Source organism: Epinephelus fuscoguttatus, linkage group LG9, assembly GCF_011397635.1.
Source record: "Epinephelus fuscoguttatus linkage group LG9, E.fuscoguttatus.final_Chr_v1".
Taxonomy (NCBI): domain Eukaryota; kingdom Metazoa; phylum Chordata; class Actinopteri; order Perciformes; family Serranidae; genus Epinephelus; species Epinephelus fuscoguttatus.
In genome coordinates this window covers 18,244,467-18,366,362 of record NC_064760.1, presented here as the reverse complement: position 1 = coordinate 18,366,362, position 121,896 = coordinate 18,244,467, and the positions used below count along the sequence as shown (strand labels likewise).

The window sequence follows — 121,896 nt, the reverse complement described above, 5'->3', positions numbered from 1 at the left end:
TCCCAAAAAATGTTCCCACCGCTTTACCTCAGCTGAGCAGCTTGTCGAGAGGGAAACCAAACTACCACAGATGGAAGCTGGAAATTAGTTGTCAGTCTATGAGAAATCCACTGCTTATTGAGCTATATGGATCAGTAAGATAAGTATGTTCTGATTGCTTTGCTCTGCTACCATCTGGCCTCTCAGAATCTGAATTGGTCTTTATTTATATGTGTAATTCTGAAGTTGTGTTCACAAGCAAATACATGCTTTTTCAGGGTTGCAGTTTGAGTCTAGTGAAGAAGAAGAGGAGTAACATACTCCTGGCAGAAGGACCATGGACTGTTTGCCAACGGAGGCTTGTTTCTGTGCTGCTCTGCTTATGGTAGGTCTGACCTTAAAGCAGTTTCCTTTTACAGATTGCTAAAACTTTGACTTGACTCTCTAATCCTATCATTTCATTTCCATTCCACTAAATGTGTTTTTGCCACTGACAGGCTCTGATTGTTATTCTAGTGTCTAACCACTAATGGAAAACTTCCCTACAGAGACCTTTTTTGTTATGGAGTAAGATCCTTTTAGTTCAAGCAGAAACAGCCCTGAAATCAGCATCAGTAAACCCACCAAACTACATTTAAATAAACAGTACATTTTAAATCAATTGTGTATGGATCCAGAGTATTTTCACATCTAACCAAACCAGAGCTGGAGATTGTTGCAACAGTGGAAAGACGAGCCAAGGGGGTTTTGTGAACTTTATTTTGTTTCTGTTGACTGTGATTATTGTTTATTCAAATGGAGTCTGGTGGCTTTGACAATGCAGATTTCTAGGTTGTTTCTTGTTAAACTAAAAAGATCCTCCCCTGTAACAAAAAGGTCTATCTCTGTAGGGATCCTTCCCATAATGTTGTCAGACACTCTGTTTCAGTGTAACTCAGGTGTGAACACAGCAATCGCACTTGGGTGCACACCAAAACAACCAGACCAAGACCTTCTTGAAGAGGTGGTCTCGGTCTGGTTACAAACAAACTCTGGTGCGGTTTGTAACCAGTTTGTGATGAGAACATGTTCCAACCTCGATCTGAACCAACTGCAGTCACATGACACATTGTTTGGGTTAAACATGAGTATGTTACAGTCCTGGAGGATTATTAATGTGCACCTCCTCCTGTACTGCCTTAATATGCACATTCAACACATCCAATGCATCAAAACATTGTTTTCTAGTTGGAGCCGCGCCTCGTTTTCAAACTGTATGGTTTGACTAAAATGAACAATGACAGCAATATAGTCCACGATGACCAGCGCTAAAATCAACCTGCGTAGTTGTCCCTCCATTGTGACATTAGAAAGTGTCACATTTATCTTGCAAGTGTACTCTTCTTCAACGTTTTGTTTTTTCCCACATGGAAATTCTGGCCAATCAAGAGCAGCTTTCTCACGCAAGACATTTGATCTGGTCGACTTGTAAATGCTGCCGTAAACTGACAATGTAAACATGCCCAGAGGATTACATTGCAGCCTGTTTCACAGCTGCCAGCTGCAGCGGTCTCACTCAATACTGGACCATTCACAAAAGCTGTTGTTCCCATCAGTCACATAGACACAAAAACATAGGAAAATGGGGTCAAGGTTGAAAAATACCTACCTACTTGCCCTTTAAGTACAATATTGAGGTACTTTTATTTTACTCGTATTTCCAGTTTATTTTACATGATATCATGTACTGGTCAGTACACAAAATCTGCATAGTAAGTAACTCCTAAAAGTCTTATTTTCTCACAAATAAAAGGTAATTAGTGTCGATGCATATGGCAAACTTATGAACTTGCTTCAAGTATTTTCTATAACGTAATTTTTCATTGTTCTAGTTCAGCAATGTGCTTTATTTTTTTCTTCTTTCAAGCTTTTTTCTTCAAACAAGTTGATTTAAATCAACCTTAACAAAACAATAACCCTTCAATTAAACTACTGCAATGACTTGTAGGAAAACAAGGTTTTCAGGACCCCATTTTATATTATATATATAATAAAAATACAACCAAAGAAGCCATTTTTCTGCATAAAAAGTGCTTTTACTTTGATACTTTAACTACATTTTGCTGATGATGTTTCTGTATTTTTACATAAGTAGGACTTTGAATGCAGGACTTTTACCTTAACAGTGTAGCAACACTACTTTTACTTGGTAAAAGCACTGAATATCTCTCTCCCCCACTGATTATTTTACCTGTGTTTCATCAGGTTTGGTGTGTGCTGGTGCAATCGGAGCCCAGCTGTGATCAGACAGAGTTCTTACACACTAATGGCTCTTGTGTTGCCTGCACTGTGTGTGGGCCAGGAGAGCAGCTCTCAGAGGTAACACACACACCACAGAACAGTGGCAGCACCATGTTTTTCTCTTTTACTCTCCTTCCTTTGTCAGTCTCGCTGCTCAGCTCAAAGTCTTGATTGTATTTCACTCTCAGGACTGCGGTTTTGGAGATGGTGGTGAAGGCGTCTGTATTCTGTGTGAAGAGGGAAAGTTCAGTGCAGATACAGGTGTGGCGCCCTGCATGCGATGCACCCAGTGCAATCTGCTGAACCGCCTGGAGAGGACAGCGTGCTCGCCCACCAGTGATGCCCAGTGTGGTCACTGCCTCCCAGGGTGAGCCACACTTTACAGCACCAGCCGAAACACCAGTCACCTGATGAGTTCAAGCATTTGTTTTTGTGTTAAGTGTGTGAGTGTTGTTGTGTGTGCAGGTATTATGAACTCAGGAGCATGACTGGGGAAGTGGAGCTGCCATGTGTGCCGTGTTCCAGTCATGACACAGTCCATAAAGAGTGTTTGCTTTTGACAGCTCGTGGCTCTAAAGGAGGTAAGAACCAGAGATAAACTGTACAGACTGAATGACAATATTAATAAGCTTGAATAGATAGTTTTATTGATTGGTGAGTTTCTAGAGAGGTTGTCAGGGAAAAGTTATAACTCTTGTTCTCTTACAGAGAGTGCTGTCACTGCGTCATGGGGAGATTTCAAAGAACCCAAAGAGAAGAGTGAGTAACCCTGATGATTTTGACAAATGAATTCTTCCTTTTGACTCGGCTAATTTTGCGTTTAAATGAAGGAGTAAAAGAAGAAACATTTCCAATGGTCCTGATTGGTTCAGCAACAGCTTCCTCGATCTTCCTCATTGCTCTGCTGCTGTGGGCCGTCCTCCTGACTGCTGAGAGATTCAGTGAGTGTTTGACATCTCAGCTATTTCTCCCCATCTGTCTTTTGTTCATCTGACTAAATTTGTCCCACAAACACTTGTTGCAATATTCAGAGCACATTCCTGAGTATTGTCCCAGGCCTGAGGGACTGTTTCCTGCAGATGACCTTCAGTACACACCCACGTCCAGCCCCGTAGAGAGAGCAGCCGAACAATCAGAGGCTCCTTCACAGACACTTGTTCCAGCTCAAGATCCCCAGAGGTGCTTTGCAAACACAATACTGTTTGATTACTCATTCAATTAAACCCCGACCAGTCTCTCTGTAATTATTTACATTAATTCCATCTCTACCCAGAGGCCTGAACTCACTGAGCCATGACAGTGAGGTGCATCCTACTTCTATTGTGATTAACGTCACCACCAACATTAAACCCTCCAGGCAGAAAGAGGAGAACGTCACACAGGAGGAGAAGCAAAGACTCTGCTGTTCCATGGAGGAGGTAAAGTGGTGGCCCGCAGGCCTTTTGTGTATTTTCTAAGTTTTCTTACACCCCTTAAAATCGCAAAGGCCTCACAACCCCTCCATGAAGCTTTGGTGTCCCCTAGTGGGGGTCAGGACCCTCAGGTTGCGCTAAATAAAATATTTTGATGTTTCAAAAAACTCACTCCATGAGATAGCTGGCTTATTCATATTGTTTGAAATCCATGTGGTCAGTTTGTCACCACACAAACTAACGAGAACTGTGTTTACCCAAAATCACACACGCAAAAAAAGAAAAGAATAAATTACCCACTGTGGTATCTCACTGTGGAGACAGTTTTGGTTTTGTTTGTTGAGGTTTTGAGACTTTCACCAGTCAGATTTCTGCCATAACCTCAGTACAAGTGGGATGAATGGAATTTAGTTTGTGGTGAACAAAGGATAGAAGAATAGCATTTGAGAACCTTCCTTTACAGAAGCAATGTCCCAAATAATTTACAGACGTCACTGTCAGTCGTTTTTATGAAGACAATTCCTATATTGCCAAAAAAGTTGCAGATATTTATATATTATTACTGTATGTAAGCAGACCTGAAATCTTGAACATCATAACCACAAATCTGTGAGAGGGTTTATATGATGTATTCAAGAGTCAGACATGTAAACCAAACACAACATAATGACAGGCTGACTTTAAGATAATCAAAACACTGTACACACTCGAGTTTTAACTAACAACAGTTAACTATTTATTCTCAGTTGTATGTTTTGAGATTCTCTAATTTTCTCTGAATCTAGAAAATAGAAATAGTGACAGATGCCATAACAAGTAACAACAGACCTCAGTTATAGTAGATATCCAAACTAAATTATAGCTTTGTTTCAACATTTGGGGGAGACACAAATGAAACGGAGGGTTTGGGGCTCTGCCTCCAAAATAATGTGAGCATCAAACACCTAATTTCCTGCACTCTGGTGAATTTTTATGCACCAATTTGAGCCTTTTCTGCAGCAATTTCTTTAAACCTGCCAAAATAAAAGTCTGCTGCTACATTTACGTTTTTATTGTGGACATTCATGCACAAAAAGAGGGGTGCTCAAAGTGCAAAAAATAAAAAATAAAGAACAGCAGCAAAGATTTCAGGCCTTGACTATCATCAGTGTGGAGAAGTCATTATTTGTCAAGGGCTGAAACATTTGCTGCTGTTTTTACTTTATTCACTTTTTATTTTGTGCACTTTGAGCACCCCTCTTTCTGTGCACGGATGTTCTTAAATTTTTATTTTATTTTATTTATTTATTTATTTATTTTTTGCATTGATTTCCCTGTGTACCTTTTTGTGGCTGTCCAGACCAGTTGAATCAGAATAGAATCAGAATCAAATTACAAGTTGTCCAATGAAATTAGAAGCAATGCCTTGAAGTGCGCATAAAAACCCAGATAAGAAACAGAGAAAACAAACAGAACAAAACCAGACATGCTGCATTCAGTCTTTCCACACATAAAATTGCACAGTTGAATAAACCAGAGTAATCAGTGTAATAATAAATAAATAATATAATATATAATAATATAATAAATTAGCAGATTACAGCAGCAAAGGCTTAGTTCAACAAGGTTATGGCTCTGGGGAAGAAGCTGTTTTTGACTTATTTGTCCTTGATTTGCTGCATCTGTATCATCATTGCATTGGTGTGCGGGCATCTACTGGTTGTCCATTGTACTGGCGCACCCAAAATAAACTGTTGCCCTAAGTAAGCACATTTTAATAGCAGCCCTAAGACTTTTTATTTTGGGGGACAAATGCACATATTGTAAATACTGAAGGGGACGTGTCCCCTGGGTCCCCTACTGAAATCTACACTTAGGCCTATGTCAAGGACAGAAAACCAAGCATACATTATTTTCACATCACAACCTCGAACTAGGAATTACTTTTATGTATGTATATATATATATATATATATATATACATTTAATTTGATCCTGGAAGAATGACCCTGTCTTCTTTTCTTTGTTTATATCAGATGGAGCAAAAACTTCAGACGATCTGGGAGGTGGCTCAGGGTATGTATGTGCTACCTTTTTTTTGAAGATATATATAAATAGTAAATGTTTGTCCTGTGACCTCCTCATGTGTTAATCAGTCTACGGATGAGTTCAGGTGTTGGTGCTCATCTCTAAAGTCCATGTTTATGACTTTGTCCTGACTCTGTCCAGGTCAGAGTATCGACACCCTCGACTATGACTCAGTCCAGGACTTGTCCCTGATACTCGACTCTGCCGACAGCAAGGACACATTGGGGAGACTTGGGCGGTCTTTGGGTGTCCCACCTCAGGTCAACACCCATCTTCAAGGCTTCCAGGACCTCTTTCAGTACCTGCGCACCTCCACCTACACACTGCTGCCCCAGCTGGCCCAGGCTGCTGCACTCCTGCCTAATCCTGAAGTTGTTGCTAGGATACACAGAGCTGTTGTGACCACTTAGACCCTCAGGATGTGTTACAGTGACTTCAGCTGTTATACAGTGTTTCTGGGTCACTTTGGATGATGGCACTGTTACCAGATGCATCACCCAATAAGCTTTACACCTACTGTTGGGACACAAAGGCTTTCCTCTTACTGGGATTAATTGATTTTGAGTGGAAATACTGGGAATTAAACACCTTTGACAACTGATTGGACACTTTTCAGACACCTAATTATCCATTGTTGTACTTTATTTGTGTTGGTATCTGCTTCTGTGTAAATAAATGACTTATTTCTAATTGATGTCACATCATTAATGAAGCCAAATCGTGAGAAGAGGTCATTATTTGAGCTTTGAGTGTTAAATAACACAATATCCAGGTTGCTGCAACTGAACCCTACATGCGGTGTTACTTCCTGTTTACCATGTAAAATAGATGAGAGGCCCTCTGGCTAAAGCATGTGAGACAGACCAGGACAGAGGATACAGTGTTCATGGCGAGAGGAAGAACATAGAGCCCTGAGAAAATGTGTTATTCTCTCACTGGGAGAAGGTCGCCAACTGATCAGAATTTCCTTGATCTCCAGCGTTACAGATTCCTCAACACACTCAATCTGGTAAGGTTTTTAATTATATTAACATGACTATTTCTCTCTAAAGCAAATGATGAACCAGTTGTCAGTGAAGTTTACTGTCTTGTTAAAGACCAACAATGTTTTCTTTCTATTCTCTGAATCTTAGAAGTCTTATGAACAAACTTTACATCATGGAAGCACTTTATTGGTTTAATTGAACACTGTGGCCAAATGAAATTATCACAACTGTTTTATTATTTGGGTCTGAAACTTCATTTCTGCTGTTGTTAATATTTCTAATGGATGAACTTTCAGTTTAAGGCATGAAACATCCGCCATATTAACGCTAGAGGGCGCTTTTGGGTCTCACAGCAAATGTAGCTATGGTATTTTATCAGCACCCTGAGATCGTCTATTGATAAGATGAACCACCGCTAGTCACAGATAATGGCACACCTTGAAATTTTGCATAGTTTATGATCAAAATCAATGTATTAAATGTCTATGTAAGTGTAAATTGTGAACAAATAGGCTGCAAGTAGCGCAAAGAAATTACAGAAATTTACGGTGTATTTTAAGATATATGATTTATAATTGTAAGTTGGGGAGAACGGGGTTGGTTGTCACTTTCATTAGATCTCTCTCCTTAGATGGCACTGTTAAAAATGTTGGTACTTATTTTTTTTTTTTTTTAATTGGGGTCAGAGGTGTTTTGAATACATTTTTAAGATAGTTTGCATTTTTCATTTTTCCTCATTAACTTAACACAAGGACAACCAACCCTGTTGTGTGTGACAACCAACCTCATGATGAGGATGGTTGTCACAAGTGCACAAGACACATTTGACCGTTCAAATCTTTTGAATAGGATCCAATGAAAGTAAAAAAAAAAATAAAAGAAAGAAAAAAGTGTGACGATCAACCCAGTTTTCCCCCAGTGGGTGTTTTAGTTTCTTTTATGACTGATGTTAAGTGTTTACCACAGTGATGGCCTGTGGAAAGAAACTGTTAATGTGTGATTAAAAGCAAACAGAAAGGATTTGGAAAATGCTGCAACATCTCATCTAATGTAATTTTCTTGGAATTGGATGTGGAAGAGTTCACATCTTGGATGAACACTACTATGATGGTTTTAGATAAATAGAAAAGAAAAACATTAAGTTAATTTCTTTTCGATAGTAATAGGTGGCAAAATGATTTCATATTTAAATACTGTTTATTCTGTTTAAATGTGGAATTTCTTTCACAAATAATATACATATTTTTCTTTAAAAATAAGTTTTTAATGTAAGACATCTGCAGGTGACCACATCTGAAAACCAGTGTTGGAGCAGCTGCTTTGACGGCAAAGCTTTGCAAGTTACTTTATGCTGCAAGAAGCTGAACTACAGCAAAGCTACCCTCAGTAGAAATATAGTTTGGGTAACTGAAGCTACTTAGAAAAAGTAGTTCAACTACTTTGTAAAAAAGAAAAAAAAAAGATCAGTTTGATAATGTACATGTGATATGAAATTAGAAATGCACTCAGCTGGGTTTATGCAAAAAGTGCCAACTTGTTCACAGGTCCTAAAACAAAAAAACATAAGTACCGCACCAATGGTGTAAGGTAGTTACAATGGGCCCCAGTGAACACTATTATGCACTTATCGTCTTGTCACATGATCAGAGACTTGACATTGGATAACATCAGCATACATATTACCCAGCAATCATCACTGCATATCTGTATATAACAAAAATGCCAAAGAAATTCAGAAAACACTAATTTAATTTAACAATTTTGATTGCTGATTTATAGTTATGGAATAAGCATATAATTTTGTTATAGATGCTATTGACTATTGAACAAAAATAAACATGACAGAGATGGGTTTGGCTTTTTCAAGGACATACTGTATATAGCAAATGGTACTGTTTTTAATTTAATGGGAGTTCCTCTTGGAACACAGGCATATTTTCAAGGTGGCAATCACTCATAAGGGCCCATTCTCCACCCAACACATTGCTGGGGGGCCTGTTCTCTCTGTAGGCCCCCCATCTCACTGCCGAGTGCAACTGCACTGCCTGCCTGTCTATATATTTACACCCCTGTACCACACTATTCATGGCAATGTGTAAGGAATGTCAACTCCGGTTTTGTGTGCAGTGTCCATCAGTCAGACACCTTACTTCAGACACTAGAGTCCAGCTGGAGCTATTAGCCTCCACTGAGGAGGATGACTCAGTTAGACATGTCACTTCTAAAATAGCACGCAACAGCTTCTCTGAATGTTTGGTAATAAATAACAATAATCAAAACTTCTGAATGATTTTGGTCAAATTGGGTTCAATGAGAGTAGAGAAGCAGTGATGTAATAATAATAATAATAATAATACACAATTTAAATAATTCCTTTCCCTTTATGACCCTTTTTTGTAGTTTGAGTAGTTAACTACATAAAAAATGGCCAAAAAAGGGATTTAACTACTTTAAACACTACACAAATATGAATGTAGTAGAACTACCAGCAAGCTACTGCAACATCTAGTACATGTAGTTCATTACTCTCCAACACTGGTGAAACTTTGCATCCACACAGCAGCATTTTGAAGGCCATGTTCCTCCTCGCTTTCCCGTTGCTGGTTTCCGGGTCAGAGTGAGACCTCCTCCCCTCTCACCCTATCTTTGATGTCCACGTCCCCGCGGTGTCCGAGTCCTGCCGGCTGTGTTACGCGCCCCTGCTGTAGAAAAAAAAACACAGAAGGAAAACTTCATAGAAATGGCGGAGGGTGCTTCGACTCTCAAAGGCTTGCGAGCCCAAATGGGTAAGAAAAACCGTGGCAGTCGTGGTTATATCGCGACCTAGCTGTGTGTGACAGTGTAGTAACAACTTTCTAACGTTTGCTGCCAACTGCCGCCGCTAACCGGCTCATTTGAACGAGCCGAAACACGCAGAGCTTTTTGCGCTAGTAACGTTAGCTCGCTGTCCGGTTTATCTGCTCACAATGGATGCGGAAAATCTGCAACTTCTTCCCGCATTAAACGTTAAAAGTTAGATTGAATGTACCCACCGTAGCTGGTAGCCATGTTATTCAAATATAATACAAGTTAAACGACGTAAAGTACTTGTAGCTGATGTTAGCTAAAGTTGTAACGTCGTATTTTGTAGCATTGGAGCCGGTTTATCACGACTTAACTTATCTGGCGCCTAGCTTACCTAGCTTTGCTTTAGCTTCACTTTACCGCACTTTAATCACGTTTCATACCAAAGTGCTGCTGTGTGCTTGTTTGAGACTTGATAGACAAACTCTAAATGCGGTGTAATTGAAGCTAGCTGCACTGTAGCTGACATTTAGTAGCTTAGACTGCATCGCTCATCACTTGGGGATTATTGTCAAAAGTGATCATCTGCTATCTATCAGGAAGAGTTCAGGAAGCGCTTTGCTGTCCGTGTCTTTTGTGTTGGAGCTGACAGTGATCTGAGTCGATGTCTACAGTAGAAACAACTTGTTTTCTCCCAGCCAGCTTCACAGATCATCAGCAGTTTTGCAGCTTCCTGCTTTAACTCCTCTTATCATGTGTCAAAGTGGTCTTTTCTCTTCTGCATCCATTAGACAGTTAATGCTTATTTGTTGACATATGGCATAACCCCCTCCACTCTCCAGGGAGGGCAACTATAACAATGTCTGACCTGAATTTCAGATAAAGCTACAGTGTCAGACACCGAGCTCTGATAAGAGAGGCTGCAGCATACTTGCTTTTTGTTAATGTCTTGATGGGGCGATAAAGGAGTTTTGGTTGGAGCAGACAGTCCTCTGAAGCCAAAGGCACATTTTTTATAAGTATGTAGGCCAACTGCTGCAGCACAGTCTCTATCAATGCTTTGCATCCATGCCTCAGCTGGCCCCTTTGCAGACGCAGACATGGATGTTTACTGTGTCTGCATCTGCCGGCATGAATGCACAGTTTGTTATGACTTGAGCTTCAGTTGGGCTGACAGCTTTTTTAGTGTTTTAGGGTAAGAGGGAGTTTTCTGCATACCCAGTGTGGGTGTAGGCATGTTCTACTCCTGGCAACAACCGTATTTAGCCCATATTCTTCCTGTTTCCCTGGACTTTTCCACTCAGTATTCTCAATCTGGAATTTACATCCACCCCATTCTGTGGTTTTATGAAAATATCCACAACGTTTAGCATGATGTGAAATGTAGGAATCCAGGACTAAAAGGATGTCAGTGTGCTCGGCCTTCAGTCAGAGCAGAGGACTGACAATAATGAAAAATAACGCTAGGAATCTAGCATCCTGTCCATGGTCATTTCCACAAGAATGTGTGCAAGGATAAAATGTACCCTGCTATTATGAAGGGAGATCACACTACTGCGAGTCACACTGCAAGGTTAACCTGATCCTGGCTCAGCGACTGCTGCTGCAGAATTAAAAGCATGAGAAGTATTTAGGAACTAGTTGGATTTAACCAAAGGAGGAAATGGACCGGCCTCAATTTCAGCGTGTAGTTTCTTGAATCTGTCCACTCTGTTAGCACAAATGCTCCACCTCTGTTTAATTGCGACCTTTTCAATTGCCTGTGGGATGTGTTACAGTATGCGTGTGCACACACCAAAGATTTGAATAGCAAAACCTGTGAATTTGTATAGGCTGTAACTAAGGTCAGTCTCTCGTCTGAATAGTTGTGTTCATAAGGCATCAGCTGCAACGTTTATACTCATAATTATTTCTGGTTTCTTTTTGGATTGTTTTTCTTTCATTTCACATTAGAAAAGACTTGCGTGATGCAGCACAGCTACATGTACATACTCACCTTCCCTGCAAATGTTGGAGTACTGAGAATAGAATCTCATTCAGAGCCAGTTCCAGATTGTCCATTTATTGAAAGGTGATATCGCATGTTGATGCTGGTACATTGTAAACAACTATGTTACACTGGAACGCACATTAGCTATGAGACAGGGTGTCATAGTTTGATGTCGTACTTGAGGTAAAGACAACAAAAAGATGAGCTGCGTGGATTGGGGCGTAACAGGAAACAGTATTTGCCTTACATGGTTGGATGTTCGGCACTTTTTGTCCTAACTTGTTTCGGTTTGTTAAGGCCTGTAAACCAGATAATCATAGGTGTTATAGTCAAATAAATTCTAATTAGTCTCCTTTTTGGTATGTAACTAGTAATTCCAGAATACTTGTAATTAATTGACATCTTTTGTAGCATTTAAATGTTTGGGATATGTCTGTAGTGTCTGCCATTTGTAGAAAGACTTGACCAAATGTTTACTCAACATAGATTGCTTAGAAACCTAACTTAACCTGCACTGTAAGTACTCTGTTTTAGGATAATAAAGTCAAGCAAGAGCTCTATTGATAATGCATACTGATATGATCAGATCCCTCTAATGTCAGTCACCACAAGAGAATATGGTCCACCTGGAAGAACTCCCTAGGAAACTGGGATGTGTCATCATTATCCTGCCAGTACTGCAAATAGCCAAGGCTTACCTTTGCATGACCAAGTCTCGAGTAATCCCATAGAAGATCTAGTGTGTTTGTATGTGCATGCGTGGGTGTGTGCATGTGTGTGAGCGTGCATCAGCGGTGTTATCTGAGGACCTGGAATCTTGAGCCAGCGATGGGAAGCTCTGTGTGGCCAAGAAGGTTGATGTTTTTGTTGAAGGAGAGTGCCACACAAGGTGGTTTAACTTGTTGTGGACAAAAGTAACCAAATAAGAGGAACTAATTGCTGGTTTAGGTTGTGAATTAAGCTGTTACAGTGTTTGGTTGGGGGTAAAAATCCCGACATGCTTTGAGTACTCAGTGGCAAATGGCTGCTCAGCCTGCATTATACAACACAGACACTTCCTGTGCAGCAAGCTTCTTAATTGTACCATGCAACAGGGCTCATTAAAGGCTGCAGTTTGAAGGAGGGAAAAAACAGAGCACTAACCCACTCTTTACTTCCCTGCTTTACCAACATTGTCTTGGTAACAGTAATGCCTATAGATCCTGCTTGTTAATTAGAGAACCAGCATTTGATCAGCGTTAGCATTTGGCTAGAATTGTTATGATGTAAGGCAGGCTGGCCTGTTTCCTGTTAGCGTTTTTTTCTGGCCTGCAGCGTCGGGTCATCTCCAGCCCCCCGGGTGGTCTTTACTGCTGTCATAATAAGTCATCAGCCTGGAGGTTGGACCACATCAGATCAATATGTATGCTGCACTCAGAATATTTTTCCAGTTTTTTTGAGCAGCATCGACTACCTACAACTTCAAGATGATGTATTAATCTGTATATAATCAATCTATATGTAACCAGCTGGATTAATCCCAGACTAGAATACATCACTCAACTACATGCTGACTATTTTTGATGAACACATGATGATAAAGTGGAAGTAGCTCAGTCTGTCCACCGCAGACTAGATCTTCTCTAAACTGTTGCCCCACAGTACTGCCTATATTTACCTAAACAATTGATTATGTAGCTTCGATAATGCCATCGATCAATCTGGTGTTTAATTATAAGCCAGGTTAATTACTAGTGGTTTTGTCTCGCTGACCTATTGAAGTGTTTGGCCGAGTCGGTCGATGCAGCAGCAGCGGTGATGAATGTTAATGTGTGCAAATCTCCATAGTGATGGAGTGATGAGAGACAGCTCGTCTGATTGGCTCTTCTCATTTCCATGAGCACATCTGGCTCTCTTGAGGCTTGTTGGGAAAACAGCATCTCTTTGGCTGTCTCATTGAAGCACATTAATCACCACAGACGTGTGTGTGTGTCTCAGTAGAGAGTGAATTCATTTTATTCCAAGATGCTGTTTCTGACTTGGGCTTATTTTGCACTTATTTTAAACAGTTAGTTCAGTGTGTAGGTAAATCCACTGTGGTTGTGACAGAAAGGCTTATTAAGTTACATAATACAACTTTACAATAAATAGTCGTGCTCCTAAAGAAACAGTCTGCATGATTTTAGTTTAACAGTTGTTACCTACTCAGCCGCTTTGCTTTTCTGTCTGCTTTTACTTCCCTCTTAAGACCAGAGAATGCAGAATGAAGTCTAAAGCTTGTCATCTTGTGAGAGACGGTCATAGTATTGAAACTGAATATCTGTGTTCTCAACTAAATTGTTTACAGGAGTTTTTGCAAGTTAATGCTGTGTAGATTTCATCCTAAATTTACTAATTGTTCGAGTTGTGCCGATACCAGTATCGGAAATGCCTCAGATTGAAATGCTGAAATTGGGTATTGGCGAGTAAGCAAGTCTATGCATCGATCAAATACCATATGATTTGTTAATAAACTTCAAAGTAATTTAACATCCTTTTAAAATGGCAGTATTTCTTTAAATCAGTTCTCCCTCTCAGCTCTGTAGCCTACACAGTAAGTTGCACTGTGCAGTCACCAGCAACTACTGTTGTAGAGCGGTGAAGAAGAATTGATTTCCGCTAAATAGTGTAACGTTAGGTGTTAGCAAAATGTCAGAAATATGGCAATATTTTACACTGAAAGTCCCAACTGCACAGTATGCAAGGCTTTAGTTTGGAGGGGTTAAACAAGTTTTGCAAATTCTAACACAGGCCAAAAAATAAATAAAAAATTAACAGCTGTTAGGGATTGGACGATGTGGCCATAAAATAATATCACAATATTTCATGGTGTTTTTGTGATAACGATATTCTTGATGATATGACAAAGTAATACAAAAAATATTATTGATTTAAGAGCATATCATTACAACAGAATAAGTGATATAGTTTTACATGTCAACCCAATAGTTAGGCGATATTTTTCTTTTTTTAGCAAAATCCTAAATGATTGAATCGGGGTTTTTTTCACCTGGACCTTTATGCTTTGCCATTTCTCCTCTAATCATCACACCGTAACCCTTTGACAGGCTGTTATGATACCACAACTATCGCACGTTCACATATATGTAGTTTTTGTCAAGCCAAAGTTTACATTACCAAAGATTCAGGTCAAAATCACTTGACGACACTGAGAGGTAGAGAGGCTGTGCTGCTGCCAGAGGAGCCACTGAATGAGTTCCCTATGAGCGGTAACTCGTTAAAAGAGTCTGAGAAGTCCGGGGCTGTTCATAAAACATTCAGCACGCCACAGTTTATTCTACACTATTGAAGCTGCTCCTCTTTTTGGAACCACTTCAGAGTTGGTAATAACTTTGCTTTGAGCCATGCTAGTTGTTGCCGTGCCTAACAATATGACGCCAATATGTCAACAAGTCTATCAACAACAAGTAAATAGCCGTCAACATTTCTTTTTAAATACAATGGTATGGGATCAGTACTTGGTATTGGCCGATTCGCAAGTTTCAATGTTGGCATTGGTATCAGGAAAGAAAAAAAGGTATCAGAACATCTCTATATGATGTCGTTCCCAATATATCATTGTTGACATACTGTATGATGTTCCACCAAAATGTAAAGTATTTGTTGCTTATAATTTGACATATAGTCTGATAAAGACACCTTAAAAGCTTTGCTGGTCTGCTGTTGTTATTTAGCTATGAGTCATCTCATTTCAGAGTCCATGTCTACCCTGATACAGACCTAAGCATGGTTGAGGAGCTCCTCCATCATGAGCGGCTGCATGTATCACTTAGCAACAGAGTGCTTAGCATTAATTCATTGCATCTTTTTTGCCTTTTAAGGTGGAGAGAAACAGGAAAAGACTGAGATTTGATGTGGAACAAAGAGTCTGTGTTATATTTAACATTTCAGTTACATGATCTGCACAATCGATTGCTCAGCCATCAAATTTCAATTGCTTAGCATCTTTTTTCTGGAGAGATCAATATGTTTTGACTTTGGATTTGTGATACAGTCATGCCCTAGAACTAGATTGCCTTTTCCCTGAATATAGATCAGCTTCTTCCTCCCACAGTGCCCGTCTGTTTTTCCTGTCTGTTCTCTTGAGAAAAGAAGAATGTTTGTGTTGTCAGAGAGGTAATAGCAGTTCCATCAGTGTCCCAAAAGTCCATATGTTACCTAACCTTAAAATACAGTGATACTCTGCTTACCTGCTAAATGAAGTATCTGCTTTGAGGTCAGTGTATTCTTTGTGGGATTGTATGATTCATACATACATACATATACAATTTTATGGCACAGAATTGCTGAGTCACTGTACTCTTTTATTGACAAGGCTGTTAAATGTGCAGTCAGATCACATGTATTTTTTAATCAACGCACCATTTAGCCGACTCACCAGCGGGGTTGAAGACTGGAGTGATGTGACCAGTACACTTCCACTGGGCATTAGCTGCAGACTTTGACCCTTATAAGCTTCTTTGAATGGAGAGCATCGATGCTGCTGCAGAATACAGATAATGAGTGCATGACTACTTACCCTGTCAGCTCTCTTTGCTCTGTCCAGCTCCTGGTAACCCTGATATCTGGTTTGTTACAGCTACTTCAGATTGGTCAGAATCTCTGTGAGAGTTAGTAATCAGTCTCATATGGTCTGTCTAGATGCCCTTTTGTTTCTTATATTTTCTTGGCTGCACTAATAAATCTTCCTGTGGTTCAAGGGCACAAATTGGTATATTCATATTAGTGAACTAATGTTATCTCTCAATTTGTTTGTGTCATCTGCTCTGCTTTCCAGAGAGTTAGGCAGCAGACTGTAGAGTCAATTTCCATACAAATAGGACAAACAGCAATTGGTGCCTGTGGTCTGCACAGCATAAATGTTTTCCATACAACTCTGAAAGATGTTTGACTTTGATGACGTCCAGTAAGCTCCTTCCTGTAACCATTTTAACTCACTGCGGCTGCTTCTTTTGAAAACAAATGTCTATAAGGCTTCACTTTCTATAGCTGTTTCATAAAGCAGCCTTCCAGTGATTTGCTGGTTGAAAGTATTTATTGTGAAGAAGCAGAAAATCTGTGGTTGCATTAGCCTTATCTGTAAAGACTTTTCCAGATTTGGGTGGGAGAGGTGGCAGTATTACAGAGAATTTGAAAAAACTGTGGGGCTACTTTGTGGGAATAAAGAGCAGGAATTTAGGAGAGAAGAACAAAACTACAGTAGTCGTTGACAGTGCAGTCATCTACTGCTTGGAGGTTGCACATGATGGTGACTTGGCATATCATGCCACAGGCAATGAGGCATTTCTTATCTTGTCTCCCCTCAGAAAGATTAGGGAAGTAGCATTTTAGTGCTATAAGTTCATTTGATCAACACTGGATTTGCTTTTCTGTGACACATCATCTGGCAAATCAGTGAGAGGTTTCATTTTGACAGGCAAATCTAATCTGTAGAGTTCTTTTCCACCTTGTTGTGTCATACATGACCTATGATTTGATGTCCATTCATCCAGTTGATTCAGTAACGTGATCACAATAACAGTAATTTTGCTAGAAAGTTTAATTAACTATGTGCAAATGTCAGTGATGGAGACAGTGAGAGACTTTCAGAATCAGAGCACAGTTGGGAGTGTTCATTGGTAATGTGAATATCACATGACTGACCATCGTCCTGCCACTTTGTCAGCAGTTCTGTAATGCTGAATACACACCGACACAGAAGGAGAAAGGGCTGATAGCAGGGCGCATAAAGCTTGATCACGTCCTTGCTGTTTCCTTCCTTCCTGCTCCTGTATCTCCTAAGCATAGTTCTTTGGCTCAAGAAAGTGCTAATGATCCTGTGGTATACCTGGTGGGATAGTTGATGTATTTGCTCCCTTAAAAGCATGTGTGCAACCCCAGCCGACCCCTGACCCCTGACTCATGGTATGACAACAAAATGCATTGCATCATGCAGTCTGACATTTTCTCTCTGTGGTGCTATAAATCATATCCTCAAAGAAAATAGTCCAGAAAAAAAAACGCTTACTGCAAGCACAGGATGACCTGAAATCTGTCCTATATTGATTTTATTTAATAATTGGAATGGTGTTGAAGCAGTGTGCACCTCTGGGCGTATCAGCTGTATACCAGGAAGCTCACGAGGGTTTGATTTCTGACATGTTTCTCACAGCAGCCCATGCCCTCAGAGCTTGCCACAGAAAGCAGTGTATGGCTGGCTACAGGGTTGACCATGAGCGGGGGGTTATGTCAGATGGCTGAATAGCTGGATTGTTCTGTAGCGTCAAATCCGTTGGATCTCTCTAGAACTGGCATTCCTATGGAAAACAAAGCACAGAGAAAAACGGCTGATTTGAACTTGATTGGTTCAGAGTACCCCAAGCAAACGGTTTCCTAGATATTATTTGATATGCTTGCTCTGACATGATGTGACTATCATTCTCTGTGTGTAAACTGTGGGTGTCTGTGTGTTTTCAGCTGCAGCTGCACAGGCACAAGCCGAGGAGCGGCGCAGCCTGTCAGGGAACAGCCCTACAGGACCTACAACCAACACATCAGCTAAACCTCAGGGGAGTAGGCCAGGTAAATGACACCACACCTTGACACAGAAACAGATTGGTTCCCACAGATACTGCCCTGTCACCGTTCTATTGTCTTCCATAATCTGAACCATTAGATGCAACATAATCCACTCCCACCACCCTGTCAGTGTAGCTTCACTGCAGGTAAACCTGAGTCATCATCTTATTACTGTAACAGTTGACAAAGCTCATTACTAACACTCGCATGCATATATCTTGCCTGCCTGATGCAAAGCTTTTGTACCACTATGCTGCATTGTAATCCTCCTCCTGTGTTCTCCGAATATGTATTGCTGCATATGTTTTACCTTTTAACCACATAAACACATGTACATGTATGCAGTCATCGACGGTGCCGCGCTTAGAATAGACGACCGACTGCGAGTGGCAAAAGAGAGGCGAGAGGAGGCAGAGAGACAACAGGGTGAGAGGGCGATCCTAGTTTCTGTGTGAAATTATTTCAGCCTAAGACAACACACTAATGAGTGACTTTTTTCTCCTGCGTGCTTGCACATGCTGTATGTGCGGGCAGCTTTGCGAGACTCTCAAATCATGGAGCGGGAGCGCAAGGCCAAGATGCAGGTGGAGCGTCAGATGGAGGAGCGTCAGAAAAAGGTTGAAGAGCAGCGAAAGAAGGAGGAGCAGAAACGATTGGCTGTGGAGGAGAAGAGGAAGCAGAAACAGGAAGAGGAAAAGGTAGCTGCAGCATGGGTGTAATCCTGAGAGCATCAGAGCATTGCTTGCTAATGCTCAGTTGATTTCACTCTTGTAATTAAAATAATTAAAATTCAAGTTTTAGTGTTTCCTTAATGCATTTTTTTTAAAAGGAAAGTAAGATCATTTTGAATAAGGGCAGTGTTCAGGGGATAACACTACAGTTATTCATTCATTGTAGAATGGTTATGACATCATCAAGTCTTGTCCTCTCTGCTTTTGGTTTAGGGATGAATGTTGCTTTGTTTTAAATGACTTGCATATTTCTTTTCCTCTGCTCCTGTAATTCTGCAGGAGCACTATGAGGCGGTGATGCGTCGAACACTGGAGCGTAGTCAGCGACTGGAGCAGAGGCAGAAAAGATGGTCCTGGGGAGGACTGTCCACAGACTCAGATGGACGGACAGGTAGAGGCCCTTCTCTCACCCTTTCCTTCCTGCTTCTCTGTTCAATTTGACTTTCATCATCCACTGGTGCAGCGAAGAGCCTGATGAGATACAATTCTTTAAAACAAGACATGAATGTGGTCAAGTTCACAATGTGATCATATTTCACCACAGTTGGCGTGAAATCAAGCCACCACGTACATGAAAGCATTTTAAAGTTATATTTTTTTGCCAGCAACTGATGATAATGCCAGTGACACTCTTCGCTGTTTTGTGGTAGATGTGCTCTCAAGCTGGTATTGATACACATGACAGTCAGATGTGGTTATTCAGAGGTAGTTGCAGTCCTCTCTGTTTTTGTGGTTAAAAATGCTAAAATCAAGTTGCAAAAGACTGAAGCGATTCGCACGAGATTAACTTCTGCTGCCATATACACACATTTTTGTTGAACTGCATCTCTGTCATTTTAGGGGCAGCTTTAATAACTCAGCCTTGTTATCAGTCGTGCATTAATGCATAACAGAATTTTGCTTGTTAAGCTTGTCAACTTAACAATTTCCAGTCTGAACCTACCAGCAATGTTGAGGTTTGCTTCCAGACTGTTAAAGTGGAGAGCTTTCAACAACCAAATTTAGTTTAAGTTGAAAATAATATCAGGTATTGCTAACAGTATTGTTAGCTGTCAGCAATAATGCAAACCCTGTTCTGTTAGCAGGAAAGCAAACTCATAAAATCCAATTTATTTACTGAGGTCTGATGAACTGTAATCTGTCACGCTCTCACTCTCACAACACCACATGCATGTGATATTACTTGACTTCTTAACAACTAACACTTAAGTAATAAACCACAATGATCTGCAGATATCTGCAGAACATAAGAAACTTTCAAATACACGTGTCATTTAAATTACATTGTGTTTAATTTGTAAGGCTACCAACTGATGACTCTTTGGTGCCACAATAGTAAATACTTAGGCCAGAGTATTTATTGCTTTAGGCCCTAGGTGTAAACCAAAGGCTGATGGCTAACAGCCAAGTTTCGCCTCTTCTTTCTCTCCCAAAATGAAAGATGTCCCTCAATATCTTGTATTTTATTGCTCTTCTCTGAGAGCTGTCTTTTCCCTCAGGAGACTCTGATGCCAGCGCCTCATCTCCAGTAACTATAGTTATCTCCCCTGCCTCACCAGAAAAGCCACCAAGGAGTCGACAAGGTTTTGTTTGTTGATAATTTGCTCACCGATGTAGCAACACTGCATGGACTGGCACTGTCACCTGAGATAGCTTGGTTACCCTCTATGCTTCCCATCAACCCCACCTGCAGTCTAACTGGCAGCTTTTCACTAACAGTTATGTGTATGGGCCCTGTGTTCTGAATGCGCCTTGTGCTGGGAGAATAGCTGGAAGTGTAGCTCTAGGTTTTTCACTCACTCACACTGTCGAGCACTTCCAGGTCACATGGGCGACTTTGCATGGAAGCCCAAGGCACTAATATCACAACTGGATTCTCTGGCGTGGGTCATATAAAGCTGATGATGCCCTCCTCTTCAGAGTGGTCAAATAGAAACATCTGTTATTTACCACCATGCCCAGCTCTGAAACCACAACAACTGTTATGGTTTGTTTAAAATGTACATTATTTACCATGATATTTACCAGCAAATTCATGCTGTATATCATGTTTGCATCACTAAATGTGCACTGCGTCAGTAGCACGTTAGATCAATGGGTTAATGGGATAATATGTCAGCATATATAGATCTTATGTAGTTTGGTTTTAGGTATATCAGTGAAGCAGCACACCACATTTAGCATACTAGGGGTGTTAGGATCTTGCAGAACCTTGTACTCCCTCGTGTGCACCCAAATGCCCTCTTTCGTCAGCCAACCTGTAGTGTAAACCCCGCCTCCCATGTCTGTCTCTCCTCCTCCCTCCTAGTGGACAAGCGCTCCACATCCACCATGAACCTGAAACAGCCGTCCGAGGCTGGCATCAGCAAACGCCTATCCTCCTCCTCTGCCACCCTTATCAAATCTCCCGACAAAAGTAAGTCTCCTCTCTTCCCTCCTTCCACCCCCCCCCCACCCCCCCAATTGGCTCCTTCTCCCCCGTCCCTCCCTCCCTCCCTCCCTGCCTCCTGGCATCCCGTCCTTGCATTCCTGTGCTGTGTCTCAATCAACATAATATGTCTCAAACAGTGTTATAACCCAGGTAAATGTAATTCTGTGATAATTCATGTGTTGAAATCTACCAGTTGACAAACTGTAGATAATCTGGCACAAACCCACCTTCTCTTCCAACTCTTAAACCTGACGTGAACTCTGACCCCTGTGCTCTCCATATCCAGGGTTTTACACACAGGTTCGCTGGAGCACTGACAGACTGGTAACAATTGCTTTAGCTCTCTGCCTCTGGTTCCAGCTAATGATAACGTAGCATGGCTTCTCAGTCCATTCATTATGCAGCTCCTATGAAGCACTGAATCAAACTGTCAGAATCAGAAGGGGTCACATTAGCCTGTCACAATATTCGTAAGCATATTTTGATTCACAAGTATATTTGATTTCTTCTGAAAAAATAATCAACACAATCAATTGATTTGCATTTCTCCACAGTTTCTATGGGTTGCCAGTGCCATTTCATCATTCAGATCAATTTCTCTATACCTCTCAGTGTGTTTAATATGTATTCTTTTCCTTTTCCTAGGCCTGTGAATATATTCTAAGAAAGTCTGAGAGAGACTTTGTGCCATTCACAAGAGAGCGCTGTGTAAATTTACCATTGGGTGTTTCATCACTGTCTCTCAGGTGCTAAGCCGAGGAGTTCCTCTTGTAACCGGTTGCCTAACAATGGCAACGCTGCTCAGGCCAGTAAGGAAGACGGCAAAAAGCTTCAGGTGGAACAGACAGGTGCAAAAGATCCCCTCTCCATCCTACACTATACTTTTATAACAAAGATGGTGTATAGTGCACAGTTCAGAGCTATGACAGCCACACAGCAAGCTGATGGTTTAAACACTCACAGCTATTAATACTACAACAGAGGATCTGGATTATGTCCTAAATTATCATCAGATGGGGCAGTTACTACTCTCCTCTGTGTACTACGCATTATCTATTAAACTTGGACATCAGCTGCTGTCTGCCCGAGCCTGGTGACTCACATAAGGCCAAATGAAGTGCACATGACTTGCAGTGTGTCTTTGGGGATTCCTTGTTGACGCCTTCCCAGTGCTGCTTGGCTATAACTCCACTCTCATGTCCGTAGGCCGTTCCATCAAGAAGAGAAGTTCCTCCCTTACTCGAGTAAGTGTGGGCAGAGCACAGACCCCTGCCAAGCCTGATAAGGGGACAACGGACGATCAAGGTGGCAAGCATGAACAATCGGCAATCTTTTTTTTTTTTTCTCATGCCCCTATCTGCATCACTCAGGCCTCCCTTTTTTGAATAACAAGCATGTTGCTATGATGTTAACAGCTTGCTAATTCTGAATTTGCTCGGTTTTTAAAGCCTTATCGATTCTGTCGGTTTGGGGGATAACACTCTCACTTGGCTTATTTCAGTGTCAGCAGCTATATGGGTCTTTAATATGGCCAGTTCTTCGTTATATGTGCTCCCTCCTTCTGGCTCTGTTCTCTTCTATTAAGTCTTTCTCGCAGACTGCCGAATTACCCCCAGGCAGCTGCTAAGCCTCTCTAAACTGTTGTGTCTCTGATTTACTGGGAACACTGTGCTTGTTCCATGTGTGCCATAACCCTTCTGCCGTCTTAACCCTACCAGATCCTGTCCTGTGCCATGTTTCTGACTGACAGCTTGACTTGTTTAACCTTTATGTGTTGTTTTCTATCCAAGTGACAACCCAGGAATGGCTTTGTTGTGTGCTGCGTCTGCGCTAACACAGTGCATTGTTTTGTTGTCACAAAGTGTTTATTGTTTTCTCCCTCCAAGATGACGTCATAGCTGGATTTAAATCGTTGGGCTCGTGCTTCAGTGTGGTGTGTGTCAGTGCCATCCCACCGTAGCACCCCCAGAGTACACAAATGACCACAACAGCTCACTGCAGTCTGTGTTTTGTCATTAACCACCAATGCTTTTGTTTGTCCTATAGCCATGTCAGTATTTGTGCAGATGATCTGATGTGAAATGTTCCTGTTTTTGTATTTAAATGTTTGTTCTGTGTGGTCAGCCTAAACAGATAATACAACACAACTACCATCAGTCATACTGACTCAGTACCTCTGCCAAAACAAAGCTCACACATGCACCATTTCTTCATAACAAAACCATATCTCAGTCTAATAACCCAGATTCTTAATACCTGGGTGCTGAGCAGCGAGCCGTGTTGCTGCCGTGCTCCAGGGGCTAGCACTCAACAGCTAACAAACAAGTCTGTCTGCAACAGATGTCTTCTCAGTCAGGGGCTCCAAAGGGAAGTGTGTGACTCTGTGCTCTCCTTTTGAAGAGCTAGAATTGAGGGACATGTGGCTAAATCAGCCGGTAAACACTTAAACTCTTCCTCTGGTATGATTTCTGCTCTGTAGCTGAGGTAGCAACAATGGTGTAAATGGGGATTGTTAAATCTTTCATTCCATGGAAGCAAGAGCTCTTTGTTTCTGCTGTGAAATTAGTGTCCCTCGTACATAGTGCTCTCATAATAAGTTACTTGTTCAGCACTAACCACTGTAGCAGCCTCCTTATTTTAATTCAATTTGGCACCTTCTTTATTAACCATAGAAAATTGTGCACAGCAGAAGCTAAAGAACTGTTGCCTGGTCACAGTCACTTGCCCTATCACAAAGGGTGCTCCGATCTGAATGGATTTTTTGAGCCAGACACCGACTGCTGGAAGCAGTATCCATTGATCACAGGGTCTATTTGAAGCCGCCTATTTATTGTGTCGCATTATTTATTTATTTGACCATTCTTAACATTGTTTATTTAGTATTAAAATTAAGAAGAGAAAATATGAATTGGCAGCCGTTCTTTATTAGCAGGCAACATGCACAACATATTTCACTCTTTCTCTGTTAAGGCCCAGACACATGACACTTGAATCAAAGAGCTAGTGGAGACAAAGGCTGATTATTGCGTCAACTGACATTACCTGTGCCTGGGCAATGTCTGCCAATGTCCAACTAGCACGTATGTTCAGAGTGATTTCACTCACTGACAGACTCCGCCATCTCCGACACTGATACAACATGCTAGCCAATATAATTTATATTGTCATTTTAGTGAAACTTATTTCACATACATTTTTATTGTACCATTATATGATGAAACACACTTTATTGTTATTGTTTCATAGCATATAACTGATGCAATGATGGCGGGCACTCACGCACAAACATACACCAGTGCGTATAAGGGACATCTGTGTTTTGCAACACGTGCTCTGTCTCTTGTCTCTAATCCATTTAGAATGAATATCGGCTGATAGCGATTGGTAGCCAATCAGTCGGGGCACCCTTACCTGTCACTTTTAGGTTTTGTTTCACTTCTCATCTTCCTACCCAGTAGTGTTCCTCTGCTGATTTTGAAGTTCACTAATGGATTATTTTTTCCCATCAGCACACCTCCCTCCACCTCAAGGGACCATTGATTTGACCTCATTGTCTACTACTGTTTTAACTGATTTTCAGTTACCAGACAATCAGTCTTTGGTCTGTCTCAGCACTCTTCCATGGCATGCTCTCCTTACTGTCTCTCATTGATGATGCTCCTTTTGTTGAATATCACTGAAAGTTAACGGAACAAAGACAGCTGATGTGGAGCCATGTAAGACTATTGAGACATAACCTTTGGTTGTTTATGTTGATTCTCTCTTGTTGGTTAAATCACATGGTGACCTTTCTAAATTTCATTGACCCTCCCCCTCTTCCCCCCTTTTGCCTTCACCCCCCATTCTCATCCACTCTTTCCTTCTTGGCTTCTTTTTTCTCCCACTCTGTTTTTCGGGTGATTTTTCGGCCATGTAGCTCGCAGGCCACCGGTCGGCACTGTGGACGGAGGGGTCCTTAGTCGCCTGCTCACCCCCACCCAGGCCTCACTAGCTAGGAGCAAGAGCGCCGCCGCCCTGTCCGCTGAAGGAACAAATGCTCCAGGTAAACCAGGAGACCCAAACAAAGAGGAAGGATGGCTAGAAGCAAACCCCAGTCGTCCCTACTCATCCTCATTTTATCAGTAGAAAGTCAACACACTCACTTGCAGTATCACCTCACTAGATCTGAGCTCTTATCCCAGTGCCCTGCTGCAGACCCTCATGCTTTTGGAACAATCCTCACAATGAAATAGGTTGCCTCATGGCAGTGATGGTGGATTTACAGAAGTCGCTGCACAGCTTCCCGAGTCTAAAAGCCACTATTGTAATGATCAGCTGTTTATGCTATTTATGTACAGTAATCATTTGCAGCAAAGTACACTCATGTGAGAGAGCATAGTTACTCTGTAAATATTGACACACATGGGTACAGCTCACATGCACTCTCAGATCTGACACAATTGGCTGTTGTGTGCTGAGCTGAGCTGAGCAGGGCCAGCTTGGCTGGGAGTATTTCTCTGCATCTGAGGAGCCTCAGGGTCCATGCTGGGAGATTTGCTCTAAGCTGCTTACCTGTTGGTTCTTGTTACGTCAGAATGAAGCTGTTGGGCTGTTGCATGTGTTCTCATAGTAAGGATAGAGTGCCGGGGACTACAGTACACATTGCTGAAAGAGAAATCACTGGCACTTCCATAAATTATATGGGCTTGAAGTAATACCAATCAATTTAAGTATGTCTCCACTCTGGCACTAAATTTTGGGCTGGCATTTTGGAGTAAAATATGCTCTGAAGCCATCTGGCTTGTTTTTTGTGTCTCACCGGATGAATTGCATGCCTTAAATTTCAAGTGAACTGCTTCTGTGTTACACTGTGATGGGATTGATCTACAGTACACAAGGTAGCAGTTGAGGTTATACATACAAGTAGGCACAGACAGCCTGTTTCAAATCTTATGATGAACACTGCATTTTTTTTTAAAGATGGAAAGAACCATACTGTAAAGCCCTGACTCTCTCCAAATCTGCAACTGTATTCCCCGTGTGGGTTTTAGGTTGTGTTGTTTATTGATCGGCCATTACAAACCCATTAACAGCTATAGATCTTTGCTAAGTATGGCCCCAGTAGAAACATGACACATGTGCATTAGCAGCAGCAGCAGCAGTAGCGGTAGCTCGTGGCAGGGTAAATTTCACAGTCATAGCTGCTCAGTGAGCAGTCGGAATGAATTACAGAACACATTTGTGTGCAGGCCGTGGCAGCGAGAGTTTTCCAGGTCTCGAGATTATCATGACTAATCCCTCAGTCTGACACAGCAAACTCACAGTGGACAACAGTCTTTACGCTCCGTGCCCAGGTGACACTTTAACTCTCTGGTGAAGACAGTTTTAGTTATTGAGCACCGTATTATCAGCACTTAAGGTCAGTTGGTCCCATTTATATACAGATGAGATTTATTTGTGTGTTAAATTCTTGGGAAACTGTAAGGCAATGCTTGTGCTAGAGATGGCTTTGTCATGGATAGGCCTGTCAAGATAACTATTTTTGTTGGATATTTTGTCCCAGAAATGACTGTGATAAATGATATTATTGTCATTTTTAGATCATTTTTTGCCAGTGATAATATAATAACACAATAATGCAAGTACACCCTTACAAGGAGCAATGAACTTTTAACTCTTAAAAATATTGAGACACCGGAATGGGTGTGTGAAACTGATACAAAGAGCAGATGAGAGTAGAGAAGCATTGGGCTTGAAATGACAGCAAAAGGTAGTGTCTTAGCCTAGTTTTTAGGTGTTCGTTCAGCTTAGGTGCTGTGAAAAAAATGCTTAGGTGCTGCATCCAAGTCTTAAAACAGTTGGGAAAACCCTGCTGTTTAGTCTGGCATCATGTTGGCCAAAATGTTATATTCTTATGTGAACAAACACAAATATAAATACAAGGACATTAATATATGGACATGGCCTAGATCACTTTTGCTGACCTCAATAACATGATAATGTAATTATTGTGACTGGGCCTGTCACAATCCTGGAGCCACAGCATATGTTGTATTCAGTGTCTGGAGAGTTCAAGTATGATCGCAGGAAGAATTAAAAGATCGCTCATTACTCTCATTTTTTAGTTAACCAAACGCAACAAATGACACTATCAACATTCACTGTGTGTTTAGTGTGCTAATAAATCTGTGTGGTATGTGTTTGCAGTGTCAGTGTTCATTGTACTGTGTTGGTGGTAGGTTTTGTGTACTTTGTGCTGTGTTGTACTGTGCTGTGGTGCTTGGTGTTCAGGTTTGTTCCTTATCTGTCCAGAGGGTTTGGCACCTGTTGAGTTTTTTGGGTGTTCTGTGAGATTGTTGCTCTCTGCTCCTCATGTTTCCTATAATCTCCAGCCCAATCAAAGCTTCAGAAATCAAGCTAATTGCCTGCCTAAAATGCTACATCTAACAAATCGCTTTTGTTTTGTGCTCTTGTCCCCTCACAAAAACACTGTCCTGCATTTCTCTTACCCATCATCTGCCCTCCCTTCCCCGTTCTCTCTTTCTCTCCCACATTCCCCCTCTCTCTTCCCCATCCACCCTCTCTTTTCATTCATTTGGCTTTTTGCTGCTTTGCTGCCCAACTCGGCCGCTTGTCACGCCTCCTATTGGTTGTGCTCCTCTGGCCCTGCGATGACTGTTTCCTTTACCAGAGTGTCACCTGTGTCCTCGCTCAGCCTCTGCCAGTCCCCTGCACCCACCGCGGGGACCCGTGCGCAGCCGCAGCATTGACCGACAGAAGAGCGGAATGACCACGTCTGTGTCAGCTGATGGAGCCCTCGACCCTTCACTGGTGAGAACACCTCTTCATGTTAATGTTGCTAGAACTGCTGGCTCACAGCGCAGGGTGTTTGCAGAACCAAAATGAGTCAAGCTCTTCTGTGTGAAAGCCACCATTTGTGATGTTACAAGTCTTTAAACCTACGACTGAACTTATTACTTTTTACTTTATGCTTTCACTTACTTGTTGGCAAAAAGTAGATTGACCTTACTTACTGTAATAACCATATTCCTATAGAAAACTACTTCTTCAAGGGAAAGAAATGATATCTCCAAAAGTCTACTTTGCAAATTGTCTTCGATTTCGTTCAAAATTGTCTTGAAAATCATTCGTCCCAAAAATCATTTGTCCAGTCTTTGTCGGAGTGTCTACAGGTATTAGACACTTGAATTTAATGTGACATTTACAAAAAGAAATGCTGTAATGATCTGAAGTGAAAGTTTTCTTAGCAGAGAATTTTTCTTGAATGTCATCCTTGTCCTCTCCTAAAACTGTTTTTTTATATTGCTATGCCAGTGCAGACACTTAGCATACATGTGTGATGAATGGCAAAGCATGCACTAGCTGACCGACCGATATTGTTATCAGGTGGTCTGTTTGGTTGTATTGTAGTGGCAGGGAAAGTTGCCAATGATTTGATAACGTTTCATTCAGTAGGTCCAGTCATTTTGGATGCGAGGGTATAGAAAACCCTTTTATAACATGACATATTTCATGACATATTGATTGTAACTGTCAACAGTGATATCTCAATTCGAGAATTTTATTCATTCATTTACGATACAACTGTGTGGTCAAAAGGATAGTGTTAAATTATTTTACAGCCCTGTGTCTGTCTGTCAGTCAGTCAGTCAGTCAGTTTGCATTTATTGAGAGTAACCTTGTTGTGTAGCTTCAGATGGTATCTGTAATATTATCCATAGTCAAAATACAGAGTGATAATAGACGCGTTCAAGTCAGTATATGATGTATGGACCATGGTTATAGAAATAAGTTATATTGTCAAAACAAAAGAGAGAATATCATGCAGAATATTGAAGTTACTGGGGAATAGTGCTGTGTTTGTAAAACCGTGTTACGCTTTTCGAATACCAGCAGTAGTGTGGTTTTATTTCCATGGGAAAGTCATCTAATTTGACTTGGAAAATATGGATAGACCATAAAGACGTTTTAGTGATGGGCACAATTTAATTACTGGTATCACTGGAAGAGATGGACACCTTTTCCAGGCATACAGATGCCTTGCGTAGTGACTACAAGTGCATTCTTTCCTACATCGAAGTGACATTGCTCAGCAGGCACCAAAGACTCTGATTTATATGCACATATCCGGCTACATTTGCCTGTCAAAGTACTTCTGCAGGATGCTAACCATAGGGAAATGTTGTTCCTCCAGCTGTGCTCTGGCTTTTTGTGGTCACTCATAATATAAACTTGTTCATACATGGCCAAAATGCTACCCTAGTTACTGCTACTCTTAAGTGATGCCTCAGATGTTCTCACTTGGTGGCCCCTAATGCCTGGCTTTCTCTCTTTCTTACTCATAACCTGCCTGTCGTCCTCAGCCTCTGTGGATGTGAAGGGCCTCATTGTCATAGCATGAGACAAAGGGATCCACAGTGGCCTCATTATGGACAAATCAGACCATGCAAAGCAGACCCCACCCTGACACTGGGGCCTAATGTGTAAAGCCTTTTGACTTTCCTCACCATTTCATTGTCTTCTCTCCTCCGCATGCACAGATTGGTGTGGAGATAATTGAATTGCACAGCCTGTCACTCAGGCATTGTGAGACACTGTGGTTAAATTGTGTCTGCCACGTCAGCTGAGTTAGGCTTCCTGTGTACAGTGGAGGCTTTCCTTTTAACAAATGTTTAAAAGGTATACATGGGTGGCACACAACAGGGGATTGTCTGTGTCAGAAGCGTTCTCACCCACTGGAAATACACCTATGGTTTAGTTGAGGGGTGGCATTTGTCTGACTATTTTCAGCATAGAGTCATACCATCAGATTCCCAAATCTTGCCATCTCTCCAGTTAGACACTGTCATTTCCATTTTTGTGTAAGTGGCTGTTTTCTTCATCCTCTGATGTCTGTTTTCATCCGGTTTCGCACAGTCTTCATGATAGACCCCTCATCAACACGCCTACTTGCTGTAAATTCTACGGATAATAACCTGCTCCATTCACACATGGACTCAGTCGGACATTACACAGACTTTGCACTAGGGAGCTGGCAGGATAAAGTCTGTTTGACACCTGTTGTCCGAGCCGACTGATTAAGACATTTGTGTTCTCACATACAGCTCTCTTGGGTAATGTCTCGAAAATATCAGGTTTGCAGTACATGTGTGAAAGGGGCTTATGTAGGTTCCTTCCTTTGCTTACGAAGGGGTATGAGGACAGGTTTAAGGTCCTTATGCTAAAGTTACAGCTGTGTGTGTCTTTGAGATTACTTCTAGACCTCTTACAGCGACACTGTGTCTGTGTGCTGTTTTTGCTTCAGTGCTATATTGACATTAATAGGAAATGAATGCCTTGTTGTCCCTGTTATGAAACTGTACACCAATCGCTTGTTTACTGTCCTGCTTTTCCCTCCCGTCCTCCCCTGAGAATAATGGTCAAGCTGTGTGACCAAAGTTAATGCACTTTATTGTAAGAGCAATTTCTTACTTGAATACATAAAATGCATTGTATCTAAATTTGAACTGCAAACTACTAAAGGCCTGATGAAAGGGCAATACTGTATATTTCTGTCTGTCTGAGTGTCACATGGTTGACCCTGCTGTGCCCTTTGTCATCATGTTTTGCAGCTCCAAACTTAGCACATGAGCATTAAAAATAGATGAATTAAAACTTGATCCATGGCTCCTTTACACCAGCACTCTGTCATTGTTTGAACTGATATTGAAACCAAAAAAGGCAGATTTAAAAAAAAGTGAAACTGTCCTTTGTTACTATAGTTACTTTATTATAATCGAGATTTTTGTTTTTTGTGTATTTTCATTTCTTTAGGCGAACTCGTGATTCTGTCCAAATGTAAAGATAATTTGGTTGAATAGACCAGTGGTTGCCAACCTCAGGAGGCAGACCCTTTTATGCTGTCCCAAGATCAACATCAGGAATTACAAGATGGTTAATGGAGTTAATTTAGTAAGAACATATGCAGTGTTTCTGCTACACAAAATAGTCTTCCATAATACTGGATACATACACCCCTCAGGGGCCTCTAAAATATTTAATATGACACAATCTGAGAAAAAACAGGTCACTGTTTGGTTTAAGTGCTCCATATTTATGTCCACATCAAGGCTGTGAGCTGTGATGAGGAATTACAAGTATTTTACTATTTAATTTTAAGAAGTCACAAACCTGTTGGGAATAACTGGCACAGACCAACAGGTCATAGTGAGTAAAGGTCTGTCCACACCAAGAATGATAACTATAACGATGTAAGCATCCACACCGATTAAAGATAGCCCATCAGTCAAGAAAGCTCACTCTGCCGCAAAATCTGGGGACCAAAACGTCACCAGATGTATACTGCATAGCAGACCAACTGGCAAAAGGGGGAAAAAAAGGCGACCGCCGGCCTTGAAGAAATCTCAGTCGACGGAGGGGTCTCTGACTAACGATTAGAATCTCTGACTTTCAAGGGGCAGCCCTAGATGATTTACAAGTTTTGTTGATACGCAATGATACTTGAATTAACAATGACAATAGGAAGAGGTGTTTGTAAGGATAACTTCTGAGTTTTTAACCATGATCCTTGTTCAGTGATTTTTATGAATGACCTTCTTTCCCATCTCTGTGGAACTACAGAAGGACAAGCAGTTTACATCGCCTGGAAGGCAACGTCCCCCCTCCCCATCTTCTACCCTGGGACGCAACCGTTCACCATCCCCAGCACCCAACCCCGCCCCGAAGAGGACCCCATCCCCAACAGCATCCAAGTAAGACGACAGCCATTTTCCAACAGCTCATGTGATTTAGTGATATTTCTCTCAATTTTTTTATTTGACAGTTTGTATGTAGCCTTTTATTTTGATTTCATTATAAAACACAAATGGAGACAATCGTTCTTTGTTTCTGCAGGCAAAGTCCGAAGACACGCCCACCCTCACCGGGTGCAATGAAACAACGTCCCCCATCCCCTCAGCCTATGTCGGCTAAACCTCCACCTATCCAGAAACCAGCTCTCACTCCAACAGGACCTCCCATCTTGCGGAAGAGGGACTCCAAGCCCAAGGATCTGTGTCCTGTCCAGGCTGTGTCTCCACAGTCCTCTGAGTCCAGCAAGACCAAAGACAAAGATGGTGAGCAAATTCTCAGTGATAAGAATGCGGTCCACAATATAAATGTTTTATTGTGCTTCATAAAGTTATATCTAACACTGCAGAAGGTCTTTCACAATAGTATACAACAATAAAAACAGGTGCATATAAAGGCAGACCTCACAGCGTGGTCAGCTGACTGATTTTTAAATAGTCAGTTTCAATATTTGCAGAGGCTGATTGTTATTCTGGCAACCAGGATGTTTGCACTGGTGCATCAAGACATGCTGTCATATTCAGGGCAGGAAGTAAATGACACAGCTAGATAAGCTGAAACCTGCTGTTGCAAGTAAAGTTTGTTCCGACAGGAAGGCTTCCTGCTGGTCATCCTCCATTTAATCATTTTCTAAAGTAGAAATGTCAATCTTCATCTATTATCACATTTAAGTTGTATTCCGTATTATTTTAAAGATTCAAATTATATTTAATTTTTCATTTGCTCATATCTGGCAAACTGTTATTGCTGATCCACTTAATTACTAGGAGAGTAAAGTTTTGTTGCAATATTATTATTATTGATTAAATTGTCAGACATTGTTAAATTGTTCAGAGACAAAATATTGTTTTTTGCACGTCACTGTTGTTAGCTTCAGCCTGTGGCACTTGATTTAAAGGTCCAGAAACACCAAACTGACTTCAGAGAACTAGCAGCAATGAAAGCCCCTGCTGCATCACCTGACATTGCCATGTTTCAGCCAAAAGAGTTGCACTTGTAAAAGCAATTAAAAGGAGGAAATAAAACAGCAAGAGCTTGTAGATTCAAAAGAAATTGCAGAGGTGGGGGCTGTGCATTAATAAATTGTTGAATTTGCAGAAAACAAAAAATAGCTTTGATTAAAAAATATAAAAAAATATTAAAGCTGCAGAAAAGACATGAGAATATTAACAATAGGGATGAGCGAGTTCACCATTATCTGTATCTGTGTCTGTATCTTTTCAACCAACTAAATTATCTGTATCTGTACTCGAAATGGCCGGGTTTATGTCTGTTGTGGATGGAGTTAAACCTAAAGTGGGTTGGGCCTAATCGGAAGTTGCTATTTTAAGTCTGAAATTTATATGGATTGATCAGATATTGCAATATTTATTACTTATGAGAAAAGTATTTACAGAACAGCCTCAGAATTGAGCTTCAGATCATTTTTTTATCACAACTGTAACACATTAAATTTAACCATGCATTTAACCATCCTTCATCACGAGTACAGGTAATGACACATTTTACTTGTATGATAATCATACTCGTAACAAGTACATTATCTGTACCAGATACTCGTTTTATCCGAGTAATCGGCTCAACCCTAATTAACAATATTATGATATTTATTGCACGGGAAACAGAATGAGTAAAAGGTCTTTGTTCCCTATGTTATCAGTGATGCTTACAGTAGCATCATGATTTTGAGCAGGAGATCATGTGATCACAGTTTAATACTGCCTCATAGAGCAGTCGGTTTAGTATTATCATCTGATTTAATAGACAGATCATGTACAGTACCAAAGTGTGTGTGTGTGTGTGTGTGTGTGTGTGTGTGTGTGTGTGTGTGTGTGTGTGTGTGTGTGTGTGTGTGTTGCAAACTGACGTGGCAGCAGCTCAGTTTCCAATAAATCTCAGTGGAACAGGAGACCTATTAGATTCCAGCTGGAGTCACATCCTGTTACAGATCTGAGGTTGTTGCTGCTGCCACCTCTTGGAGACAAATATGCTCTGCAAGACAAAAGAGCTTAGGAATGGTTTATTACTCTGTTCAGCTGGGCAGAGACCATTTTCCAGTGTATCCATTTTAAAGATGTAACAACAAAATTGTGGTTGGTGGCACGGTTTTGGTACGCTCATTTATATTTAGCAGTGTATGTTTCTTGTGCTTCTAGAATGCCACCATGCTATCTAAAATCACACACTGGAGTGGCATTATGCCAACATTGTTTGGATCTGTGTAAAAAAGCAAGGCCAGCGTAATAAATAGTCTTTGTTGCTGAAATATTACAGATCGCTGTGTAGAAAGGGCTCATGTCACAACCAACCTCCTCCACCACCATCCTGGTTTGCTCTCTTCTCATCATTCATCCTCGAGTCACTGCATCCTGTGAAGGGCCAGATGCTGTGGCCTCGGGTCAGCACTACTCTGAGAAATGGGTGACAGGGTGACAAGAAGTGCTTAATGCTTTCTCTATATTTGTCTTCCCACCTGCCAGACTCTAAAGCCTCGACGGGCACCAACTCAGCCGCTGAAGCAGCCAAGATCCTGGCAGAGAACCGCAGGCTGATGCGAGAGCAGAAGGAAAGAGAGGAGCAGCTCAGGATACAGAGAGAGGAAGAGGAGAAGTAAGACTTTTGGAATTTTTCAGTGAATCTCTTAAATTGTGTGTGACAGTGAAGTACCATCAACAAAGCAGAAGACAAATGAGAAAGGTCACTAGTTTGAACAACAGCATTTTTTTTTTACCTAAGACTAAAAGTATTCATACTGTTGAAAGTGATGTCCTACATGTCCACTTTTAGCTATGAACTGCATTCATTTGTGAGTACGCTTTCAAGCCATTTGCTGCTGTTTCTTTACTCTCCCAGGGTGAGAAAGGAAGAGGAGATGCGTTTAGCAGAGGAGGCTCGACTGAAACGCCTGGAGGAGGAGAAGATACTTGCAGAGGAGAGGAAAATTAGAGAGGAGGAAGAGGCTCGTCTAGCAGAGGAGGAGCGGGTGAGAATGGCGGAAGAGGAGGCATTGAAACAGGCTGAGCTCCAGAAGGAACGGGAGGAGGCTGAGGCCAGAGCCCTGGAGGAGGCAGAGAGAGTCCGTCAGGAGAGAGACCGCATCATGCAGCAGAACCAGCAGGAACGAATGGAGAGGAAGAAGGTATGCATAGACTGATGAAGAAGAGAATGTTTTGATAGACCAGAGTCTCCTCTGAGAGCCCTGACCACAATGGCAACATAGTATTTTAAGTAATTTAAAACAAATGCTTTATTTTTCCATTGCAGAGGATTGAAGAGATAATGAAGAGAACCAGAAGAGGGGACCAAAATGACTTGAAGGTGAGCTCACATTCATTCAGCCTGCGGAGAACATGATGTGCACCGAGGTGTATGTTAACATAGTCTCGCCACCAGACAATCAGAGATCTCCGCCTTCTGATAGTCTGGGGACACTCCTTTCTAAAGTGAGTTTACCACACCGGCGAAAATGGCCGGCAACAAAGCAACGCCTCTTGCATTTTTGAAAAGAACACGCCTCCTCGGAAATGTGCGTTCCCCCTTTTCTCATCCGCAAGGAAACAAACACACAGAGAGTTTGAAAATGGATGCCAAGAGATTAAACTCCATTTTATCAAACGTGTACTCATCCGTGAAGAAAATTTTTTTCCCAGCGGATGTCTTAGTTGCAACATGATTGAGCTAACTGGAGTAGTTTCATGTCATATCCGACAACAGGAGGCTTTTAACAGGTGACGTCCTGATGTTAGCTTTGCTGCTAAACAAACAACAAGGTGATTCCCTCTATAGTCCGGCTGGATGGATGAGTCATGGCCTTGTAAAAGATTATGTTTGTTTCTTTTAGTTGGCGAGAATGTGTCGCCGCAAATGCGACAAACATCCACTAACTAAAACGCCGTTTTCTGCGAGCGCGGCTGAGCCATTTTGTACTGCTACACGTGTTTCTAGTGGGACTATGTTTACAAGCACAAGAGTTCAGTGAGCCACCAAGGACCGCCCTGCAGATTTACTATTGGTTCTGCAACATAGGGAGTTTTTTTAAACTCTGAAATTGTATCCGCCCATCTAAACACAAAATCAGGGAGAGCTTTAGTTAAGCAAAGTGTCTAAAGACTGACTTGTGAGTCTAATGTCAACATGTTGTTTGTACCTCCTGCGTAGAGAGAAGCAGGAGATGACGATAAACAGGAGGATGGAGAGGAAGGAGAGGACGGAGAGGACCAGATAAACTATGAAACCCAGAGTAAGTGTTCTCATCCTCTCATGGCAGGTTCATGTTGTCAGAATGCATGAAGATTCATGCATCATGGCATTTTTGAATTTGTTATTTTATCACTGAGCGTGAAGGTGTGTCTTCCCCTCTGCGAGTTTGTTTGCATATACTTTACATCAGTGTTTTGTTTGTGTGAATTTACATAGTGTAACATGACTTATGACTTGTCTGATCCAATTCTACTTCTCTATTGACATCATAGGCCAGACAGATGACATCACCGTGGAGGATGACAAAGATGGATGTGATCTGTCCTGTGGTGAACCGATGGCAGAGCGCCATGAGCCTCTGGGTAGTGTGAACGGAAAACCAGAGACAGACGACAAGGAGAATAACAATGGCATAAGCACAGATGAGACTCAGGCAGTAAGGTAAAGATCATAAACTCACAGAAACTGCTCAGAGTGGTGCTGACGGTATTGTAATTGTTTAGTGCTGAAAATGGTATAAAGGCAAAAAAGGATCAAAATGTATTGGTTTCCCTCACACCAGCAGCCTCACATTAACTCAAGAAAAGCACCATTTTTGTCACATCAGTTTATTGTTTGTTAAAATACCACACCCCCCAGCTGCTTTAGGAAATAACATACTGATAACTGACTTCAAAAAAATAAAACTATACATTTGTGACTGATTTTTAAGGATTTTCTTCTTCAGTAGTAAAGATTGGCTCGGAGCTGAGATAGACTAACACAATGAGTGTGTTTATAGACATTGATAACCCTTTGATGATCAGGTTTTTGGACTATCTATTGATATATTTGAGCATGTCATCACCATATCTAACTTTCAGAAACTGGGATAAGCCTTTATCCCATTTATGAGAACCCCGAATACGCTACCTGGAGTACTATACGATAGGATGGAAAGTCTTTATTGTCAGCCTGATTCTGCCCATAAGTTACACTTCTCTTTCATGGTGCGCAGAAGTTTGTTATGTCGCAGACATCATCATATTTTGTTGCACAGTGTGACTGACACTGTTACTGTCATTGCCATGGAGATAGTAGTTTTCAGTCCACACCAACTCTGGCCTGCATTCAGCAGGAAACAGCTGCTTCTGTGGACAGAGCTCCTTGGGAGCTGAGAGCACAACAGCTGGTCAGATTGCCTTCACCAGGCTGACTGACAGCAGACATTTACTAACCAAAATAGTTTTCAAGTCAGAACCATGGAAAACAAATCAACAGTGTTTGTAGTTATTGATTTTACTAATTGTAACATATATACAGCTGAATATTTGTGTGATTTTAAACAGCTCTCCGTGCTGATTACACTTCACTAAACGTGACAGAAATTCATTTGGGCCTTAAAAAAAACAGGTCTCTTATTACCATGGAGACCACTGAAGCCTTTCACCCAAGCATAAATTTAAAATGTCATGTTGCTCTTTAAATTCTGTCAAGTGACACTCTTTAAAAGTGTAAAGTGCATTACCATAAATCAGCCATTACAATCCATGCGTACGTTTACTGTCTACCTGGTTCGCTGTTTCTTTTTTAGTAATGGGGAGAGCGCAGCTATTGGTTGTTGACAATGTTCACATCATTGAACTTCATTATTTGCATGAGCCAAGCCTAAAAACCTCGCAGTAAAATTAAACATGTTTGATTTTGTTGGAGCAACAAGATGGGAAAATGACTGACTCAGTTTTTATTACCACGTTGCACCAAACAATCAAGCAATCAATCAGCAATCAGTTACCAGATTACTACAATTTCTCATGTATACAGGGAATATGAATAATCCAATTTCCCTCTGCTCATGTAAACCAGAATATGATCATAACCGAAAAAGTCTCAGGGTGGATATCTCTCCGTCATCATGTATTCACTTCTCGAACCTCTCACTTTGTGACAAAGCTGTCTTTCATCTCCCAAAGCACGTTCCTAACAGCCTCCCACTTCCTCTCTCCCACTCAGTCCAGTCCCTAAGGGCCGCCTAGTTGAGGGCTCGGAGTTCCTGAATGACTCCGCCAAGGTGGGGTTGGTCTCAGGTCTCAACGGTAAATCCAACCAGTGGAGCTTTGAGGAGCTCATTGACCTCAACGTCCACTCCAAGACTCGGCCCCTCATCGAGGCCGAGGACTGTAACCAGGTCCTGATCAACTGTGACGGGAGCTCAGATGGGACCAGGGTAGCCTTCGAGGACAAGGGAACCCCCGTCACCCTGCATTCCTCCAATCAGTCCATAGAAGCCCTGTCAGGTGAGGAGTCACTTACACTTATTCATCTGTTTGGAAATATTGACACAGTCTTCTTAAAATATAACCCTATCTTCCTGTGTCTCCGTAGAGATGTGATGCTGCAGCCGTCACTGAGAAGCCTCTTACCGTTGCACTCGAAAAGTTCCTGTCCAGCTGAGCTCCTTAAAAAAGTCCTCTACCAGTTCCAAACAGCTTCTTCCTCTTTCTCCTCCTTCTCTTCCAGAGGGAGGAGCACAAGGTGAAGCGGAGAGACCACCCCAAGTGCTACATTTGCACCCCACATTATGAGGAAACAAATATATTAAAATCATATATATCTAAAGAAAAACAAAACGTAATGCTTCAGGGAAATTCCATTTAGTCCTTCAACACACTCGCTTCAGGTCTCTTTCCTCTTCCTCTTGTGTTTAGTTCTCCAGATTTGTTTTTCTATGTCATTGTCCACATTTGATGATGTTTTTTAAGAGTTTGTCTTTGTCAGGGGTGCATTTGTTGTAATTTATTAATTTTGGCTCCTTTGTTATTGTAATTATTGTTATCATATGTTTAGTCTTTTTGTTTTCTCTCGTATGAGAATATTCCAGGACACATGCACATTCGGCTGTGTGAATTGAATATCGTCAGTTAAAGGAAGGAACATTAATACTTTCTGTTCTGTCGGGAGGGTTGGTGGGGATAGCATCCCAGGTTTCGCATGTGATTCATCTAAATTTACTTGACCGGCTGCTTTTCGCAGCATCCAGCAATATGGCCTTACCATTTTCCCCCAACTTCTAATTCTTAAGTGTGACTCTGCTAAAGTGCTTGTGCTGAAGCTCATTCACGCACAGTTTAGGTCGTCATGTGCTTAACACTTGGGAGTAGATTCTGTATTCATACTCCACAGAGCTCTGTCCTCTCAGCCCCATACTCTCCCAAACTCTCTAACTGTGTGTTTCCTTCTCTGGGCGCTAGAGGGCATCAGGAGCACAACTCCAACTGTTACATTTAAATCTGAAGTGTTGAGATTCATTCACAACACTAGTGAAATCACATGTTCAGTGAAGTTTCATTAGTTTGTTCATTTAGGGCTCGTTAAGGTCTTGTTTATTTTACATATGTATATAGAATTTATGTTTACTAACAACGTCATTGTTATTTTCATCAGAAGAGTTGCATCCAGTTTTAGTCTCATCTCCACCAACTGCATTTGCATCACACAACTGTTTGAATAACCATAGCTGCGACATAGTGTCTTAACAGATTAAGTCCTTTAGTTTCATTCATAGCTGCATCTGAGCTTCTTAAAGGAAAACTTCACCCACAGAATAATCATTTGTCTATCAGTTGCTCACCTCGTCTGAGGAATATTTTTTCTGGCATGCCTCCGGTGACTGACAAATCCAAAGCGGAGAAAATTCTCAATGAATTTAAGTCTAAGGGGTCCATGTTTAACAATATTATTCGGTGGTGTGCTCGGTACTTCCCAAATGAAAAGGCTTTTCTAACGGGAACTGAATAATTCTCTCTTCAAAGCCAGACTCCATTGACAAAAACAGTAATTTTACCTCGCTGAACACAGGAGCTGCTGGTCTACTACCTCTATCAGTTTGTTAGTTTGTGTTATTGTGTGACGTTGGCGTATTAACGGGTGAGTTTTGATTCACCAAAGTCCCACAACAAACACAAACTAACTGATCGAGGCAGCGATATACCAGCAACTCCTGTGGTCAATAATGTAAAATTACTGGTTTTGTCAAAGGAGTCTGGCAAGAATTTCCTTCATCTTTAAAATCTTTGTAGAGGAGGCTTGTGAGAAAAAAGTTCTGTGTATTCAACATGACGTGAGTTGAGTAATTGATAAAGAAATGATCATTTTAAGGGTGAATTATTCATAAACACAGTTTGCGTTTGTTACTGAACTGACCTCAAATGTTTGGCTGAAACTAAAAAATCAGGTTTTCAATTATCTGGTTTTAACTTGAGGTTTACCAACACATCCACACACACTCCTCCATCCATCCTCCATCCCTCTGTCCGTGCAGCTCTTTCATCACCTACACTTATTTCTCGTTATTATTAACAGTCATTGAAAATTCCCAACACACTAGCTGCTACATCCCAGTAAAACACATTTCAATTATTTTTATAATATAAAATTTGGCTGTTTGTTTATATATGAAAATACATTTCTACATATATTTAAGTGTTATTGTATTGTGTATATAATCAGTATTAGGCAAATGAAGCCATGTGTAGGACGGAGTGGCGTCAGGATGTGGATCATTGAAGTCTCTGTGTATGTGACTGTGCTATATGTTAGGTTTCTGTTTGAATCGTGCCCTGCGACGGGGTAGTCAGGTTACGTTTGGGCAGCCTGGAAAAATTTAGATGAAACCCTTATCCACACAAGCTCTGCAAAAAAACAAGGGGCCAAGTGGGGACCCACTATTTGTTTCTAAAAATCTGTTGCGTGTATTTGTGTGTATGTTTGAGAGCTTTCAGCCCCATATCCCCAAACCCTGATCCTGAATACTGCCTCACAGAGACTTAACACATTTTGATGACGAGTTGTTCCAGCCCTCAGCAACATGTCTGACCCATGATGAGAGTGAAGGCTGTGCCTCTTTGTGACGCTTTTAATTCATCAACATATGTTTTATATGATGTGAAAGGATGTGGGGATGTTGTCGGATAGTTTTGGTAGGCATATCAGCTCAGGTCTTAACTGTTCTTCGAGGCAGGGTACATCCACAAAACAAAATATGACATGGGTCAGACTTTTCTTTCTCTTTTGGATTTTTCATGAACTGTATTGAAATCTTGAAATTCCCGATGCTTGGACAGTCCAAGCACGAGGTTTGGGGACCTTGATTTTTGCCTTGTTCTCTCTGCTGGCTAACTAAAAATCTCTTTGTACATAAAGACTAGGGGCTTTAGATCTTAGCTTTGATTAATAAGCTTAAAGAATGTAACAGACTCCATAAACCGTCCTCCATTATTTACTGTCTCTGAGCTTTTTGGCTTTCATCCATTATTCATCTAGAAAACATGAGACTCTTTGCACTGTCACAAATTACTCGCTATGTTTAGAGAATGGTTACTGGGAACAGAAGGAGCTTTACTGTACAGACTCGTAGGAGAGTTGTGTGATATTCTGGTGGAAAGTAATTTGTTCCTTCCCAGATGTTCTAGAAGTCTCATACATAACCCAAACCTTTCGTACTCCTCTTTCCACGAGTAGCACATGTTGGGGAGGCTGTTGTAGCTGCTGCTTGAACAGATACTGTATCTATTCCAGGTCCTGCTGCATCTTCGGGGGCTCGAGTAGAGCTGACTGCTCTGAGTCCACAAAGTTGTCTTTAACAATAGGATAGAAACGGTGCCTTAGATTGAGATTTAGTATTTTTATTGTATCACAGTTAACTAAGAAAGCTTGTCCTTACCTCGGCCTCGACAATCAGTCTACCCAACCAGGGCAACTTTGTGAATATGAATATTTCTCTGGAAGATTTACGAACCTAACAAAGCCCTGTCCACAAGTAAGATTTGTACTGTAAATATATCTAAAGTGTACTGAGATGATACAAACTGTTAAACAAATAAAGTCTTGCAAAAACACTCCTTTGCCATGTTTTTAATTTGTTGCTGTGGAGAGAAAACAGACTTTACATCACTTTCTCCTTATATTCTTTTTACACTGAGCGTCACTCAAAGTCTTGAATACACGAGCAGTTAATATTTCAGCGTCACTCTCAACAATCTAACTTTAAATTCACTCTGAACAGTTTTTTTTTTAAAATTCTGATAATCCGTTCAAACATGAATGTAACAGATTATTAATCAAAGCCAGTATGTATGAGCAGCTGTATGCATGTAAAAAGCACATAATTCTCTCTGAAGGATTCCAGTAAGGCACTGAAAAGGCTTTTGGCTTATAAAGCATCACAGAATCCTGGATTAGATTAGACTAATTGTGCACATTGCAATCCCAAAAAAGAAATCCTGCTTGCCATGTTAGTATCCAACACTTGAAACAAGTTCCACTAATGCATATGTAGATAAATGACTCAAGCAAGTGCATGTTTAGTTGATACAAACTCTGCTCTGTCAACGTCAAAGAGGAGCTTCACCAAAACTGACAATTCTGACATTTTTTCAAACACAATAACATTTCTGTTATTTTGAGGGTTGAAATTCACTCTCCAAAAATGTGCATTCTCATACAAATCAACAGTAAAAGTCAGTTTTGGTGCAATTCCACTTTAAACAGCGACTATGTGCACAGCTGATCGTGCAGTTCACACTTTCTTAGCACAGTCGGGGCAGTAGATGTGATCTCCACTGATGACAAAGCGCTTGTTGGCCAGCGAGAGGCTGCACTTTTTGCAGTTGAAGCAATACTCATGCCAGGAGAATCCCTCATAGTTCACCACATTGGTGCCATGGCCAAACCCTGTGGAGACAACGACAGAATGTCAGCCAGTGCAAGACAGTTAATGATGTCTGAAACTACAAAATGATTTTCACTTAATCCCACCATGCAGTCTGCATATGTTCAAGAAAATCCTGCTAAGTGTTTGCAACAGAACTCTTATCAGCATCTGTTTTGTGCTGCCCTGACCTGTGATTGGGTTCTTGCATCCATGGCACTTCTTGGCCACATCAGTCTTGAAGCAATCCACACAGTAAACGTTGTTCTCATGGGAAGTGAAGCGAGCTCCTGCCAGAGGTTTACGGCAGGTGTGGCACACAAAACACTCAGAGTGCCAGGGGTGGTCCTGGTAGCTGATCCCTCCAGAAGTGATGGGCTGAGAAGAACAGAAGGACACTATGATCATGATGTCAGACACTGCAGGGCTGAAATATTAAAGATTCTCATAGAAGCAAACTGTCTGCACCACAGAGTTTTTTTTAATCATAGTATGGTATGTCATAAAAACATAATAAAATACTCATAGTATAGTATGCCATGAAAATGTCATAAAAATGGTCATAGTAAAGCACGTCATAAAAATGTCATAAAATGCTCAGGTATAGTATGTCATAAACATATCATAAAAACAAAAAAGTCATAGTATAGCATGTCGTCCAAAATCATGAAAAAAAGTCATAGTATAGCATGTCGTCCAAAATCATGAAAAAAGTCATAGTATGTTGTCCAAAATCATAAAAAAAAGTCATAGTATAGTATGTCGTCCACAATCATGAAAAAAGGCATAGTATAGTATGTCGTCCACAATCATGAAAAAAGGCATAGTATAGCATGTCGTCCACAATCATGAAAAAATGTCATAGTATAGCATGTCGTCCAAAATCATGGAAAAAAAGTCATAGTATAGCATGTCGTCCACAATCATGAAAAAAGGTCATAGTATGTCGTCCAAAATCATTGGAAAAAAAGGCATAGTATAGCATGTCGTCCAAAATCATATAACAAAAGTCATAGTATAGTATGTCGTCCAAAATCATTGGAAAAAAAGTCATAGTATAGCATGTCGTCCAAAATCATATAACAAAAGTCACAGTATAGTATGGCGTCCAAAATCAAGAAAAAAAGTCATAGTATAGTATGTCGTCCACAATCATTGGAAAAAAAGGCATAGTATAGCATGTCGTCCAAAATCATATAACAAAAGTCATAGTATAGTATGTCGTCCAAAATCATTGGAAAAAATGGCATAGTATAGCATGTCGTCCAAAATCATGGAAAAAAAGTCATAGTATAGCATGTCGTCCACAATCATGAAAAAAGGCATAGTATAGCATGTCGTCCACAATCATGAAAAAATGTCATAGTATAGCATGTCGTCCAAAATCATGGAAAAAAAGTCATAGTATAGCATGTCGTCCACAATCATGAAAAAAGGTCATAGTATGTCGTCCAAAATCATTGGAAAAAAAGGCATAGTATAGCATGTCGTCCAAAATCATATAACAAAAGTCATAGTATAGTATGTCGTCCAAAATCATTGGAAAAAAAGGCATAGTATAGCATGTCGTCCAAAATCATATAACAAAAGGCATAGTATAGTATGGCGTCCAAAATCAAGAAAAAAAGTCATTGTATAGTATGTCGTCCAAAATCATGGAAAAAAAGTCATAGTATAGCATGTCGTCCACAATCATGAAAAAAGTCATAGTATAGTATGTCGTCCAAAATCATAAAAAAAGTCATAGTATAGCATGTCGTCCAAAATCATGAAAAAAAGTCATAGTATAGCATGTCGTCCACAATCATGAAAAAACGTCATAGTATAGCATGTCGTCCAAAATCATGAAAAAACGTCATAGTATAGCATGTCGTCCAAAATCATGAAAAAAGTCATAGTATAGCATGTCGTCCAAAATCATGAAAAAAAGTCATGGTGTAGCATGTCGTCCACAATCATCAAAAAAGTCATAGTATAGCATGTCGTCCAAAATCATGAAAAAAAAGGCATAGTATAGTATGTCGTCCAAAATCATGAAAAAACGTCATAGTATAGCATGTCGTCCAAAATCATGAAAAAAAGTCATAGTATAGTATGTCGTCCAAAATCATGGAAAAAAAGTCATAGTATAGCATGTCGTCCACAATCATGAAAAAAGTCATAGTATAGTATGTCGTCCAAAATCATAAAAAAAGTCATAGTATAGCATGTCGTCCAAAATTATATAACAAAAGGCATAGTATAGCATGTCGTCCAAAATCATATAACAAAAGGCATAGTATAGAATGGCGTCCAAAATCATGAAAAAAGGCATAGTATAGTATGTCGTCCAAAATCATGAAAAAAAGTCATAGTATAGTATGGCGTCCAAAATCATTGGAAAAAAAGGCATAGCATAGCATGTCGTCCAAAATCATATAACAAAAGGCATAGTATAGAATGGCGTCCAAAATCATGAAAAAAGTCATAGTATAGCATGTCGTCCAAAATCATGAAAATAGGCATAGTATAGTATGTCGTCCACAATCATGAAAAAAGGCATAGTATAGTATGTCGTCCAAAATCATGAAAAAAAGTCATAGTATAGTATGTCGTCCACAATCATGAAAAAAGGCATAGTATAGTATGTCGTCCAAAATCATGAAAAAAAGTCATAGTATAGCATGTCGTCCAAAATCATTGGAAAAAAAGGCATAGTATAGCATGTCGTCCAAAATCATATAACAAAAGTCATAGTATAGTATGGCGTCCAAAATCAAGAAAAAAAGTCATAGTATGGTATGTCGTCCAAAATCATGGAAAAAAAGTCATAGTATAGCATGTCGTCCACAATCATGAAAAAAGTCATAGTATAGTATGTTGTCCAAAATCATAAAAAAAGTCATAGTATAGCATGTCATCCAAAATTATTAAAAAAAAGTCATAGTATAGTATGTCGTCCACAATCATGAAAAAAGGCATAGTATAGTATGTCGTCCAAAATCATGAAAAAAAGTCATAGTATAGTATGTCGTCCACAATCATGAAAAAAGGCATAGTATAGTATGTCGTCCAAAATCATGAAAAAAAGTCATAGTATAGTATGTCGTCCACAATCATGAAAAAAGGCATAGTATAGTATGTCGTCCAAAATCATGAAAAAAGGCATAGTATAGTATGGCGTCCACAATCATGAAAAAAGTCATAGTATAGTATGTCGTCCACAATCATGAAAAAAGGCATAGTATAGTATGTCATCCACAATCATGAAAAAAGGCATAGTATAGTATGTCGTCCAAAATCATGAAAAAAAGTCATAGTATAGTATGTCGTCCACAATCATGAAAAAAGGCATAGTATAGTATGTCGTCCACAATCATGAAAAAAGGCATAGTATAGTATGTCGTCCAAAATCATGAAAAAAAGTCATAGTATAGCATGTCGTCCAAAATCATATAACAAAAGGCATAGTATAGTATGGCGTCCAAAATCAAGAAAAAAAGTCATTGTATAGTATGTCGTCCAAAATCATGAAAAAAAGGCATAGTATAGTATGTCGTCCAAAATCATGAAAAAAGTCATAGTATAGCATGTCGTCCACAATCATGAAAAAAGGCATAGTATAGTATGTCGTCCAAAATCATGAAAAAAAGTCATAGTATAGTATGTCGTCCACAATCATGAAAAAAGGCATAGTATAGTATGTCGTCCAAAATCATGGAAAAAAGTCATAGTATAGTATGTCGTCCAAAATCATGAAAAAAGGCATAGTATAGTATGTCGTCCACAATCATGAAAAAAGGCATAGTATAGTATGTCGTCCAAAATCATGAAAAAAGGCATAGTATAGTATGTCGTCCACAATCATGAAAAAAGGCATAGTATAGTATGTCGTCCAAAATCATGAAAAAAGTCATAGTATAGCATGTCGTCCACAATCATATAACAAAAGGCATAGTATAGTATGGCGTCCAAAATCAAGAAAAAAAGTCATAGTATAGTATGTCGTCCAAAATCATGAAAAAAGTCATAGTATAGCATGTCGTCCAAAATCATATAACAAAAGGCATAGTATAGTATGGCGTCCAAAATCAAGAAAAAAAGTCATCGTATAGTATGTCGTCCAAAATCATTGGAAAAAAAGGCATAGTATAGCATGTCGTCCAAAATCATATCACAAAAGTCATAGTATAGTATGGCGTCCAAAATCATGAAAAAAAGTCATAGTATAGTATGTCATTAAAATGTCATAAAAATTTCATAAAAAGGTCATAGTGTAGTATGTCATAAGAATATCATAAAAACTATCATAGTATCACATATCATAGTATATCAAAGTATGTCATGAAAATGTAATAGACATGGTCATAGTATAGCTTATAAAAATACGAAAATCATCAAAGTATAGTATGTCATAAAAAATATAAAAACGATCATCGTATAGGCTGACACAAAAATATGAAAATGGTCATAGTATGTTATGTCATAAAAAGGTCATAGAAATGATAATAGTATAGCATGCCATAAAAAATGTCAAAAAAGGATCATGGTTTTGTATGTCATTAAATGTAATAAAAAACAATCATAGTATAGCATGTCATAAAAATATCATAAAAATGGTCTAATAATTGTCATAGTAAAGTCTGTCAAAAAATGGTCATAATATAGCATGTCAAAAAAATGTCATAAAAAATTATCGTAGTATAGTATGTCATGGAAATGTCAAAAAAAGTCATAGTATAGTATATCAAAAATTTCTTCAACATGGTCATAGTAAAGTATGTCATAGAAATTTCATAAAAATGGTCATAGCATAGTATGTCAAAAAAATGTCATAAACATGGTCACAGTTTAGTATTTCTTTAAAAGCATTCATCAAGATATGTCTTGTGTCAAAAAACATCCTTACAAAGGTCATTGGACATGTCATAAAGTCTCCTTAAAAAGGTATTATAAAGTTTGTCATGAAAAATGCATAAGATAAATCAAAGATAACATATTATGATAGAACTTTTTTTTTTTTTTTTTAAATGTCCTAAAAAAAATCATAGTACAGTACTTAGTTCACAGGCCAAAGGTGGCGCTCAGAAATATTCTGTATTGCCTCTGTATGTGACATGACATGCATTCATTGTATTTTTTCATTTAGGGTCCATTTCAATACTTTCATTTTTAAAAGCTTACATTTACACCATTACATTACACCATTGGTTGCACCTTGCCAGTGTTGCAGGAATTATGTTTTCAACAGTGATAACGCTTGTGAGCTGAAGTTAGTGATTTTGGGGGACATCTAGCAGATTTATCTGGAAGTGTGTGGGAAAAGATATTTTGTTTCATGTGTGAGTTTTCGTGTGCTGCCTTCAATCATATGCTGGCTCCCTGAAGTGGCACTCAGTCATCAAATCTTTGAAATCCCTGCTGTAATTGATACACCATCAGTGTTTGTACCTGCTTGCAGTGGAAGCATTTCTTAGCAAACTTCCTGTCATGGCAGGGAGCACAGTAGATGTCATCTCCCTTGGTCAGGAAGCTTTGTGTGCGGATCGGCTGCTTGCATTCAAAGCAGGTGAAGCATTCCTCATGCCACACCTTGTGCTTGTACTCCACGTTCTGGGAGCCTAAATAACAAACATAAAATGTAGTGCTGATGTTCTGAAATCACTTTCTTCCACATTGTATCATATACAATACTTCCACATTATCATATATACAGTATTATCATATATACAGTATTTTTTCATCAGCTTGCACCGTCATGTAGTTGAAGTTTTACGAGGCTTATGCTGAGTGAAATAACCAGCTTTTTATGATTGTACCTTTCCATTAAATTGAAATATTCTACATGTGTTGTGCATAATCTATTTTATACATATCTGAAATTTCTAACCCTTTTTGGAAACTTTAGGCTCTCCAGTAGCATTGCTTGTTGAGGGGTAATAAATAACCTCTATTCATGGGCACTTGATTCAGTTACACAGTGCTTTATTTGAAGCAAAACAATATCATAGATAGGCTGAAATAGAGGTCATGTGCAGCAAAACAGTATTACAAAAAAAAGCAGATGTAATAAGAAATAGGAAAACATTATAGATTTAATAAACATCGACCTCTTTCTTTAAAGCCCCTAAAAACTTAGTTTCAGATGCTACTTATTTGTGTGAAACATGAAATATTTGTGACTAACCAAGCAAAAAGTTAAGTTTATCCTGTATATTAATCTGCTTCAGGACTGCATGTTTGTTCGATCAGATTTAGTAAACAGTAATGAGAAAAAATTTGCAAACTTACCTGGCATGACCACCTTGTAGCAGCCCTGGCAGCGGTTGCCATCCTCCCGAGAGCCACACTTGCCGCACATTATCTTGCCATCATCCCTGGCGCTGAACGGCTCGGTGGCCAGTGGCTTGTAGCACTTGGCACAGCGGAAACAGTCCTCATGCCAGTAGCGGTTCTTATGGTGCAGCTCCTGGAACACAGAGAGGAGGCTCGGGGTGAGCAGAGGTGCCCTCACTAAGTCCTCATACAGACCTCATTACAGTGGAGTTTGTTTACTCATCATGTGGACTGAGGCTCGTGGCCAGAGTACAGAACAAGCCCATGTGGCAGGCGTTAGAGAGGCGTTGGAGATGAAGTGAACTGGGACGTGGTGAGCCATGAAGGAGTTAGGGGACTTAGATGGTGGGAATGCAATGAAGTATTTAAGTCTCATTAGTAGGAATCGCACATCCTTTCACCCATTCAACTGCCTGTGACTGAGTGCTGAGAGGATCTGGGATGCAGACGCCACTGCTGGATGGCAGACAAGTTGTAGAACAGCTTGAGACTGAGGGCTCTCCGAACAGATGCACATAGATACATCCTATCGATAATACAACACCCATATAAGACATCTTAAAATTCAAGGTGAATGAGACACTTTGACATGTTGCAAAAAGCAGGTGTAAATAATAAAACTGATGATGGCTGAATGTCATATATCTGCTTCAGTGTCAGGGTTCTGGTATTGTTAATGTTGGCTCAGTGTCACACTGCCATGGCTTACTGGAATATTCAAATAAAACAGAGCCATTGTTAGTGTCATAAGTCAAACTGACTAAGTGAAAAAAAGCAAACGAGTAGACCATAAATTAAAGGTCTATGATTTAGGGGCATGTACTGGCAGAAATGCTATGATGCTATCATGACTATATTTTCATTATTGTATAATCACCTTAAAATAAGACCTGTGTTTTCATTACCTTAGAATGAGCTGTTTATATGCAGAGGGGCTGCTCTTTCACAGAGACTGCCATGTAGTTTTGCAATGGCCCAAAATGGACAAACCAAACACTGGCTTGAGATAGGGCCATTCACATTTTTTAGTTTTTGGTTCAGTCAAAGTAGTTGTCCTACATGCTTGGCACATGAGAGAAGTTTTAGTTGGATGCAGTCCACAACCTCACCACTTGATCCCATTAAATCCTACAGACCTTTAAATAAATCGTGTGTTTATTTATAAAACCTCTTTTTTAAACTGTTATTCTCTCTGTGTCACACAAACACGGGGACAGATTTAGTGCATTTAATGTGACATCAGAATATTCATTCTAATGTAGTCCTTGACATCTGTAGAAATCCATAGAGTCAAATAATTACTATAGAGCTACTTATATCATGATTGCCAGTAAAAGGCCAGTTAAATCATTTTAAGGTTAGTTGTTTTTTTCGGGGGGTGACATTGTCCATTGAGAACTATGCATCTCCAGATATGGTGGGTTATAATTTTCCATATAAACTGAAGTATTATGTGTTGTTAAGCATTCCTTTATGGATTCTTAAACTAAATAAACAATTAAAAACCCTATTATCTGAAAACTTAAAACAAGGCTGTTGTTTTTATCTTGGGAAAAGTCCATGTTTCCATCTGTATGAGTGTAGGAAAGTATATTTTCTGTACCTGCTATCTTCAGAACGTGTATTTATGGGTATTTTCACAAAAGAAAAAAATCAAAAAGTGTCTTGTGATAAGACTGCTAAACTACAAAGATATCAAATTATTATTATTATCATTATTATTAATAATATGTGGGGTTAATGTATTTACAGATACAGTTGGATACCAAGTAAAGACTTTAATAATGTTGGCTTACTAACTACCATACAAAGCAGGATAAACAAACATTTTTCTTTGAGAAATTATACTATGCTCTTTGTACACATTAAGTATGCTGTATTATTGTTTTCTGTTTAGCATTTTTTAAATGGTGAATAAAATATCATATGTCAAACATAATTTGTTGTTTTTGTTGTTGTTGTTTGATGTTTTGTCACTCCCTCCTTCACTCATTCATTAATTTTCTTTCACTCAGATAAACTGTGTCCTCACCTTGGCGTCAGCACCAATGGGGCGCCTGCACTCTGCGCAGGTGTTGGCGCAGATCTTATCAAAGCACTTGGTGCACACATGCTTGTCCTCCTTCTTCACATATTTCTTCCCGTGCAGGTTGTCCCGGCAGTAGTAGCAGTCAAAGCGGTCAGTCATGGTGGAGGTGAGGTAACTCCTGGGACCTGTGGAAAACACAACAGGCTGTCAGACTTACAGAGCTACTATCCACCCTACGTGACTGTGTTTCCTTTACTCACCAGATGGGGACAGTGTTGCCTTTTCTATCATCCTCATGACTCTCTGAGCAACACAAGTCAATAAATGCATTGATTTATAGAGCACTTACAACACTGTACAGTTGATTAAAAGTGCTTTGCAGCACAAAAGAAATGAAGAACAAAAATCAGCATTTAATGATCAGAGCTTGGTGAACAGCACAACCATGCCCAAGGCAGTTACTGTAAATCTGATCTCCAAATCAAATCTAGGCAGAAATTGGATTAAGTATATTTTTATGTTTTCCTTTTAACATTAGAGAGACACAGGGAGATGCAGCTCTAACAGAGGCATACCAAACTGATGAGAGAAGTGTGAGTGAGGTTAGAAAAGCAGCCCACAGATGTCTGCTTGTTGTCTGCGTTCTTTCTGGCCTGCGGACTTTTTATCAAGCTCTCCCTGGAAAGCTTAGCTCATATTTTTAGATCATCTGGCTCATTCCCTTCACCTTCCATTTTGAAGACCTCCCCCCGTGAGTCCAGCCCACGCTCTCTGTCTTTTGTCTTTTGTCTGCATTTTGGTCAGGTCATTTTATTGGCTGTTAGAGTAAACACTGAGTTGCGTCTTCATTCATCAACATTCCTGCGCTCCCATAACAGGCGGCGTCCACTGGGAGCACAAGTTTCCTGGATCAACTGTGCGTAGGGTGGAGTGTGTGGATGCTTTATCTACATCACTTTAAGGCTCCTCTTTCTCTCTCACACAGAGAGTGCAGCTGAGGAGTGTGTGAACTTTAGCAAAAGTGATTTATATGTCTTTTTAATCCAGTAAGCACAAATGGATGAAACAATGGGTGGAATGGCATTTTTGTCCTTGTAGCCGTAGGAACAAAGAAAATATTTATGTAAGGGGACTACAGCTATTTAAGTGGGATGTGGTAAACAGCCGTGCTAAAGAGATGAGCCTCCTGGAGCGTGGTATGTGCCCCCGATGTGTGTGTGTGTGGATGGATAGATGGAAGAGGAGTTTCTATCTGCAGCTGTGCTCAGGGATAAAGTACTGGACTGAGCCCTCACACGCCCCGCTCCGCCTACGCTCACCTCCTACGGAACCAAAGCAGGAAAAAACCCATCCAGTCCAACACTGTCAAATCACACACACAATGCTTGGGTGTCATTACTGAGCCCCGCCAGCCTAGAGGTCTATTTTAGATATGGACTTTCTATTTAAAGCATATTGACCTTCCAGAGGGGACAAATGGAGAGTGATGACTACTGGGACTGCACAGCCATTGTGGCTCGAGTTCATACGAGTCCAGTAACTTTAATCTTTTGTTACAGACAGTGTGACAGCTGCCCCCTGTCAAACAGGCATGGTATGTACAGACTCTCAGCTGTGGAGGGCAGCGGAGTATACCACCGAGGTCCCTTTGGGGCGCAAGAAAGGTCAATGTGAGCTCAGTTTGAGAGGTGAGTCAGAGCGGTGTGAGATGATCAAAGGCAGAGAGACCTCGACAGCATATCAGCCAAATCAACAGCTAACTTACTGTTCTCTCTGGAAAGTAGGCCTCATGCAAAATCAGGTCATTTAAATATAATCACTCATCTTGCTGTCTTGCATCTTAACAAAACTAAAAGAATAAAGTGCAATGAAAATCCTGGAGCAGGATGTTATGTAGCCTTTCTCTGATATGCATCAAGAAAACAGGAAGAGAGCACCACATGTTAAAAGATTTCTGCTTCAACACAACACCATCATATAGCTACCAAAGTTCATTTGACTGCAGAAAAAGGTTCAATCATCCTACCCATGAGGAAAAAAGGCTTCAATGAACTTTCAGGCCCTCTTTGATGAAATACTTCCTCAAATTCAGGCGTTTATCGTAACGCATTTTACCTGAAAAACATCATGTAGTTTAATCTAAATGAAAAAATAAGTAAACAGTTCTCCCAGACCTGAGAAGTTTTAGATTTTAGATTTGGACATTCAGGCCTTAAAGCTGGTCATTTAGCTTAGAGTTCACCTTTGAGCCTAGATTATATCTTACATACAGTATAGTTACGCATTTCATTGGGCAGTCTTCTAAATTTAATTTTTGCATTGGTTGCACTGGTGCGCCTAAATTTTTCGGTAACAGCACAGAAAAACAAAATGCAGGATCCATTTCTTTTCGTTTTTTTTTTTTTAACACACACTAGTGCAAGTGTCAAAGACAGACAAAATCCTCTCGCTGGGGACTGAGATTATTTTGCCTACTGGCAACTTTGGTAAACAAAAAATAAGGAACATTGCAACACATCTCTATTACACAGCCCAAACACTGAACAAACACTTTCCATAAAGGCAACAGGTCACAGCAGGCCATAACATCGAGGAGCGTCTCTTACGATATGAAATTGAAAATACAAAATAAATATAGTAACAAAAACTAAAACTTGCATTAGACGGAGTCTTACAATTAGTTCCACCTTGGCTATTTGGACAATAATAAAAAATCCTTGAACCACTCTCTAGTAGAAAACACTTATTCTCAAGCAGATAGACTGAAGGATTAAGTTTTCCTTTGTGGGCACAGAAAATTCTCCTCTTTGTCAGGCTGGATAAAACATTTAAATGCATTGTCACAAGGCTGAAAAGATGTTTTTCTAAACTCAAAAGTTGATGTTCTCACAGGGAAGCGTATCGTGTTAAAAATCATTTTACAAATTCACTTCAGCACCTCCTGAGCTGTGACAACAGCAGACAGGTTTTACAGTGTGTACCTAATAACTGATAACACATTCAGTAACTTATTAGCATCTAGTATGACACCTTCTTCTGTTTTTACCTGAGTGTCTGTAGAAAGCCATGATTCCAGTTAGGAGGAAAAGAGGAAGGAGCAAAATAAAGACAATACAAGAACAGGTGGAGACAGTAGCATCCACTGAGGGTCAAGCACAGAGACCACACGCCTGGTCAAGTTATGGGGGGCTGTATATACCCATCTGTGACCCAAACACACCCCAAACCCCACATCCAAATCCACCCCTAACCCTTCACTCCTTTTTAGGGGATGCATTAGAGAATAGAGCAGATGAGAGAGAGTACGAGGGGATAGATTAGGTGATAGAGATTGGAATCCACTGCTGTAACATCAGAAGGTAAAAAAAAAGAAACTTTTGACTGATGGCCATCAGGGATAAAAGATACTCCCACTGCCCTGACATAAAATGTTTTGTTAGAGTGCTCAGGACATGTACAGATGACATGCCGGATCACTTAACATCATAACTTAAAGGGATGACTCACAGGATGAGTGAGTTGGTATTACTGACTGAGCTGAGGAGAGACAAAGTGTGGTGGAGTGTTATCTAAGTATTGCTTCTCATAGCTCCATATCTGTGCATGTTTGTATACATATACGCCACAATCAGGAAGATAATGTGGTATGCTCACAACCAAACTGTAAAGTGAGCCGGAGTAGAGTATTTCAAAATGGGGGGAAAGAAATTACTGTCAGTGATGAATTTTCATCTTGGTTATCTTTTGGTGATTCTTATTCCAAGAGAGGATATTTCTCCTAAAACTACAGGAAACACCCGGTGCATTCCTGATGGAAAAGCAAAAAGGCATCATGATTACTCCCCTCTCTCTAAAATGAATGCTCCAACGGTGAAATGTTTTCCTCATCCATCAGTGCTTAATCTACTCAGACTGACAACAGCTATCAATGATGTTAATGGAACAGTTCATCCCAAAGTCAGAAACATTTTTCCTCTTACCTGTAGTGCTATTTATCAGTCTGGATTGTGTTGGTGTGAGCTGCAGAGTGTTGGAGGTATCAGCTGTAGAGATGTCTGCCTCCTCTTCTCTCTAATATAATGGAACTAGATGGCACTCGGCTTGTGGTGCTCAAAGCGCCAAAAAAAAATACATTAAAAAAATTCACAAGCAACATCTCTTTGCAGAAATCATGATGCAGTCACTCAAGATAATCCACAGACCTTGTTGTGAGCAGTTTCATGTAGGAACTATTTTCTACCGAACTACATCCACCAACCACATCACCATGCAGAAGGAAGAGTGCATCTACTGCTGCCAGCACCACTGAGCTAGCTAATGTTACAGCTCAGCCAAGAAAGATGCTTTTAACATTTACATCTCACACTGTCACGAGCAGGAGCCTCTCGTCCATGAGTAGATGCACACTTCCTTCTGCATGGTGATGTGGTTGGTGGGTGTAGTTCGGTAGAAAGAAAATAGTTCCTACATGAAACTGCTCACAACAAGGTCTGTGGATTATCTTGAGTATTCAGGTCAAGATTTCTGCAAAGAGACATTGCTGTTGAGTTTTTCCAATGTTTATCTTTGGCACTTTGGGCACCACAAGCTGAGTGCCATCTAGTTCCATTATATTTGAGAGAAGGCAGACATCTCCACAGCTGATATCTCCAACACTCTGCAACACACATCAAAACAATCTAGATAAATAGCACTACAGGTAAGAGGAAAAAGTGAATTTTTGATTTGGGGGTGAATTGTCATTTTATGGTTATTATAATTAACAAGTTTCAGCCAAAAGTCTTAAAATTCCAAAGTCAATAATAAATACTGAGGCTAATTACAAATAACCAGCTTTTTGGAACTTTAAAATCCCACTGAAAAGCTCAGGTATTCTTTAATACATGTAATTAGACCTGCATTAACAGATTTTATGGCCACTTTGGGGGCAGCTGAAACAACTTGTGAACAGAACATTGACTCATTATCACCTTCTAAGTTGATGTGGTGAACTTAATAGCAAATTTACACATCTAGCAGATACAAAGCAATATAAGCATTAATTTAAAATATTGCTTTTGATCATCTGATAAGTGTAAGTCTGATACCTACTCTCTGTTAAGCTCTGTTTTTGGTCTCTACCATAGACTTTAAAAATAATTGACGTAGCCACTGAAACTTCACCCACTGGTTTATGAACTCCTGTTTTGAAGCCTTAAGTTTGGCATTTTGGCTGTTGTCATCATGAATTTTAGGAGACAGATGTGACCTAATTTGGATGAGAAGGCGGAGCTAACCCTAATGCTAGCGCTAATGCAAACTTTTGCTGGTAAAAAAAAACAGACTTAAACCCATTAAAGCACAATGTGCTTACCGGAAAAAACTGAACATCCGACTCCTTAAAAGGTCTTTTGGCACAATAACACACTGATCAAGTCTTTTTTAGCTGCCCAAATCATTACAATTAGCTTTCTTGAACTGACAACGCTCTGAAGAAGTGACAGCTACGGCTTCATCTACACTCTGAGAATCTGGGGTTACACCATGGTTACATCAAAGCTGGTTAAAGAGGTTACTTAACCATTGTTGTCGCCATTGTGGCAACTTGCCAACAGATGGCACCGAAAGCAGCCACGCCCTTAATTATGTATAACTTCAAGTCTTATCAAAATGTTAACAGGTTAGTTCATCCCAAATACAGTTGTCATATACAGGGGACTTAGCTCTAGAGACCCAACCCATTGTTTGAACCAGGCTGTTAACATATTTATTTGTCTTGTAAAGTTGGGCATTCTAACATGAGGGTCTATAGGGACTGACTCACTCAGGGAGCCAGCCTTAAGTGGTCATTCAAGGAACTGCAGTTGCTGAGGTTGCTGGTTGGTCTCTACAAACTCTTGAAATATCTGGCTCTTTAGTTGCTAAATGCTCCACTAGGTTCACCAGCTGGTCACTAATCGAGTCTGTCTTACTAAAAACCAAGCATGAGGCATGAGAGTGAACCTAAAGAGTAAAGCTGTGGGCTGGAAAAAACGAAATAGTGAGCTGAAAGAAGCTTAAAAGTTCTGCAGAGCTGCAGGGAATGGCACAGTCAGATGATCTGTGGGTTTGTCACTGCTATCAACACCTTTCACATTACATGTAGTCATCTAAGCCATCCATCCATCCATCGTTATTATACACATACTGATTATAGCTGCTTTAAATGCAGTTAAATATTACATTCTATTACTGCCAAATAACAATCAAGATCAAACCCATCATGATTATCATCTACTCTACAGTGGAGTAAATGATCCACAGATGGCACTTTACTCTGATTGGTTTGGGCCTTTAGAGTCAGACGAGCTTAAATAAAGAAATATATGATCATAACGGGAATTAGAGGAGACTGGAAGCCTCAGGAGACAGGACATAAATTAGTTAGACTCATGATATACACCCAGACCTCAGTCAGGAACCGTAATACTTTCCTTTTAAAAACTCATCCCTTAACTATATTAAATAAGCGTCTTCATATGTCAGACATAAAACAAATGTAAATGCAGTTAGCCTGTGTGTGTGTTTGTGTGCTCGGTCGTATAAAGGGCATCTGGTTGTAATTACAGATTTGATTTGGTCCATTACCACAGAACATAGCATCGAGTTTGTCCTTTTCTAATCTGTCACACAATTACCCTAAACTCACAAAGACTAATTAATGAGCAGGAAGGCTCCATGACTCCCGGCCTTCAAAAACCTCCCCAGTCCACTCTGCGTTACAACAGGACATCTGTTCTTCCTCCTCTTTTCTGTTACACTCATGTTAACATTCAGATCGTTCTTCTTTTAAATGTTTTAATCTCTGATCAGACACTTTGTCACTTTTCACATCTCTCCATCATGCCAAGATGCATTTCTCTCTACTTCCATCACTCACAGTGTTGAATTAATGACGATTTTGACAATTAGAGGTGGAGCAAGTGGAATAATGATGGTGATGATGGTGACAGTGGTGAACAGAAAAATGATGATGAGGATAATTAGGAATAATTGAGCGTGTATCTTACAAATATCTCAGAAGTCCAATTTTATTGGGCAGGAGCATTCAAAAGATAAATATACAGTGCATTATGCAGAGTAAACAATTCTACGTCCTTTAGTTAGCAAAGTGCTGCTGGAACCAATGGAAGAACCATTAGCATTAGCATTAGCATCGTCTGAGCAAAGGGAGGGTGTTGAAAGTTTTTGACTGTGCAGGATGAAAATGTGTGCAGAGTATATATATATATCATAAGTTTATGACAACAAATACCTCTCAGTAAACTAAAACAAAATGCTAAAACAAGAAAAACAAACTAGTTCCCAACACAATTTTACGGTCTGAGAGACACCTCCAGAAACTTTGATGTTCTATAAACTGTACATATGTAAAAGGTCTATGATGGCTTATCAAGCATGTAATTTGTGTTAGCCAAATATCAGATGTTTTCTGAGGTGTGAGGTGGCACACATTACTGTAATAAATTATATCAAATATCAAAACAGAGAAATCTGTAATTTTAGTGGTAGTCATAGTAGTTTGTTTTCTCAAATATGAGTAACAGCAAAATCCATGTGTGTTGGTCAAAGTTTCTCATGCTGTATTCAGTTACTATTTTATTATCTAATAATGTCCTTCAGATCACATGTATTTGAGCAGAGTTTCTCATCAGGAATAGGAGGGGATGGTGTATGGCTTGACACCTGGGCAAGATGGCCGCCAAGCAGCAGACAGCAGCAGACCATTGTTGAAGACCAACAAAAGCAAGTGTTCTTTAACAGCAGGTCCAAACACTTCCAGCCGTGTTTGCAGCAACATAAGTCGGTATTTTTTAAAGAGAATTCTGGAAATTTCCGTCCATTTTTGCAGCGACCAAATCGGATATTTTGAGCCAAAACATTTAGTTTTTCTAACCCTAACCAAGTGTTTTTTGTGCCTGAATTTACTCACACATTACCAACAGTGTTGTCACAACATAAAATTGAAAATTGAAGTGTAAACAAATGTAAAATTTCAACACATCCGCTACATAGCCTGTGTCAGTGTTTCCCAACCGGTGGGTCACAGTCCAAAAGTTGGTCACACCTCCATCCTGAATGGACCGCAAGTGACTTGCGAACGTGTCAAGTTTGTAAAAACACACTTTATTTTTGAAGTACAGTGAACTTCTGGCACAAGCTTTTATTTTGAAGGGCAAATTTCTGTTGTAGAGTGAGTAAATAACAGCTACTTAACAGAGACAGCAAACTAGCTTGACTTTGTGGCCAAACGCAAGTGTGACGTTGAATATATTAAACTTTGTGGACCTTGAACTAATGACTAAGGAGCAATCTGGACCCCATTATTAGACCAGTTGGGAACCGCTGGCCTAAGAAATATACAAATGAGATAAATCCAGGGTTTGCAGAAATGCCAAAACAATGCCAAAATTTATTCTGGCAGTTGGGTTAAAAAAAACATATTTCCTGTTTTATTATTTGACATAAACACCACCCAAAAGTCCAGTGATGGAATTATTAAGTCAAGAAACACACTGTTATCAGCAAAGTGGAAAATGTTGACTTGAAAAGATATTTATTACATGTTTGTCTTTTGTAACCAACTCTTGTTTAAATACAAGTTGCTAAATGAGCTTTTAAAGCTGCGGGGCCTGTTTGTTTATTCATTGTCTTCCTGTTTTTAGAATCTGAAAAGTGCATCTGGTTTCACACAGTCTGCTGCAGATTCACAGGCTCATCAGGTGATCTGGTGATCTGGCGTTAACTCTACCCAGCGACTGCGGTCCTGGCAGACAATACAGCTGGAATGCAGTGCCCATCTCCCCACCTGTCACCTCCAAAGCCCCGCTTTAATGGAGCAGAAATAACTCCTGATCATCTGGAACAATAAACAAACCTATAAATATATTTTTTCCGAATAGAAGAATCCTGGTTGAATAGGAAGCTGGTGATGTGTCTAATTTGACATGAAGGCTTTAAAATGGCTGCCATAAACGAAAACATTAGGTCAAACTTTCATGTCCTACCATAAAATGCAATGCACAGCATGATTTTTTTTTACGGTAGGTGTTGCCTCTTGGCTCCGAGCCCATCACCTCTCGACTCTAACTGGTATATTAGGGGAAAAACAGGAAACATGGCTCGACCTTCCTGAACGAATGAGAGCAAATCACTCATTGTGACTGGAACAAACGCCCACACTCTCTTCACTGTTACCAACGGCAACAAAAGTCTTGTCTATGTGTCTGAGAGCTCATCTCTCAACATGACCTCTCGCCCTGGACCTCTCGTCCATGTGTCTCAGTCACCCTCCAAATCTGGTTAGTGGGCAGACAGACTGAGCCACACTATCTCTGTCAGGAGCAAGGTGACTCACCATGCACACACACACAAACAAAACACAGCGACAAGACACACGCTCTTATTAGTCCACACACACAGAGCTGTATTACAGCAGGGACATAAGGTCAGCCGGTGACTGAAGAAATTAGGGTGTGGTTGCGAGACCCAGACACATCGAGGTCAAATATGTGTAGACAAAAGGCCATGAGAGGAGCTCAATCAACACAGTCACACTCCCGTCCAACGGATACGGCTCGGCATGTTGCTAACACACTCCAAAACACACACGTACACACAAACGCTTTCAGATAAAGCCTTCACTGTAAGCCAGAGAACACTCTCTCATGATTCAAGCCTCTAAACACAGAAAAGGTCGGCCCCTCTGGCTGATGTGTGGAGCAGTATTTTCTCAGGGAAGAAGTAGATGTTTGTTTTACCACAGCTTCAGTATTTCAGTGAGAATAAAACATTGTAAAAGATACGTTTTTCATGGAAAGTGCATGTCAGTTTCTGTGACACCAAGTTATATTTATATAAGCACACATACAGTAAGCACACATGGTGGAAAGCACCAAAGTACTGAAGCTCTGTAATTAACTTTATATTTCATAGGGAGACATTGTACTCCGATACAGTTACTGGCTACCAGATTACTTAATATGCAAAACATATGATCAGTCTGAAAGATGATTAGTAATGGACTTGTAGGTTAACTTAGGTCATTTTCAACTTGGACTCTGTTTTCCTGCATTTTTGTGTTGAAGTGACGAATCGCAACTGCAATTTTTGAAAGAGTGAACAGAGAAAGATCCTTTTGGTTTAACCAGAAACAGTCCTGAAGTTGTTATCGACAAACCAGACTCAACTTTAAAAAGGAAGTCATTTTCTCATCCTAAATGTGACGATGAGTTATTTATTTATTTATTGTGTTTTGTTTCTTTAATGCAACAGGTAGTCTACCTGGTGGGCAGAGTGATTGTCAAACCCTGTGACTGTGACTGAGACCCTCTCATCCCTCAACACATTATTTGCTACTTTCACACTTCCAGTATCCCACACTACACGCAGCATTCATGCAGACACATGCTTTCACCTACTGATAATCACATGCCATTGTTACTTTTGTTTGTTTTTAAGTTTGTTTCCTGCATTTAAAAATATTCTTTCTGTGTAAATAAATTATTCATTATTTTGCCCTCTAAACACATCTCCCTCTTCTTTGTCATGGCTTTGGAGCCAGGTCATGACATAAAAAAGACACAAAAGCCATCTAGTTTCATCTTTTCATTGTTCCAACAATCACTAACTTTAGTTTGGTGAAATAAATCCGTCTTTCCCTCAGTTAGATGTGAAAACATGTCGGCTCTATACACACTAACATTACTGATAGTCTGGAAAAAAAAAAAAAAAACTTTCAATAAAGTGCGGCCATTTTGTATAAAGAGTACTTTTTCTTTTGTACGCTTAAGTCTTTGAACAGAAAATCTTACACTGCTCTTGCTCAGCTTCACAATGTATTGGTAACACTAACATTTCAGAACATTGATCTTAAATAGAAATTGCTCCACCCATTTCACAGGTGTGATCAGGTGTGGGTGTGTTTTTTTTCAATAACTGACAACAGCCTGTGCCTCATATGTCACATATCCCACATATGAAAGAACAAGGGAACACAAAAAACAGAGAGAAAAACCTGGAAACCTCAGACTCCTTAGACGATAAAGGCTATTTACAAGATTATTTACAAAATAACTTGATCGTAGGAATGAACACATCGGCCTTGCAGCTTAAATAAATCATTTACAATGTTCAACACTGTGTACTCTTATGCCCTAGATTATAAATTGGTCTTTTGAAAACCCCAAGTCCATTATAGCCTTGCATGTGATGCCTTTGAGAGATAGAGTTGCAGATTAAATATCCAGCATACTTCTCTTCTGGTTTTGACGCTTTAAATACATTCATACTAACACTTTTGTACATTAACTTCAGTGATGAAGGTTCAGTTTTGAGTGCAGGACTACAGTAACAGAGTAAACGTGTACCGTGTTATTGACACTTTAACTCCAGTGAAGGATCTGAGTATTCTTCCACCATGGCATGAAATCCTGAACACACTGACTTCTTCTCTACTAAGAATCTTACATGAGGCATCCAGCCCTCTCGGTCTCTTTCATTCCCTCTTATTGAAGCACTTCAGGCTCTTGCTCTCTCCTCATTTCTGTCCCACTCTCTTCCTCTTTTATTCACAAAATAATTGCGTGCAGTTCAGCTGAGGCTTTTTCTCTGAGCTGAAGAGGGGAAAAGGGAAAAGGACAGTAGTGCAAGGCAAGCAGAGGGAGCACTGCCTCCACTCAGCATGCTCAGCCCACACAGAGAAACAAGCAGCATTGCCTATTTAGGATTAGAGCGTCGTGCTGGTGAGAGCGCCGTTTCATGTGTTTCATCAACTCTGTCATCTACGCTCAGACACACCCTCTCCCTCTGTCTCTCTGCTCCATTTGCGAGAATAAAAGATGTGATGAAACTGTCCTCTCAACAAAACCATTTCTCTGCCTGAATAAACTGCAGGCGCCAAGCTCCCCGTCTCCTTAGTGTGGCAAATGTCCTGCTGCTGGTGTGAAAGAGAGGAGACCTCACAGGCACTGACATACAACAGCTTCCTAGAAGACTGGTATAAATTATACACCATATACCAGGCTTTATGAATGAATAATCTATAACTGCGCTGCTGGATTTTCACACTGTCTTTGTGTTGATTTTACATCAAATATTAAAAATAAAAAGACTTTAAAGATACATATGATAGTCTTAAAAGTGATTTATGCTGCAACCACCCAAAAAAAAAGCCTTAAAGACAGAGCAGTCTCTTCAACTTGAAAGTGGGTTAATTTATTACCCTGTGAAGTACAAAGTTTTTATGCCTTTTGAAGGATGGTGAAGTCATACTGCAGCCACAGGGAGGTCCAGTGTGCCAGAGAGAGGACCGTAATCTCCAGGTCTCTTTAATGACACCATGCATTTGGTTTGGCAGCTGCCCAAACCAGGAGGGAGGATACAGTAAGCTGATGTATGTTTTAACAGTTTCAAGCCACACATGGCTCCTCTGGGCTCTGCTGTTCATTACCCAGATGCCAGCTGTATAATAATAACATCACAACACACCATCTGATGTACAAGCTAAACAGCTAATGCTCTGATGCAAAATTCCTGAAGCTATTAGTGAGTGTTTGTACTGGAATGCATTACATTGTACGGGCTATATACATTCATTAGAGCGTGTATGAGGGAGGGGTTGTCAAAATATTAGGTACAGTTAACATTATAGCACAGTTCAACACAATGATTCACTAATGATGTCCTCGAAGATGACCTCAGAGTTACATCAACACCTTTTAAAGGTTTTATTGGTGGATATATTTATTGCAAAGCCACTGCACTGGGTTACATCACATGCTGTAGTATGATAAGATGTCTCCTGTAGTTATATACACTTATATACAGTATATACTTGACAGTCATTTTGTTTTTGTGCTTTTGGGTCATAATGAGTGATGGAATAAGTATTCAGATCCTTCACTTAAGCAGAAATACCACACTATCAAAATACTTAATCACAAGTGTAAGTCAAACTTTCAAAACTTATATTAATATATCTATATTGTAAGATCATAATTATTTATGCATTAACATGTAAATATCACATTAATGATGTAGCTTCGTGGGTTAGACGCTAATTTGAGCTGTTTTATATACTTTTGTGTGGTTTTAGTTGTAACAGTGGTTTATATTTTATAAAGTAATCATAGTTTTGTTTGTAAAATCTTAACATGAAAGTGTAACAATTTAAAATTAAAGTTAATAGAGAAGAAAGTACAATGGCATTTCGTGAAGTAGAAGTATAAAGTAGGATCAAAATTGTATACTCAAGTATTGCACTCAAGTGCAATTTTGAGTAAATGTACTTCCCACTAACAACATTGTTTATTCCTGAAAATAAAAAGCTCAAAAGTTTACTTGATTAAAAAATGTGAACTTTAACACATAGGGAGGAAATATAGAGATGCGGTGCCAAATAAAGCGCATCACCTGTTGCGCAGCGCAGCACCACCGTGCCCAAAACGGTCAAGTGGAGTAGAAGAAATTTGCCCACATTTTAGTATTTGTTCAGTCAGCACCGCGTGTGTGTCTCTGAGGATGAACCTGACAGAAAACTCCACCCGATAAGATAAAAGCAGCAATTACGCATTTAACATAACTGTGCGTAAATAGACCAAACAAACGTGTTAAGATAAACCTGCTCTGTCTACCTGTTTAATGACACCTGAGGTGAGCTGAGCAGGTGCCTGATAGATAACCTGAGTGAAACACAGCTGTGGTTTTTGGACTCACCTCTGCAAAGCGAACAGATGAGCGTCTTTCACTCTCACCAGCAGCAGTGTGTGTGTATGTGTGTGTGTCCGGTGGGTTTAGCCGAGAGGTAAAATCTGCGGAGGCAGCGCAGCTTTAAAGACAGAGGGAGCAGAGAAAAAAATACACTCAGGACATGAGCCAAACCTCTGTGAGCTCTCATAAACAATGACCTCAATCAGGAATTTATAAGCTCTCTTAGTAAAGTTCTCATTGGCCCGGCACTCAAACGGAATCGTGAGGAAAATTTTTGCATCAACGAGCACAAACGCTTAACAATCACGTCTCTGTGTCGGAGGCTGAGCAGGGATCTCCATTTATGATATTTATCATCCACATTTTCATCCACTATTCATAAAGATGGACTGATTTGTTGAGTTGACAAACTTTTGTCCTTCTTCTGTATTGGCCTCACTCGTCTCCTTGTTTGGTAATGAAAAGAGGAATTACCTCAAGATGACTCATTCTTTACCCCAAAGTAAATACATGCAGTCTGTAAATGTAACTCTCAAAGTTAATCCACTTACAATTACAAATGGATGATGAAAAGCCCGTAAGGTGTTCCTCTTATATAGCGCAGATGCCAGCTTTTGTATCAACTGTGTCTCAGAGACTAAACAGCCATTTGAGCTACATCCAAAGTGTAAGCATGCACAGAGATAAACATCTAACTCCAAGGTGAGAGTGAGGATGCATTTGTTTATATCAGCAGAGCCACCAGAAGAAAATGATGGCATTGTTTATTTCTGCAAACCACAAACATGTTACATTTGCACATAAAATGTTTCATACATATCATACCAATGTTTCTGAAGTGATGTAGGGAACGAGCTGACTTTGTCATCTGGAGGTTGAGGAGATGGTGGATGGTGTGTCATACAGGCAAGACACCTGCCAAGCTGCAGACATATCACAGTTGGAGACCAACGGACAATAAAACCGGTTGTTTTTTAGCGAGTCACTGCTGTTTTTCCAGCAGATTTTCAGAACCCTAATGTGCATGTTTTTTTAGGGACCCACCACTGTGTTCCCTGCAGCTTTCTCAGACCCAAAATGTGGGTGTATTTTAGGGTCCTGTGGCTGTTTCCTGCAGCTGTTTGTTTGTTTTTTTAGCAACCCAGTGCTGTTTTTCCAATGGCTTTTACGTCCCCAGACATAGGAGTTTTTTAGGGACACACTGTTGTGTTTCCTGCAGCTTTCTAGCTTCTAAGTTCAAGACCAACGGACAACAAAAACAGTAGTTTTTCAGCAAGTCACTGCTGTTTTTCCAGCAAATTTTCAGCGCCCAAATGTGGGTGTTTTTGGGACCCCTCACTGTGTTTCCTGCGGCTTTCTCAGACCCCAATCATAGGAGGTTTTAGGGACTCGTCACTGTGTGCACTGAAGCTTTCTAGCTTTAGTTCAAGACAAACGGACAACAAAAATGGTTGTTTTTTAGCGAGTCACTGCTGTTTTTCCAGTGGCTTTTTGGCACCCAAATGTGGGTCTTTTTTAGGGACTCTTCACTGTGTTTCCTGCATCTTTTTAGCTCCCAAAACTGGGTGTATTTTGGGGACCCCTCACTGTGTTTCCTGCAGCTTTCTCAGACCCAAAATGTGGGTATTTTTTAGGGTACAATAGCCGTTTCCTGCAGCTTTTAAATCTCCAAACGTGGCTGTTTTTTAGTGACCCATGGCTGTTTCTACAGTGGCTTTTCAGCCTTCAAAGTTAAGTGTTTTTTAGGGACCTGTCACTGTGTTTTCTCCGGTTTGTTCATCTCCTAAACATGGAAGCATTTTAGCAACCCACTGTTTTTCCAGCAGGGAAAGCCACAAAAAGTGATTGTTCTTCATTGAGATATTGCTGCGTTTCATCCCATACATGAAAAGCAATTTTTTTTTTTATCGAGACATCAATGTATTTCCAGTGGGGATTGTGCCCCCAAAACACAAGTATTTCAAGCCAAAACATAAACTTTACCAAACCATAACCAAGTGTTTTTTGTGCCTAACCAAACTTTAAGTAAAGCATTGTTGAAATATAGTTTCAACATGGTCGCTACATAATAACAGCTGGATGTAACATATCTGTGATTTGCAGAAACATACAATGGCAATTGGATTGTTTGTGCAGTCAGGATGAAGATATAACAGGAGGGGTTTTAAGGTCATGTCTCTGTGTTTAAAGGTGATCAGGCCAAAATTATGGCTTCTTATGAACCACATGCTGTAATAATAAATGCATGTCCTTCTACTCATAAAAAAACATTACTGTACATGACATGTACATGACAACAAACATCATCAGGACTGATGTTACCTTAGATCAACATTGATGAGAGCCACATGTTTGGTCTGTGAGGGTTCTTCTGTCATGAACATCTGGCTGGAGATAAATTACTGTGCACACTTGCAAGAGTAAAGGCAGGTTATCATTTTATGAAAGGAACACTAAAACAACAAAAAAACAACAATCCAGGAATTACTTTAAATGCAACGGATAAAATACCTACTTTATATTGGTTATTCTACAACAACAGTCCAATTCTGCTTAAGACTAGAACTTTCTGACTTCATCTAACCATTATATAATTTATAATGTGTTTTTAAAAAAAACAGCAAATGTCAGAACTTGGTGGAATTATCATTAAAGTGATTCTTTAGTAAACAACATCACGTGGAAATCAGTTCTCTTGAGAGTCAGATCATATCTGCTCAAGCCAAAGCTAAGTGGCCCTTTAAAACTATGATTTCCTCTCTGGACTGTAGCTCCACTATACAGACATTCTTGAGCAGACTGGAGGGAGTTGTGCCCATATTAGGAACATGTTACCTGATATCTGGCACAAATCGTGCCTGGGAGAATAAAATGCCATCAGTCTTGGCTGTGCAGGGTGCGGCTTTCATACGCACACCATTCCACCTCTTTGTATTGGTGGATAAATATTTTTTGGTGGGTTAAAAGGTTATTGTTGGGATTTTTGTGCATTTAATCACTCATAACAAAAAAGTGACAGAAGGTTAATTTGTGATTTGTACGCTTGGTGAGTGTTTGATTAAATTGGGAGAATAATATGTAATTATCAGGTATTTCACGTGATGCCTGACATGAATTTATTTAAGAAATGCAGCATGAGAAGGATCATTGAGCTCTAACATCACACACTACAGAAGGTTTGACACACCCAGGGTCAAAACAGAAAGCTCTTCCCCAGAGTTTACCTACAACAAGGAATAATCCATGCACACTTATTATTATTCACAGGCCACGACTGGAAGACAAAAGACTCAAGCTGCAGAATTCCTGACCTTTTAAGCTTGTGACCTAAAATAACAGTGCTTATCTGTGAATCATTGCAACCGCTTCCAAATATCTATATATTCCAAAGTGCTGTTCAACCACAAAGTTTTTCTTTTTGGTTCGTTTCCATTGAACTTTTAGAGGCCTGAGGAGATAAAACTGTCAAGTGTTACATAAGAAAAACAAGAGAAAAGTCTGGGAAATAAACTTTTTTTTTTTCGTATACTGTGTACTTCTTGCTCATCATCTCACAAGATTTCATGACCCTTCAGTGAAGCCTGTACCCCTCATGTTAGAGACCACTGCACCCGAAATCTTTGAGGTTAACTCTGCTTTTGACCAGCTGTTCCCAGTCTCAAGTTGACTTTATCCCACTGGAATATTTGACAATCTTTAAAGGTCCAGTTCACTCCAAAATCAAAACTACATATTTTCCCTCTTACCCGTAGTGCTCTTTATTAATCTAAGTTGTTTTGTGTGAGTTGCAGAGTGTTGTGGATATCAGCTGTAGAGATGTCTGCCTTCTCTCCAACATAATGCAACTAGATGGCACTCAGCTTGTGGTGCTCAAAGCGCCAAAAAATTTATTTATAAAACTCAACAGCAATGTCTCTTCCCAGAAATCATGACCCAAATACTCAAGATAACCCACAGACCTTGCTATAAGCAGTTTCATGTGGGAACTATTTTCTTTCTACCGAACTAAACCCTCAGCTGTGTCACCATGCAGGAAGTATGCGTCTTCTGACAGTGTAAGGCATGAACACTAAAGGCATACTATGCAGGATTAGTTCTGTACGACATCTATTGCACGTCTGTCCGACCACGAAGAGGCATCCCTTCACAGTTGCTTCTCCTGAGGTTTCTACCATTTTATTTTTATGTGTTAAAGGTTTTTTGGGGGGAGTTTTTCCTTATCCGCTGTAAGGGTCCAAAGGACAGAGGGATGTTGTATGCTGTAAAGCCCTCTGAGGCAAATTGTGACATACAGTACAGGCCAAAAGTTTGGACACACCTTCTCATTCAATGCGTTTTCTTTATTTTCATGACTATTTACATTGTAGATTCTCACTGAAGGCATCAAAACTATGAATGAACACATGTGGAGTTATGTACTTAACAAAAAAAGGTGAAATAACTGAAAACATGTTTTATATTCTAGTTTCTTCAAAATAGCCACCCTTTGCTCTGATTACTGCTTTGCACACTCTTGGCATTCTCTCCATGAGCTTCAAGAGGTAGTCACCTGAAATGGTTTCCACTTCACAGGTGTGCCTTATCAGGGTTAATTAGTGGAATTTCTTGCTTTATCAATGGGGTTGGGACCATCAGTTGTGTTGTGCAGAAGTCAGGTTAATACACAGCCGACAGCCCTATTGGACAACTGTTAAAATTCATATTATGGCAAGAACCAATCAGCTAACTAAAGAAAAACGAGTGGCCATCATTACTTTAAGAAATGAAGGTCAGTCAGTCCGGAAAATTGCAAAAACTTAAAATGTGTCCCCAAGTGGAGTCGCAAAAACCATCAAGCGCTACAACGAAACTGGCACACGTGAGGACCGACCCAGGAAAGGAAGACCAAGAGTCACCTCTGCTTCTGAGGATAAGTTCATCCGAATCACCAGCCTCAGAAATCGCAAGTTAACAGCAGCTCAGATCAGAGACCAGATGAATGCCACACAGAGTTCTAGCAGCAGACCCATCTCTAGAACAACTGTTAAGAGGAGACTGCGCGAATCAGGCCTTCATGGTCAAATAGCTGCTAGGAAACCACTGCTAAGGAGAGGCAACAAGCAGAAGAGATTTGTTTGGGCCAAGAAACACAAGGAATGGACATTAGACCAGTGGAAATCTGTGCTTTGGTCTGATGAGTCCAAATTTGAGATCTTTGGTTCCAACCGCCGTGTCTTTGTGAGACGCAGAAAAGGTGAACGGATGGATTCCACATGCCTGGTTCCCACTGTGAAGCATGGAGGAGGAGGTGTGATGGTGTGGGGGTGTTTTGCTGGTGACACTGTTGGGGATTTATTCAAAACTGAAGGCACACTGAACCAGCATGGCTACCACAGCATCCTGCAGCGACATGCCATCCCATCCGGTTTGCGTTTAGTTGGACAATCATTTATTTTTCAACAGGACAATGACCCCAAACACACCTCCAGGCTGTGTAAGGGCTATTTGACCAAGAAGGAGAGTGATGGAGTGCTGCGGCAGATGACCTGGCCTCCACAGTCACCGGACCTGAACCCAATCGAGATGGCTTGGGGTGAGCTGGACCGCAGAGTGAAGGCAAAGGGGCCAACAAGTGCTAAACACCTCTGGGAACTCCTTCAAGACTGTTGGAAAACCATTTCAGGTGACTACCTCTTGAAGCTCATGGAGAGAATGCCAAGAGTGTGCAAAGCAGTAATCAGAGCAAAGGGTGGCTGTTTTGAAGAAACTAGAATATAAAACATGTTTTCAGTTATTTCACCTTTTTTTGTTAAGTACATAACTCCACATGTGTTCATTCATAGTTTTGATGCCTTCAGTGAGAATCTACAATGTAAATAGTCATGAAAATAAAGAAAACGCATTGAATGAGAAGGTGTGTCCAAACTTTTGGCCTGTACTGTATGATATTGGGCTTTTTAAATAAAATTGAATTTAATGAATTTGTTGCTTACTGGTTGTAAACACAACATTCAAACTTCTCCTCCTCAGCTCAACAACACTGACAGAGCAGAGGTGGTCAAGCATGCTAGAGTGAATGAAGAGGGAGCGGCATTAACGAGAACAAAGCAGCAAATTTGAGAAGCACTATTTCCTTAGCCTTCTTATGTTCTAAAACACAAATAAACACACTCACACCTCCACACAAAGCTGCAGGAAGGTGCTGCATTGTCAGATTTTGTGTAGAATTAAGCCAAAGTTGGGGCGTCTGTGGCTTAGTGGATAGAGCAGGCGCCCCATGCACGGAGGCACTGCCTCGCTGCAGCGGCCAACCTGCTGCCCCTTACTGCATGTCATCACCCCACTCTCTCTCCCCATTTCACGGTGAAAGCCCCAAACAATAATCTTACAAGGAAAAAAATACAAGGAAAAAAAAAAGGTTCAGGTGTCTGTTTGGCTTCTCTGCTTCTCTGCTCTGTGCTAGTGTGTAGCTCAGCCTTACACAGCTCGCATCCAGAGAGCAGAGGAGAGAGACAGAGACAGCGATGTAACCTCATTACTACATTTCTATAGAGTCCCAACCTCTGAATGTTATTGGCTGGGAGCTACACACCACTACCTAAAGTTTGACACCTCAAAACAAAATAGGAAGAAAATAAGACAATAAACGCACAAGGCAGATTCTCTGCAGATACTGACACCACCACACGCTGTGGGGTCATAAGTGATCACTGAGTGGGATTACTTTCGTTTGAGTCGATATATTGTGTTTAAGGTAAAAACCTGCATAGTAAACCTTTAATAGCTTCCTGGCTAGCTGTAATGAGTAGATGCACGCTTCCTTCTGCGTAGCAATACAGTTGTTGGGTGTAGTTTGGTAGAGAGAAAATAGTTATGTCATAAAACTGCTCACAACAAGGTCTGTGGATTATCTTGAGTAACCAGGTCATGATTTCTGGAAAGAAACATTACTGTTGAGCTTTTCAAATGTATTTTTTTAGCGGGGAAAGAGACGACTGGTTGCTCTGTGTATACAAACGTAGACCAAAATCTGTCAGGTGCTCGTGGGGAACAGGCTGAGTGCCATCCAGCTCCATTATACTGGAAAGAAGGCAGACACCTCTACGACCAGTATCTCTAACACCCATTAACTCACACCAAAACAATCTAGAATGATAAACAGCCCGACAGGTGAGAGGAAAAATGTGTATTTTTTGATTCAGGGGTGAACTGTCCCTTTAAAGCTTGTCGGCTTGGGCTACCTGTCACATTTCGAAGCAGCAAAGATTATAAACCACTACCTAGCATAATGTGAAAATCCGGGATTTATGCAACTCGAATGAAATCACTTCTGGCACTAATCTTCTTTCATATTTCTTGTGAGATGGGATGATCTCTGGAGCTCAGCAGCTGCATTCTTACACGACCCAAACGCCCAGTAAAAGAGGAAACGGGGTAAATGAGAACGCCATTAGAGCGAGGGCTTTAATCAAAAGCACAGGCTTCTGTTTATTGACCATTGCACGCACATGAACAGGTGAGAGTATATTTACACAGATGTAAACAGTCGGTACCTGCAACACAGAAGAAGAGGCGGAGAGAACATAATGTCTCCACGTCTCTCTCGTACACACGCACGCACACACACACACACACACACACACACACACACACACACATACGCACACACACAAGTATACACATCCATATACACTTGCAGGCATGGACACACGTACACACACTCACACACAGAGAGAATTTGCAGTATAAAGATAGAGTGGACTGTCTGGAAACACAAAGCACAGCAGGCCTCTTTGGTCAGCTACTTCAGACAGGATTTCCAACGATCAAAGCCTATCACAAGTCACCATTCAGAGAACAGAGAGAGAACACACGCTGGCAGAGCAGTAGGCAAACACCAAAACCTATATCAGCTTTTTGCAGATTTCACATTATTTAATGTGTCAGTTGAAGAAAAGTGGCACACAATTCTGCTTGTATATATTTTTCTTTTTTTTTTTTCTTTGTTCCTCCACCGTCAGCGGAAGATGAATGATTCATGCTCTGTCATGGCAGCAGCATTCAAACAAACACGCAAAGTACCTGAATGGTGAAGTGATGAGATGAAACAGCAGTATGAAAAGACTTCTAACCATCTCGGCTGCCACTGCGATGTGGAATTAACTCTTTACAAAGAAACATCAACGTAACTCTTACTGAACATTCATTCGAGATTCATTACACTGACATGAATCTGGTCTTTTTTTTTCACGTCCTTCCAAAAAACATAAAGGTAAATAATATAAAAGCAGCTGTTAGATAAAACATCAGAGCAAAACAATAAAACATTTGTAATGGAGGAGTGCAAATTATTCAGCTTTTTTTTTTTTTGTTACCTCATCTTTTCCCTTCCACAAAATAAAATGCAATAACAGCACAAATGAAAAGTAGAAAATGACAGAAAGAATTATAACCTGGAAAATGTGGTGTCAAGAGGCATGCCTGATTAAAAAAAAAAATATGCACACTTTGAATTAGAAGCTCCTGCACAGCAGAAGGTAACTGCAGGAAGGAAAAGCGATATCTGAAAGCCTGCTCTTCCTTCTACCTCTGTATCACCACAGAAACACACACACAAACAGGCCTTTAAAGGAACATTTCACCCAAAGAAATGCCATAAATCACTCGGTGATGCCGTGTTACTTTAAATTTGTGCGGAGAACTGTTTTTCTTGCATATCTCCACAGAAAATGGCAAACATACTGATTTATTGGGGACCATGTTTAACAACACAACAAAAACATCCACTTACAAACTCTAACACAGCTCCTGCAATATCATCAAAGTCTAATTTATCCAGTCATATGCTCAGTGGCTTTGAAGAGAGCACAGAGAAGTGTCAGTTCAGTTTTTAATAGTGAGGATTTAGTGAAAATGCATGTGATTGGGAAGTACTGAGCATAAGACTGGATAAATGAGACTTGGATTATACTGCACAAGTTGCATGAGAGTTTGTAAATGGATGTCTTGATATAGTTTCACTGTTCGACGTGATCCCCAGTCAATCAATAAATTTGTAAATTTTCTTCACAAATTCACGGTCACACAGCATGACTCACACAAAGGGTCTTTATGTGGGTGAAATATTCCTTTCTTCACGTCTCTCTTTTATAATCTATTTCTTTCACTCTCTTCTGTAACCCGATCATCGTCCTCTTGCATCCACTTAGCATGGACCCAATTTTTTTTTTTTTTCGAGCTCACCAAGAGGACGAACCACAAAATCCGTTGTGTTCAACTGAGTCACCATGTTCGGAGTGTTGCTTGGCTTCGGCCCACATCAACACAGTGTTGCCACGGTGACGCCCTATCAACACTTCCTGTTAGACCTGCATTAACAACTCGGCACAGAAGGAGCTCACGAAGCTCTTCCGTTCTTCTTGGGCACCCACACTGACACGAGTGAAATGTAACACTCATCGCCGGGTGCTCTTTTAATAGTATTCAATGACCTAATGAATCTTAATGCTGTTATATACAGAAATAATGCTCCTGTTTAACTGTCAGACTATCGACCCTCAAGGACACTATTGTGTACAGCCGAGAAAAACGTCCAGCATGTCAACAACTTTTGTTCTATTCTGGAAGTTCTCATAATGATGAACTGCCACAGTACCAGCGTAAATATCTCTTCGTATCATGGATGGATTGATTAGAATAATCATCATGCAGCTGCTCCCGTCTTGTTCACTGATTTTAATGACCTCTGTGTAAAATCCAGGGCTACAACAATCAGTCGATTGATCCTTTAGTCAATCCACAAAGAAATATTTTGATAACTGATTGTTTAAGTAATGTTTTTCTCACATTCACCGCGTCCAGCTCAAATCAAGTCTGTCTCAAGCGACTATCTTTGTGACACTTAAATATGTCAACTTAAGCTTGGGAAAATTGTGCATTTTACATTTTATAGATCATATAATTCATCAATTACACAAAAAATAGACAGCATAATAATTGATAATAAAATAACAACTGGTTGCAGCCCTGATGAAACCATATAGAGAAAATCAATTATCTGATTTGTCGAAATTATACTCACAAAATGTGTGCTTACCAATAATATGGTACTAAGTTCCTTTAGTGTCAAATTCATGTGTCTATATGCGTTTTTCAGGTTCATTCAATGAGAAAATTTTGTTCAAAGTCTCGTTGTTAATGCACGATTTGTAATAGAAAATGTTTGCACAAAGCTCTATGTGTATGACAAATGTGACTCAGCTTAAAGTCCTTAAGCTCTCTTGCAAAAATAATACAAAACACTTTAAGGTCGTCTGCATTTGGTTTTCACAAAATGTCAAAATGCAGGACAGAAATGGCACTAATCTTCCTCTGTCAAACTGGTTTGGATCTCGTTTTTGGAACGACAGCCCTTTCGTTCTGCTGTGAGCGACATCAGCTTCTAAAATAAGGTGTAAAGTCCCTCTCTATGTCACAGTCAAAGGTCATTGGGAAAGATCTGCAACTTTCACTGCCAGGTTACACTGCAACAGTGGCATCACATCGTTACACACTATTTACAGGCGAATAGCACAGACTGACAGCCCAAACACCCACTGAGTATATTGCTACCTTATGGACAGAGGTGTCTGTTTAGTTTTTTGTGTTTTTTTCTTTTTTACAAAGGAAAACTACAACTGCGTGACTGCCCATCCTGAAACTGGCTCTGCGTCCGAGAGCTGGTCCAGCATGGGTCGCCAGGTTTAAAACTACAATTCCCAGGCACTTGATTGTAACAAAATGTACAGTAAAGTTGTCCACTGGGTCAGCATGCCTCTGATGCGCAGAGAGAAGGCAGCAACATTCAAGGTCAGACCCAAACAACGAAAGCCCTCGACCTCCCGTACGAAGAAAACAACAAGCATCCTCAGCATGCATATCAAAGTTATAGTACTCTTGTGATATACTGTACATCGACAAATTAGCTAGTGGTTTGTACTTGCATTTACACACTAACACATGCTGCTAGACCTCTGTGCAATGCTACAGTAAGGTGACTGACACACAGCTTTAAGCCAAACTAAGAGAAACTGACTTTTGATTGAATACCGAAAAAAAAAACTTGCAAATAAATAAGACTATATTACAATTATGGCAGATGCCAGAGAGGTGTGGAAACGAGCAGAGCGAGAATGAGGTAGAGACAGTGATTTGCCACTAGAGGAAGTGAGAAAATAAAACTGTGAGGAGATGTGTTGGAAAAAAAGCAAGAGGAATGAAGTGGAGGAGTGAAGGAAGGAGTGTCAGGTACTGGTCTTTTGCTCGATGGCTCGGGTCAGTGTGAGTCGGACGGTATGTCTGGGTCTGCGCTGAGAGACTATCTTCACATCCGCAAGCGCTGCGGGGGTTCTGTAAAGGGCGGCTCAGAGTCATCCATGGGCAGCACCAGGCGCGTGCCCCTCATCACCAGCTCGTGATCTCCATATGTTAACTCTCTGTCCAAGTCATCAGAGGTGGCGCCTCCAGCAAAGGCTGGGCCGCCGCTCGTGTGGGAACCTGACGCGTCTGTGCTGACTGTGATGTCACCGTAGGTGAGGTTGATATCGCCATCTGTCAGGATGAGGTCGGAGTCGTCATCCTTCAGCTGGCACTCATTCTGGTGAGAGGGAAGAGGAATGATGTCAGATACTCGCATAGGGCAGAATAAAATGCAAGACGTGACTTTAAAGGAATACTTCATCATTTACTGGCGAACGAAGAATCCATAAATGGAGACAATTCTTAATAAAATCTGTAGGGGTCCGCATCAGTTTAAAATCTCTTGTACAACTTGTACAGTATAATCCAAGTCTCATTTATCCAACTGTATGCTCAGCCCTTCCTAAACAGACGGCCCTTTCCAACAGTGAACCGAACTAAAATGAAACTTACCTATGGTCTTTTTAAAGCCAGACTCCACTGACAAAAACAGTCATTTTACCTCACTGAACACAGGAGCTGCTGGTCTACCACTGCCTCCATTAAGGGTTAGTTTCTGATATTGTGTGACTTTGGTGTTTTAACAGGTTAGTTTGGATTCACCTTAGTCACTCAATAACACAAACAAACTAACTGATCGAGGCAGTGGTAGACCAGCAACTCCTGTGTTCAGTGAGGTAAAATCGCTGTTTTTTTCAATGGATTCTGGTTATGGAGAAAATACTGATAAGCGTCAGTGTCAGTTTAGTTTTAAATAGTGAGGTTTTAGTTCAAATAAATGGGTTTGAGAAATACTGAGCAAACAACTGGATAAATGAGACTTGGATTATACTGCACGAGTTGTGTGAGAGTTTGTAAACAGATGTTATGACATAGTCTTGCACGGATCCCTTTTACACAAATTCATCAAGAATCTTCTCAGTTTTTGGATTCTACCGGAGGCATGCAAGAAAAACAAAGTTTTCCTTACAAATTCAACATAGCACAGGGTGAGTAAGTGACATAAAATGATAAATTGGGGGTGAAGTATTCCTTTAGCAATCTATGACCACAGAATAAAACTAACTTTTTTTTTTTTTTTTAAAGATAACAGATTGAAATTATGGTTTCTTCATCTGCCCGGTGCATCAAAACCTTAAGTTTCACACTGAAACCTCTCTGCCTCATGATTCATCACAATAACTTTTTTTCTCATCCACTGACACAGAATGAAAACCTCACAAACACAGAAAGCCAAAAATAGCTTCTTGTATCATCCACCGGTGTCTGACCTCATAAGCCTGCGGGCTGGTGAGGAAGCGGGCGAGGGGGCCGCAGCAGGGAGGCAGCGTGGCTGTGAGAGGGGGGCCGCTGTGAGTCAGGATGGGCTTCAGGTAGCTGGAGAGGGGGCTCGAGTCAAGGACATATTACACAGAAAACAAGCACTATGGGTGGTAAGACACAACAAACAGGACCAGAGATTCTTGTAAAGTGTGATTAATGAATGCTAACTACATGTATTAAAATAGGGTGAAAGGGTAAAGTCATTAAAACTTAAGTTATTTATTTAAAATACATCAATGACCTTTATACTACACAGCTAATAAAAGAGATCATTTATCTTCAAGCCTGTACATGGTGCTCCCTCTGCTGTCTGATACTGGGAACTACAGGGGTTATCAATGAGGGGGCACATTTGAGCAATCTAGTGATCCTCGTCATCCTTTATCCAGCCTACAAATGTTCTGTAACTTTTGCACTGTATTAATTCAGTTCTTGTTCTCTTGTTGCAGTATTTTATGACCGATCTCTACTGTTAAATGTTATATTTTGTTGCATACTTTTATTTATTTTTCCTTAAGTATCTGTAGAAGAGTTGGTCATCTGTGTGTCTCCCTCTCAAAGTAGTTACAACACCATTTTTTAAAACAGGCAAATTAAAAATAAGTAGTTGTTTCCTGGTCTTTATGGCAGTGATAAAACTAGTCATGTGTTATCAAAGGATACTTGTGGTCAAAGTTGTACCAAATCCTGAAAAGCCAGGCACTTTCCTGTTTGGTGCTTCTTCTCTCCGAGCCTTCAGCGACACTCATCTGAGTGAACCACACAGAAAATGTGGTTTCAGTGTTTTCTTACTGTCATATACAGTCACAATAACTAGTTCACAGGAGTAACACTTACTGAGTTATCTTGATCTGAGTCCACGCCCACTCTGTTGGAGGAAAACAAACACATGTAAATCAGCTGCAGTCATAAACTATCAGAGCAGAGCAGTGTTGTGAAGCGTGTTTCCCCCGTTTAGCAAGTTCCTGGTCAGGTCAGGTTACTTTATCTCTACCTGAAGGGAGATGTGTTTTGCAGTAGACGAGGTTTTTAGATATTTTACCAGCAACACACAGAGACAGACATGACAAAAGTCCTCAAGACTCCAATACACAACACTACATGAGAATCAAGCCGGCTTGGAGCCCGACGCCTCCCCTCCCTACAATGGTCAGCAAGGATGCAGTTGTTTTATTCTTAAGATTATCTTGCCACATTTTCCTGTGGTGTGCGGTATGTTGAGTGTTTTAACATCCCCCCCATCTGCTACACATCTACATTTACAATACAATATCCTGTTTAGAAAGGGGAACCCCGAGGATCGCTGGCAGTCCCACAGGTCTTGGAGGTTTTGTATGCAATATCAGACAGGATTCAACTCAGAATTTACCATAACTGTAACATTTGAAGATATATAGTTCATCCCGGTGGTCCGACCTATCTGACAGTCTTACTTGTTTCATGTACTGTGTTGCTCTGCTAGCAATAAACCAAATGTACCAACACGGAAGCTAAGCAATGCAACATTACTGCTGTGGAAGGGGACAGCAAAACATACCAAAAATGAAAATTCAGCCATTATCTACTCACCCATATGCCGATGGAGGCTCAGGTGAAGTTTTAGAGTCCTCACAACACTTGCAGAGATCCAAGGGGAGAGGGGGTAGCAACATAACTCCACCTAATGGAGGCTTATGGCGCCTCAGATTCAAACGTCCAAAAACACATAATTGAAACCACAAAATATCTCCATACTGCTCATCCGTAGAGTTCAAATGACGTTTTTCTAAACAACTTTTTCTGTCGGGGCTTCAGGACACTTGGATCACTACGGACAAGCAGTATGGAGATATTTTGTGGTTTCAATTATGTATTTTTGGACATTTGAATCTGGGGCGCCGTAAGCCTCCATTAGGTGGAGTTGTGTTGCTACCCCCTCTCCCCTTGAAGTGTGAGGACTCTAAAACTTCACCTGAGCCTCCATCGGCATGAGGGTGAGTAGATAACAGCTGAATTTTCATTTTTGGGTGCACTATCCCTTTAAAATTCTCAAAACATAACATACACATAAAAGTGATATTGATTTTTTTGGGTGGGCCTTTTTAAGGTGGCTAAAATTCAACCAATTGAGGCAGCATGTTTGCTCAGCACCAGTTCATTATTGGTACATGATATGGGGATTTTCTACCCAGTGACTGGGTCTGAATCTGTTAATGTGTGGTGTGCTGTTCCGTTGCTCTCCACATACTACAGAAACAAAACTGAAATTAATCATTATATGTCATTATGTGTGGGTTCTCGCACATTTTCAACATGTTAAGATTTGAGACATCTTTTATCATGGGCCAGTCTTACAACACAATCCTGAGCAGCAGGGTGGCAGCAGTGGACGTACTGTCAAAAGCCTCAAGCATTCACCAGAGCAGAGACAAAGGTTATATTACATGATTCTTGGAGTTTTAATCTGACGAACCAGTTGAACATGTGGGCAATAAAGTCTGGACAAAAAGAAGCATTAGGAGAGTAAATTTCTCTGACATTATCTTAAATACCCTGATGTGTCAAACAGGCTTTCAGGAAGTGCACTCAACTCTGAAGCCAATTTTACACACTGGCCAAATTGTGTAGCTACAGTTTCTAGGTCTGTCACGATTCTGCTCAAAAAGACTTTTTCCCACAGGCCTTCATTGGGAAAGAGACATCTGTGAATTAGAGATACATACAAAGTCTAGAAGAGCCGCAGGATTAAATTATTTTATCCCTGTTCAAGTTAGCAGAGCTCTAAACCGGAAGTAGCCAGCTCGGCCTGTGGAAGGCTCTGGTGCTCTTTCTCTATGGATCAAATGATGTGGAAGATCCAGGTGGTTTTACACCCCAGAAGTTGAATTTTTTTGGCTTCATGCGCCACTGATCACCTTTCATACGAATGAATAGGGACCCATTGTCAATGCTGTATCCAGTTCTATTAAAACATTCATGGTGCTAAACCCCTCCAGATTTCAATAAATGCTGACTTCAAATCAAGTTTGACGCAGGAATGGGTTTGACAGGTGTAGGTGAGGGGTACCGTATGCGCTGGCAGGAGAGCATCTGGGTGGTGCCTCCTCCACAAATCCAAACAGTGAAGAAGACCACAAGCAGAGTGGTGCTAAACATCATCTGACGGGCGTATGTCGCCGTGTCCCTGATTGACAGGGCGAAAGTCATCGCACCTCGCAGTCCTAAGAGCACAGACACAGAGAATGTCTCACACAAACAAGTATGCAAGATCCTATATGAGACAAATCAGGTGATCTCTGTTTACAACCCTGTGTTAGTTAACTTTTAATCTGCTCACAGTAGTTACAAAATACAAAATAAATGTCTTCTTCCATCTGACCTGCAAACATCATCATGTGCTGGAAGTTGGATCTGATCTTGTTGCGTCGGCCCAGATTAAGAAGAAATGAGAGAGGGTAGATGTTCGCAGCTCTTCCCAGGAACACTGCCACCTGGGTGGGAACAAGGTTAAGGAGAGGACAACAAAACAGAGAGCCTGTGAAGTCCCCCCACTCTGTGCCGAACTGATTTACTGCCCCTTTAAATCAATTACCATTTGCTTCTTTGTGCTTATATTAGTTATAATACGTTCTTCTTCTACGATGACAGTAAAAATAACCACTGTTGTGATCAAGCAGAGGGTCATATGAGGCTTTGTGTGCACCAGTCCCCTTATGCAAAAGATACAAAAGCTCCGACGATGAACATGGGATTGAAGACGTGGCTCTGGAAGGTAAACAGGGTCAGACCCATGTAGGAGAAGATAAAGTTCTCTGCCAGGAAATTTAGCAGCTCAAACAGCTGCAACACAAAAACACACCAACAATTGACTCAGATAACAGCAATCAAGTTACACTCACCAAGAAACACGGTTAAACAAAATTAACAACTAAATGCACTTGGCTTGCCCGGCCTTGACTGCAATCAAACTTCCAAAATTAAAATTTCAGTATGAATGAATGAAACAATGTTATTTGTTTCATTATACTGGAAAGGAAAACATGTTTTTAGTTTTGGATTCTCTTTTCATTAAAATGACCTTGTTGTCTCTTTTATTTAAATGTTGATGTTTGGTCCTGTTACATTGTTAGAAGTGAAGAGGGGTACAGAGGGAAATCAATGCAGCAGGTGAATTACAGATTTGCCGCATCAATTGTTTGACCAGTGAATGTAGCTAAGCCATATCAAACAGTACATACACCAACATCCTGTGCTCTGCCAACACTCCCAGTACTATTGTACTGGTTTTAACTGGTCACTGATAAACTCCATCTTTGCCCTTTTTTCTACAATAAAGGCGCAAACATTAGACAACAATACAGGATGAGCAGTGGTGAGGTTGTAGTCCAGGTCTGACCTGTTTGGTCCTGTCCTGGGACTCGGGGGACAGGTTGTTGAAGGTGTAGTGGGCCTGAGTGATTCCACAGAAGAGCACCGCGACCACACCTGTGACACACCAGGAGGGATGGAGATACAGAAACAAAACAGTTAGGAAATCAATTAAAACTGATTATTAACACTAACATAACGTTAAATCATTTTGTGTTTGTTTCAAGAGATTTTGAATGTTCGTGTCGCTGCAGCACAGTCTCTCTGAGTTTTTCTTATACATTAGCAACAGATTCAATAGCAGTATAATAGGGATGGGTATGTTATGTAAATTTAACATTAAAGTACTTGCTTTAAATTATTACTGATTACTCAAAAAAAATCTGATGTAAGAATAGCGTCTGAAATTAACCCAAAATGAAGCAAAGATGCAGGCAGAGGTTAGGGTTAGTTTACCTTTCTGCGATGAAAGTTCAACGTTATATATATCTTACACTGCACAATTTTTTATCATCTTGTTGAAATACTTCCAAACATCACTCATATGCCTGGTCATGATTCTGCCAGTAACTGTAGATCAAGTGATGTCTGACTAAAAACACCAAACGTTACCTGCGAAGATCAGTCATTTTGACTGTATGGATCTGTGCAGATATTCATACACACCTATCAGCCAAAACATTAAAACCACTGACAGGTGAAGCGAATAACATTGATCATTTAATTACAATGCAATGTTCTGCTGGGAAACCTTTGGTCCTGGCATTCATGTGGATGCCCCTTCATGAACTCCAACCATCTAAATGTTATAGACCAAGTACCCCCAGTCATTGCAACAGTACCCCTGATGACAGTAGCCCACCAGCAAGGCAATGCACCGTGCCCAACTGCAGAAACTGCTCAGGAATGGCCCAAGGAACATGATAAAGAGCTTTAGGCATCGATTTAGCTTTCAAATTCCCCAGATCCCAATCTGATCAAGCATCTGTGGGACAAGCCGGAACCCCAGAGGTCCTTTGTCCAGGCCTCAACAGGTCAGTGCCAAGTCCGATCGACAGTGGAACCTCTGACCTGTCAAGGGCTGGACAAAGGACCTCTGGGGGTGTCCTGTGTCGTCTGGCACGAAAGTGTTGTCAACAGATCATTTGAGTCCTGTGGGTTGTGAGGTAAGGTACCAGCAGGCCCAATGGATGTTCAATCGAATTGTGATCTGGGGAAATTTAAAGGTCAGGTTGATGTCTTGAGCTTAGTCACATCTGCTGAGCCATTCCTGAGCTCTTTTTGTGGTCTGGCATGGTGCATTGTCTTGCCTGGGGGGCGCACTTCCAACAGGGAGTGGCGTTGTCATGAAGGGGGGTATTGGTCTGTAATGGTGTTTGGGTGTGTGGAGCGTGTCATCCCAAAAATGTAACCCGTAAATATAGAGCAGTTTCATTTTATGTTTATTTCTATTATATATATATGTTTTTCCCCAACAAAGCAACAAAAGGTAATTAATCTATACATTGAATGAATACTGACCTCCAAATCGAGTACTGTTTGAATGTGTGTGTGTGTGTGTGTGTGTGTGTGTGTGTGTGTTACCTGTGAAGCCACAGGCCTCAGCCAGCAGGAATGTGCTCCACGACATGAGGAAGAACAGAGCAGTCTCCAACAGCTGAAAATCTCTCAGCTTAGTGAACTTAGTCACGTACGGACGAGAAGTCAAGGAGTGTAACAAAAACACTCAGACTCTACCAAATGAATTTATAACGTGAAAAAAAAGTGAATCTGAAAAAATCTGACATTTTGTGGAGATATTTTCACTTGTTTGCAAAGCAAAGTTATTTTGTTTCAAGGGCAGCTTCTGAAAACGGTCCTTATTTCAAAATGCTGTCACTCGTTCCAAGTGGATTCCTCAAACAAGGGGAATATATCATACACAAGTCCCATTTCTATCTAACTTTTTCACCATTGTTTTTAGAGACAAGGTCGTACCATTCTGTGTTAATTCAATTTCCCTTTTGTGGTATTCTTTACAAAACCTAACTTATAAAAGACCTAGATATTACTAACATCTCAATAACTAGTTCAGATTTCATTTAACATTTAACAGTGCTTATACTTTGTAAACATGCTCCAGTGGATGGATTTCATATCTTATTACATGTCATATCTATTAATAATAATATCTAGTAATATCTATTTCTCATAAATAAATAAATGACAGAAAGGATATGAGAGCAGTGACGACTCCTGTGGCCACTCCCAGAGCGAAGGAGCCGCTGAAAACTCCGAGGAAAATTCCAAAAGACTTCAGCATGGCCATGACCTCAAAGGTGTGACTGTTGTCCCCTTGTGGCTGGTACGCTACTATAGACCTGATGTAACACAAGTGCACAGAGAGCGTAAATCATGTCAAACATTAAGATAAATAACTGCAGACTAAAGCCTTATAGAGATAAAATTATTAACCTAATTTAAAACCTGCATACAGGAAATTTGTGTGATACTAACAGTCCACTTATCTGCAAATATTTTTGTCAATAACTGCACATTCCACCACCATATTAGGTCTCCTCATGCACAGCACTTTGAGATAACATTTGAGGTTTGCTTCTGTTGATAAAGAGCAGGCTTTCACGGCAAAAACGAGAGAAGTAGAGTAATGTAGAGGTCAGGAAGAAAAGAATCTTAAACTCTGTTTGAATAGTTCAGTGTTAATATTCAACTAATAACAATGTGGCTTGTTTAAAAGTTGCTACTGCTGTGTGAAAATAAGTACAGATGTGCAGGTAAGTTTCCACTGAGGTCAAGATTTCTCACAAGGGGCGCCCATGAATCGAAGGAATCGCCCATGAAGGTGTGGAACAATAGGTAATAAAAACTACAAGCTGTTATGGTGTTATTGCCCTTATCATTACAACCAACAATGACAAGAAGAGAGGGAACTTGTTTTCACTCAACAGTGGAGCTGTTAAATACACATCTTTTAAAGGCAGAAAACCACATTTGCCAGAAAAAGAAAAACAGATAACAGAGCTACTTCCTTCCTCTGAGAGAATTTAGACCAAATAAAGCTGCTCTGTCTCCCAGAGATTACATTTGTACGTTACTAAACTATTTTCATAATTACAATGTAATCGCTGCCTGGATAATGTTCAGAGATGTTTCTTAGAGGTAATGAAACACTATATTTATGTGCCGTGCTGGATTTACAGGGAGGTGGCGGACACACAAAGTGCAGTGTCAGTGAACATTTTGCTGATATGTTCAGTGTCAGCTTTTTTGTGACTTGCCAGGTATATTAATTAGAAACTTTTCCTCGCTATGGTCATAGAAAACAGAATTTGCTCTGCATTATTTTTCCCTGAAATACCTATTTGCTTCAAATTAATATAATATAAATATACTCATAAACATAATTTCTGGGAGAAAGGGTTGAATAAGGAGACAAGTCTGCTGTGATAATCGTGTGGACAAAAAGTTTAAATGTGATGAGAATGTTTTCATAGTGCCAAAGGTAACAACAACAACAAATATGTGTCACAGTTACCATGGCAGTCACTTTATACATTAACTTTGTGTCACGTTGTAATTGAGTATCAACACTGAACTATCCCAATAAAGTCGTACTTAATAGAACAGACCATACTTCCTCTCATCAAACGTGGGTCAAATAGCTTTTGAAAGTAATTGAGTTTTTAACTGGAGTCTGGAATGAGAGGGATTTTATCGCAGAAGCATTATATAAAATTCTGCAGGATAGTTGTCGGTCAGAAAAAGCAATTTTTCAAATATTTTGCTGAGGCAGTTTTGCGATAAAAATGTACTGAAAGTGAAATATTCACCCTCTCCATTCACAGCCTCCACACTCGGAAAACAAATCACCGGGCATTTTGTCTATAAGCATCCCTGGCGTCCTGCCTTCCCCTTGGCTTTTGTATACAGTGTCTCCAGGAAATAATAGGAATTTGTTCGTTGCTGACTCACAACTTCAACAACAAAAAAAGGAAACAAAAAGAGCTATAATAAATGAATAAATAATGAAATGTTCTGCATCTCTGGTTGAATAAGCCACAGTTGGACAAAACAAATGGCCGGTGATTTGTCATGTTTGTCCCACAGCACCGCAAAGGCACACAATGGCATGCTCTACTTAGTGCACCCGTTCAATGGGCCTGTCGGAGTGTCTCCGCAGGGACCGGCCCCTCCACTGTGCTTGCTATTATAATTTACAATTCTGTGAAAATAATAACAGTCCCATGTAGAGGAGGAGAAGAAACTGAGTGTTAGCTTAGGGACCACCCCGTGGTTAGCATGCCGTTAATGAGAAGCTGATATTAGGTTAGGTAAAAGGTCACTGACAGATCGAAACAAAAGCATGACTTGCACTTTTGCCATTTCTCTCAGAAAGCCAGAAACTTAGCAGCTCTGTGTACATTCAAGACAAGATGGACGCAGACTACAGTCTGAGTGACTTACGAGGACAGAACCACGGCCACTGCGTCGTTGAGCACACTCTCTCCAAACAGCAAAGCGTACAGATCCACGTCGACCTGGAGCTCGTTGAAGATAGCCAGGACCGTCACTGTGAACAGAGAGGAACACACTTAATACCTCTGATACCCATCCATGTTAGAACTGAACCAAATGATGATACACATCACTGAGCAACATTGAAGCAGGTGTCAGGAGCTTTGTTTCAATTTTATACCTTATAATAATACTTTAAAACTATATGTAAATGATTAACATGTAGTTAAACTTTACATTTTACAACACTTTTACTTCACTAATTTGTAAAAATAAGAATTAATACAGGCTTTACAAATTAGAAGAAACTGCAATTTTAGAATTTAAAATCACAATAAATTAGAAGCAAAAAATGTTTTTCCATGTATATATTGCATTTTTCCAGCTTCACCCTGGTTTTTCACTTTTTACCAGCTGTGGATCAAACAGTCATCTCAGACTGACTTCATTATGTGAGAAAAACAGAACAAAACTACAGAAGAACGTAATTTTACAGTCTAAAAACTAATGTTATATTTAAATTACTGGAGATAGAGCATGCACGAGGTCATCAAGAACAGCTGATGCAAGAAGAAAACATCTGTAAAGTTCTAGTGGGTTTTAATTTTCAACTATAGTTTGGTGACCAGATTTACTTGAAGCAGATCTGTGTGTGTGTGTGTGTGTGTGTGTGTATAACTATGAAGGTACAGAAGTTGGAATGGTGTTTGTAGTTTATTAAATTAGAGAGAGAAGGAATGGAGAGTATGGAAATAAGATAAGATAATAACATAAAAATAATTTTAAAAATCTGTATAAATTCTTTAAAAGTGGTAGCAGTATCTATTATAGTGGAGCTTGACGAGTCTTTTTTAAACACTGTCAGAGGAGATACACTCTGAAATCTTGAGCTCCAGGGTTTAATAGGCTTACAATTTTTGAAAAAGTTTTGTAAAATTTTACTCCTCACTTTACACATTTATGTTATTGCTCCACTTTATTGTTTATGTGTTAAGTTTCTTAATTGATGTGATGTCCTGAACTGTTCCAACCTACCATCCTATATTACCATAAATAAAAGTAACTGTCTTTTAAAAAGGTGTCTGTGTGAAAATTTCTACCTATGACAACTATTTAAAAGACTCTAGTTTTGGAATAAATAAAAAAATTTATATTCATATTGCTTTGAGGTGTAGGGGCGGCTGTGGCTTGGAGGTAGCAGAGGTAGAGCAGGTTGTCTGCTAATCAGAAGATCAGTGGTTCGAGACCCAGCTCCTCCAGTCTATTTCAAAGTATCCTTGGGCAAGATACTGAACCCTAAATTACTCCCGATGGCTGTTCCATCGGTGTGAGCGTGAGTGAATGGCTACTGAGTAGCAGGGGACCTTGTATGGTAGCCTGGGCCACCAGTGTGTGAATGTGTGTGAATGGGTGAATGTGACATGTAGTGTAAAAGTGCTTTGAGTGGTCGGAACTTTAGAAAAGTGCTATACAAGTGCAGTCTATTTACATTTACCATTTGAGGTGTAGGGCAGATATCAATATCACACTATCATATAAGACTATTAGTACAAATTTGAACTAAATCCGAGCAAGATATTTTTTGGGCTTTTAGCCTTTAATGGATAGGACAGACAAGTGTGAAGGGGGGAGAGAGAGGGGGTGTGACATGCAGCAAAGGGCCACAGGCTGGAGTCGAAGCCGGGCCGCTGCGGCAACAGCCTTATACATGGGGCGCCTGCTCTACCACTAAGCCACCAAAACCCCCCAGAGTGGTTTTATGTTGTACTTTTTCTCCTGTGTGGTGAATCATTACATTGATCTATTTCAACATCACTTTTTGCTGTATAAAATATCGTTGTTTCCACCATCCATTTCATGATGACACATCAAAATGAATAAAAAACATGGCTGTGTTTTGTTCTGCCTCATGTAGGGGCATATAAAAAACTAAAGCCCTTTTGTGGATTTGTGTCTGTGCTGCGCCCTGAAGCTACACCAAATAATTAAGTGTTTGAAACAGACAGGATGGTTATTCATAAAGATGCTTTTTTTTTTTAAATTACTTTTTCCAGTATGAGTAAAGTTTGACTTTACAACACAGTAACTCTCAGTAGTATTGATAAATCTTTAGTTTTATGATGAGCTGTTAGCGGCTGTGTCCTGTTTGTGAGAATGTGAACTACAAGCTTTAAGCGATTCAGGAGATAAAAGTGAATCCAGCTTTTAATGAGTGTAGCTTGTAAGCAAGAGAAAATGTGAAGACAGAGAATAAGCATACGTACCGGGGTCTGTGGCGGAGACAATGGCCCCAAAGAACAGACAATCCGTGAAGAAGAAGTCTCCACCCAGCTGTCCCACCTGCTTCATTAGCATCACACAGCCGTACATCAGCAACCTGACGGAGGAACAGCAGGTGGTTTCGCACAACATCACAAACAACTCTGATTTTAGTGGCACTTCAGCACCACAGTAATTGACACATATGAATGCTGCCCTGGCATGCAGTGTCTTTTGTGCTACTATTGTGGCGACAACACAGAGTTGCACCTGTGAAACTATAACAGTGGATGGCTCTCTCTGCAAATTAAAATTCTTACCCAATAACAAAACAGGAAATAACTGTCCCCAGGAAGGCATACGCCAGGATGGAGCCCATGTTGCGGAAAAAGTGTCTCTGAAAGAGAAATTAATACATCAGTGTTCATCTACATATGTTGATCTTAACATTATATATTGAAATTCAGCTATTATTTTATTAGGAGTCAGTTATTTTTATGCATAAGTACAGAGAGTGCCTGAAATATTACTGTACCCTTTTCAAACTGTAGCCAGCGTGGAAGATGATAGGTGGTAGGAGAATGTTGAAGAACACTTCAGGGTCAAAGGTCACCTGAGTCACACACACACACACAAACACAGAAACAGTGTCATATGACAGGTCTGAATCACCAGATAAAAAAGAGACAAAAAATTTGTATTCATTGACGCTTCTAGGCTGTTGCATTTTTAGAGAACTTAAAAAAGTTAATGAATCATAAATGACACATCTGGGACAGCGAGAAGTAGCTTCAAGGACAATCGACAAAAAGTTGTTATAATAGTAAAAGGGCGTGATGGGAAAAGAGGACAGCTTCTACACACAGGAGGACCAAACATCACAGCTAATGCTTACTTTAATTACGTTTCTGATTTTAATATCATTTGGTTGTTTTGTCTATGAGTGTCAAATCTGTTGTTACGTCTTGTGGACCCCAGGAAGAGTGGCCGGTGTTATGCATCAGCTAATGGGGATACTAATTAAATCAAATCACAGCTAATGCCAGTTATTCAGTTATAAATCTAGATCAGTGCAACATTAAAAGATATCTGTGTGTGATTATGTTGTGTGACAATTTAACAGGAGACATCTGATGCTGAACAAACCTCCATCAATGACAAACAACACTGCAGCAGCCTCTGTGGCACCTTGTTTACATGTTTTGTTTTGGGCTTGATTTTATAAGGAATATAGGAGGTAATATCAGTGCTATTTAGCAGACAAATTTAAAGTCCTAATCACCAGCAGGGATGAAAATAGGCCGGTAAGGTTTGGCTTTCTGTACCACTAACAGATTCAGTGCCAGTACACGGTACCAGGAAGAGGGGACAGCAGCGGTCTGCCAAAACGCACAGACAACAACCTGTCAAGCCCAGGTCGTCACAGACACTTTAAAATGCCCCATCATTAACAACTTTAAGACCCTCTCAGTGAATTTATTTCTAAAAAGTCACTAGCAACAAATGAAGTGTCTTACTCAGACCATCAGGGAAAAAGTTGTATTTCATTCAGAGCATGCTGCTCAGACTGATCACAGTGACAGCTCATCTGCCGGCAGTGCAGGGTCTCTCCTTTCCTCTCTATTTCCTCTTACGTACACTGTGTCAAGCAGGCAGGAGGAGGCTGCTCGCCACAGGAGAGGGAGTTATATAAACTGCACACACAACTTTACATGCTTGTAAATATTAGAGAGTCGACTATTATCTATCTAAAATTTTCTCTGATTCTTCTTCACTATTATGTAAAGATTTTTTTTTGCATATTAGACCTGTTGCACCTGCTTACTTTTGAGAAGTAAAACATGTTGGATAAAGTGGGATATACTGCAAGTGTATTTATTTGTGAAAAAAAAAGAAGGAAGTTCTGTCCAGTAATCTAGAGCAATTTTTGTTTTTATAGTTTGAGTGAGAGTGAGAGAAGGTTTTGTAACCCGATGCAATTTTCTTCTAAGTTAGCAGTTTGAAACCTGGAGCGACATCACTTTTCTTGTGCTGCCTTTAGGACACCTTTCGAAAGTATTTAAACCTTTGAACCTTTCAGCAAATTCTTGGTGCGATGTCTTTCAAAAATATGGGCAACTTGGTAAGGAATGTCCCACAAATTGCAAACAAAAAAAATGTATACATTTTGAAAATAATCTTAAAAAACAGGGGAAAAAGAAAAAAGCTAGGGAAAATATGTTTATATGTATCATTATTATTATATTTTAAAATTATGTGACATAATTATTCGAATTTTTAAGCACTCTTTCATGTCATTTCCTTGTTTGTTTGTTTTTAACTTTATTTTTTTTTTTTTATCATTTTTTAGTAATTTTCTTGTTTTTAATTTTCTTATTTACTAATTTCTTGCTAATTTTTTGGGTCATTTTTTCTTTCATTGTTCATCGCCTTCTCCTGTTTTTAAAAGAAATCAAGTCAATTTGCTCAGGTATCAAAGGATTAAAACAAACTGTTATGATTCTAATGCTTTGTCAACATTCACAAATTATTAAGTGGCAATTACACCATTTAAATAAATAGTTTGCTATCAAGTGTTTCTCATTTCATTCTACATCATACAGGCAATAAAAAAACTGAATGTGCTTGTGTTCGGAGGTGCATAAAGCTGGGGGTGGAAGGAGAACAACATGAAGCGATGAAGGTTGGTGTAGTAGTACCCATAAGACTACTTTCACTCCTCGTCATCAGAAATGCAAACCAGCATAACGACAGCGTAATTATGGAAGCAAAAAGTCCAAGTGACCCTCGGGCAAAGAGCATCTGTCCACTGTCTTTCTTCATTTTTTTTTCTGTGACAGTTTTATATGTACGTCTCTCAGAAAGCAGCCTCCTGCTGATTTTACCAGAAGTAATAAAACTTTTACAACACTTAAAACCCTTTTTGAAAAAATTCTTTACCAGACTTCTATAAAATTAAGATATATTTAATGTGGAGAATTTATGGTGCATTAAGACAAAATTGTCACTTTACCTTTATATACTTCTACTAACTGTCTACAACTGTGTGCACCTCTGTATACATATTTATCACTTCTCATTATGCAGATACTTTTACTTTATTCCCGTTGACATTCTGTTTATAGTCGGTTTATTCATTTGCAACACTGTCATTACAAATTTATCATGTAGTTCATATTATATTTGTTTAAATTTAAGCCCTGTACTTCAACTTGCAGTATATAATTCAGATTTTGCTTTTACTTGCATGATTTTCTTTTTTTATACAGATATTTATTAAGCACTGTTAGAAAGATCTGGCTGAGGCCTAGCTGAGATTTTAATCCCCAACAACTGCTTTATTTACTGTAACTGTTGTGCACATAATACAATAAGGAGTTTAGGATTAATGTGACAGTGATTTTGTGGATTAATTTTGTCTACAAAATGTAAGATGTGAAAAATGTAGATTATAATTTTCTAGGTAGGTGGAGCCCAAGGCAACATCTTTAAATTACATGTTTTGTCCAACCAGTAGGCCAAAAATGAAAAAATGCCACTAACATTTCAGTTCACTGACGAATCAATTAATCAGCTGATTGATTCAGCTCTATATTATACAGTTGCAACATGACCAGTTGCAAAAAAAAACAAAACAAAGATAAAACCCTGTATACAGATGTATAGAAACTTCATAATACAGTCATGAAATGTAATTAGTGGCAAAATACAAGTTCTTGTGGTCAGTCATTGAATTTCAAACAATCAAACATGATTGACGTTCTGTACCTTTCGCAGCATCTCATTATCCTGCACATCGTTCACCTCGTTGGCACTGATCTCTCCTTTCAGTGTGTACTCGTAGAATTTGCCACTGACGTTGACCAGCAGCGTGGCAGGACTGGCATTAACGTGGCAGCTCATCGTGACGTTGCTAATGTCCCGAGGAACATGGATGCCATATCGCAAGACCACTCCAACGAGTACACCTGGGGGGAGAAAAGAGTCAAGATAAATAGGATACAGAGGGGAGAGTTGATTAATGTGAGCTGTCTATAACTGCAACAAGGAGGCAAAAATCAATATATTCAAGTGTCAGTGGAGGAGTGAATGTGGAATGGTCATGATTCTGTTCCATCAAATGTTTCAGCAGGAAAGGACATGGAGAAAAAGTTAAATTCTTAGCCTCACAAAGCCAGATTAATCACATGAGCTCAGCTTTTTCTATGAAATTAAAGTCTGAAAATTGATCAGATATGAGCCAGACAAATCAGGAATATCTTGTGCTTAGACGTGTTGTGCTGTTGTGTTTGACGACTCTATAAAGAGACCTGTAGTCAGGAGAAAGTTGAGTCAAACTATGCTGGGAATTTCATGATGTCACCAAACACTTCAGCCTTATCGAAATAATTATGTGTTTAAGCTGACGCCCCAGCAGGTGAAACAAAACTAACCGGAGAGCGAAGGAAATGTAAATCAAGCTCACTTTGTACATGCCAACTCTTTTTGGGAACAGTCTGACTTTTTCATATCAGACATTTTGACTGATCAAGCAGGAAAAGCAAACAATGTTAAAATGATGGCTCTGTGCCATTTAAATACTTTGATAAGGCCAGGCTAGTGAACCAGCATGGCGACACCTGGACCCTGAAACTGACACATTCAACTGCATGATTATTATCTGAAGTAGGGCTTGGCATGTTTTAGCAATATTGTCTTAGATTTGACTATCGTAATGTCTTGAGTGTTGTCTTTTCCTGGTTTTAAAGGGAGCAACACAATAAAGTGATGCAACTTGAGAACTTGCCAGACTGTTCTAGCTGTTCTATTATTTGCCGTTACCTTCTTAGTCATTATATCCACATTACAGGTGATTATTTATCAAAAATCTCATTGTGTTAATATTTTGTGAAAGCACCAATAGTCAGCCTCACAATGTATTCTGATATTTGATTTTCCACATATCACCTAGCCCTGACTGTTATCAACTAACTTTTCTGACTATAATATGTCCAGATGTCTGCTGTGGAAAAGTCCCATCGGGCTACACAATCAAAAATACCTTTGTGGGTGGACTTTAGTCTGTCGCTGTAGATACAAAATGTAACATGAATCTACTACAGTTAAAAACTACAGCACAAGGCAGAAATCTTTGTGTAGTCATGGACTCAGACCTGAATTTTAACAGACATATTTCGACAATTGTAAAGTCAGCCTACTCTCACTAATATCAAGGATAAAAGGATTTATGTCTCAGCAGGATTTGGAGAAACTTGTCCATAAATTTATCTCCAGTAGACTTGACTGTAACAGTGTCTTTCCAGGTCTCCCTAAAAAATTGATCAGACAGCCGCAGCTGACTCAGAACTGCTGATCAAGTCCTAACTTCAATAACACCAAGAAGGTGGACCTCATCCCTGAGGTCTTTACGCTGGCTTCCTGTTTGTCAAAGAATAGATTTCAAAATACTACAGCTGATTTAGGTTTAGGCTCAAAACATATTTCTTATCTTCTGCTACATTATGAACCATCCAGACCTCTCAGGTCATCTCCAGGGTTGGAAATGACTTTTTCTGTCCACCTACCACTGTGGCTGGTGGAATCCAAAATCTACCAGTCACTCAATAGATTACCATTGTTTTTCATGGGCTGGTGAGTAAAGCAAATCTAGCAGCCACATGCATATTTTACCAGCATTTGGCTGGTGGCTGGTGCTAATTTCATGGTCGGAGTCAAAACTAAACATGGAGAAGTAGCGTTCAGTTTTTAAGCACCTCATGTCTGGAAAAAAAACTCCCAGGAAACTGCTGGCCTGCTGCAACTCTCAGTTCTTTAAAATCAAAGATTAGGGTTTTCTGTTTGCTGCTGCCTTTTATTAAATCAAATAATTACTAATTTATAACACTGTGCTGCAACTTTTATTCTTGTATTTTACACCTGTCTCACTCTATTTTAGCTTTTTATGTTCTCTGTTCTCCTGGCTCTATAATGACTGTTTATTTAAACATGCTTTGTATGTAAAGCACTTTAAATTGCCCTGTGGCTGAAATGTTCTGCATGAACAAACTTCCCTTGCCTCACTTCACCTCACCTCACTGCATAAGCAAGTTCTCACCCATTCATAAACTCACAGAGGTTAGCTCAGGACAAATTTGAGATCACTCCAGGAAATGCCACCAGAGATTGATGATAGCCCAGTGAGAGGTGTTTGTCCTGTCAGGTGTAGGGAAAGGTTTATGTTGGTGTCTGAGTGAAGGAGGGAACAGTCAGTCACATGCTGTGCAGGTTGCTCGTCATGTCGGCTATTTCAAGCACATCTATCCGTTGCGTCACCAAACCACAGAGTAGAGAAGTGAAATTTTGGCTTGTCTGTTTCATGCTGCAGGGGGAAAACACCTGGCTGCTTTGGTGCAGTTTTAAGGTGTTTTTACCTCCGTGACTAAGCTTGTTATCTGACTGTATCTACCTGCAGCAGCCTGCTGTCTAAATGTACTAAAACATTACTAACTTATTGCTAGTGTTGGAAGAGTGAAACCGGATATTGACATGTAATCGCTTTAACTGTAATCACGAGAAGAAAATGATAGTAATGAAAGTGATGACGTCTCTCAGTCACGCTGGAGCATCTCACCATAAATCATCGCCAGTCCAGTTTCGTGCAGGAACCTGAACCGCCTGTGTTTGAACAACCAGATGGTCAGGATGGTGAGGGTGAGGAGCATGATGAAGATGAGCAGGTCCGCGCTGTCCTGCCTGTGGCTCTCCTCAGCCTTTTTCTCCGTAACGATGTTCTCCATGGCACTGTCCTCCTCCTCCGGAGTTAGAGATGCTCGACACACACAGATGCTGACAGACAGGCTCACTAGCATGAGCAGCCACAGCGTCCTCGTTGCCCTCCAGGCACTGTTGACAGTCACTTTAAACACCATGTCGGCTGCTCGGCGGTCAAATGCTGCAACGTCGTCGTGTACAAAAGCAAACTTTGTGCTAATATGATTCACGAACTGGGGGGAGTAGAGAGGAAAAAGACGACAGCAACAGAGGAGTCAACTTCGGCCCGGAAGTGAAAACTAATATTTCGAGAAAGTGATGTTTCATTTCAGTGTAAAATCACCACAGCAGAATGTTGCTAGTTTAAATCAATACTAACACAAAATTATCAGCGTAACGTGTTGTGTGTAATTGTTATGACGTGTGATTGATTAAAAATGTAGACCTGGATGTTTTTCACGGACCACTACCTCAGCTAATGATGCTAGCTCCAACTAAGGACTCTTATTGTGAAATCTCAAACTGTCATCATTCTGAAAAGGAAGCGAGACAAATAGCTGATAATTGGTCTATTTCTGTTACAATGACTAACTTTGCTCTTGTGTAAGAACAAAATTTAATGATTAAAAAAAACTAATTGTGTAGGACATGATAACGATTTCTATTTGGCCCGGGGCGTCTGTAATAACGGCTTTGCGTCACTAACAATACATATAACATAACTCTGTAAAAACAGCTGACTAAAATTGTAATATTTCGCTAAATGGGTGGCATTTGAGTAACATATATTCATTTATTTATCTATTCATTTATTAATTTAATTATTTTTCCCGAAACTTGTCTGTATATCAAGTCTCGCGATACAGAACAGAAGACGAGAATTAATGTAACGTTCCGAACTATCGGAAATTATTGTTTTCCCATGTTAAATTTCATAAAGTCAGTGTATTGTTTAAACGACTGTACTTACATGTGGCAAAGCTTGTAATTAGTTATGTAGAAGAGCTTCAGACAGCTCCACAGTGTCAGACAGCATAATGTCCCGTAACAACATCACAAACAAGCTAAAATCAACGAGAAAAGCAAGTGACACGACTACTATATGCTAAGAATTTCTTTAGCAGGGTTGATGTTATACTGGAAGGCACGAATGATATCTGAGAAAGAGAGATAAGCTGTCATTTCATCTAGGGTGCTGGAAAGTGTGCTGAAAACATGTCTATTGCTGTAAGACATAGAAACATTAGAAATTTCCGAGGAGTCCTTGAATGCAGCAAGAGCCTATCACTATTGTATTTTCGTGTCGGTCATGTCTGCATCAGCTTGGTTTTGCTAAGCTGCGCTGCCTTTTTACTCAAAATCCACGTATCTGGGTGTTATTTTTTTTTATCATTTAGGCACATTTATGCAGCTGTACCGTCCATATTACAAAGAAGAAGATGACATCTAAACTGAAAGGTACGTTAAAAGCTGGTGCTATTAATTTAGCCTAACAAAGCTAACGATAGCTAGCTTTATCTTTTGTAAACATGCTGCCACTGTTGATGTAACTTCGGTGAAATGAATTAATTATAACGAGAAAAACAGGTCAGAATTGCGGGAATTTGGTTGCTGCGAAATGTCAACGATAGTATGTACATTTCAAAGTTTGTAGCGGTTTTAAGAGTGTTGTCTGTAGCATCATACACAGGTTGTTACAACCATGCTACATTAGCCTAACGGTACACGAACTGTGACTAATAACGCTGTACCCTAAGATCTATAATTAGTTAGCTGTATTTGCGTTTGCTGTGTCATAAACTTGATTTTAATGCACATAAGAGGTGTAATTTTGGGTAAAGTTACTCAGCTAGTCGTAGTTTACGTTACAATTATTTACACTCCCATCGGCTAAACACAGAGGCCATTCATACCAAGATGTGTCAAACTACAGTCTTTTATTGAACTAATAATTAAATTAATACTTTTGACCAATGTCATGATAGTGCTGGCTGTTTTACATAAAGTGATAATGGCTGAAAAAAGGTTTTGATTTGACTACTTTATTGTTTATCAACATTAAAATATGATAAACCAAAAAAGATATATTACATTCTCCAACAGTGCAGTGGTCTGAATGTATACCAAGAAGTTGTAAGGTATGTATACCTAATGCACTACCTAAAAATATACCCAATGAAAGCTGAACAGAACAACTTCTTCACTACTAGGATACTAGTAGCTAAGAAGTAAAACAAGTAAAAATGTGTAATAGCCTTTTTTGTAGAAGAAATAATTTAAGAATAAAAATATGATGACCATTAAAAGTTAGTAGAGGACTTAAGGTGAATTTTCTCCTAAAAGCTTTTATTTAGGGTTTTATTTAAGGTGTCTAGCATTGGTAAGGGATGATTTAAGAGGTCTAGTTTGGGTGAAGGACCTTAAAAGCTCAGATATATGAGTTGAAATTGATCAGTAGACCAGACTATTTAAACAGTAATATACTGTATTATGTATGTTAGTTCAAAATAAGCAAAAAAAACAGTGCCCCCATTAATACTGAAACCAGATAGATTTAACTGTATAGCTGCACACGTCAAACATCAGTGTGTGTTTGTAGTGCATTGTTTATATTGCATTCATAAATACATACCAAGCAACAAAGAAGCTGTTTTATCCCGTTGTTCATGCTGTTGTGTTTTGTTTCTAGCTGGGAAGGTCGGCTCAAAGAACAAGGAGGATGCTCCTTATGAGCTGGAGAGTCAGTTTATCCTGAGGCTTCCTACGGTGAGACTGTTGCACAACTGAAACACATTATGTATATAAAATTCAATGTGACTGTAAAATAACATGGATTCATCTTTTTTTCTTTTACAGGAGTATGCCTCGACAGTAAGAAGGATTGCCCAGTCAAGCAGTATGAACATGAAAGACAGACTCACCATAGAGTTGCACCGTAAGCTGGTTTAGTATTCTGAGTACTGGCTTTTATGTTTGACATGTGTGACATCATAGTTCAAATACAAATTTAATTTGTCTTACAAATCACTGTCATATCAAAGTTGTCAGGTTATCAATGTGAAATGTAGTCTGGAACTTGTGAAATGTAAATATTTCTACGAGGAAAGATTTTCAGTCTTTAGTTTGTTATTAGGGAGTCACTGATATCTCTTTGTATGAGCACTGCTGACTTAATTCACAAACAGTAGAATCAGTCTCACATTCTGCAGCTGTAAATATTAGGTCAGCTGGAATTTACTTTTAAGTTTTGGTGCAATACTTACTACCATTTTCAGTCTGACAACTTAGTTCAAATTTCACAGTCTTTACCACTAAATAGTCGTAAGCTATACATGTCTGAATACTAGGGCTGCATAATAAATTGGTTTTTTTTAAATTGCCATTGCAATGTTAACTTGCATGATAAACACATCACAAAAGACTACAATATTGCACATTGACTTTTTGACTTAGTTGAAAGAGAGTAAAGCTGAAAGAAAACTTTACTTTAAAATGAAACTATCATTCTTTTTTTATCGGTGCCTTTTGTGTGCAGTTCATGATCCTTTCCTTTTTTTTAATTCAACAAGCAATTTGTTGTATTTTAGCAGTATACTGTGCAGATAAGCAGAACTGAGTGCACATTAATGACTGTTTATTAATCCCAACAAATATCATTATCGCAATATTCAACAAAGTTATCACATCACATTTTCCTCATTATCGTGCAGCCCTATTTTGCACCTGCATTTATACATTCTGTTTTTTTATGTCAGTGGTTACCCTTGTCTTACACACAACATCTCATTATAATCAGTTATGTTGTCCCTCTTCTTTGTAGCTGATGGTCGTCATGGCATAGTGAGAGTAGACCGTGTCCCTTTGGCCTGCAAACTGGTGGATCTGCCCTGTATGATCGAGTCCCTAAAGACGGTGGACAAGAAGACATTTTACAAGACTGCTGATGTCTGCCAGGTAAACCACTGCAGTGGCATTAAATCAAGGATGTCATCTTTATTGGATACATTTCTTGTTCAAGTTTAGGATGATGATTGGGAATAAAAAGCCTGGTAGAGCAGCACTGTGGCATTATAAGTTAAAGATGTGAAATTCATTGGATACAAGTGTTGTGTTCAACATTTAAAACATTTTTGTTGTTAAGTTTAGGACACCAAGTGAGAATAAAAAGCACTTTTTTATAAAAGAAATTAACGTTTAAAACTAAGGTTTCAACGCAGATTTTCTTGTTTGTTATAATACCGTAATACAAGAGCATTAATCAGCAGAGCAAAGAGTAATTTACCATTTGTTTTTTGCATCCATGGGTTAGATGCTGGTATGTACACTAGATGGAGACCTTTACCCTCCTTTAGAGGAGCCAACTGGAACGGACCCTAAGAGCAAGAAGAAGGACAAAGACAAGGACAAGAAATTTGTCTGGAACCATGGCAGTGAGTAGACACAACAGCTTTTTGAGCTGTCAGCGCTGAAAACTTGGCACATCAGCAATTCAGGAGGCATAATTTGCCCCTCCACGGCTGATTGAGTCATCTTGACTTAACTAATCCTGTTGTTTTGGTCTTCAGTCACCTGCCCTCTGAAGAACACACGCAAGAGGAGATTTCGGAAAACGGCAAAAAAGAAGGTTTTGACATTTTCATTTCCCCTTCAGCGCTCCCCTCCCCTTTCCCATCCATCTCTTTAGCATCCTGCCTGATGATCCATCTCTTTCCTAGGCTCTCTTCCAACAAGACATTTACATTTCATAAAACAGGGACTGTGGTGAAAGTGAAAACTAAGATTTACATATAAATAAAGCCTTTCCGTCTAAGTTTGCCCGAAAGGCATGCGAAAAAGCAATTTCACTATTGCTTTGATCAAAGTGAAAGCGAGTGTGGTTGAGCACTACACTTCTACTTTGTCTTCTGAATAAATCTTCCTGAAGGTGCACAGCCGAGCCATATTGATTTGGCCCTTCTGTTTTTAATCGCTAATGTGCTTCCTGGCATACGGCCAGCTGCTGTCTTTGTGTATGTGTGTGTGTGTTTGAGGAAGAGAGAGACAGAGGTAGAGAACGAGAGAGATGCTGCTACCGCTACATGCAACCCAATCTCTCTCTCTCTCTCTCTCTCTCTCTCTCTCTCTCTCTCGCAGTACATTGAATCCCCTGATGTGGAAAAAGAAGTGAAGAGACTGCTGAGCACCGACGCCGAGGCTGTCAGTGTCCGTATCCTTTTGACATCTGCACATATTCTGCACGTCCATTTTGCAAAGCCAAAAAAGATAACCTATCACCAGTGTAACCAAGCAAAACAACACCAGTGTTTATGTCATGTAACAGCAAGAAACAGCTGGTAATGTAGAATCAGATCATCCCCTGACTCCAAGCCATGGTTTAAGCTTTTAAAGGAACAGTTTGTAAGATTTAGGGGATTTAGTGCCATCTAGTGGTAAGGATTGCAGATTGCAACCAGCTGAAACTTCTCCTGACTAGAATTCCTTCGGTGTTCATGGTTCAAGAGGTTTTTATCGTGAGCCACATTTTTCGCAGCAGTCACTTCCTCTACAAAACAAAAGGACCAGGTGATCAAAACTAGTAATAACACTAATTAAAGCAGTTTCACATCACAGATCACCGTAAAAACACGATGGTGGAACAGGGCGGATTCAGTGGAGAAGGACCCGCTCCCTCTGTAGGTTTAGGGTGCTTTTACACCTGCCCAGTTTGGTTTGGTTCAATCCAGCTCAAGTTCGTTTGCCCCCTAAGTGTGGTTCATTTGGGCAGGTGTGAACACAGCAATCACACTCAGGTGTGCACCAAAACAACCGGACGGAGACCTTCTTGAAGAGGTGGTCTCGATCCGGTTACAAATCAACTCTGGTGCGGTTCGTTTTTGGTGATAACGTATTCCGATCTGGATCCGAACCAACTGCAGTCACGCATTGTTTGGGTTAAACATGAGCATGTTACAGTCCTGGAGGATTATTAATGTGCACCTCCTCCTGTACTGCCTTAACATGTACATTCAGCACATCCAATGCATCAAAACATTGTTTTCTAGTCGGAGCCGCGCCTCGTTTTCAAACTGTATGGTTTGACTAAAATGAACAATGACAGCAATATAGTCCACGATGAGCAGCGCTAAAATCAACCTGCGTAGTTGTCCCTCCATTGTGACATTAGAAAGTGTCACATTTGTCTTGCAAGTGTACTCTTCTTCAACGTTTTGTTTACTTCCTAGATTTTTCCCCACATGGAAATTCTGATCAATCAAGAGCAGCTTTCTCACACAAGGCATTTGATCTGGTCCGCTTGTAACTGCTGCCGAGAGAACACGAACCAACTCTAGGCAATTAGACAACTTTGTAACAAAATTAGTCCCTGATTGAGACCAAAGCAAGACAACTCTAGGTCTGAGAGTACCCTTAAACAGCTCATTCTGAGGTAATGAAAACACAGCAATCCATATTTCCAGGTAATTATACACTAAAGAATACATCCTTATTACATTATATTTCATATCTGCAAGTATATCCCTTTAAATCCTACAGCTCAAGATCGTTGATACTGTTTTGTCCTTTTAGTACAAATATAACCTTGCTCCCATCTACATCCAGAATAGGTTGATCTAAGGCCAAAGCGGGTGTCCTGACTCCTGCTGGCTCACCTGACTTGACTCTGTCTAATGCCTTTGTGAGAGAGATGCACTTTGCAAGGAGGCCATTAGCGCTCTAATGAAACTCTAAACTTGCCTGACAGAATAAGAGCACAGCAGGGCCGCTTTGAGTGCCTGCTTGCTGTGTGTTAATTGAGATGGACTGTTCATTATCATTGCTTAGTTGCTCACAGTGAAGCCAGATTCTAATGATAGTTTTAGTGTTTGCATGCAGCAGCAGATGTACACATGACACACTAATGAATGTGAAAGTTGAGGCAGTTCCTTTGGAGTATCATCCGGTTTTTACCCTTCAAGTCTACTTCAAAGGAGAGTTTTGAAGGAACATGAGTCTTTGAATGTAGGACTTCTGAAAGTGGAAGAGAATCTACAGAGAAGGTATGTTGACCTTAACACATGATGTTCAGGGTGGGAAATTATAGCAGAAGATGAGTCCAAGGAGGCGGATCAGCACGGCTCTCTGGGCAACCTGGACTCCTCGCCTGGCACCTCGGGACACAAGATGGGTCATGGGTCCTCTGGTAAGAGAAACATGGTTTTCATTAGTAAATCATGGAGAGTAAGATAAAGTGGTCTCAGAGTGCAAAGCCCGATCGATATTGTATTGTTGAGGCTGATATTAGTATTAAATGGTGATGTTAGATTGTCACATATTAGTTTTTAAACATTATCATGTAATATAAACAAAGATTTTTGATAAGTATCGCTTAAATTTGAACAAGATATGCACTAAGTGGGACATTTTAACTTGCCACCAACAAAGAAAGAAAGTATCTTAAGGGAATACTTCACTCCCCAAATGACATTTTGTATATCAATTACTCACCCCGTGTTACATCGAATAGGTAAAGAAAACTTTGTGTTCCTTGAATGCCTCCAGTGAACGAAGAATCCAAAAACTGCGAAAATTCTTGATGATTTCAAGTCACAGGCGACTGTGTTTAACAACAGCAAAACTATATCAGAACATCAGTTTACAAACTGTCACACAACTCGTTCAGTATAATCCAGGTCACATGTATCCAGTCACTCAGTACAAGCAGCCCTTTTTGACAAGGAACTGAACTAAAAGTTAAATTTAATCTATGCTCTCTCCAAAGCCAGAGTCAAAAACCGTAATTTTACCTCGCTAAACACTGGAGCTGCTGGGCTATCACTGCCTCAATCAGTAGATAGCTTGTGTTATTATGAGACTTTGGTGAATCTCTCTTTAAAACACAAAAGTCACACAATAACACAAACCAATTAACTTATCAAAGCAGCAGTACACCAGAGTCTGGCTTCAAAGAGAGCATAGATACGTTTCACTTTCAGTTTAGTTTTCCGTTTGAAAGGGCTGTCTGTCTGTTTGGGAAGTACCGAGCATATGAGTGGATAAATGACACTTGGATTAACCTGCATGAGTTGTGTGAGAGTTTGTAAACATTTGTTTTGATACACTTTTGCTGTTAAACATACTTGCTGATGATTCAATTCATCAAGCATTTTCTCTGTTTATGGATTCTTTGTTCACCATAATAATAATAATAATAATAATAATAAATCGGTTTTATATAGCGCTTTTCTAGATATTCAAAGACGCTTTACAAAAGAATGAATTCAACAAAACACCTGGGGTCTCATTTATAAACACTGCACATGCACAAATTGAGGCCTGAAAGAGGTGTACACCACCTCCCACAGAAAAGCTGCGATCAATAAAATCAGACTTGATGGGAGAAATTCTGACCCATGCTTATGAACATTTTGGAGACAGGAAATTGACAATGCAGATGGTGAGGTGGAAGCCTGATTGTAGAAATTGTCGATACTTTTTGGTGCTCACCATTTTTAGCTTTTATCTATACAGTTTTAGTATGGAGCCTACGCATTGTTTTATAAATGAGAGCCCAAGTGAGTGATTGATTTACAAATGGTCATTTGGAGGGTGAAGTATTCCTTTAAAAGTATCTTAAGCATTTTTTGTGCTGCAATTTTTGTTCCTTACTGTCTGACATAAACACAGGTAGATATATCTGCAGTAAGCTAATATTGACCAGTTTATTTCTCCAGCTAAAAAGCCGTGTCAGCTTTGATGTAAATCTACAATATATTTGTGAGCGGTGAATAAACTAGGCCTGATTTTTTGGGGGGTTATAAAAGGTGCAGCTGTTTTAAAATGGCACAGCCTGCTTGTGTGATTGACCTGACTGTTGTACAACGATTTCTTTGATACTCTCCTCACCTCACCAGTGGAGGTTTCCTACTTCATTTTCAACATGCACACCGCCCTTGTCACTCTTGATAGCCTCTGCCCCAGTGGTTTGAAATGGAAATAGAGCGCACCCAAGCATTAGTTACTCTTTGGCCTTAAGATTATTTTTGCCTCTGGAAAACCTTCTTAGCTCCTCCGTGCATAGTAAGTGCTTACACTTATGGGTACTTCAATGACAGTTGTGCCTGAGTCGCATGACTAATATATCTTTTTAAAAATGTAGTGGCACAGTGTTGTAACAAAGACATAACAAGATCAGAACTATTTGAAAAGCACTGATTTACGTCCTGCTATGTGACTAAAGCACCATGTGTCAAAGCACAGTAGTTGTGTGCCTGTCTGCTCACATGCTGGGTGTTTGGAGTCCACATTAATCTCACCTGGTTTATACCATGCGGGACAATAGCTCTAACTTCTGCTTCTCACTAGACTGTTGTCTCTGTGACCTAAATCAAACCCCAGCAAGTGTTCTCGCTGTTCCCATCTTTGTGTCCACGTTAATAACACTAATGTGCATTCTGCATGGCCAGTCCAGCGTGACGAACTGAGGGAAATCTTCAACGACATCAGCAGCTCCAGCGAGGATGAGGAGGATGAAGGGGACCGGCACGAGGACGAGGACCTGAATATCATGGACACGGAGGATGATCTGGTCCGACAGCTCCAGGAGAAGCTCAACGAGTCTGATTCTGCACAGACTGAAAGTGATAGGAACAACCAGATAGGTGAGATGATATCAGCGTTTCTACACAGAGCTGGAAAACTATAAAATGTGTTTGAATATTAACAGGTTTGGGTCAATGTTGGTGGTTGCATGACAAATTTATTATGTTCCTGACATAGAGAGATAAAACAATTAATTATTTAAGTCCTTTATCATGAAAAAGTTTTTACTTGTTCAAGCTTATTGTCTACCTTTTATCATTTTAAATGAGCTGTATATGACATTCAGAGCAAGTCTATGATTCTGAGCTGGGATTTTCTACATATGGCTCTCAGGTAGCTGAGCCAGCAGCTAACGGTGCTAACAGTGCAAACAGTGCTGACAGATCTAACAGTGTTAACCTTGGGTTAACCGGAGGGATGGTGTTGGGCTTTTGCCACGACACAGTCGGTGTTATAACCGTCCGTAACTGCTGTGTGTATGTAGTGCAGAGTGGCAGTGATCAACTCGCCAGAGGGATACACACACAGGGACTTACATGCACAGCAACTCACAGCCACAACAAGAAACAGAGAAGCTGGAGTAGCAACACACACACAGAGCGAACGTGACTTAATTCTTTGATCAGGACACTATTACTTCACTATAACTTTACTAACAATTAGTTGTTTGCTGCTGTGATTTTAAGTGCTATATCATAGGCAGCTGGACTTGCCTGAGTTTCATGAAGACCTGAAGAAGCCTCTTGGATGAGAAACATCTTCAAGAAACCCAAGCAAGTTGCCTGTGATAAAGCACTTAAAGGGATAGTGCACCCAAAAATGAAAATTCAGCCATTATCTACTCACCCATATGCCGACGGAGGCCCTGGTGAAGTTTTAGAGTGCTCACATCCCTTGCTGAGATCGGCGGGTGGAGCGGATAGCACACCTAATGACAGATGGCGCCCCAGACTAACGTCCAAGAACACAAAATTGAATCCACATAGTACCTCCATACTGCTCATCCCTAGTGATCCAAGTGTGCTGCAGCTGCGACATAAAAAGTTGTTTCGAAAAACATCATATGAACTCTGTTTTTAGCCTAACTGTAGCCTGTAGCTCTGACTGCTTTTTGGGTGCACTATCCCTTTAAGAGGATGACTGAGAATCTTCTCAGTTGCTGTTGTATTAATGCTTTTAATGTCGTGTACAGCACCTTTAAATTTAGACTATTTAGACTGTTGACTGTTGACTGTTGGACAAAACAAGCAACATCTCCTTGGGCTCTAACAGCAACAATATAGCACATTGGATCAACATTTTTTACTATTTTTAATTACTAATTGAAAAAATGAATCAACAGATTAATCATCAGTGAAAAAACATGTCAGCTGCAGCCCTGCTGACATGTTACATTACTTGTCGTTGTCAGAAATACAGTTTGCATATCACTTACAAACTGTTAACAGTTCAAAAACTCAGGTCTGAAAAAGGTGGTGGAATATTGTAACTGAAAAACAAGTTGAAACTCTTGGATATGTAACCTTTGAATGTATGACCACATGGACGTATGTGTGTGTTTATGTACATCTGTTATAAAGGTGAGAATGTGTAAGTTATTCAGAAAAAGTGTGTGCATGTAGGTGGAGGAAGTAAGTGCAGCTTTAGAATTACGCAATCTCTCCTGCTGTGCTTGCAACTTGCATCACACCTCGGTGTGAATGCTGATTCTTTCTGCCAACTTATATTCTGTCATTTTTCAGTCAAAGAGGTCACAGCCGAGAACGTGGCATGCTGTTCTCAGAATGCATTCGTAGACGTGAGACATCAAATTAAATCAAACCCCTTTTGATACTTGTCAAAGCAGAGGTCATAAATAACCTTAGCCAGGTGTCTGTGGTTGATCAGAGCTGAGTTTTCTAGGCCAGACATCACGCACACACTCATGAGTAGCCCTACTTTGACTTAAATACACGTGCACACAGAGATGCACACACAGACAGCTCTCCTCCTCGATTTAACAGTCTGACAGGTGTTGTGGCCCAGCGTGAACCTCAGACAGCTGTCCAGCCTGACAGCTCAATGCCTCCTTATCTACATACATGGAGCTGTCAGTCAACACCACTACCGGTCAGCTCCACTGCTGCAGTCAAGCAGAGCTGTGTGTGTGTGTGTGTGTGTGTGTGTGTGTGTGTGTGTGTGTGTGTGTGTGTGTGTGTGTGTGTGTGTGTGTGTGTGTGTGTGTGTTTCTGGCAGCCTTGCGAAGTTGTAATAAATGGGACTTCAGGGACGCCTCCCTGCTTGGCTTTGCATATTAGATGGGCTTTATCAGAGCACTGAGAGTCAGTTTGGGGGGAAGTAGAGGATGAGCACAATTAGTTTGGAAGTTAGTTGATGGTGATGGTGATGGAGCCACAGGTTGTTGTTGTGAGGCACAATCACTTTGGCTGGATTTAATGAGAACCCTCTGTGGAGCCTGGAGCAGACTGATTTAGTTGTGTCTTTTAGTGCTCCGGCCTGCTGGCTCACGTCCTGTTAAATGGATTTGTTGTTCCCATTAACTGCAATTTGTCAACTGAAATGGAGGCATCCTTGTGGTTCAACAAGCTAAGGTGCATATCTTACCCTCACGGCTTTGTGAGTGTAGCGTTGCTCTCAAATCATCACATCATCACTCCGGCTTTTTCTATCTACTCCTCACAATAGAGCATAAATGACATGCTGTCTGATAGGGATGTGTCGATTAAACATTGCCACCCTCACTAGTTGGCACCACAAATATGAGTCGGTTAAACTTATTAAGATAACTAGAGGAAAACAAGTTTGGATCGACATGCGTGACTAATCACCAGCTCTGAGCATCAACAACTTTCTCTCTCGCACACACACATGTGCGCTCTCAGACTCACACACAGTCACGCCGGCTGCTGGATGTCGTTGAGTGCTCAGGATGTTTTTAGTTGGGTCCACTGGAAATCCTGATACCCCCTTTCCACTAACTTAAAACAGGCTCCATTCACGTTCCTGCACCTAATTTCAAACCTCTCAAAGCATTTCGACCGAAAATAAATTAGCTTGGAATCTAAAAGGTTTGTCCCCAGCTCGAATCAAACCTTGACCTGATGTGCAAACCGTGACGACATCAGTGGGCGTGGCATATTCCACAGGTTGGAAAGAGAGGATGGCGAGGGCAAGAATAAAGATTAGAAAACAGAGCGTGCAGTGGTCTCATTAATAGTTGCTTGTTGTTTGGATAAAAATCAATATCTGTAATAACAGAACAAAAGCTCACAGGTAATCAATGCGACCTGCCGTCTTGCTACTACTGTTTACCTCTGTTTTACATGATGCAGTGTTCTCCGTTAATGGCGCCTTCTTGATGACAATGGTTCCACTTAAAACCGGTAGAAACATGGGCTGGTTTATGTGATGGCACCAAAGTTCCAAGAATCCTGAACAGAACCGATTGAAGGGAGTTTGGTAGAGAAGTGGTATGAGAAGCCTGGACGTATGTGTGTGTGTGTGTGTGTGTGTGTGTGTGTGTGTGTGTGTGTGTGTGTGTGGTGTCAATTTGCGTGCATGAGAGAGTTACCTCTTGAGTGAGTGAGTGTGTGTGTGTGTGTGTGTGTTTTTGGATGGAGATGAGGTGGAATGTTAAATACTCAAGTGTTATTTGTTCATTCTTTATTTGTGAGATGTTGTCATGTTTGCAAAGAATTGCTGGAAAATGTCATTAACGATTTCAAGTGGCTCTTATAATATGCGCAGTGTATGATTCTGACTGTGTTTAACTTTATAGATTAAATTGTGCTAAATTTTGACGGTTTTATGAATGTTTTCTTACTTTTAGACTAGTCGACAGGTCTAAGTTTAAACTTTTGTTTAAACAACAGGGAAATAAGTAATTAGAAACATCCTTACTGTCAGTGTTATTTGTGACAGTGGTTAATGTGTGAACCTCCTGCTGTTTCCCTGCAGTAATGGAGTATCAGGTGCAGATCAACGGCATCAAGGCCAAGCTCCAGGAAACCCGCGCACGGAAGAAACAGCAGGAGGAGCTCATCATGAAAGTGGAAAACCAGGCGCTCAAAGTAAGTAGCAAACACACACACACACACACAGTTTTCTCACTAATTCAGAAACTAGGTCTTCATGTACAGAAACATAAACAAGAACATGCAGATGAGCTTGGAGGCAGAAGTCTTCATGCAGCATAAGTTCTCTCAACAGTGATGTGAGACAACATAAAAACAGCTGATTACACAGTGTTGGAGGCCATTTTTCATATTTTTAAAGCCTTAAATATTACATTTTCCCGTCAGCTTGTCACTATAGACGCATTTCTATGCAGAAAAAGTGGCATAAAAATTCATTGTTCTGCCAGGCGCTCTTTAGTGGAGACTTTTCAATGAGTGAAACATGAGCAGACATGGCCCTTTTTACATTGCCATTTAGAGCTCTCATTGCCCGGTGTTTTGGGAGCGTCAAAGCCCCATCTCCAGTCGTTATTATCACAGTCGCAGGGAAAAGGTCAGCTGTCTCTGACTGGCATTCCAAGTGGCCTTTCTGTCAGAGAGGAGATGGCAACACGAGCAGCCCAGGCAGACACGCATTTAAAGCCATCACAGTTTAATGAGGCTCAGCATGTCGGCGCGAACAAATCTTGTTTGTCTCTTCTCTTCTCACAGAACCGCTTCCAAGCTTTGTTGGATGAGATTATTCAGCAGGAGGAGCGCGAGATGGAGCAGGTGAGAACCTTTCCATAAAAGCCGTGGATCAGTGCCTCGCTGTGAGCTCTCCACAGCTTTCAGCACTTTGCATGAATTTATCTTGTATAAATGTCAAATAGTGTGTTAGCAGATGGCATTGTGCTCGCTGTCCTTTTTAGACCCAACAGTTTTCATGCCTGATAGCAGGATTCAAATTCAATCAAGTGAAATTTAATTTGTCAGCAGTGACCAGCGGAGTCCCCTCTGTAGCTATGGCATAGCGGCCACCCACTGTCTTGGGTCGTTGTTTGTATTGACAAATGAAGGCAGCAAATTAATGTGAAAAGACATGTTAATCATCATCCACTTACCCTCCAATTACACCCCGGGGCTGTCGGGCATCAATCACCACTTCTATTTTCTGCTCCAACAGCTGGCCTCCCTGCAGGAGCAGCTGGACTCACTGATCGAGAAGTGACCACCAGGGGGCAGCCTCATGTCATCTTCAGCCACACATACACACACGTGAGGAAGAGGAGGAGAAGCCTTCATCCAGGAAGGAGGGAGTCTTTATTAGCTGACTTGCTGTGTCATTCCTTTCAGTTTGTCTTGCCATACATTATTCACACAGCATACTGATTTATGTATTAAAAGACAGTTTTTATTAGGTTGACAGAATTTGTTTGTTACTGTATGATTTAAATGTTTGGCTTCAACTGTGAATATTTTTACTTGTCATCGTGAAGCTAAATGTTCTCTCAGACGAAACACCTTCTTTGTATTTCATTCTTTTCATGAAGAATAAATCACAGTGATACGAGTATCAAAGAACTGGAAACTGTTTTTTTTGCATCAGGGCACAGATTGTACATGTGGGCAGTTTGATTATGGTCTTTAACATCCTTTTTAATGTCGTTATGTGAATGAAATTTCCTTACAAATTGTTATAAACAATGAAACTAAAATTTGTCTTTTTTTCCCATTAAAGGGATTTTTAGGGGAGTTTTTCCTTGTCTGCTGCGAGGGTCCAAGGATAAAGGGATGTCGTATGCTGTGATTTGTGATATTAAGCTCTTTAAAAAAGATTGAATTGAATTTAAAGTAATACATCACCCCCACAAATGACAGTTTGTACATTAATTACTCACCCCATGCTACGTTTAATTTGTGAACAAAAAAACTGTTTTTCTTGCAAGCCTCTTGTCAATGGAGAATCCAAAAATGGAGAAAAATCTTGATGAATTAAACTCATAGAGGTCACCACAACTAAAGTCACACCGTCACACAACCTGACTGCCAATCATGGCAGCAGTAGACCAGCAGCTCCTGTGTTCAGTGAGGTAAAATTAACGGTTTTGTCAATGGAGTCTGGCTTTGAGGAGAACATAGATATGTTTCACTGTCAGTTCAGTTTTAGATAGTAAGAATTTAGCAAATACAGAGTGTGGGAGGTACATCACACCAATCCTGGCTTCCCTACACTGGTTACCTGGTAACCTTGATGTTAAGATCTTATTGATTACTGACAAAGCCCTGAGAGGCCTCGCTTCAAGTTATATCCTGCTGCAACCCAGCAATTCATATGACAAATATGAATGTGGGGGACATGAGACTGAGGCCTTGATTTCCAACATCACACATGTAGTTGATTTGAGTCCTGATGTACTGTTAAAAAAGGACATCCTGGGCTTTTAAGTGGTGTAACACATGTGAGGATGTCCCCAGCAGAGCATATCCTTTGTCTTTACAAAAGGAGGAATTAAGTGATCATATTTATACAGAGAAATTGTTTCGGTTCCTCATAATGATGTTTTTTTTATGAGAGTCTGAACTATATTACATTAAGTTTTTAGAAGTATATGTTCATTTTAAGCCTTTCAAAGTACACATTCTAACCCGTGTCCTCTTTGGGGACAGTGAGACTTGCTTCCTTTCATTATCCATACTTGAGGAAACAGCACTGAGGGAGCCAGAAGAGATTTTGTTGAAAATTAATGAGGAAAAGTCAGACATGTAAATTTCTTTGTCTGATTATACACACTGTGTATAACCAGTTAAAAGCATGCAAAAAACCTTTGATAATACATTTCTTAAACATGAATTTTATTATGTAACTTTAATGTCAATGTAATGTACTTTTTAAAAAAAAAAAATTGATTGACTTTATGTCCACTATAAGGGACATGTTATAAAACATAAATTACATTTCTGAGAAAAAATATTTGCGATATGTTTCTTACATCCCAATTATCTAGTTTATGTTCAAAAAATCAACACAACAAACATTTTTTCTTTCAGGTCCCAAGAGGTTAAAACTGACTTTGATTGTCCTTTGTTCCTTCTCGCACCCTGAGATCCTCAGATGCATCTTTCCTTGTTGTTCCTACGTCTAGATGAATTCACAAAGGTGATAGAGCCTTTGCAGTCAGAGCTCTCGACTTTGTAATGATCTGCCTGAGGAGATCAGGGCCGCAAACTCAGTCTCATCTTTTAAATCACGTCTGAAAACCTACTTGTTGAAAACTGCCTTTTGTTGATTTTACCTGCTTCATTATTGCGTGTTTTACTCTATTATGTGTGTTCTGTTTTTAACACTTTTATCTTGTTTTAAAAGGTGCTATAGACATAAAGTTTATTACTATTATTGTTATTATCACTGAGCATACAACAGGATAGACGAGACTTGGATTATACTGCATGGAGTCTGTGAGACTTTATAAACAGATGCTTTCATATAGTTGTGCTGTTAAACAATTCATCAAGAATTTTCTCAGTTTTTGGATTTTCTGTTGACCAGACATCCCTTTAACATATGTAATATGACTTTTTCTATGAGATCTGAATATGTGGGCAGGGTTTAGGAAGTATGGTGGTTTAAATCAAATCCTTCACACTACATCATGGGCCATGTAACACCAAGAGGAGGAAGGTGGCAATTAAAGGTTAAATTCAGAAATTATACCTCAATCAGTGGCGTCTGTGACTCAGAAGGTAGAGCAAGTCATCTACCAATTAGAAGATCAGTGGTTTGATCCCTGGCTCCTCCAGTATGAAGTATCTTTGAGCAAGATACTGAATCCTAAATTTCTCCCCGTGGCTGCTCCATCTGTGTGAGTGTGTTACCTAGCTCATACAGGGTGTGTGTGAATGGGTAAAACGTGCTGTAAGTGGTCAGATGACTAGAAAGGCCCCACACAACTGTAGGTCCACTTACCACACTAATTGATTTCATAGGTTTACCAGCTAAAATCCAAGCACACACACACACACACACACACACACACACACACACACACACACATCCTACTATATTACTCTGCTAGCTCCTCACATTAGCTAACAGTCAAGTGCAGCTTTATATAATGGGTTAGCCAGTCACTCTGAATCACATTGCATTGGTTCAATTTATGTCAAGATGAGTCATCAAAAATATTTTATGCATTACAAGGAAGAGAGATGAGAGGCACAGATTTTTTTGGCACATATTTAGCACGTCGCAAGAGATTAACAATGATCACAGGGACACAAAGTTAAGAACGAATTTTGGAAAATGTATTTTTCATTACACTGTGTCTTTAAACTGGGTTACGTTTTAGCTGACTGTGGCACTGGCAGCAGACAGTATTGTATCTTTGTTACTGCTTACTAATTTTTAGTGTAACTTCTGCTGAGTTCACTGGATTTAAACCTTATTGGGACAATTTAGACTTAAACTCAAAATCCCAGGTTTAATCATTTTTGAGTTTCTCACATATTAGATCTCTTCCTGTTCAAATTAGAGCTGAAATCATCAATCTGCAACTCTTTTTATTTGCTACTAAAGTCATTTTTCAAGCAAAAATTCCTCCCTGAGTCTCGAATATTGGATTTGCTGCTTTTCTTTGTCTTCTGTGGTCATAAATTTAAAGTCTTTGGGGTTTTGAGAGGATAAAAAAGAGAAACTCATGACATGACCTTGGGCTTCATGTTGTAATAATGAACACTGAAAATAACTGATCGTTGCAGCCCTGGTTCAAATTTAGGCACTGTTACTGTCAGAGGTTAATGAGCCACTTCCTCTCCACCCTCCTGTGTAAGGTAGAGGCCTCCCATCAGTGCCGCTTACGCTTCCTTCCAGAATGATCTTAACTTCTTTGAGAGTGATCTGGGCCTTTCTCGTGGGTTCTGTGGTCATCCCGCCTCTCCTGCTCCTTTCTGCAGGGATTGCCCACCAATCGCAGGGGTAGGCAAGAGATTAGCTCCTCAGATTAAAGTGTCCACCTCCAAACCCTGCTTAATCCTGCCATCTGTCAGAGAGCAGCTAACCAGCCAAGACTCTCTCCACTAGGCTAATTAGGAAGCCAGAAGAACACAGACCCAGAGAGGGGAAAAGGAAATCTCCAAAACACACATTTTTCTGTCTGGTACTGCTCAAGGCAGAGTGACAATGGAGGAGACGTACCTGCTCAACCATCCGGGAGTCAGGAAGAAGATTCTGGCAGGAGGCTCTGGACCGCTGCCACACTTTCCACCTGGGACAAAGGTAGAAAGTCACAGTTAATACGATAACCTAAATATCACTAGACTAAAACTCAATATGATAGGAAATTAGTCCTCACATAATTATCATTGTGATGTAATTAATATTCCAAAGGGGAAAAAAAGTCTATTTTTATCCATGTGTTGCATTGCCCACTTCAATTAGACCCTGTTGAATTATTCATTAAGTGAGGAAATGTATTCTGTATCTGGCTCTTATACACAGAGCAAACATTTGGTCAACCAAATTGCAACATGTTTTTTGGCACAGTGTCTGTGTTTCTGTTCATCCACTGATCCGCTGGTCACCGACTTTTTTCCCCTCCAAGTCAAATCCAGCCATATGGCACCAGGCCTGGACACTGTGACAAACATTTTCCATGACAATGCCAGCATGAATTTACCTGTGTGTCTGAATTACAGTGTGTGTGTGTGTGTGTGCGTGTGCGTGTGTGTTCGTCACCAGTGAGGTGATTCCCAGTAGCTCACACAGTTATCATACCATTATACACAATCTGTCAAGCTATAAATAGAAAGTTACATGGAGCCAATATAATTTGTACAGTCGGAGAAATGGTGAAGACTTTTCCAGTCTTTCACATGCACACAAACAGATGGAACACATAATGAACACCAGCATGTATGTGTTACATAAGGAGTGACAGAAATATGTGACAGTATTCAGTCCAATTAAATATTTTGCAAATACATATATCAAGCATGTTGTAAGGGTTGACAAAGTGTTTTTCTCCATCTGTTGTGAACTGTTATGTATCAATGTCACAGAAAGGAGAATAGAAAACATACATAGCCTATATGTATATGTGACAGTATTCAGTCCAATTAAATATTTTGCAAATACATATATCAAGCATGTTGTAAAGGTTGACAGGTTCACCTCCTGTGAAACATTTCCACAGAGGATTCTTCAGTACATGAACTCAATTTGTTTTAAAGGAATACTTCACCCCCCAAATAACCATTTGTATATCAACTACTCACCCCGTGTTACACTGAATTGGTAAACAAAACACTGTTTTTCTCACATGCCTCCCCGGTGACTGGAGAATCCATTAAAGGAGAAAATTCAAAATGAACTGAGGTCATTGGGGTCCAAGTTAAGACCTTTGCACACTGAGTTTGTTTTTTTCATCTGAAATTGTTGCATGTCTAAAAATAAATACGATCTCACGTTGTGTCAATCATGTTTGCACACTAAGTCCAAAACATTTGTCTGTTATTAAAATTTTCCACGTTTTTCACATCCGTCAGAGACGTTTGACCAAGAACATAGAGCAGAGTGGCCTTTTATTATGGCCAGCCTAAGGCACACCTGTGCAATATTCATGCTGTCTAATCAGCATCTTGATATGCCACACCTGTGAGGTGGGATGGATTATCTCGGCAAAGGAGAAGTGCTCACTAACACAGATTTAGACAGATTTGTGAACAATATTTGAGGGAAATGGTCTTTTGTGTGTATAGAAAATGTTTTAGATCTTTGAGTTCAGCTCATGAAAAATGGGAGCAATAACAAAAGTGTTGCGTTTATATTTTTGTTTAGTGTATGTAACAGCGTGAGTAAGTGATTAACAAATGATCATTTATGGGCTGAAGTATTCCCTTAAAGTAAAAAGTAAATGATGAAGAGTTTAATTCTTTAATTTCCACCCTCTAACACTTTCCATCCCCTGCTTCCTTCTTCTTTCCCAGCTGGTATTCAATTTCCAGACACTGCTGGACAACTTTGAACGGACAGTGATCGATGACAGTCGACTGGCTGGCAGGCCGGCTGAGATATTTGTTGGGAAGATGTTCAAGATGGAGGTCTGGGAGACCCTGCTGATGTCTATGAGGGTTGGAGAGGTGGCTGAGTTCTGGTGTGATGCTGTTGTGAGTTAAACTACAGACTTCACACACACATACACACACACAGACAGATATAAGGCCTCCTAAAAGAGGTCCTAATGAGTGCTCATGAGCAAGGAATGGAAGCTTTGCTTGTCATTATGATGCACATTAATCAACCTTCTGAAGGCTCCTACATGCTCAGTATTATAAACACAAACAGAGCAATCTTTTTGTGCAAATTTAAATGGTTTTCCTTTGGAGAAAAACGTAATTTGCAAGTGAAATTGTGGCCATTTTTTGTGTTTTCCTTGTAGGGCTGATTGGTGCTGGCTGGCAGCACCAGGGGGTTAGCGTGATTAAGTGCTTCGATGTCTTGTTGCAGACCCGTTGTTTATGTTTTTGTTGATGAGATCATTTTGCAGCACACAGGCTTGTACCCCATCGTGTCCAAGGGAATGAGGCTAATCGCTCAGGGGAAAGACCCCCTAGAGGGCCAGAGACACATGTGCGGCATGGGAAACTTGTTCCACTTTCACTCCACTGGTTACCCAGAGCTGGATGAGCTCATGAGAACTCCTCAACCACTTATATTCATCATGGAGCTGTTGCAGGTAAGCACCAGTGGCAAAAAACTGTATGTCACAGTGGATAGCAAAGGAGATGACAATGTAGAACAATCATCTGTCCGCTCATTATCAGCTTTTCTCAGATTTGAGACTCTGTAAACATAAGCTGACAGTAGAAAAAGACATTTACTTATTCATCCAGCCCTCCTCTTAGAATCGAGGCACTCCTACATACTATTATTTGAAAATCCAGTGACGGAGATGACAAGTTCTCCTTCAGCTTTGAAGGAATATGCTATCCAGAACAAGCTTGAGACTCACCAGGGGGTCCAGGCAGGAAATTAACATCCTCCCCGTTTCAGAAAACTTCACAATGCATTTCCCCACACAAGATGACAGCCCTTCAGTGGTGGAGGAAGTATTCAGATCCTTAGCCTAAGTAGAAGCAACAATACCACAATGTAAAAACAGTCACAAGTAAAAGTCCATTTAAAATAACAATAGTACCAGAAAAATGTGCTTACAGATATTCACACAACTTTAACCTGAGCAGATCTAATCAGCAACACAACTGAAAACATCTGTTTGGTTATGCAAGTCCTTTAATCTTTAAATATGTCATGTTTCATAGGTAAAATCAAAGTAACAAGCTGTCAAACAAATATATAAAAAGTATACATTACCCTCTGAAAGATGCTGGAGTAGAGGCATAAAGTACCTTAAATTCAATATCAAATATTTTGTGTAGAGATGTTTCCCATATCTCATATGGGAAACATCTCTCCAGTGGATTACCCCCTCCAGGTTGGGGGAGAGTTACTGCCTCAAGCGAGGGAGTCCAAGGATCTCAGGGTTTTGTTCACGAGTGAGGGTAGACTGGAGCGTGCAATGGATCTGCGGTTTGGTGCGGCTTCTGCAGTGATGCGGGCACTGCACCGGACCATCATGGGGAAGAGGGAGCTGAGCCGGAAGGCAAAGCTTTTGATTTACTTGTCCGTCTATGTCCCAACTCTCAACTATGGTCATAAGCTTTGGGTAGTGACGGAAAGAATGAGGTTGCAGATACAAGTGGCTGAAATGAGTTTCCTCCATGGGGTGGCTGGGCTCAGCCTTAGAGATAGGGTGAGGAGCTCAGACATCTGGAGGGAGCTCGGCGTAGAGCCGCTGCTCCTTCGTGTTGAAAGGGGCCAGTTGAGGTGGTAAGGGCATCTGATCAGGAAGCCTCCTGGGTGCTTTCCGTTAGAGGTGTTCCAGGCACATCCCACTGGTAGGAGGCCCCGGGGCAGACCCAGAACACGTTGGCGGGATTACATGTCTGGAAAACGTTGCTGGGGGGAGGGTCTGGGTTGCTTTGCTTGGCCTGCTGCCCCCGCAACCTGGCCCCAGATAAGCGGATGAAAATGGATGGATGGATGGATGGATGGATGGATGGATGTTATCACAACATGTTGTCCTTTACTGATTCCTGAAATTGCATATCGGCAGACACCGATAACTTACCCAATACCATTGCTTAAAAAATAATAATTGAACAGCTGTTTCCCGCCATCCCTGCATGGATGTGAAATAATTGCCATCATTGTTATACGGCATGGCTCCGGTTAAACCCTTTGTAAAACTTGAACAAATACATACATACATATTTTGCTAGCAGTTAACATTACATTATTTACACAAAATCCATTTCTCTTTGCTGCTCTAAAACAGTAGTTGCAAGTGGCTGAGGACGACAACTTGCACATGTAGGCTGCTGTTTCAGAGCAGTGGAGAAGAACTGATCACTGGGAGAAGTGCCGTCTTATCCATGTGTGAAACTATTTTAAAGTTTGTCAATGAATAATTGATTATGTGGTACTGGAAAGGTACAGAGACTTGTGTACTTGTTGATACCCAATCCAGCATCCAAGGCGGTATCAGAGGCATATCTGAAAGTGGTATTGGAACAACTTAAAGTTTGTTTTGAGTAAATGTACTTAAAAGTAAAGTTTGGATCTTTGGAAGTGGGGTTTTATGAGGTACTTTAGTCACAGTATTAAGGCTCAGACAACTTTAGAGGACTAGCAGCGATGAAGGCCTCCTGCTGCATCACCTAACGTCACCGTGTCTCGGCCAAAGAAATTGCACAAGAACACACTGCAAAGACTACAGCCAAGGGTCAGCCAGCACATACGTTCTGTGCCTGCTTTAGAGGAAATACCTCTCCACGCCAGCAGACGACGTTTGTCTGTAATCCTCATTCATAAAGGGAAGTCGGAAGACCATCTTGATGCTTGTTAGCCAGTTAGCATATTATCAACACAATCCAACAGTGAAAGAACAGAGCATATATACTGTGTGCCAGTGAATGATAACACAAACCATCACGAAATGTTTCAGCTGAAGAGTTCAGTGGCTGAAGCAAAATAAACTTAGCTTATGTAACAAGTTTGTTTTGGTTTCACTCCCTCTTGACTTAGGCTGTTTGTTTACTTTCCTCACTTCCGTTTCTCTTCTCGTGCCCTGAGCTGTACTGCCAATCAGTGATTTTACTGACTGATGGGCTCCGCTGTAGCGACACCAATTCAACATGTTGATACTGCTGTGGCTTTCATGGCAGTACTCCTACCTTCTTCTCCAAACTCGGGGTGTGCCAAAAAAAGAAGTAGATGAGGGGCAACATCACAACAACGAGGGCAGCAGATGCTCACCAACGGCCCAACTTTGACCAATGGCTGACCATTGGCTTAGTATGTCAGGGCCCTTAAACTACCTACAGTAGTTGGCGGTTGGCCAGTGTACCCTATATTTAGACTACTTTCACTGCTTTACCTTGATGCAGACAGCCTTCTCTGACAGGGAAGTCATTAATGGATTCAGTTCCTCTCCTATACACTCGTCAAAGCCACCAGACTTATTGAGAAAACCAGTAATTTTAGCTCCCTGAACACAGGAGCTTCCGGTCTACAGCTGCGTCAGTCACGTAGTTCGTTTTTGTCATTGTGTGACTTCAGTGAATTCGGACTAATCTTTTGAAACCTCAAAGTCACACAATAACACAATCAAACTCACTGAGCCAGGCAGGTTTGGACCAGCAGCTCTTGTGTTCAGCAGTATTAAATTACTGGTTTTCTCAATGGGGTCTGGCTTTGAAGAGATCAATTAAAATGGTTGCCTGTTGGAAAACGCTGACTGTTAGCAAGGTTAAGTGGTAAAAATATGCTAAAATTTTTTTTTTGCTGCTGCCCCCGTCCACAGCAGTATATTGCTTAGCTTTCATGGCGGTGCTCCTACCTACTTCTCCAAACTGGGGGCATGTTGACTGACATCTACTGTAGGTAACACACTGACTATGGGTAAGTACCTCATACAGCCCCACTTCAACCAATCCGAAGTGTCCTTTTAATTTCTTTCAGCCACTTCTACCTACTTAGCATTCACTCGTGCCTCCATCAGTGGAGTTTTTCTCCTGTTAACATACTCCTTCTGTTGTGCTTCTCCTGCCTCGGCGGCTTCCAGGTGGGAGACCCCATGTCCTACCAAAGAGAGTCATGGATGATGGAAAAGGATGAGAAGCTGCAGACAGTGCCAATTCTCCACATGCAGGGCAATGCGCTGGTCAAGCAGAGACGATTCAGAGAGGCTGCCAGCAAGTACAAAGAGGCCGTCCTGCTGCTGAAAACAGTCCAGTCCAGAGTGAGTGAAGGATTAGGCAAGAAAGATAGGATGGGGAGAGCAATATGAGTGATGTGAAAGCTTGTTAATATTGAGGTTTTCTCATGATTTTAGGTTTTTGGGACATGCAACTGCAGCTCTTTTCCAGTGGGAGATTCCTGTTTTCCTGTTTTTCTCACTGTGTCTCTGATTACAGGCAGTAGGGTGGGAGGGCTGGCAAAGGAAAGAGGAGGCAGAGCTGTGGAGAACTGTCTAAGATGAGAGGGAGAAGTAAGGCTGAAGGAATACTGGAGGGAGAGTTATGTATGAGATGTTCTGATAAGAGTGGAGAGGATCCTTTTGTGTGAGAGAGTGATTTCTGGCAGCTTTGGACATATTCACAAGTTTGATGTTGGAGGCTTACAGATAGTTGGCCTGTGCGCTAACAGTGTGTAAAGCTCTGCTCGGCAGAAATGATGCTCTGGGTATCCTTCAGTGTCCCAAAGTCATGTCATGTTTGAGTCTGTGTGAAAATATTTAAAACTATAGAATTTAAATAATTTATTAAAATATGTGTAGGAGATGCCAACAAACACAACAGCACTGATCGTGGTCCTGTTCTTCCATCTGTGCGTGTGTAGGAGATGCCAGGTGATATAGACTACATTAATTTGGGTCGAATGATCATCCCCCTGGAGCTGAACTACTGCCAGTGTATGTTGGAGCTGGAGGAGTATTACGAAGTTATAGAGCACACCACCGAGCTGCTGGAGAAACACAAAGGTAAATGCCTGGTTGGACTTAGATTGAATTGTATTCTGATTACTTATTAATCAATTAATTTTCCATTGTCACTTAACTTCACATTCACGCAGCTGCAGCAGTTTTGGGAAATATGCTTATTGGCTTTGATGCAGAGAGTGACATAAGAAGACTGATACCACTCTCATGTCTGATGCCTAAATATGTGGCCAAGCCAGGAGGAAGTTAGCTTAGCTTAGCATAAAGACCTGAACCTCTGAGAAGCCTATGAGCACAGCTAAAGAGCTACTGCTGGTTTATTCTTTCACTCCTTATTTTAAGGTTTTGGAGAAATACAATAAATAGTCTAATAAATACTCCTATTTATTGCACATTTGTGTGTATGTTTATGCTTGTGAGTTTGTGTGTTTGTCGGCATGTGTTTGCCTGTTTTATATATTACATCATTTGTGGAAATGTGTGTTGGTGTGTGTATGTGTTGTTGATGTGTATATGTTATGGTACTTGTTTGGGGGAATCAGTTAACATGCTAATGGCGAGTCTGAATTGGTGGCCAGAGGGAGGCTTAGCCATGAAGACATGATCCCCAGATATATGTATATGTGTTCCA

The 121,896-nt window shown here is 40.3% G+C and overlaps 5 protein-coding genes across 14 annotated transcripts; 3 read left to right on the top strand and 2 right to left on the bottom strand.

The window, feature by feature from the left end:
* Positions 1-2,461: 2,461 nt before the first annotated feature.
* Positions 2,462-6,350, top strand: LOC125894928 (tumor necrosis factor receptor superfamily member EDAR-like). Its single transcript, XM_049586631.1, has 8 exons — positions 2,462-2,626; positions 2,725-2,840; positions 2,968-3,018; positions 3,090-3,200; positions 3,291-3,438; positions 3,533-3,677; positions 5,687-5,726; positions 5,880-6,350. Exons 1-8 carry the CDS (start codon positions 2,535-2,537, stop codon positions 6,146-6,148), a joined length of 972 nt encoding a protein of 323 aa, XP_049442588.1. The 5' UTR covers positions 2,462-2,534; the 3' UTR covers positions 6,149-6,350.
* Positions 6,351-9,392: 3,042 nt separating this feature from the next.
* map7d3 (MAP7 domain containing 3) lies at positions 9,393-42,181 on the top strand. 9 transcript variants are annotated; one of them, XM_049586622.1, is made up of 20 exons: positions 9,393-9,510; positions 17,994-18,098; positions 18,441-18,521; positions 18,630-18,793; positions 19,106-19,217; positions 20,326-20,409; positions 21,135-21,242; positions 22,004-22,105; positions 22,464-22,562; positions 25,174-25,299; positions 27,952-28,067; positions 31,878-32,008; positions 32,151-32,371; positions 34,586-34,715; positions 34,959-35,244; positions 35,370-35,423; positions 36,264-36,345; positions 36,578-36,746; positions 38,298-38,581; positions 38,670-42,181. In XM_049586622.1, the coding sequence occupies exons 1-20, from the start codon at positions 9,465-9,467 to the stop codon at positions 38,675-38,677; spliced, it is 2,508 nt and encodes an 835-aa protein (XP_049442579.1). In that variant the 5' UTR covers positions 9,393-9,464; the 3' UTR covers positions 38,678-42,181. The 9 variants fall into 9 exon arrangements, with proteins under 9 accessions (XP_049442579.1, XP_049442578.1, XP_049442580.1 ...); XM_049586621.1 differs by having other exon boundaries at positions 27,928-28,067; XM_049586623.1 differs by lacking the exon at positions 20,326-20,409 and having other exon boundaries at positions 27,928-28,067.
* A 1-nt stretch (position 42,182) lies between these two features.
* On the bottom strand, positions 42,183-65,226 carry fhl1a (four and a half LIM domains 1a). 2 transcript variants are annotated; one of them, XM_049586633.1, is made up of 6 exons: positions 65,072-65,226; positions 51,341-51,522; positions 49,264-49,441; positions 48,424-48,593; positions 43,185-43,371; positions 42,183-43,016 (listed from the first exon to the last, which is right to left on the bottom strand). In XM_049586633.1, exons 2-6 carry the CDS (start codon positions 51,494-51,496, stop codon positions 42,862-42,864), a joined length of 846 nt encoding a protein of 281 aa, XP_049442590.1. In that variant the 5' UTR covers positions 51,497-51,522; positions 65,072-65,226; the 3' UTR covers positions 42,183-42,861. The 2 variants fall into 2 exon arrangements, with proteins under 2 accessions (XP_049442590.1, XP_049442589.1); XM_049586632.1 differs by lacking the exon at positions 65,072-65,226 and adding an exon at positions 54,384-54,537.
* A 7,281-nt stretch (positions 65,227-72,507) lies between these two features.
* Positions 72,508-95,972, bottom strand: slc9a6a (solute carrier family 9 member A6a). Its single transcript, XM_049586635.1, has 16 exons — positions 95,556-95,972; positions 92,714-92,913; positions 89,481-89,558; positions 89,266-89,342; positions 88,951-89,063; positions 86,636-86,741; positions 84,390-84,531; positions 83,756-83,861; positions 82,200-82,288; positions 81,530-81,643; positions 81,183-81,294; positions 80,871-81,024; positions 78,662-78,692; positions 78,488-78,573; positions 77,773-77,878; positions 72,508-76,679 (listed from the first exon to the last, which is right to left on the bottom strand). Exons 1-16 carry the CDS (start codon positions 95,851-95,853, stop codon positions 76,407-76,409), a joined length of 2,085 nt encoding a protein of 694 aa, XP_049442592.1. The 5' UTR covers positions 95,854-95,972; the 3' UTR covers positions 72,508-76,406.
* A 996-nt stretch (positions 95,973-96,968) lies between these two features.
* On the top strand, positions 96,969-110,924 carry taf7 (TAF7 RNA polymerase II, TATA box binding protein (TBP)-associated factor). The gene is made up of 12 exons (XM_049586254.1): positions 96,969-97,153; positions 98,385-98,461; positions 98,552-98,630; positions 99,516-99,649; positions 100,005-100,125; positions 100,261-100,319; positions 100,829-100,901; positions 102,759-102,872; positions 105,136-105,330; positions 109,229-109,341; positions 109,939-109,998; positions 110,393-110,924. The coding sequence occupies exons 1-12, from the start codon at positions 97,135-97,137 to the stop codon at positions 110,435-110,437; spliced, it is 1,089 nt and encodes a 362-aa protein (XP_049442211.1). The 5' UTR covers positions 96,969-97,134; the 3' UTR covers positions 110,438-110,924.
* Positions 110,925-121,896: the final 10,972 nt, after the last annotated feature.

What these genes read in the sequence shown, in the direction of transcription:
- LOC125894928 (XM_049586631.1), top strand. Translation starts at nt 2,535, where the DNA reads ATGCGATGCACCCAGTGCAATCTGCTGAACCGCCTGGAGAGGACAGCG. An exon ending in CCTGACTGCTGAGAGATTCA is followed by an intron (nt 3,201 to 3,290) that starts GTGAGTGTTTGA and finishes TGCAATATTCAG; the next exon opens with AGCACATTCCTGAGTATTGT. An exon ending in TCTGCTGTTCCATGGAGGAG is followed by an intron (nt 3,678 to 5,686) that starts GTAAAGTGGTGG and finishes TGTTTATATCAG; the next exon opens with ATGGAGCAAAAACTTCAGAC.
- map7d3 (XM_049586621.1), top strand. Translation starts at nt 9,465, where the DNA reads ATGGCGGAGGGTGCTTCGACTCTCAAAGGCTTGCGAGCCCAAATGG. An exon ending in GGGGACAACGGACGATCAAG is followed by an intron (nt 22,563 to 25,173) that starts GTGGCAAGCATG and finishes TCGGCCATGTAG; the next exon opens with CTCGCAGGCCACCGGTCGGC. An exon ending in AACGAATGGAGAGGAAGAAG is followed by an intron (nt 35,245 to 35,369) that starts GTATGCATAGAC and finishes TTTCCATTGCAG; the next exon opens with AGGATTGAAGAGATAATGAA.
- fhl1a (XM_049586632.1), bottom strand. Translation starts at nt 54,405, where the DNA reads ATGGCTTTCTACAGACACTCAG. An exon ending in GGCTTTCTACAGACACTCAG is followed by an intron (nt 51,523 to 54,383) that starts GTAAAAACAGAA and finishes TGTTTTCCACAG; the next exon opens with GTCCCAGGAGTTACCTCACC. An exon ending in CCATTGGTGCTGACGCCAAG is followed by an intron (nt 49,442 to 51,340) that starts GTGAGGACACAG and finishes TCTGTGTTCCAG; the next exon opens with GAGCTGCACCATAAGAACCG.
- slc9a6a (XM_049586635.1), bottom strand. Translation starts at nt 95,853, where the DNA reads ATGGTGTTTAAAGTGACTGTCAACAGTGCCTGGAGGGCAACGAGGACG. An exon ending in ATAATGAGATGCTGCGAAAG is followed by an intron (nt 89,559 to 92,713) that starts GTACAGAACGTC and finishes TGTGTGACTCAG; the next exon opens with GTGACCTTTGACCCTGAAGT. An exon ending in ATTTCCTGTTTTGTTATTGG is followed by an intron (nt 89,064 to 89,265) that starts GTAAGAATTTTA and finishes TTCCTCCGTCAG; the next exon opens with GTTGCTGATGTACGGCTGTG.
- taf7 (XM_049586254.1), top strand. An exon ending in TTATCCTGAGGCTTCCTACG is followed by an intron (nt 98,462 to 98,551) that starts GTGAGACTGTTG and finishes TTTCTTTTACAG; the next exon opens with GAGTATGCCTCGACAGTAAG. An exon ending in ATTTGTCTGGAACCATGGCA is followed by an intron (nt 100,126 to 100,260) that starts GTGAGTAGACAC and finishes TTTGGTCTTCAG; the next exon opens with TCACCTGCCCTCTGAAGAAC.